Source organism: Beta vulgaris, chromosome 6, assembly GCF_026745355.1.
Source record: "Beta vulgaris subsp. vulgaris cultivar EL10 chromosome 6, EL10.2, whole genome shotgun sequence".
In the NCBI taxonomy this organism is placed as follows: Eukaryota; Viridiplantae; Streptophyta; class Magnoliopsida; order Caryophyllales; family Amaranthaceae; genus Beta; species Beta vulgaris.
The window spans coordinates 13492171-13599201 of record NC_079207.1 but is presented as its reverse complement, the minus strand read 5'-3'; the positions used below and the strand labels follow the sequence as shown (position 1 = coordinate 13599201).

Here is a 107031-nt window from a genome sequence, read left to right as displayed (position 1 = left end):
TCTTTTACCCAACCTCACAGCCATTTCAATAGCTTTAGCTTCCGCAATTTCAGGAGCCCAATACGCTCTAACTCGACGTGTGGCAGCAAAAACTACATCACCATTTGACCTTCGAGCTATGGCACTAATTCCCACCCATCCTTCGACAGCGAGGCATGCGTCAACATTAATTTTCGTGACACCTGCAGGGGGAGCAATCCATTGGCGTGGGCTGCTACCTGAAGCATTCTTAATCACTTTGTAAATGTGCCCAGCATACTTTTCATTTTCTTCCACCAACCGTGCGACACGACCCAGCAATACAACATGTGGCGTGATTTTGTTGTTGAAAATCAATCCATTTCTCGCTCCCCATAAACACCATGCCAAGTAAGCTCCTCTAATTTTTATTTTATTATCCAAGCTGCGCCACCTTGCTAATGTATCACACATAGAAGCAGCGGGTCATAATCAAGCAACACATGACAACCACTATCAATCCACATATCTGCAAGCTTAGGACACTCGAAAATTGCATGATTCTGCGTTTCTATCATACCACATCCCCAGGGACATGAATCATCATCCGTCATGTGACGGTATTTAAGCAAGCTACGGACAGGAAGAGAATTGGTACAAAGTCGCCAGAGAAAGTGACGAACCTTGGGACTAACCTCCATACTCCAAATATCCACCCAAGATTGGTGAAAATTATCAAGATTTCCACCTTTCCCGATCATATAGGCCGTCTTCACAGAGTAATTAGCATCCTTTGTAAATGCCCATGTAAGTTCATCCTTCACCGGAACCGAACTAAGAGGTGTGCCGAGAATACACCTAATGTCCCTCTCATTAAACAAGAATCAAGAACATCTGTTCTCCACTCCATACTCTCTACATCAATCAAATCACTTACCATAGTTAAGTTAGGATTCTTCTCACTCGAAATAAAGCGACCATTTTCATCAACTATCCAAGGATCATCCCACACTCTGATTTGTGTCCCATTCCCAACTCTCCACACCACTCCCTCTTTAACAAGAGCTTTCGAACTCCAAATACTACTCCATGAATAACTACTTGAATAACCAAGAGGGGCATCCAAGAAATCACAATTAGGGAAAATATTTAGCTTTCATACTCTACCAAAAAGAGAGTTAGGCTCACGAATTAGTCTCCATGCCTGCCTTCCTAACAACGCATCATTAAAAACTTTGAGATCTTTAAAACCCATGCCTCCCAAGCATTTCAAGGTGCACATAGAATCCCAACTCTTCCAATGAACCTTTCTTTGCGAATCTGAGCTTCCCCACCAAAATCGAGCCATAGCTGACTGAATCTTCTGGATAACCATACACGGAATTTTGTAAACACCCATAAGATAAGTAGGGATGGCCTGGATAACAGACTTCAGCAAAACTTCTTTCCCAGCTCTGGATAACAACTTCTCTTTCCAACCTTGGAGTTTCTTCCAAATTCTATCTACTAGTGAGTCAAATATTACTTTCTTTGACCTACCAGAGATAGAGGGGATACCAAGATACTTCTCGTGCTTGTCAACCTGCCGCATGTTCAGAATGTTTGTCAAATCTGATCTCTGAGCGATGCTAACTCCTCTGCTAAATGAGACTTCCGACTTTTCATAATTAATTTTCTGCCCGGATGCTAATTCATAATGGTTGAGGATATCAACTATAACAGTGCATTCCTGTCGGGTGGCTCTAGTGAAGAGTAAACTGTCATCAGCAAAGAAAAGATGAGAAATTTCTGGACCACTACGGCTGGCTTTACCTCCATGAATCTGCTTTTCCTGAACTTTCTTCTGAATCATTTTAGAAAAAGCATCAGCAATCATAATAAAAAGATAAGGAGAAAGAGGGTCTCCCTGGCGAAGACCACGAGCAGGAATAACAGAACCACAGACACCTCCATTAATAATGAAGGAATAGGTGACAGTAGAAACACATTTCATAATCAAATTCACCCATCTTCCATCAAACCCCATAGTGAGCAGAAGCTTCCTAAGAAAGCCCCACTCCACCCTGTCATAGGCTTTGCTCATATCTAGCTTCATAGCAATAGTACCTCTCTGACTACGACTCCTGTTCTTCATAGAATGAAATACTTCCATAGCAATAAGAGCATTATCAGTAATGAGTCTCCCAGGAACAAAAGCACTTTGTTGTTCAGAAATCATCTGAGGAAGAAATTCTTTCATTCGCATCACAATTGCTTTGGAGACCAGCTTATAAAGAACGTTGCATAGAGCAATAGGCCTAAATTCTGCAGCCTTGGTAGGATTTTTCACTTTAGGAATCAAGGCAATATTAGTATTATTAACACAGCTAGGAGAAGAGGAGCCATGTAAAATATTACTAACAAATAAGGTTACGTCATCACCAACAATATGCCAGAATCGCTGGTAGAAGATAGCATGCATACCATCAGGGCCAGGAGCTTTGCAGGGATGCATTTGCTGAAGGGCTATGAAAACCTCATCTTTTGTATAAGGTCTCATAAGCTGTTGATTACATGCATCAGATACTACAGGATCAATAAACTTCAACACATCACAAAAATTTGAATCAGAAGGGTTAGTTGAAGTGAATATCGAATCAAAATAAGATGTAAAAATATTTTCAATTCTATCTGCATCATCACACCAAGTCCCTTGTGCATCAAATAAACCTTTAACATAGTTCCGTTTCCGACGTTGAGAAGCTTTATGGTGAAAATATTTAGTATTTTTGTCCCCATCCTTCACCTCCGCTACTCTAGATCTCAAATACCAATAAGCTTCATGTTTCGCGTGCAAATCATCAAGTTTTTTCTCAAGCTCCACACAAACATTACAACTCACATCAGAAACGGGTTGTTGTTGGGCCGACAAGAGTTCTTTTTCTACTACCTCAATCTGCTTCCCTAGCTTCTTAAAAGTTTCAGTACTCCAAGTCAACAATGTATGGGCCATGGACTCCATACGCCCAGTAATGGGGCCCCACTAGATTTGTCCCAAGCTTCACGGACCACTGCTTCACATTTGTCATCCAACAGCCAACATGTTTCGAAATAATGCCGCCTCTTTCTACCAGTGGGCCTGCTGAATTTTTGAGGCCTAATGACAATTGCCGAATGATCTGATTTGTAGCGAAGGGCATGCTCGGCAGTTGTATGAGGGTATAAGGTCAACCACGAGTCAGAGCTAATAAAGCGATCCAGTCTTTCTCGAATACAAGTTGAAGGAGAATTTCCCCGTTCCCATGTGTACCAAGTCCCAACGTAGCCAAGGTCTCGAAGAGCAAGGTTATCCATGGTATCTCGGAAGTTTGACAATTCCCGACGAACTCTGTCTGCTCCACCCTCTTTTTCAGCGTAACATAAAATCTCATTAAAATCACCTCCAAATAAAATAGGAAGAGTGGAGTCCTCACATAAATGACGAATAAGGGTCCAAGTACGGTGTTTCTCTTCCTCCTTTGCCCAACCATAGATACCGACAAATCTCCAATTTTTATCTCCATCCTCCACATCACCACAAATATGATGTTGAGAAAAAGAAACGAGAGAAAAACGAACCTCCTCCTTCCAGTACAGACACAAACCTCCAGCTCTCCTCTACTAGCAACCCCAAAAGCATTCTGAAAACCAAGCCTGTCTTTCAAAGCTTCAACTGCAGATTTATTTATCATCGTTTCTGACAAAAATACAATGTCAGGGGCAAAATGAATGCTCCATCTACGGAGCTGACGAACTGACCAAGGGTTACCCATCCCTCGACAGTTCCAGCACATAACATTCATAATGCTAGGCGGGGTTGGTCAGAACCAACCTCCGCCAAAAAAAGGTGAGCAGCTTCACAAGATGGACTTAGCTTTGCACGCTTCATAGTCCCATCTTCATCATCAGACACCAAATCACAGTGGGCCTTCGAACGTTTATGGACCATATCAGGAGGGTCCATATCCATTTGTTGAGGTAAACCTTTATCTATCACAGCATCGCGAGACAATCTTTTCCAAGAGTGGGCCTTGTTACCTTTACCTCCCTTCACACTTTTAAAAATAAAAGTATCTGTACTTGGTGAGCTCAAAGTACCAGATGTCTTCTCAGGGACAAAGGGTTAGCATGTGGTGAAGTGGCAAACTCCACTTGGGAACTCGTGACAGGGGGGGTATTAATGTTGTTCCCCTTGTCACCTACAACACCAATTATTAAATGATTCTCCTGCACCAAACTTTTCTCCTTAGCGCCATTATTTAAAGAGGTCACAACCTCTATCTTCTCATTTTTCTCTAGTAACCCAGCACATCCAGCATCAAAAAGAATTTTCTTGCAATGTCTAAATTTACTCTCTTCTTCAATTTCTTTTGTTCTACCTTTCCTTGGTGTAGCTTTCAGCCCCAAGTGCCAGCCAAGCTTTTCACATTTGTCTTCTTCAAGAACTGATTGACAATCCTTTTCAGAGTGCCCCATTACACCACAAGCCAAACAAAAATATGGGAGGCGCTCATAAGAAAAATCAACTTGTATCTCCTTGCCCTTCTTATCTCTCATTTTTCTATAACGCCTTAAAGGTTTTGATACATCAAGCATTACTTTAACACGTCGAAATCTGCCAAAGCCTAACACATCTTCCTCCATATCAAGAATCTCACCCATATTACCAACTAAAGCCTTAACGACATCATTGGAACGATTATTAAAAGGGAGATTTTTCAGACGAATCCAGAAAGGGGAATGATTTAAGGTTACCTGGTCTGGTTGTTCGTCGCCGTCGGCTTCTTTAAGTAAAATAAGCATGTTGTCAAAGCACCACGGTCGGCCTTCAAGGACCTTCATCATGTCACGCCAATGAAAGAACTGGAAAGCATATAGATTAGGGCTAAGAGCCCTAATAACAATTCCATGTTTCGGGGCCCAAACAGTAGTGATTGTTTTTTTGAAAGCTTCGACATTATAGTTGCGTTCCGTCAGTAATCGTCCCAACAACAACAAGGAAACAGTGCTTTCACCATTAGGGTTCACAGTTTCAAGATCAAGAACTTGGTCCTCTTCATCATCTATACGTAGGTTGGAAACAATTTCAGAGATCTCCTCAGCCATAGACTAAGGAGGGCAGCCGCCACAGCGGAGGGCAACCGGAGGGTAGGGTTTCTCTATCGGGGTAGAGAGAGGGGAGTCCTTTCTTTCAAGGCAGGGTTTTATTCGCTAAATGAGAAGTATTAGTTGGCGGATCAAATTAACCATGCATACTTTATGTGAATTTTATTGTTGAAAACGAATAAGTTCTAATAAAAATTTAATATTAATAAATATGTAAGTTGGTTGAACAGGTTATATGGGTAACCCGTTTAATCAATAGGTCGGGTCAAGGTTGAGTTTTCAACCCGCTTAATAAATGGGTTAGATTTAAGTTGGGAGATGTTAAACCCGTTTTTATTAACCTGAATACGACCCGACATGATTTGTTAGTTAGCCCTATTGAAAACAGAAAGAAGAAAGATAGACCAACCAAAAGAAGTACTCATTATACATTGCGAAAAACCCTACAAGTCTACATGTCTTTATATATATGAATATGCATTATTATTTTTGATTCAAAGATGAATATGCATTATGAATGTAAGCGTGGTCAAAACCAAAAAAAATCTCTCATGATTCAGTGCAACTGATTTCAACTTTTGCCCTGAAACATTCATAAATGTAAAGTTACAACGAGCCAAATGAAGTTATATTGCGTGGTTATTTCTTTAAAGCTTCAACAAATCAAAAGAGTGCGATTGAACGAAGTTTAAGCTGGTCCTAGGACTTTCCGCAAAAGTAACCTCCAAATTTCAGTGTTGAATTCTGTGAATACATACAGCTTAGTAATAATTTCTCCGTCCGATGTTAATAAATGGTACTCCATGCATATATATATGAAGTAGGTTAATCAAATTTTATTGTTTCTTGTTTGCTTTATTGGGCAGAAAACAATTTGTTTTTTTATAGTCTCCAAAACACAATCAGGACCATAATTATTTTTAATTATGTCTTTCAAAAACTATGAAAACTTATTATTACGAAAAATATATACATTGAAACAAATATAGTAAGATTCACAAGATATCAATTGTTGAATAATGAGTTCATTATGCAACATGTGTAATAATGCTTATCTACCAACTAATATCTTGGTTGTTTGTTATGTTGAAATAATTAGATTAATAATAACGACAAACCTCATATTGTTATATAAACAAAATGAACTGACTAATTTTTAACCATATATACTTATGTATTCCTTGTGTTTTTAATTTTTTATAACTTACCCACTTAAAATTTTGACACTATTTACAATTAGAGAGAATATCCTACATTTTTTTTCATTATATAAGAAATAAATATAGTCATGTGTGATTTTGTTTGATTCATCTCAATGAATATTTAATTCATAGGACTTTTCTAACCTATGTCACAAGGCATAGGTTAAGAATTTGAATATTTCATTAAAATAAAATGTAATCCATTAAGATTTTATTCGGGGATAATATATAGATTAGATATTGAAGATAGATAGAATCATGTAAACTTTTTGTATAGTGATATTATAGAAGTGTGATTTATAATTATTGTTATACAAATTACTGTAATCTATAAAGTTTTTAGAAATTGAGATAAACATTTAGATGTGAAGTTTTTTGTAGTCAAATTAAATTTTGTAATTTTTTTTAATTGAGTAACCATTTTTATCATTATGTCAAGTTACTTTGTTAATGCTTATTTAGTTTATTATTGAAATTTTTGTCCCATCTTTAAATTAGGAAATGATATAATTGTATAAAATCTGAATATCCAGTCAGCTATATATATATTTAGTTAAGGATAAAAAAGACATTTCATTGGAAGACACCATAGCTTCCCTTATCATTACTATTTGAAAACTAATAAATATCCGTTTTTTCACCAAATGTCACCGAATTTTCACGAAATTTACAGAGTACCCTCGCACTTTTGAAAATACATGGGGTAACACTCAGTTTTACGATAATACACGCACCCAAAGCCCTTAATGACTAACGATGTTAACCGCCATTAGTCATTAACCTTATTTTTTTTCTAAACCCTAATTAACACCTAATCCTGACTCCTACCTCTAACCCTAACCCTAACCCTAACCACCAGCCCACTAATCCTCCCCACCCTCCCACCACCCCAACAACCCCCCTTCCCCCACCCCCAGCAACCCTCTTCCCCCACCCCAGCACCCCCTCCCCCCATACCACTGTCGATTTCCCCAACCCCACCATGGCAGCCCCCACCTACCCCTCCCCACCCCCTCGCAGCCCCGAAGCCCCCCACCCTCGCAGCCGCCAGCCGCGCAGCCCTTCTTCCCTCGTCGGCACTGTAGTTTCTCCCTATTCTCATCTTCGTTGTTCTTCGTCACTGCAGGACTATTGGGGGTGGGTGTTTTTCGTGAAAGTTAACAACCCAAAAGCAAAAATTAGCGAGGAGAGGGGAATCGATATGGGTGGAGTGGGGAGGGTGGGGGGATTCGACGGGGGTGGGGGAGCTACGGGAGGGTCGACAGGGGTGGAGGGAGCTGCAGGAGGGTGGGGGAGCTGCTGGGTGGGAGTGGTGAGAGGGCGGGGAGGTTAGGGTTTAGGGTTAGGGTTAATTAGGACTTAAATCAAATAATCAGGGTTAATGACTAACGACGGTTAATACCGTTAGTCATTAAGGGCATTTGAGTGTATTATGTTGAAACTAAGAGGTACCCCGTGTATTTTCAAAAGTGCGAGGGTACCCGGTGAATTTCAGTGTGCAAATAATGAATTGATAAAAAAGGAGAGTTTGCTCCAAATAAAAAGTAAACCGAGGATCCAGAATCTGTTTCCTCTCACTTAATAAAACGAGAATATCAAGGAAATTAATTGTCTTTCTTAACTGGGTAAACAATCTTCAAGATCAAATTGTCTATAAATATACTAAGTGTACCTAAAAACATTTCAACGTATGTAAGCAACTTCACACACGAGAAAAAGAGAAACAGGGAGAGTATGGATGGTAATAGAGCTAGCGCAGCATTTATAATGACAACCATAGCTCTTTTGCTGGGAATTATTGATGCTCAGATTATCGAAGATGGCTGGGAGGTTGCCCATGCAACATTCTACGGCGGCATGAATGGCAGTGAAACTATGCGTAAGTCAATTTCTTTTTGATAGAGAATATAATTCTCTTCCTCATATAATTCATCATAGGATATTAGGATATATTATATATATAATATTCTAACACTTAATCTATATCATAATTCCTGTTCGACATTTTACCCTTAATATTGATAAGTAAAAGTTTGCTGAAAAGAAAAAACTTAAAAGCACTTGAAAGCCTAATTCTTCCTTAGCAATTAGAGGATCAAGTCCATTAAGGACATATATATAGTCCATTTAGGGACCTAGAGTTATGGCGTTTAAAAGATTCGTCTCTAAAGTTATGGCGTTTAAAAGATCCGATCCGTCTCTAAAGCCTAAAGGTACATTAATCCTAGGGACATTTCCCCTTCTTTTGAGTTACCATTTCAATTTTTTTAAAGCTAATTACCTTTTCAATTGATATAACAGTTGAAAGTGCTCCAAAATAATATAGATATAATTTTCTATTTTCTATCAAATGGGCATATTAGTTTCTTATTAGTATAGCTAGTTTTGTGATTTAGTGACCTAGTGGCTTGGATTGACAAGGGATTGTTTGTTAAAATGCTATTAGTATATAGTGGGTCCATATTCACCACTATCTTTGTTAATTGCATAATTTAAGGACCATTTTAATTCCTGTTACGTCTAATTTTTTTTTACGGGAATGTTATGTCTTTTTTTTTTTTTTTAGGGGACGGGAATGTTATGTCTAATTAAAAGGCTTCTTGTTATTCAGTATATGTGGAAGCAAGGTTTTTTTTTTTTTTTTTTTTTTTTGAGGGATATGTGGAAGCAAGTTACGCGTACGTCAAAGAAACAAATAACTTTGGGAAACTTATCAATCTTATATAAATACATTTTTTTTATCCTTTCAAAAAAAATACATTTTCTTATAAATAAAACTACCTTATAAAAATGTTGTAAGAAAGTATTCCCCTCATTTCTTTTTAATCTATTCACTTTGTATTTTGACATTATTCACATGCTCCTCTTTCATGATTTAACATAAGAAAATATATAGATTATATGGAATACGTTTAGCTTCGTCTTGACATACTACATTTTTCAAATATTCTTTTTTTGCAATTTTTACTTTTACATAATTAAAGAAATTAATGGTCAAAGTTATGTGTTTGAAAGCGTAAAAGTCAAATGAGACCGGTTTAAAGAAATAATGGTAGTACCTTTAATTTTAAAGGAAAATTGTTGTAAGCATTTGGCTGGGTTATGGCTATAAACCTCCCTTTTTGGTCTTGACTTTTTTCTCCTCATATTCACTCAAATTTGTCAAACAACTACAATTTTAATATCAATATAATTTTCAAATTTCACTCTGCATTCGGAAAAGAAACTTTTGATTGGCCGACAATCAAATTATGCTCCGTGATTAAATACTATTGCTGTCGGTATTCCAAATCTTGTCATTATTCTTTGCCATATAAACTTTTTGACCTAGTTTGACTTCATCTTTGATGACGGCTCAGCCTCGATCCACTTCGTGAAATAGTCGATACCAACAATCAAGAATTTGCGTCCGCCAGTAGCTGTTGTAAACGGTCCTAAAATATCCAAACCCCATTGTGCAAACGATATCGGACAGAGTATTGGCTGGAGGTTAATTGCAGGCCTATTGATGATAGGAGCAAATTTCTAACATTTGTCACATCTTTTCACATAACTCTGTGCATTCGCCAACATACTTGGCCAAAAGAACCCGACTATGAGGGATTTCAATGCCAATGCCTTTCCGTTAATATGGTTCCCACAAATATCCTCGTGAATTTCTTCTAGTATTTTATAGACTCCCATGTCGTTGCGCATTTTAACAATGGCAAACTGAAGGACTTCTTGTACAATTCATTTTGATAAATGATATACCAGTTGGCTTGTCGCTTCAACCTCTTTGCTTTCATGGCGTTCTGAGGAAGTGAACCCGATAACTTATACGCTACCATCTCACTGATCCATTCACCTTGCTGGTTGATATTGATCGCGGTCACAGTTTTTCAGTAATGCTTATTTCTTTTAAAACTTCTACCATGACAGACCTCTCTATGTTCAGAGAATCAGAACTTGCCAGTTTAGATAACCCGTCTATTGGGATTGCCTGAACTTCGAAGTGATTTAATTGAGTTATCATCTCTTTGGCTTTTTCTACATATTTTGGCATGTTTGGCTCCCTAACTTCAAAGTTTAAACTCTCCTTTCGGTATCCCATTGACAAGTCGTGACTCTGTTTTCAGTGATACAATCTTTGCACCTGTAGCTATACACATTCTCAATCCAACAATCGTGGCCTTATACGGCGAGGGTCCGGCAACAGTGTCCGGCGAAACGCCACGCGAGTGTCCGGCGAGAAGCAGCGGCGAGTGTCCGGCGACACGAGTTAGAGATTCGCCGGCTAAAATGAGAGGGTGAGGTTAGGTTTTTCGTAGATTGGGAAAGTTGTGGTCGAAAAATTCTGGGGAGGGGTCGAAGTGGTTTTGGTATATCCGTGCAAATAGCGTCCGCCAAAGGACTTTAGCGTCCGCTTGACGGACGCTACTTTGTGTCTGCTAAAAATCCGGACGTTATTGTCCCAAGGCGGACGCTATTTGTCGTCCGATTCGTAGACGGACGCTAAAGTCGACTCTATTTACCGTATGATGGAGAAACGGACGCTATTTTCACGGATACCGTCTGTTTTTAAGACGGACCCTAATGTCAGACGCTAAAGACGCGGATTCTTGTTGTGCTGCTTTGTTGTTTGATGCCGAGAAAGTGAATTTTATGGCATACTCAAATAATACATTTTTTCCAGGCTAGTCATTACAATGTCGGCCCCAAATCCCCTCACGACTGAGGAGCCATCTACCACTAACATCCAAGTTTCCTTTTTAACATGCTATTCCTCTTCATAAGATGCTTTCTACGACAAAGTTCGCCAGTGCTTGTGCCTTTATCGCAATTCAAGGCTTGTACTGGATGTCATACTCGGATATCTCGACTTCCCATTTCAGAAGGCGGCCTGAACTACCCATTTTCTGCAGTGCTTTTTCTAGAGGCTGGTTTTTTTTAGAACATGGATGGGATTACAGTCAAAATATGGTCTGAGCTTTCTCCAAGCGATTATCACTGCTAACGCCATCTTCTCGACCAATTGATAACGACTTTCCGTCCCATTCAAAATATGACTGACAAAGTATATTGGTTGATGTCTCTTCTCCTTTTCCACCAAAAAAACGGCTGCGACAGTCTTTAGTGAGGCCGAGATATACAATTGCAAAGTATCTCATGTCTCTGGTCGAGAGATGTTAGGGAGAGTTTTTAAGTGTTCCTTGACCGCAATAAAAGCTTTTCTCTGCTCCTTTCCCCATTCAAACTTTTTGTTTCCTCTTAACAACGAGAATAAAGGTAAGGCCTTGTCAATCGACTTTGAAATGAATCGAGTCAAGACAGTCATCCATCTTGTCAGCCTGTGTATGTCCTTGACACCTTTTGGTTCTGGAAAATCAACGATTGCATGAACCTTATCTGGATTGGTGTCAAATCCCTCTCTTACTAACCATGATTCCCAAAAATTTCCCTGCTTTTACTACAAAGACACATATCTTTGGGTTGAGCTTCATCTTGTATATTCTCAAAGTGCTGAAGTAGGTGTTCGCGGTTTGGGATGTAACCCAACCCAAACCGCAAATATACGGTTTGACATTTTTCGAACTCAAACCGCACAACACTTTTCCCCAAACCAACCCAATCCGAACCGTTTGCGGTTTAACCATTTTTTCCTCCCCGACATTAATTTTGTAATCTAAGAGTAAATAAAATTATTAATAAGAATCCAAATATATATGAAGTTGACTTCATAACTAAACTTAAATAATGATTTATCAAAAGTGTTAAAGTTCTTTACCTCAAACTTCTTTTTTCAGTTTCATACTTGTATGCCACCTTGTCAAGTGTATTAATTTTTTTTTCAAAAAAGAAACATATAAAATTGCGGTTTGCGCTGCGGTTTTGGTATACAAAAATGAAAACCCAACCCAAACCGTAAACCGCGATTTGCTTGAAATCATAACCCAAACCGCAATTTTAAAACCGCAAACCAACCCAAACCGCGAAAAAACGATTTGGTACGGTCTGGACCGCACTCTAAATAGCCCTATGCTGAAGGTTTCTGCCAGGTCATCAATGTGTTCACGTTCAGTGTTATTTTTGAAGATAAAATCGTCCACATATAGTTCAATGTTTCTCCCCTTGTGGTACACGAATACCTTGTCGGCTGGTTTCTGATATGTGGCTTCAGTACTTCTCAAGCCAAAGGGTATTGGTTTATAATTATAAACTTCGTAGTCCGTGATAAATGTAGCTTTATTTCTATCGGCCTCTAGGACACTGATCTAGTGATACCCCGAGAATTCATCCATGAAACTCAGTAATGCATAACCTCTAGTGGAGTCCATGAGGTGGTATATCCTCGGTAATAGATAATAACAATATTTTGGACATGCTCTGTTGATATCCATGAAATCTACACACATCCGCCATTAGCCACTTGCTTTTATCACCATCACTACATTTGGCAACCATTTTAGGTAGTCACAAGCCTCAATGAAATCAACCGCCAACAACTTATCAACTTCTTCTTTGATTGCCTTATTCTTTTTTGCTGAAAAATTTATGTTCTTTGTTTAACTGGACGGATTGCACTATCGACATTCAAACGATGAACCATCAAACGGGTCTATTCCAGGCATCTCATCCACCAAGAACGCGAGTACATCATCGGTTTCTCGTAGGAGAGTCACCATGTTGATTCTGACCTCTGGATACATATCCGTTCCGATAGCGATCGTCCTCTTCAGATCGTCTGCCAACATTTCCTTCTTAGACTCACCATCAGGTTTGGGCCTTGGTATATCGTTTGGCCTAACTTCTAGTTCCTCCATTGTTATTTCCACGACGTTTTCATTCTTCTTCTCTAATTGTTCCTCCTCTGCCATTGCTTTCTTTTTGCTCTTTTTTCTTTCCTTGTTGGCGTACTTAAATCCTCAACAGATTTCCTTCGTGCCGGCTATTTCAAAGCTGTTTAGTAGCACGATTTGGCTGTCTCCTGATTTCCCCTTATCTTCATTGTCGTACCCTGATAGGATACATACAACATGGTCAAATGATAAGTGGATACCACTCCTTGGACATCATGAATAAAGGTTCTCTTGACCTTTGCGTTATATGCTCTCGGAACATCTACTACCAGAAATTCGGCCATTAAATTTCTGGCATCGTCATTCTCACCTACTATGACTGGCAAATTTATGATCCCTTCAGGTATTGATGACGTGCACGTGAATCCTATCACTAGGTATCGTAATGGTTGCAGATGCTCTCGGCCAATCATCAAATTTTCGAATGTCGACAAGAATAAGATGTTAGCAAAGCTTCCTCCATCTATCAAGATTCTATGAATCAAACAATTTGCAACTTTCAAAGTGACCACCAGGGGTCGTCATGGGGGTATATTACATGTTTTGAATCTTCAACCGAGAAAGATATGGCCGTCGTAGCTAGCGGTTTCTACTAATGGCAACTTTCGTTGAAGTTAACTTGATGCTTGAACTCCTAAAGAATGGCCTTTGCCCCATTGACACTTCCCCCATGAATGGGACCGCCATTGAGCACATTTATCTCCCCTATCCGAGACTGAACATTCTAATCCTTGAAATTCACCAAATCACCATCATTTGTCTGAACTTTACATGAGTGAAATAGGCTCTAGGAATAAGATTTTCCAAATTATCCTAAAGTGCCTACAATCCTCAGTTAGGTGGTTGTATCCCCAAGACAATCACATCATTTAGTCTTGTCACTATTCTTATGGAACATCTTTTTGGACCGCTGCCACTTATCACTTTCCTTATTCATGGTGTAGATTTGTGCCATGGAGGTCGTGAGCTAAGTGTACGCATCAAACTTCGCTTTGCGTTCACTTCTTTCTCGGTCACCACGCTCTCGGTCATTGCCTTTCTTTACCATATTTGACTCCTTCCTCTCATCGCGACCACATTCATTATCTCGACCCTTATCCCTTCCGTGACTTCTCATCTTTCTTCTTTTACGACTCATGATGTTGAAATCATTTGCTTTTCCAAGCACCGGACCCGGTGATGTGAAATTCTTACGACCTAGATTGCTCCTGAATGCGGACCGCTCTCTTAGTCCCTTCATCAAGGTCAGTATTGCCACATCCTGCTATAAACGGAGAATTGAGATGACCTTAATATTGATACGACCGAGTGTATTCGCAAAGGGCCTCTATTTCTCCTTACCTGATGCACAATAATTCCCTAGTGGTGCGCTCTCGACGCCTATTGCTCACAAAATGAGTGCTGAATATGGACGACAATTGAGAGAAACTAAAAATGATACTAGGCATACCTTTAACCATGTCTAAGCAATTTTGGTAAATATGGATGGAAACACCTTACACCATATGACATCCACCTGGGTGTACAAGTACATATGTCCCTCATAGGCCGCGATGTGATCGTCAGGGTTGGAACTACCATCATATTTGCATGACGACATCTTAATCCTTGGCATAGGATGATTCAGAATCTTCGGCACAAAGGGAGAGAGTTTAGGCTTGATTAACAAATGTCCGCCAACCGACTAGTTACTAGCACCATTGGTATTGTACTCTCGGTGGGAACAACTTTGATTCTCGTCCTATGAATTATTAAGCTCTTCTGTATCCAGAAGTGTTTGTTCATACTTAGGATGCTCCGATTGCATCTCCAACTAACGTCCCTCACGAGTGAAGGAACGCATTTTTCATACCGGTGTACCGTTAGTGATTATACCGGCTACTACCAGTGATCGCTTACGGGGAATGACCGGCTCTTGCATTAGGAGTTGGGGTGTTAACATTATGCTGAGGAGTGCCCGTTAGCATTTGTATGAATGAAGCAACCGTCTTCAACTACTCTGGAGAAAACTGACTTAGTTGAGCTAGATTGAGTGGTATATTATCGGGGTTCACCTGAATAATGTTGTTGTCTGGAGTCTGCTTAGCATTGTTCTCGGGCACCCTGAACTGGAACTTAGGTGCCCCTACAAGTATGGTAATAAGAGGTTGAGGAGACCCTTGACTGGCTTCGAATTCTAGTGGACTGCGACTTGTGGTGTCCGTCTTGTCCATGATCGGTTCCAAAGATAGGAGGCCCCTCCTTATAGCGCCAAATTGTTTTGGTGTTGAAACAGTGGCGAACCTATGAGGTGTCCATCAGTCATTGTGGGGGGGTTCCGTGATTGGGGGGCTGCAAGAGAGCAAATGTAAACTACCCTTGGGGAGATGCAAGGAAACCTTCTCCAATGTTCAAGTCAGTATGTATCCGTTAAGGATTTAGAGAGAAAGAGAGAGAGATAGAAAGAGAAAGTGGTATCCAGAATGTACCCAGAGAATAGTATCATTTGGCTATCTATAGGAGTATTGTTCATTTGACAAGATGCGTAATCCATTGACACGTGTGCGACTGAGATTAGTCTGACTGGAGGAAAAATTCCCCTATTTGTCATTTTCGAGTGCCATCTTGGACAATCATTTAAGAATGGTTTGGCTCAACAGGATGAGGTCGCGTCATAGAAAATTAATGTCGAACACATCATGTATGTCTGACAGCGGACTTGGGTACTACCCATACAAAAGATATGTAGTTTCATACAACAATTTCACTTTAAAAGGTAATTACTCAAAAGGTAGTCAATCAATAGTAGTTTTCATTAACACATATTTTTATAATGTAGGTTTTGACAAATTTTTCAATAGATCATACAAGCAAGTTAATTAATGTATCCTTTGCTCGATCACTTCCCATGCGCAAGTCCGAGTGGCTCGGCTTTGTCTTCTTTATTAGATTTCTCCAGCAACAACTACGACCCTAGATTTTATTTTCCACAAATTTATTTTACCATGACAAAAAAAACTTCGAATTCATTATTCATTAAATCATATTCTATGAAGTGCTTGTGACTTGTAAGTAAAGGAAGAAACATATGTCATACTATTAATTATTTGTGCTGTACCTCCAAAAACGATTCACCCTGCTGTACCATGTAATAATGGTGTATTAAGTTTTACTCCCTTCTTTGCATAACTTTGACAACATTATGCACAACATATCCCCCCTTCATAAACACTCCTAGTTTAAGTACCTAATCAACAATCATTTATATGAACTTGCAGAAGGAGCTTGCGGGTACGGAGATCTGTTCGAGGAGGGCTACGGCCTCGAAACAACAGCACTAAGCACAGCCCTATTCAATGACGGTCTAACATGCGGAGCTTGCTACCAAATCATGTGCTACAACTCAAATTGGTGCCTTAAAGGCACCCAAACCATTCATGTTACAGCCACCAATTTTTGCCCTCCTAACTACACCAAACCTACGGGAAACTGGTGCAATCCACCTTGGAAACACTTTGATCTAACTCAACCCATGTTCAGGAAAATAGCCATCTATGAGGGTGGCATTGTCCCTGTGGCTTATCGCCGTGTGCCGTGTGTAAAAAAAGGAGGCATTAAGTTCGAGATTAAGGGCAACCCTTATTGGATTCTTGTGTTGGTTTATAATGTGGGTGGTGCTGGTGATGTTGATGATGTTAAGATTAAGGGGTCTAACACTGGTTGGTTACAAATGACAAGGAGTTGGGGACAAAATTGGGTGACTACTACTCCTCTTGTTGGTCAGAGTTTATCGTTTCAAGTGACTACTAGTGATGGGAGAATGGTGGAGTCTGATAATGTGGCTCCTGCAAATTGGAAGTTCAGTGAAACTTATGAGGGCAAACAGTTTAATAATTGATTAATTCATAATTGATGATCATAATAATTTAAGACATTGATCTTTTGTGGGTGTATTTTGCATAAAAGGAACTGATGTATAATTTGAGACTAATATGGACCCGTAATAGCAAAATGGCTCTTTAACTAAATGCTCATCTAGTCATCTTAATAAACAAAAATGATCTTAACTAAAAATCCTATTATATACTTCAGGTAACTCGAGTAATGCTTTGCTTCTAACAGTTGAGAATACAAAATTCGAGAAATCTACATGAGTGCATGTACTTATTTGCATATTATTCTGTTGTCACTCTCTAAAATAACTTCTTTATAAAACCTGCTACTAAAAGTAAACCTACTAAAAACCTTATGCAACATATGTTACAACAATTATGTTGCTTTGGCTGATTGGTGAAGGTGTGTCCGCCAGGCCAAGGAAGGCAATATTAGGCTACTTTTTTAAGATGAGGCCCAAAAGTATAAGTTAGTGCAAGACAATGAGACATAGAAGTTATTGCTCTTCGAAATGTTCTAGATGTTCCGAAAAGCACTTGTGTGTTTTAGTACTGGAGTGGCCTGTGTAGATATTTTAAGCTAGAAAAAGTCTAGAACATCTTTGTACATATGTGTACGGAAGTTAGAAAACAACCTTTGTGTAAAGAGTTCCTTTAAGGACTAAGGGAACATTCTTAGTGACATTCTAGACTTAGGAATATGAAGGCCTATAAGATTATAAATAGTGTCAAAGGACTAACTCAACCAAAAGGTTAAGCCGATGGTTAGAGTCTTCTTAGGAATAGTTTTATACTCTATCACGCCCCCTTACGCGGGAGCTCATTGAGCTTGAAGTGTTGATGCAACACATGCCTCCCTCATATCTAGCGTTGAATATTCCACTTAAAAATGACGGGTGAATGAGATTTGAACCTGTGACCGTTATGTCATGCTGGCTAACTATCTGGTACCATGTCACAGGACTAACTCAACCAAAAGTTTAGTTGATGGTTAGAGTCCTAGAAACAGTTTTATACTCTATCAAATAGGCATTCCACTCATTCGTACATTCAACCATCGCACTTAGCTTGTAATCTCTCTTCAAGCAATTGAAGGGCAATCTTTCAAACAATCACTTGCAAACTTTGTGCGTAGCCATCTTCTTTACTTACCCAAATGCATAGAGTGCTTAACTCAGCTAAGTTTTGAGGACAAGCCTTGACTAATTAAGTTGTCCGACGAGACTGCTGATGTTGGTGGACAACGAGTAGTGATAAATTCTCAGGGTAGTTCCGTACAAATTTAGGAGCCCTGTGCTAAATTAAATTCTGAGGATTGAAAATTTTTTGTTAATAGGAAAAGATGGAAGAATCATTAATGGTTTGTTTTGGAGAATAGGAAGAATGGAGCAAAACACCGAATATAAATTAATCTCTTTGAATTTGCATCCAATATTAGACCCAATAAATTGAAAATAAACACCTATAATTAGATTAATTTCTTTTTTATTTGGACGGAGAATTCGTGGAGGCCCTGTGCATTTGCTCACCCTGCACAAGGCATTAACTACCCCTGTAAATTCTACATGTGATAATGTATCTGATAAGGCTATTTACTTTTAATAGTTACTATAGTTGATCTGTTTGGTAATATATATTGGTATTCTTAATTTCCCCTATAACATTTTGATAGGAATCGACTTTTGTTAGAGATTTTATCAATTTTAGAAAGCCATTTTTCTAATATAATGCAAGCTAATTTATATGATAAAGTTTTTCATGGTATTCATCTTCATCACAAACTTTAGTAGCTCTCTGTCGAGACGCGTGAGGAATTGATTTGATCACTTCATATCTCTTTTTTTTTTTTGTTTTGACGGGACATTTAATTTCTCATTCTAAAAATGCATTAGTGAAGAAATTACAGAAAAAGTATTGCTTAGCATGATTACAAGTACAGTTGAAAAACCATATAACCAATTCCAAATTTAGAGGTGTGCATGGGCCGGGACAGCACGGGGGCCGGCCCGGCCCGACCATGCTACATGGGTCGTGGGCTGTCACGGTCAAGAAGTTTTATTTCAGGCCCGCAAAGGCACGAGTCCGCATGGGCCGGCCTGTGGGGCGAAGGTTCATTTCCTTTCTTTTTTAGCCTAAAACTGTCAAAAATACAAAAAAATAACATAAAACACGGGTCAGGCCCGCAGGAGGCACGAGCCCGTCCCGCGGGCCCCTAGGCCTGGGCCGGGCCGTGGACAAAATCTGAAAATTTTAAGCCCGACCCGCCATTTCCTCGAGCCCGTGAACAAGCCTGGTCCATGCCCAGGTCTAATTCCAATCTTCTCTCAAAAAGGAAAAAAAAAAAACAACTTTAGGAAATAATACTAAAAGAATAAATTATGAGATTCAATTCATTTGAAAGTTGAAATGGTACAACATGAACCTAATTGGAAGAATAGTTTTTTCTTAACACTACTTTTTTCTTTTGTTTTCTTTTTGCACTCTATTTTTTTTCTTTTGTTTTCTTTTTGCACTCTATTTTTTTTGTTGAAATTACATGAGATATCTCTTTTCCTTGATGAAAAGAATTCTTTTTACAACGATCACGGATCATTCAACAAGTAGGATTAAAGAAATTCTTAAACCATTGAACAGAATTCTTGGGATATCTCTTCTGATTATTCTTGTAATCCACATAATAAAGACCAAATCTAGAAGTATAACCAGCTGCCCATTCCCAATTATCCAATAATGACCATGCAAAGTATCCTTTCACATTACATCCATCTTCCCTGCATTTTTAACAAGCATAGCACATTTTCCTTGTCAGTTGTTATGATATTTAAACTAGACTCTTCAATAACATCATCTAGTCCCTTGGATAACTATCACTTACTTGATAGCTGCAGCTAGATTTTCAAGATAGCCATTGAAGTATCGAATTCTTTTCTCATCTTTAAGCGCGTCTTCTAAGGATTTGAAGATACTATTCCCATCATCCATTCCTACAATATAATTTTTTTTGTGAAATACTTCTTTCACAAGTTCTATAATATCCTCTGAAAGTATAAAAAGGGAGACAAAAGGAGTACCATTTTCAGTAATGAAAACAATGGGATTTCCATATTTATGCTTGATGTAATTCATCAATTCTCTCATCCCCCGAGGTACAATGTACAACCATATTGCATTAGCCTACATAAATAAACGCACCCAAATGATCAATTAACCAAATCTCAATAGTCTAGGATCCAAGGAAAAACTCAACACCAATGGCTTGTTTCGGATAGTTAAAGATAGATTAGTGGGCATGTAGATGCGTACCCTTTCTCCAATAGGTTTCCCGTCATGACCAAATGCTGAAATGGGAAAAAATAAGCTTGATATTAGGAACTTTTGAGATCAAAAAAGTAGCAGAAATTTTGGGATACGCAGAGTAAGATATGTTAAGCTTACGAAGAGTTATGGTGCCAGAATCAGCAAGAGCATCGTTGAGTAGAAACCCAATAATATTAGTCTTGTTATTTCTTGCATAATATGTAGTGTAATGATTTATGCCAACAAAATCTAGAGACCCTTTCAAAAGAGATGATTCTGCTGCAGAAAATTTTGGCAAACGATCCCCAACTCGCTCCCTCATTGAACTTGGATAGTCCCCAAACATCAATGGATCGAGAAACCTAACAATTCATTGCGCTTATTAGTTAATTCATGTCTTTAGATTTGGCATAATTTAAACCAGTATATATAATAGATGTACATAAAGTTAAGTTATACCAGCCAAGCTGAAAATCTTGGGCTCTTTGAGCTGCTTCAATGTCTTCTGTTGTGTTTGTCGCGGGCTCATACCACATTACGTCAAATGCTGCTCCAATTGTTCCACGTTGTTTTCTCTGCCAATATCACAACAATGAACTATAAGACCAGCTTATTAGCCCTAAACTTGATTAAATTTTAACTCGTTAGATACCTTATTTAAGGCTTCTTAGCTGTTATCTGCATTCTGTAGGCGTTTATTTGAACTAAATTTTTCTCAAATAAGTTAAAATGAGGTACTTAAGTACTGAACATAGCTTAAATATGTTACTAAGATCTTCAAACTATACTCTCAAAATTATCTTAGGCAGGTCCAAGTACTAAGAATATCATAGTTTTCAAATACAAAACAAGAGAATATTTGATTCCTAAAATATAGAAGTATCTTTTGTTACATGTCTTTGACTATTAATATCTTCACTTGCGATCCTACATGATAATGCTTAATATTACACACTTCATTCAAAAAACTATTGGCAGCAAGAGGAAACTAATTAAAGAGAGAGGGGGTGTTAGAGACTTAAGAGTTATTCTTTTAATCAAAGATCAAACTATAGTTCACAGTGTAGAGGAAAGTAGAAAACTGAAGTACATTTACCTGGTATTTTGTCCTGTAAATATTGACAGCAGTAGCATGAGCAAGAAGCAAGTGGTGGGCAACAATGTATGGCTCAGTAGCAGAATTCCCTGCCCTGCAAAACAGGTGAAGGAGGATGGAGCATCGCCCTGGAGCGAAGATGCCAATATCATAGCCTTGAGCTGCCACCGTGTGGGGCTCGTTTAACGTTATCCAATGCTTAACCCTGTCCCCAAACTTCTGATACAGAGTTTCTGCATACGCCCCAAAATCGTTTCTATAGCATACAAACGAAAACACCCTTCGAATATGAGAAGTAACTCAAACAACATGAACTTCTGGGAGAAATATAAGTACAATCACAGTTCTCTTACACGATTTGATGGCTAAGCCAACTTTTGTATGCATCCTCTAATGCTTGAGGTGTGTCCCAATGAAACATTGTCACATATGGTTGAATTCCTGTAATATTTTTTAGCTATTATTTAGATACAATAATTTCCCAAAAACCAATTAACTAAGCGTTTGGTTCATATGATTCTGGTATGAGGTATGGGTTTAGAATGAATGAAATCCATACCTAGTGTTTGTTTAATAATTTGATAGATTTAAAACCCATACCTCAAACCCATAAGGTACGGGGTTTAGAAACCCAAGGGGAGGTGGGTTTGACTCATACCAATACCTCTAGGTATACACATGGTATTAGGTATCAAGTTCCAAACCTATACCACCTTGGTTTCATTCCTGATTCCAAACCCATACCACTATATGAACCAAACACCCCCTAAAACTGATTGATTAATATGTACCATTAGCTAGTAAGGCATTGATTAAATTGTTGTAATGATCAACTCCGGCCTGATTAATTTTGCCGGTTCCATCTGTCAATCAAAATATTATACATGATTAAGCACAAAGACTGAAGGATTTTTAGCATAGCTAATCAAAAGATATGAACTGAGAGGGGAGAGAAATGAATCATTACTTGGGAAGATCCTGGTCCAAGATATAGAGAACCTGTATGCACTGACTCCTAGGTCTTTCATAAGTTTTACATCTTCCTGTAGTTCACCAAAATTCAACACATTTACGAAAGAAAAAAAGGCCTTGACAATTTTTCTACAAGGGTTTATGAAGTATGAAAATCATAGTAAATCTTACAAGGTATCGATGATAATGATCGTTTGCGACATCAGCGTTACTGAAATCAATGACCTTTCCTGCATCAAAATTATTGTTATGGTTTTAATATATTTAGCAACTCATAGTAGAACTTATCAATTGTTAATTAGGCTTCAATTCAGAGGGAATTCTTATATCATGATTTGGCTCCCTTTTGTATGTAATAAAAAACCATCATTTTGATACAATTTCTAAAGTTGTAGATTGTTTTAATAACTTAGATGTGGATTACAAAGCTTGAGCTTGAGTAGTCGGCTCAGATAAGAGCTTGTCTAGGCCTCTCATCTTGAGAGGCCGTAGGGGCACGCTTAATATTTCGCGTAAAAGGACAAAAAATAGACGCTGAACTTTGGTACTTATACCGAAGGTTAGTACAATTGGTATCAATACCGAAATAACTCTTATTTTGGTATCTAGTGTAAGTGAACTTTGGTATCAACTTTGAGTTTTGATACCAATTATACTTACGTTGGCACCAATTATACTTACATTGGTATCAACTTTGAACTTTGGTATCACTAATACCTCCTTTGGATACAGTAATTTGGTATCGACTTTAAATTTTGGTAATACCTCATTTGGTATAGTAACTCTTACTTTGGTACCTATTGTGCCTATGAGAATCTATTTTAGCCTCCAATGATAAGATGTCAAGTGTTTCTCCTCAAATAAGGCCAATATTGAAAGAACTTCTAGTAAATTTATACAATGCCAACCTATGAACTCGTTACAAGCCATCCCAATGGAGACCCCGTAAGATGTATATCCAAGTTTATCTTATACTTATTTGCTCATTGGGAGTAGTACTTATTGTTTGTCTGCTCAACTTGCTCTCTAAATAAGCAAGAACATATATTTTTAATATACACTAGGCATATAATGAATACTAGAATTTTTGCACGCGATGCGTGCTTGAATTTTTTTCAAAACAGAAACTCGATTTTCTTCAGCATAAGAGTAAAAATTTGAACATTTTAGGAGAAAAAAATTATATATCATTGAAAATTTCAGAAAATGTCATTGCGAACATAATAATATTTTGGAAATGCGCGAATATTGTTAATCTAATCATGACCTCTTAAGTTATTAGCGTTTTAATTTTATTTTAGTTTTTTCGTTCCCTCTTTTGTTTGAAGCTTCTCTTCTGAGTTATAAAAAATTTATTAGATCGTAGTATTGTGTAGTTATAAGCCCATAATCGAATTCGCGCAACCTGTATGATATATGGCACGAAATATTTTTTTCCTTGACTGTGGCTGTGGGAACTGGATATGGTAACATCTTTTTGAGGGAAAAAATAGGAGGAATATAGTTTGCCAAATATAGGCAGCTCTTAAATGTGGCAAAGTCAATAATACAAACACTATTTTGTAATTTAGAAAGAGAAGGGGGGCAAAATTGGCATTTCAAAAGAGGACACCATTGCTCCCCCTTCCCTTATATAATAGAGATTAATAACTTTTTGTCAATCTAAATCACATTAACCCAAAATAATCGTTATCTTTAGGTAACTTCAGCAAACCTCGTGTACCCAAGAACCACCGACTTCACTTCTAGAATACGGGATTATAAGAGCAACTCCAATGGTGAGCTACAATACCTTGTAACTTGATTTGCCACGTCAACTTTTGAAGCAATATTGTTTTCTAGCTACAGAGTCTTCCAATGGTGAGCTACAATACATTGTTGCTTAAATGGTCCCACATCTCAATCAATATTTTCAACTTTAATTTTTTATTCAATTATAATTAAATAGGAAACAAAAAAAAAATTATACCTTTATTGTGGATGGAGATGCACTCACCAATCATATGGAGTGTGAGCATCACCTTTCCTTTTTTCCAATTTCAAGCCATATTGCCTTTTTAAAGTCAAGCAATTAGCTTGGTGGAACAGGTGTTGCTCTCAAGCAGGTATCAATTATCTTCCTCCAATGGTTAAGCAACTTGCTCACTACATTCAAATATTGCAAGCAAGTCCAAAATTACAACCATTGGAGTTGCTCTAAGTATCTCCCATAGGCCATAACCTTACCACTGGAATACTTGTTTGATTTGTGGTGTCCCAAAGAACTAAGATGAAAGGTTCTGTAAGAACTGAAATCTCTAAATGGCCAACCCGATTAAGTTAGCAGACTAGAGTGAGAAAAGACGAAAGGAAACTCTTTTCCAAAGTGTCCATAATAGAAGTCGAACCTAAAATATAATTATTCTTTTCTTTAGATGAAGTTAGCTTTGTAATCCCAACTCTAAAAGAAAATTCGCTCTCATACTGTGATTTGTGACTTTCTTCTAAATAAACAAATGAAAGAATAATTACCCAATCTGTGTGCAAATGTATCCCAGACGCAGGGTCCTCTGCCGTCCTCTTTTACAGCTCCTTCATACTGCAATTTATATGAAAACACCAACTTTCAAACTTACATTACACTATATACATCACACTTTACAACACACAAAAGCAACATAAAGAAGCACCGTGAAAAGGAGATATTGAAGTATTATTCTATACTGTATATGATTGGACAAAACCAATACTCCATATCGGTATAGGGTGAGCTGTTGAGCTTATCCTATATTATAGGGGAAATTTGAGACAAATTATGGGCATCTTGAAAATTAACCAAATATTGGTTGCTTTGAGAATATAACTTGTATCTTCCTCAAAATTACAAGTCATTGTAATATGCACTATGCACATGAGTCGTGATAAACTGCTAAGAGATATTAGGGTGAGAATATTGGGAGTTTTAAGGGGAGTTTTGAGGAGAGCTTTATGGTAAGGCTCGGTTATATTTGAGTAAAGTCTTGGATAGAGTCTTGAGTTGCGTTTTGATATTCAAAACTCGTCTTAAGACTTTTGCCATGCCAATGATATATTTTTTGACTAGTTAAAAATTGCCATGTTTTTTTTTTTGGTGGAGTGAGTCTGTATAGAGTATGAGGAATAAAGTATAAAATTAGAATGAGTCTAAAGTGAGTCTGTAGAATTAAAAATTAGTGAAAAGTTGATGTGGCGAAGTCTGGAGTTGAGTATGAGGGATAAACTCATCCTTAGATTTCTTATCCAATATCTAAGGTAAAAATGTCATTTAACCAAATAAAAAAGTGAAAAGGTGGCTGCAAATTGAGCTACAGTACTTTTTCCCTCTGAAAATACATGTACCCCACATTCAGTATTTCGAAACCAAATTTCGGATTTGATAAAAATTTAAAAAGGCACTCTTCTTTTTTAAAATTTTTTGACAAATAGTTAAATTTAATTCACACCAACAAGGGTTTATTTTATAAGTAATAATTGTTTCAAACACATAATATGAGTTGGTTTATCAATGATAAGTGTTTTAAACGCACAAAAATGAGTTTTCATAAATATCAAATTGTACTTTTTAGGGGGGAAAGCTCACTAGAACGAGCAAATCGAGACAACTTTTACTTTTTGTCTGAAATTACAATCTTACTTTTTGACAAAAAGTTACATAATTCACATCAAAAAAAGGTTGTTTTGTAAGTAACAAGTATCTCAATTCTCTCAAACACATAAACTTGGGTTGGTTTACCAATAATAAGTGTTTTTGATACACATACGTGGGTTTATATGAATATCAAGTTGTACTATTTAGGAGGAAAAGCTGGCCAAAACATGCAAATCAAGAAAACTTTTTTTTTCTATCAGAAATAACAATCTTACTTTTTGACAAAATGTTACATTTAATTCACACCACCAAGGATTGTTTTGTAAGTAACAAGTGCCTCTAACATCTAAGCATGGGTTGGTTTATCAATAACAAGTGTTTTTGATACACAAACATATAGGTTTATAAGATTTCAGCTTTTCACTTTTTTCCTCGAGAAATTACCAAAATGCCTGAAAATGGATGGTGAACCCACTATCCGTTAGTGGTTTATCATTTCTCCTAGGCACATATCATAATCAAGTACTAGCAAATTGTGCACCCAATGCATGCTTGATTTTTTTTGTTTTATCAAACATAAATTCTAGTCTTTTTGCGCATAAATAGGGTTTAAAATGTAAATATTAAAAAAAAAATTAGCTAAAATTTGTAGGTTAAGCCTCTATCACTGAAGCCTTCTTTTATTAATATTTATTTTACTTATTCCTTACTTTAGATTTTTGAAATTAAAGTTGATGAATAATAAAAGAATTTTAAGTGAATTTATTTTGGATTTCTTATGTTGTATTAACATAGTATTTTGTGTTAAATGAATCATTTCACTTTGTTAATTGATTAAATTTTTCGTTTTAATGTAATTTTTGATTGTGTTGGTTAATTGATTAATAAGATATCTGATTGATCTAATATTTCTTTTTAATTTTTTGAGCATAAATGTACTAAATCTTGCAGTTAATGTTTCTTTTTTTGGTGGCTCAATTATAATTTGATTGCATTTGGTATGTAAGTTGATTTTTAATGCTATATTTGCGTTTGACTTATTTTCTCCCTTTTTTTGGTAGTAGTTGGTTTACTAAGGGCAATTAAGTAAATTTATACGAGGAGATCATAACTCTCCCCCTTCTCTTATACAATAGAGAGTAGTAGTTTAATTGTTGAAAACATTGATTGTAGACCAAATAACTATTTCTACTTTAAATGGGACTTCACATTTTGATATCTCATAATAAGTAAATACTCGCTCTGTTTTCTTTTGTTGTTTATGTATTCCCCATCAGGAAATTTCAATATGTTTTGTTTCTATTTTGAATCTTTACATAAATAATATAATTTATAAATCAAATTTCTCATTAGTTTTATGTTGCAATAAATGTGTTTACACTTTTCAGTAGTCATTTTTTTACCTTTTAACCCCTCAAACTTTTGCCTAAATGGATTGTCTAACATAAAGTAACTCAAATAGCAATAAATATGTTCACTATCTAATTTGTAGTTACTTTACTCTGTTACCCCCTCAAACTTGTTGTATTATTGGTTGTCTAACATATAATAACTCAAAAAGGCAAGAATTTTTATTTTTAATTAATTTAATTTAATTTAAAATAGTGTAATCTTTTTCATATTTTGAATTGCATCAATTTCTTCTCCGATTTCAAATAAAAACAACAAAAGAAAACGGGAACAATATTCTATAATCTTATCGAAAATTTGCTCTTTCATCTCCATATGTACATTATTTCTCTCTATCAGCTAATAACAAGACAAATCTATCATGACTTATGAGAGAGTTTTCACACCAAGATGTATCTCTATTATTTTTAGTGTATAAGTACTTTAGAGGAGAAATGCAAGATCAATCAAATCCACAAGTTTTAGGGTGTGTGTAATACTTACTTTATCTTTCCTAAAAACTTATTAAGAACTAAACTTATTAGAATTTACCTAAATTTAATGAATTTTTTAATATTTTGAACTTACAACTTACCTTTGAAGGTGTATAATCTAAATTTATTAGAGTTGAAACGTATTTTGCTTGAAGAAAGATCACACTCTTGTAGCATCCAAAATATGTCTTTCTATGAATTTTGAGTGACGAAAAGGACATCTAACTCAACATTATGTATGCATGTTTCTACGAAATTTCTGTTTTGTTTGAGATCACTATACACTTTTCTTGCTCATGCATCTCTTTCCAATTGAAAAAATCTTTGTATGCCACAAGGCTAGACGTGTTAATTAAGCAAGTCGATCACGAGCATGACCTTGCAACTCTGTTGGAACCGACTATAAAACTCATTAAGTTTGTCAAGCTCTTGCCCAACTCGTGTTCTTTTTTTTTCAACTCGACTCGAGCTTGATTAGCTCGACTCCTCAAAAAAAAAAACTATTTTAGTTTTTTTAAAAAAATTCCTGTTACTAGTTTATGAAGTATAACCATGCATCATGAGGTAAATTTTAATTGGACTTGGTAACTTGGACCTTATTTCTCAAAAAATTTAAAAACTTTTATATTAAATGAAAAATGTGTTAGAAAAAAAAATATTTAAGACAAAATTATTGAGCTGCTAGCGAGGTTAATGACCCTGACCGACTCGTGCTCTTAAGGTTTCAAGCCGATTCAAGATCGAGTCGAGCCAAATCAAGTCAAGTTTTGTCTGAGCGTTGATCGAATCAAACTCGAATTAATCGCGAACTGCTCGACTAACACCTCTACAGTCTACACAAGGTTATATATACTAGGGCCTCTTTTTTATGGCAAATTTCAAAAGAGAAAAAAAGACGAGAACCATTAAAAGAGGCAAAAGCGTAAACAGGTTAAAGATATTGGCAACAACTGGGCCAATGGCAATGAGTAGGGGTTACTTCGTCGATAAGGATGCAAGTTGGGCTAGCTAGCTGCATATAACCGGCCACATTCGAAACTCTTCTAAACTCCCATGACGATTGACGACACTTCCACATTGCTTTTCCGCAACCTTTGCAACACCCTTTTCTTCCTATCCACTATCCAGTTTCAAACTCCTATTAGTCGAACCAACTCCACTATTTCTCGGTGTTTCCGGTTATCTGGCTTGATTTTAGATAAATTAGGGGTTAGGCAATACTCCCTCCGTCCCATAATATAGTGCTTGTTTTTCTTTTAAACGGTCTTCAAGACGTAACTTTGACCTTTAGTATCTTCAATTCCGTATTAATAAAAAATATAAAAAGTTGATATTATTAAACTACACATTGAGACGAATCTAACAAGATCCCACATGAATATGTTTTTTATATATACAAATGAGAATATTTGGTCAAAGATTTTAAAGTTTGACCCATCAAAAATGATATAGGCACTATATTATGGGACGGAGGGAGTAATAAAGACTATCCATATATGAGGTGTGTTCATCTCGGCATGATTTTGGTATGCAAATCAATATTATTAGAGTAGTTCTCTTCGCTTGAATTCTCCTGAATGCTTAGATCAACTGGTAAGGGAGTTGTTCTAGCTTAACCAGAGGTCTCGAGTTCGAGCCCTGGGAACGCAGCAGAGTGTGTTGGGAGAGCTTTCCCCCCAATTGAGGCCTGACCTGGCTCGAATCCGGATTAGTCGGGATCCAAAATGGATTTCGAAAACCGGGTATGGTTCACCAAAAAAAAAACTAAACTAAGCTTACCTAAATTTAACTAGACTTATATAAGTTCATTTCATTAAGCGTTAAGCTTATCTGAACTTAATTGATAATATTAAAAACTTATTTTTTAAAGATAAAGAGAAAACACTCTAATTAAAAAAAAAATTACAAAATAATTGTGTGTTCAACAAAGTTGTAGTAAACACTAGCTTTCGAGTTTTAAAGCATAACCAGGAGCACTAGTTTTCAAGGTTGTGTTCTGCATATGTTACCAAAACTATTTTTTTTTTTCTTTTTTTACTTTACTAGTTTATGAGTTAGTTATGTCTGAAGAACTCCGTTGAACAATTATTTTCATAGCAAACTATAGCGATTAGTTGCATCGGTAGGTAATTGTTACTTTAACAATTAAAAATTAGAGGAACAACTAATTTTCTTAATATGCTCACACATTAAAGGAGTCATCCATTTATATTCCTATTTCTTTCTTAAGTTTCTACAAGTGAAATTCTGGCTCGACAAAAATGGGTAATATTTAGAACGACACTAGCCATCCGAAAAATGAATACAGAGGAATAGAGGATTGTCCTTTGTTTTTTTATTGCACAGGTTGGTTTTTATTCATCAGTCAACTTTGTTAAGTTATCCCGCATTATTATATTAGAAAAAACATAGTCAAGGGATTATGTTATATTCATCTAAATCAATGCAAGGATTCCAAATATCAAATTTTTGTAACTTTTATTTATACGCAATTAAAGATATTGACGTCGAAAGGATGTGTCTCGACAAACGTAAAAAAACGAAATATTGCAATAGAAAGACAAATTAAGTATTAAATTAAAAGGTTGTACATATGATACCATCTTTTAATATTGAACAGAAATTCAAATAATACACATTGAAAAGCAAATATTATACTCTAGTTCATCTTACTTTTGCTTCAAAGTATGGATTCCACATCTAACCAATATGCGTTTTCATTTCCTTGTATGCAATGCAAGCATGAATAAGGTTATAAGGTTACATTATTGCCTGTTATAGTGCATAGATTTATGAAAATGCTCTACTAGGCTCGTACTTATTTAAGGCATACACTACCCTGAATCCTGCTTTACGTCTTAATCTCCACCTACTCGGCTATTTTGCCTTGAAAGGACCATAATTCATTAATTGTAAAGATGAATATCCATAAAAATAAAGATATTATCTGCCAAATAAGACTTATTATTCCCATACAAAAAATAAAAGACTTATTATTAAGGGTAAACTTATTTTTCCGCAAGCCAGGAACCATAACCACTAAATGGTAATCTAAAGACAAAAAAGGAAAGTCTATTTTTGCACTTTGAAACAATGTAAGTATAATGTAACAAACAAAAATAAAGTGTTTATAGTGGAATAACATTAGTCAATTTCCTATAAATTACATAAGAGAAATAACTTTTTAGAAAATGTAACTTCCCATGAAAATTAAATTCTCGTATATACCAACAACCCCTCTTAGTGAACAATTAATAATAATATTATATATTCTCACAAAAAAAAATTATCTATCTACTCTATTTGATTTACTCTCATATTCCTCATTTAGGCTCCGTTTGGTAGGATGTAAAACTTTTTCCTGGAAAACTATTTCATCTATTTCCAATTTTACATTGTTTAGTTTTTTTTATGAATTTTTTTTTGAAATTTTTACATTGTTTAGTTTGCAAAGGAGTATAAAACCATTTTTCGTAGGAGTAAAATTGCTCTCCAATGATAAAAATCATTTTCCCTTCAAAATGGAGGGAAAACCGTTTTCCTTCATTTTCCTTAGCCGTCTTGCACACTCGTCTCACTACCTCATTACTTTTCGTTTTATCATTTTTCTTACATGGAACCAAACAACGGAAAACTAATTTTAGAATTATGGTTGCCATTGTAAATTGATTTCCATAAAAATCACTTTACACTGAAAATATTTTACACCCAACCAAACGGAGTCTTAAAGGGAAAAAAAAGAAAGACGAAGACTATATATATTCCTAAGCCTAAACTTCTCTTTTCCGTAATAACTAATATATATATTCTATTCGTTTTTTTAAATGGTTATACGATGAGTTTTGACACTATTTACAAATTGATGTTAGACTATAATTTGTGATTAATGGATAAGGAAAAATTGAGTCATGTAAAAAATTTAAATATATTTATGTTTAAACATTTACATTGAAAAGCGTAAAGTAGTATAATCATTAAAAAGAAATGGAGAGGGTACATATTTCTTTAAGAGAATTTCCCCTTTTTCAGCTTTTGATTTATGGTTTCAATTTTTTGTTATTTTCTTTGACATGGTCCCTTTTGATATCAAATGGAAGAAGCTAGAAGCAAGGAATAAATCCCGCAAATTTTCCTCGTTAGTTTTGTCTCTTCAAGAGATATACTTCATACTTCGTTAATATCCACTGTTTGTTTCTCATTCCCTCCACTAATTATTATTCTTGGTTCACATGTTCACTAGTTATTGGCATTTTTTATTCTATTTTGTGCATATTTTTAATCAAGAAACACACAAACACATACAAACAAAAAAAAAACTCGTACAACCATAATCACATGATTAAACTATCTCCTGCAATTATACATCTTCACTTTTACAACCATTATAGTCCACTTATTACTAGATGATGCAGAAGCAAAAAAGGACGCACCTGATATGCAGAAGATGCAGTGCCAAATACAAAGCTCTTTGGGAAACTCTTTCGAGTTACGTTTGTTGAAGAACAATCACAATATGCATGTTTAATAATTGTGGTTAACGCAACAATAAACAGACATATACTTAGCCTGTTTCTCCGAATCATCAACATGCTTAATTCGTTTCTTAATGTTGGATTAATATGTTTATGAAATACAATAATCTGGTTGTGGTAGTGGAAAGATGAAAAATGGGAATGAAAAATGGGAATGAAATGATGAAATTGGTGATGATGTGAGTTAGTGTTTATAGAGTTGTAGGAGAGAGAAAGAGAGACGAGAAAACTTGGAACGGAAAGGGGAGAGTGGGCGTGTATATTTATAAGTGCAGAATTTGGGCTATGATATGCGTGTGAATACCATAAACACGTTTACACGTTATGTAGTTCTTTTTCATATACATACAAGTATGTGAATTTTTTTTATATAAGTGTTAAAAGGTTATATTACAATTTACAAGCATTTTCATCCCTTCAAGAAGAAACTTTAAAATGTCTTTCTATAAGTGGTAAGTAGTACAAAATTCTCTCATCTAACTTGATAGAATTGTCCTATGAATGACAGCATTAATATTAATGATTGTGAATTGTGATGCAGCTTAGGCGAGTAGCCACTAAGGCACTAACCATCGCTCTGAAGAATTTTATTTCTATTAGGATTCTATGTAACGTACAGTTTTATTAAAGTTGAGTTTTCGTAAAGAACTAAAGTGATAAATTAAAGGAACTATTAAGAGAAGTGTTTCAATTATATTGAAATAGATGAAGTATAAATTTGATTTGATCGCTTTTGGAGGTATGTTACTGTGTGGATTTGACAGTGCAACAAATTAACATTTCAATCTCTTATTTATAAAAAGGTTAATAGCAATATATAAAAAGGTTAATATCCAAGACAAGATTATCAAATTTTAACCTAACTCGATCTCACTTCAGAACTAATTCATACTAGTATATTAAAGAACGTTCTTAAGCAAGAAAGGATGCCTACATCGCGCTTTCTGTAAGAGTATTTTATGCCAATAATCCAAATATACTAAATAAAATAGAAAATGCATTACATAAGATTTGATCTCGTGATCACAAGCATATATACTAATGTATGTCTTAATAACCACTAAACCAAGTGATAGTTGATATTATTCAAATGAAAATATTAAGAAACATATAATTATCCGGGCAATAGCCCAGACCTAAAAACTAGTTTGACTTGAAACAAAATGAAACTACTCCAGACTAATTTGCCACCTATGAGCCGATAAGAATCACATCCTTAAGCTTTATCACTTGTTGATGCACCAATTTTGAATTATCAAACATATAGGATCAACCGTAAAAAAATATGAGCTACAGAACAATTAATTGACTGATGAACAGGTGGAAGCAGGGCTGAAAGTTATTTGGATAAAATTCGAAATCCAATCAATTTCGAATTAGTAATTCGGATCGGATTCGAACTATCACTAGGGGAAAAAACAGAAAGGGCTGCGCTTTTCTTAAAAGCGCAGCCCTACTAGTGAAGCCCTACATAGCAGAAGGGCTGTGCTTTTTTAAAAAGCGCAGCCCTTTACTTAGTAGGGCTGCGCTTTTAGGAAAAGCGCAGCCCTTCTTAGAAGGGCTGCGCTTTTTCCTAACTAGCGCAGCCCTTCCTACCAAAAAAAAAAATTAAAAAAAATTTTTGACATTTTTTTACTCATAATCTCACATTTTCTGAAATTAAACAGAAGAGAAGAGAAACGAAACGAAAATGAAAATACTAAACCCAAAACAAAAAAAAGAATGAAACGAAAATGAAAAAAACGAACAAAAACTAATACAAGAAATTATAGATCTGAAAATACAAGAACATTAATCAAAACAAAGATGAAAATACAAGAACTTTTATCAAAACAAAGAGAAGTATACAAGAACATTAATCAAAACAAAGAGAAGTATACAAGAACATTAATCAAAACAAAGAGAAGTATACAAGAACATTAATCAAAACAAAGAGAAATATACAAGAACATTAATCAAAATAAACAAAGAGAAGTATACAAGAACATTATAGATCTGAAAATACAAGAACTACCTCCAAACATTAACCTAATAATGTTTAAATACATAAAACAACACCCTAATACATAATTTAAGGGAAAAAAAATTTCGGAAAAACTTAAAATGCCTATTTGGAGGCTTAAACGAGCTCGGATGGCTTAAAAAGCCTAAACATCACAGCATAGCAGTGAGTTTGACTCGTTGGCTCGTTCCGCTTCCGAAAAGGTATCACAATATGCAATCGGACTCCGTCGGCATGATTCGTGCAAATCATTTCAGCGTTTTTGTCGCAACATTTCTGGGAGTTTTTGAGAGGATTAGAGAGAGGAGGAAGGGAGGGGATGTGAGAGAAGGAGGAAAAGAATAATGAGGGACGTGAGAGAGGAGAGAGAAGAATGAGGGATATATTTGACGAATCCCGCTTAATATTTGAAGCCCGCGAAGATGAATTTTTCAAAATTTTTTAAGAAGGGCTGCGCTTTTTCTTCAAAAGTGCAGCCCTACTTAGTCAGAAGGGCTGCACCTTTTATAAAGCGCAGCCCTTCACTAGTAGGGCTGCGCTTTTAGAAAAAGCGCACCCTTCTGAAGTAAGAAGGGCTGCGCTTTTTCTAAAAGCGCAGCCCTACTAAGTGAAGGGCTGCGCTTTTATAAAAAAGCGCAGCCCTTCACTAGTAGGGCTGCGCTTTTAGAAAAAGTGCAGCCCTTCCTCCGCAGCCCTTCCTTTTTTTCTCCTAGTGATTAGATGCTCATATGCAGATACTAACCAAAATGCAAAAGCAATCTGAATGAACTCGTACCTCCCCTTTATTCAGGGACGCATTTCCACTTGCGAAGTAAGTCGTCTTCTTCATCGAGGAAATTCCGTCACCATCTTCGTCTTCTTCGAAGCGAATTCGTTGATTTTAATGTTGATTTTTCTCCCCTCTTATTTAATCGTCTTCAATCGCCATCTTCGTCTTCTTCGAACACGACAGTGAGAGAGAAATGACGGAGAAAGTTACAGTGGTGGTTGGTTATGAGGAGTGACGAGACAGAGGATGAGAGAGAAACGACGGAGAAACGACGGTGAAAGAGATACGGCGGAGAAACGACGGTGAGAGAGAAACGAGGGTGAGAGAGAAGAAGATTTTAGGGTTAATGAAAGAGGAGAGAAAAGAAGGAGAAGGGAGGAGGGTGAGAGAGGAGAGAGAACCCTAACTAGCTGCTTAACATTTGAAGCCCGCCCCTTCATTTCAATTTTTTTCTTAAAAAAAAGCCCATAAAGGGCCGCGTTTTTTAAAAACGCAAAGGGCTGCGTTTTTTTAAAAAGCGCAGCCCTTCACTCTTAAGGGCTGCGTTTTTTTTTTTAAACACAGCCCTTCATTACTTAAAGGGCTGCGTTATTTTAAAAAGCGCAACCCTTCACTATTAAGGGCTGCGTTTTTAGAAAAACGCAACGCTTGCACCGCAGTCCTTTCGTTTTTTTCCCCTAGTGTTCATAAATAAAAGTTCAAATAAAATATAACCAGATCTTTGAGAAATTTAGTTGACAGTTACATTTTTCGGACGAAATCAGGAATATAAAACGTAAAACATTACCTTCAAATTTGAGGCCCCCATTTAATTCGTCAACCAAGTAAACTCCAATTTTAACCCCGTTCCCACAAACGTTTTGAACATTACCACCCGATCAAAATGAAAACCTAAAAAGACCAACAAAAACAGAGGCCAAAATTACCCTAAAAATTAATGGAGTTTTGAGAAGTTCATTTTGACATCAGAATTGACTTACTAATGTGGTGTTTTGTTGTGAATATAAATATGAAATCTCAATCTTTTTGAGTGAGATATGAAAGATAGTGAGGATAAGGAGATGAGTCGTTCTAATTTTTTTGAGGGAAGAGAAAATATAAGGAAGTAGGTGGTAAGATGAAAATGTGGAAGATTGGATGAAAAAAAAAAAGGTGAGATATACATCAGTCATATGGGTATATGGGATTGATAGTCGTATGGGTAGGTGGATAAAATTATGTGAGTTTGTTACTTGTACACAGGTGGCTTTGTTGCTATTGGCTACATTTGTTTTTTACTATTTACAAACAACTAACGTTAATCATACTTAGTTAGCTATAAGTGAAACAACAATATTACATATAATCATGAAAATAAATTATATTTATCTTGTCTCCTCTGTACATGATTTGACATGAACCTCAATCCATATCAATCTTGATTAGCAATATTTATCTCCTCTTTACATGGTTTTATTTCGATACTCAGTAATAGTTATACACAAAAATATCATCGCACGCATCGCGTGCATGAAAAACTAGTATCCCTTAATGAGTAGTCTAAACATAATTTGGTGTCAAATGAGTAAATGAATAAAATGCCCATATGAGCAAATTTGGTGTCAAATGAGCACATGAAGTTGTAATCTATTACAAAAATACCCCTAGGGCATGGTACACCCGGCTGTACCATGAGTGAACTCGCAAGCAACTTCTTGCACGGGCGTGCAGGGTCGTGCACGGTCGAGCGGAATCTCGCTCGATCGTGCGTGCAGGGCAGAAGCTTTCATGCCTTTTTATTGCAGGTAGCATGGACGTGCATGAACTATTCCTCAAGGAACTGTCTACAAGTCTATTGTACTGTTCCTCTAAGGAACTATTCACAGTTGTATAAAAAGGCACAAGATTCTTGCAACTCCACCGAAGTGGTGCACATGGTTTTGCTAGGTCACACCCAAGTGATTATTTGACTTACTAAATTAGTTGAGGGTCAAGAAAAAGCTTGGTAAGACCAAATGAATGAAAAAAAGTTGTTGAAGCTCATGAGTGAAAAGTTCCACTCACTCTTCATTTATTTATTTTTATCTATTTTTTTCTTCCTAAACAAAATATTAATAAGTATTATGATATAAATTTAGTTTTTGTACCAAAAAAATAGAATGAATTTTTGTTATATATTTCAAAATCAAATACTACTACTATCTTTAATTTAGAAGAACTAGTTTAATATTAATCACATTATATTTTGCCAATACTGAAATTGACTAGAAGGAACTAGTCGTCCTTTTCCAACACCTACATTTTATGTTTGTTTTCTTTTTCTGTATGCACTTTTTGAAAAAATATTTCCATAAATGCAATTGGATTATTCAAATATTGTAATTGAAAAGAGCATACAACCTGCATTCATGAAAAAAATTATAAAAAAATGCATACCAAAAAGAAAAAGAATGGAAAATGGGTACTGGAAAGGGGAAACTGATCAGCAAAGTTGTTTTTTTCTTCAAATTCAATTTTTTTTTCTTACTTCATACGTAGGTCATCGACTAAATTTTAGCATTTATTTACTTAATATTAATAGTCAAAAGAGCTTAAACAACATAATTCATCCAATTTGTGCACACCTCTTTTCTTTTGGAACCTGGCCAACCCTCTCAAGTCTCAACTTATTAGCCTTTATCTCTTAAGATTATTCCCGACGAGCACAATCAGTGGGACAAAGAGTGGTATGAATATAGTTAATAAAAGAAAGATTAGAGAAAGTCATATAAGCTCATTATGAAGATCTTTACTCAAAAGAAAAGAGCTAATGCAGGAAAGCTGTCAGTGATGGAAGTACATCGGATGATCTGAGAGGTCATCTCCGTTCGATTAGGGTCGAATCCAATTTTAGCAAAGTTATAATAAGTAAGCTACGTTACACTTAGTCCAATGAGGTAAGTACAAATTTTAAATAGCTTCTTGGGGGACTTATGCTTCGCAATATGTTTGTGATCATTCTTCTAGCACAGTTGTTTCGGTTATGAAACGTTAGCGGCTTCAAAGAAGTCTGCCAAAGATCTGGAGAGTGAAGTCCTTAGTGAATAGCTGCACAACAAGCAAACGTGAGGTACCCTCGGGGTGGTTGTGAGGAAACCCCCTCCGACGCTCAAGTCAGTATTTGTCCAACTAGGATTTAGAGAGAGAAACTAGAGAGAGAAAGATAAGCTATTTTCAGTATATAAGAGAATGTACCTGTAGAATAGTATTATTGGGGTATTTATAGAAGTACTATTCCTCTGACAGGGCGTGTAATCCTTCGACACGTGTATGGTTGTGACGCACTTGACAGGTGGGAAGATTCCCTTACTTTTGTCTTATTAGACGACCGCCAACGTTGTCGGAGCACGTTGGTGAACTGACTTGCTAGAGCTGTGGATGACATTGCCACGCTCGCGTCCGTGATAATGCTCGCGGACCCTCCATAGGGATCCGCTAATGTACTTGGGTTATACCCATACAACTAGGCCCCCCTTAGCATCATTTGGGGTCTTGACTGCTAAGGATGTTGTTGGTGGACGCGAGTCATATTTGTCGCGTTTGATATTTCGATGAGATTAATTTGTTTGGATGCCACGTGTCGCTGTAAGCCGTTCATCTGTACATATATATCAGAGCAGTTGTCCTTTTGTGAGTTTTCTATTTTACGCTCAAAACTCTGATCTCTTGCTTCTTCTTCTTTTTCCTCTAACAAAACCCCATAACCAAAGCTTGCATTGTTCAAGAACCGCCTTTCCTGTGCTCAAATTACTCCGAAAAGTTGCTCAATCTTCCAATTTTCACTTCTCGGTTTTAGTGCACTGAAAGTTTCATCTTTTCCTGACAAACATTTTCTGGGTTTTTTCTATGTTTGGGATTTCGTCGTTTTTCGGTGGTTCTTTGGCTACAAGCTCAAGTTTTTTGGTGCAATTTCGCTGTTTGGAGACTTTGTTCACCTTCTTCGGCGATTTTGCTCCTTACTTTTTCTCTTTTCTCTGCGGCCCTTCGTTTCCAGGTAATTCTCCAATTTCTTTCCTCATTTCCTTAAGTTTCTTTCGTGTTTTCATCATGTCGGACCAATCTGATAGCCAGAATTCTCTTAGTGAAGTATTTATGACTGAGAGTGACCATTTTTCCCTTTGGCCGTTAACGATTCTGCTTCCCCTTTGGCCGACCCTGGACTTTCTTCTGGTTCAAGCCTTGCGGGGAGGACTAGGTTGTTAGCGGACATACCCCTTACGGCCGAGAGAGAAAAAGAATTAAGGTCAAAGTCTCTTAACGACCCCTCCACCCCTGAGAAGCATAATTTGACTATGAGATATCTGACCGCTAGCCAGAGTGGTGACAAATAAGCTAAGCGCTTAGAGAACTTAGACACCAAATTTTTGCTAGACAATCCCTTAGGCGTCCATCGTTCGACGTTGTTCCCGGCCTTGATGTCGCCCCTCTTAGAGAGCATGCTTGGTTAGATAGTTTGGCGGATGCCGGAGTTAGGGTGTCGACCGACTTTTACGACCGCTTGTAGGAGTTTGCGGCTCCTAACCCCCTATTGTTGATTTAGGTGACGATAGTGACTCAATTGTTACCGTCATGGTTCGCGAAGATGCTACTGAGGCCGTTTACCAGTGTCGAACTGGTGTTACCACGCCTTTGACGGCGCCTATAATGGGGGAAAGTTCCCGTCCAACTCAGCCGAAAAAGGTTGTTATCGGTCAAGGACCGGATGCTTTGTGGTTACTTGAAGATGCTACTACCGGTCCTCTCAGCGTAGAAATAGATGGGCCTTGGCGGCAGGATGCCCTTCACTTCGCGTATCCGAGGGTCGCCCGAGATTTATATCATATGCCCTCGGGAGTCGGGATATCGGTTGGTAGTACGCCAGAGGGAGCCATTGTGACTGAATGTCCTCCAGATCATGTGATCGTTTACAGTCATCATTTTGAGTTTGGCCTTCATTTACCCTTGGATTCCTTTTTGGTCGAAATCTTGAATGCGTTCAACGTGTGCTTGGCGCAATTAACACCTTTAGTAGTCAGGAACATCATTGCGTACATTTGGGTTGTGCGCTTTATAGATTTCCCTCAAACGGTTAACTTATTCCGTCATATCCATTGGCTGAAGAAAAATGGATCCGCTAGGCAGTCGGCTGGTGGTCATTAATGACGGCTGACAAGAAGATGATCGTCCAGCCTAAGATGTCAAGTTTGAAGGGTTGGCAAGATGCCTTCTTTTGGTTGCGAGTGCCAAAGGATTACCCTGTGCGCCGTCATTTTACCAAACCCCGTCCTCATATGGAGCATCTTCCGCTAGTGCCGCTAACTGAAAAGGAGTTAGTGGCTTTTGATTATTTTGATACGAATGATTATGAGGTCTTTTATGATGACGGAACGGTGGCCAAGGTTAAAGAGCCCAAGACATCAAATGTCACAATAGTGACAAACAAGTATCTACATCCGGAAGTCTGTACCAAAAAGCAACAAGCTATAAGAAGCTCAAACAAGAAATTCTTAAACTCTGACAACAATTACAACATTAGATTCATCTCTTTCAACAATTTCCAACTATAATAGCTCCAAAATTTCACAAAAATTCAACAAAAACTATCAAAAAGAAATTGTGACAAGCTCAAACAAGAAATTCCTCAAAAAAGACATTAATTACATTTTTTTTTTGAGTAAAAACACAGTGAATTCCACAAAATTTCTTGAGCTAAGCAGAAAATAAAAGATCAATTAAAAGCTAAAAATAATAAGATGGTAGAGATAGAGAGAGAAACAACTTGAAGAATTAGGAAGAGAGAATAACATCAAGAGGTAGACAAGTAGTGCGGCGGAAATTTGGTGTGAATTTTCTCTGTTCATAAAGTCAATATCACCTAGTAGAGAGAGAAAGTGAAAGGAGGAGGATGAATATAGAGGGTTTAGAGGAAAACTGGGAGAACAGAGAAAGAAAGCAACAATGGAAACGTGGAGGGGTAAAATAGTCAAGGCACTTATTGAAGGGCATATATGTCAATCCACTGTTCTTAAGCTATAGTAGATGAAGTTCTCACTTTTTAGTAGGTATGAATATTGGTAAATTGTTATTAAATAATACTAGTATTTCATTAAAGAATAGGAAATTTCGCGAAAAATAACTTTTTATAAACACTTCTTTGCGAGAAACAACTTTTAATTTTTTCTTGGCATTTTACAACTTTAACCAAAATTTGTTTTGGGAGATCGGACTCAAGGCTATTTTCCGACATCAATTTTCACTCACAAGCATTGGTCAAAATATTAAACACCTTTACGTGCAAGAATTGCATATACAAGACACCTTTATCAACGCCTGGAAACAAGTATCAATATCGTTAAATTTTTTAAATAAAATAAATTTTACTTCAAGTATTTAGAAAAAAAGCAGTGATTAAAACGTTTTATTTTTCAAATTCCAACCTGATAGGAAATTCTCAGGTACACATGTTGCCTCACATTAAGATTAACTTACATAATCTAATTAAAAAACGAAAAAAACACACTAAAAGATAATATATCAAGAAAGATAAAAGATAACGTTTACCCTAATAAGAAAAAAAAAAAGGTTTAATTTACAGGCTACAGCTTACACCCAAAAATATATATCCTAAACAATTTCGGTAATCACCTAATACATATATAAACTTACACCCCAATATGTTAGAGATCATAATAATTCTTACAGAATTTAACCACTATACTTTATTTTCTTGACCGTGCACTTTTGCTAGTAATCCGTCCATGGAGAGAAATACAGACAGGAGCATGGAAGAAAACCATGGTAATGCTATTGTTGGGTCCTCTAATCAAAATTTAAGTGCGAGTGAAATTTTGAGGCGTTATTCACTCGGCTACAGATTTAATCCTCTTGATCAAGAACTCATCCTTGGTTATCTTCTACGCAAAATCAAGGGCTTATCTTTACCCACCAATCTCATGCATGAAGTTGACATTTATCTTCATACTCCTGAACACCTTACTGGTACGTACTATTTACTTCTTTTTCCTATTACTTTTCTTAAGTTTTGATGAAATATAAGAAACTATGCTTTTGTTGTATTATTCTTGAATTTTTTTTGCCATGATTATAATTGTTATATATGTTTTTTTTACTGGTACGTACAACTTACTTTTTTTTTCCTACTAATTTTCCTAAGTTTTAATGGAATAAATTTGCTTATGTTAGTATTATTCTTGAATTTTTCTGCCATGATTATAATTGTTATATCTTGTTTTGTTTCAAGAAACTTTGCTTTTGTTGTTATTATTCTTGAATTTAAACATACGTACTACTATTTTTTCTACTACATACTCTTCCTAAGTTTCAACTTTTAATGAAACTTTGCTTTGTTGATATTATTCTTGAATTTTTCGCTATGATTGTAATTGTTGTAGGTTTTTTTTTTTACTGTTGATGATTAGAACGCTTGATGGGATTGTTCCTTTTTGTTGGTATTATTGTTTCTTTTTTAGTATTTAGCATCAATGCAATGATAAGAATTTGTTTTAATTTCTTCTTCAATTTCAAGAAAATAAACTTTGTTTTTGTTATTATTTATTCATGAATTTAACTACCTTACTGATACGTGCTAATACTTTTTTTCTACTACTTTTCCTAAGTTTTAACTTTTAATGAAACTTTACTTTTGTTGATATTATTCTTGAATTTTTTTTGTTATGATTATAATTGTTATATGTTTTTTTTTCTGTTGAATATGGGATTGTTTTTTTTTTGTTGGTATTATTTGTTAGGAAATAGGGTGTTTTAGGTTGATTAATGCAGAACAAATTAATTAAAATAATAAAGGTGAAAAAAGAATAAAGATGAACAAACAAAGAGCACAAGGATTTATGTGGTTCAATCAAATTAGACCTACGTACCTACGTACACAGTTGGGGATTAGAGCTTCTTCACTATAATGGAGAAAAGAGAATAATTACAAGGAATCCTAAAATTACTAGAGGCTAAAAGTATTTCAAAAGTTTTATGTTAAATAATCAACACCAGGATGCCCTTTTATTACATAAAGAACCTCGTACAAAATTCTAAAAAATATCTCAAAACGAAAAACCGAAACCGCGTAATTAAAAGCTAAGCCGCCTGATGGGATCAGGTGCCATTCGCCCGATCAGGCGATCGAATTCCTCAAGCCACTAACGCCGGGCCCGATCGGGCGACGGATGCTCGATCGTAATTCGTGATAAGCTTTTTCAAAGCTATTCCCACTGCTTCGGAATCTTAGTCTTCATAGGTGGTGGTACTAAAAGCTGGGGAAATCCTCTTGCAAAGGTCCAAAACTAAGGGTGGTCCTGCGAAAATCGATTTTGACGAGTTCAAGACACCAAACTTAACAAATCTCCACCTTGACTTGAAACCGATCAAACAAGGTAACTCCACCTTGAACTAAGAAGTGATGCTCACCCAAAAAAAACCATAGAACCTCCACCTTAAATAAAATTCCATAAACCTACCCATTGCAGGCAATCCAGAGAACGAACATCTTCTATAATTGGGTACTGATGCGTCTTCGCACACAAAACTCCGTATACAAAACCATCACATGGCCTAGATTGAGTGTATAAGGTCACCAACGTCAAGCATGCTTCCTCAAATTGACCAAACTCTCTTCAAACACTTCTTCATCTCAACAACGAACTCAGAGGCAATTCTAGAAAATTAAATGATAACAATAATTTCTAAATTGCAAGTACTTAATCAAAACACAAAAGCACCAAATTTGAGATAAGAAATAGCATAACTAGATTAAAAAATCTAATGCATAACCAAGATTGCTAATTTATTACAAACTCAAAAGCAATCTATCATAGACTCCAAAAAAGAAAAACCACACGGTTTCTCGTTTTACCAAGAGATCTCAAAAGGGAACCAAACATAAAGAGATCGTAGAAACCGCAGCCCCAAATCTTGTAACCCTAAAGTGCAAGATCATCATCAAGAACGACGTTGGCAATATTTGCAGGTTGATCCTCATTAGACCTTTCTCCATTTTTCTTCTTTATTTTCAACACTCAGATTTGATATGACCCTTCACATGACAATAGTTACATATTTTACCAGAATTCTTTCCACCATGAACAACCAAAGCATTTGTGTGAGCAAAATTATTAGATTTATTAATCGATTTATTGTCAATTAAATCTCTATTAGTTAAGGCATCCTTAACATCCTGCAAATTCAAATCATATCTACCATATAATAAGGTATCTCGAAAATGCTTATACAAAGGTGGTAAAGAGCACAACAACCTAGTAGCCATATCCTCATCATCGATGTTTTGCAAATCCATATTATAGAGAAGAATTCTTCTAAATGAGACTCAAACGGGTTACCTTCTTTTAGACAGAGATCATGAATTCTAGATTTTAGTAGTAGACGGTTGGTCACAGACTTTGTCATATAAAGTGACTCCAACTCCAACCACAAACCCGCAGTAGTCGTCTCTTTGGCAACCTCTCACAAAACTTCATTAGACAAACTTGAATGAATCGTCGAGAGTGCCTTCAAATCCATATCCTCCCACTGATCATCCGTCATACCCTAATGCTTTTTGGATGCACCTACAAGAGCCTTGTAACAACCACTTTGAACTAGGATGGCTTCATCTTTAATTGCCATGTGCCAAAGTTTACTTGCCTATCAAATTTCTCAATATCGAATTTCATTGACATAATCAAAAATCAAACTCGTCCTATAAACACCTTAGATCTTAAACAACCAAACTCTTGATATATACCAGTTTGTTAAGAAACAGGGTGTTGTAGTTTGATTAATGCGGAACAAAATCAATGAAATAATAAAGGTGAGAAAACAATAAAGATGAACAAACAAAGAACACAAAGATATTACGTGGTTCAGTCAAATTAGACCTACGTCTACATGTGCGAGATTAGAGCTTCTTCACTATAATGGAGAAAAACCAAAGAGAATAATTACAAGGAGTCCTAAAATTACTAGAGGCTAAAAGGGTTCCAAAAGTTGTGTGTTAAATAATGAACACGAGGAAGCCCTTTTATAACATAAGGAATCCCGCACAAAACCCTAAAAGATATCTCAAAACGAAAAATCAAAACTGCGTAAGCCATCCACCCAATCGGGCGATCAAATTCCTCAAGCCACTGACGTCGCAGGCTCGATAGGGCAACGCCCCCTGTCGTAATTTACGACGGACGCTGGACGCATGATCGGGCGGGCCTGCGGAAACCGATTCTGACGAGTTCAGGCACCAAACTTAACATTATTGATTCTTATTTTAGATTTTAACATCAATGCAACGATAATCATGTATGTTTTAATTTCTTGTTTAGTTTCAAGAATTTTTGCTTTTGTTATTATTATTCTTGAATTTATCTACCTTACTGGGTAGGTACTATTTTTTTCTACTATTTTTTTTAGGGGATTCTACTACTTTTCGTAAGTTTTAATGAAACTTTGCTTTTGTTGTTATTAATGTTTGACTTTTTTGCCATGAATAATTGTTAGTTGATTATTATCGCGCTCAACCGGATTGTTTCTTTTTTAGTATTTAACATCAATATTGTAAGTTCTATTGACTATCAATCTAGAAATAATATCAAACAATAATAGAATATCAAATAATAAAGCAAGGAAAGAACACACCAGAAATTTTACGTGGAAACCCAAGAACTGGGAGAAAAACCACGAATCTGCACTAGGAATCGATGAATATTCAAGAAAGATTACAAAAAGCACTCCAAGAACTCTCTCTATTGCTTTTTCTCTCTCTAATATGTGTTTAAAGATGAAGAATAATGATAACATAATTAGGGTTTATATTTATACCCTCATTATACCAAAAACCGGAAAAAAATAGGCTTTGCGGTTCGACACCCCCGCGCGCTCGACAACCCCGGCCGGACAGAACCCCGTCAGTTTTGTCAGTTCTTCGTAAAATCGTCATAACTTTCTCGTTTCTCACCGGAATTGGACATATGACCTATCATTGGAAAGCTCTCGGAACAAGCTATCACCTCCACTTTGAATCACCTCAAAATCATTTATAGATTGAAAGATATACCCATTCAAAGTTAGCCTTATGTCCCAAATGACGTTTTCCTTCTACGCAACCTCATCTCCACACCCATACACCTCCATGAGCTTCATATCATGCATATACCCAACAATCTCCCACTTGGAGATGTGTAAGTGAAGAAAACTTCATACCTTCATCATCCTCTCATTCATCACAACTCCTACAACACAACTCCCACTGCAAAAGCAATCTCTAGTCGTGTCCAAACCATGACATACATCAAGCATCCATGACAACATCTCCTCACACAAGGAAACTAACTTGAAGTTTGCACCAACTCCAATTCAAAAGACATCAAAGTCTACACCGATTTTGATTCTTAATCACTAACCTCCAAATCATTGCACCATCACTCCATGAACCTACACACCCTCCTACCCCGGAGGTCGGATCACCTTAGAGACAAGCACAACCAAATGAAGATCCCTTCCTCAACAACTAAAGAAGACAAATACTTCCTCTCCAACCAAAGAAGCACATTGAAGTCTCATCAAACTTCAATAAAACCAATTAGCACCTAAGCCAAAGAAGCTTCTCATTGTTCTGAAAACAAACTCACATTGCTCCCACTCGAACAATACACCCTTTGTTCCACTTAGGATTTCCGGCACATCATGCTTGTGTGCCGTCTTCACCTTGTTCGCTTACCGGTCAATTTGCCACCGGGATACCGCTTCACCACGGTTCTCATCCCTTAGCCCACTATCGATAGTTTTCGACCAAACGACACTTACATGAAGTTCTCATCCCAATCCGGGCCCTTCACTGTGCTCCCATGGTGTAAAGTGTTCCAGTCCTTGTCCCACGAGCTATGATATTGCTCCTTGACAATTTTCCAAGAACTACCATCAAACACAACTTGTAACCGATGTAGCAAGTTGGGCTACGATATCAAGTTTTCTTCAACCTTGGGAGAACTTGACATTCTTCAACTCCAACGAGCCACCATGAGTGAGTTTCACACTCACATCACCTTTCCCTGACTTCCACTGCCTTGCCATCGCAAGGTAGACCTTTTCAAGTTTTTCGGATTTGAAATTCCGAACAACTCCCTGCATGGTGAGGAATGATGAGAAGAACCCGAATCCAACCCATGATCCCGAGCACCCAACCAACTCTTCTGATCATCCATGCTTACAATCAAAGCATCGAATCGTACTCCGAAATCAAGTTAGTTGATGCTCTTCTTCATCATCACTTTCTTGAACCTTCTTCTTCCCTTTCCCATTCTCTTTCCTAGGACAATCTCTCTTATATGTCCTTCATTACCACACCCCAGCAAGTAACACTAGCCCTGCCTTTTGACTTACTCCGATCCCCCTTTGACTCCAATTTTCCCTGAAAGTTCCTCCCTTTTCCCCCTCTCCCTTCATGCACTGTATGCTCCAGATGATTCTCCACTCTCTTCCTTCGAATGCTCTCACTCAAAATCAGATCACGGACAACATCATAAACCAATTTCTCTTTACCAGAGGAATTACTAACAGCAGTTACAACAGTTTCCCAAGCAGTAGGTAAAGAGGACAACAAAATTAGGGCTTTCACTTCATCCTCAAAGGCAATATTAACCGAAGATAACTGACTTATTAATGAATTAAATTCATTAATATGTTCAGCAGCAGAACTACCATTATTCATCTCTAAACCAAACAAACGGCGCATCAGATATACCTTATTCATTGCAGAGGGCTTTTCATACATATCTGACAGTGCTTTGATCAATCCAGCCGTTGTTTTGATATCCTTGACATTGAACGCCACAGTCCGAGCCAATGTCAAACGCACCACCGCTAGTGCCTGTCTGTCCAGTACTTTCCACTTAGCCTCCTCCATTCAGCAGGCTTTTCAGACAAAGGTTGATACAGATTTTTCTGATATAAGATGTCTTCTTATTTGCATCTTCCAATATCCAAAATCTGTCCCATCAAACTTCTCAATTCTAATCTTTGAATCCTCCATTGTTAATTATTCTAGATCTAGACAATAATCAAACCTAGCTCTTGATACCACTTGTAAGTTCTATTGACTATCAATCTAGAAATAATATCAAACAATAATAGAATATCAAATAATAAAGCAAGGAAAGAACACACCAGAATTTTACGTGGAAACCCAAGAACTGGGAGAAAACACGAATCTGCACTAGGAATCGATGAATTTCAAGAAAGATTACAAAGAACTCAAGACTCTCTCTAATGCTTTTTCTCTCTCAATATGTGTTTAAAGATGAAGAATATGAATAAACATAATTAGGGTTTATATTTATACCCTCATTAATACCAAAAACCGGAAAAATAGGCTTTGCGGTTCGACACCCCGCGGCCGCGCTCGACAACCCGGCGGACAGAACCCGTCAGTTTTGTCAGTTCTTCGTAAAATCGTCATAACTTTCTCGTTTCTCACGCGGAATTGGACATATGACCTATCATTGGAAAGCTCTCGGAACAAGCTATCACCTCCACTTTGAATCACCTCAAAATCATTTTATAGATTGAAAGATATACCCATTCAAAGTTAGCCTTATGTCCCAAATGACGTTTCCTTCTACGCAACCTCATCTCCACACCCATACACCTCCATGAGCTTCATATCATGCCATATACCCAACAAATATATGCAACGATAGTCATATGTTTTAGTTTTAAGAAAACTCTGATTATTATTGTTTTCCTGCTTTGTTTATTCTGAGTCATTAATTATACTTGCACATTGGGATTTTTTTTATTATATATATATTTATATTTTTTAGTATCCTACTTGTAAAGTTGTAGTATTAAAGTTTCTTGCTCGGATTATTTTGAGGCTGTGAATTGTGATTAATGACATTCATCCACGAGGCGATTGTCACTTTTTTTTCCCCTTAACATGAATCACTATTAATATTTTATTTGGCGAATGGAATAATTATGGGTTAATTTAATATTTTTAGTTTCAAGAAAGCTCGTTAAAGAAAATAAATACAGTACCTTTTCATAATTCTAATAATATACATTGTACTCTGTTTTGGGTTTTATTTGTTTTCTTTTTTAAAAAACTATATTCTGTCATATTCTAGATAACCCTTACTTCATGTTGACCGATTACTGTAAAATAATTCGTGTTTTTGTATTGATTAACCTAATTTATTTTCGTAGAGCTAATTCTTTTCGATGAATTATTGAGATATTGGATTTGTGACCATTTAAAACAAGCTAAGTTTACCCAGTTGATGAATCTGTATGTAACATTAGTTGACCAATTATTTTCTGCATTACTAGTAATTCGTAAGTATTCAGTTGAATATGTAACATTAATTAGTGGACGACCAATCAATTTTGTGTATTATGTTAATCTAATCATACTATATATTTTACTGACATATTATAATTTATTTTGCATGTATTAGTAAATTATGAAGCACAAGGTGATAAAGAGTGGTATTTCTTTACACCAAGAGACAAAAAATACAAAAATGGGAGGCGTCCAAATAGAAGGGCTGAAGATGGATATTGGAAAGCAACAGGAGCTGATAAGACTATTAAGAAAGATGATGGTCGAGAAATTGGATTCAGGCAAAAATTGGTTTACTACAGAGGAAATGCTCCTAAGGGTGTTAAGACTAGCTGGATGATGTATGAATTTAGGGTCAATGGTCCTTCCCTGCTAGATTCTTCTCTCAAATGGAAAAGAGATATGGTACGCTATGATTCCTTTTTTTCTTCTTCTTTTTACTTTTTTTTATCTTTCTAACTCGTTTATACTTTTTACTATTCGATACATGCGTATCTCGTTGAAAATTAGAGGAATGTTATAAGAAGATTTTTTTTATAAAGTTACTATCATATAATTTTGAGATTTTCAAGTACGTCATATATCTGATATAATCTTTTAAAAGTTCGAAGGAGTTTGACTATTACTTTTGTGAATTTTTTCACTTATGTGTTTATGATTTTATTCTAATGTTTTTTCTTTATGCGAATGGCAGCTGTTGGACTATGTCCTATGTAAAATCTACCAAAAAGTCCAAAAGGATGAATCAAGGAAAAGGTCACGAAAAAAACAAAAAACTGAGCCAGTAGAAATTGATGAAGGAAACAACTCGTCTGCTGAAGAGGAAGCAAACAACAGCAACGACACCACCAACGCCAACGCCAACGCCAACAACAACGGCGACATCAACCAGCCATCAAATGATAACATGACCGGCCATGTTGAGCACACTATGAATCAGCCATCAAATAAGGCTATGATCGTCTATGATTTCAATGAGCTAATGAATAATACCAGAACCAACTACGTTCAGCGCAAAATCAACCAGACATCAAACCATACTATGACCAGCTATGGTGAGCACAACGACATCGGCTGTAATGGGTTTGTACAAGACTATAATGTTAGGATCAGCATGCAGAATTGTGCCCCCCACTCAAGCTCGTTGAGTAAACTTCTCAATGAAAACGACGACGATCTGGTGAACTGGTCGTCACTTATTATGCAGGCTTTGTCGAGCTACCAGCCCGGTTACGACACTCGTAACTTTACTGCTATTACTGATCAGCAGCAGCAGCCGCCGCCGCAGCAGCCGCCTTGTTTCCCGAGTAACAAGTATAATTATCCTGCAGCTCCTAGCTAAGATAGTGATTAGGTTAGTTATACTCTATTATATAATTAATATAAACAGTACTTTTAGTTGACAGTTTAAAAGTTATATTGATATACTTTGGCGTAAGCCCTTCAAATACCTATAATATACCCTAATTTAGAACTAGTGATTATGATAATCAAATTGCATATGCTTGCTTGATGCTTTCTTCTTCCTCTTGTATAGGTAATTGATTGAATTTCTTGGCTAATAATGTGAGTTCTAGTGATATATATGAAAGAGAATATAATCATATATGGTTGAGTGAAAATTGAATATAGGGTCTGGATTATTGGATTAATGGGGTTTAGGGGGGATTTGATGGTCATATAATATTATTGTTGTATAGTTTGTCAAAAGATAAAATTTGTGCAAACATGTACCTGGATTTGTGGGAATCTGCCCTTTATCTGTGAAACCCAAAAACTCTATCAACCTGTTGACACTTTTGTTGACTATTGGATTTGCCATGTGATACACAAAATTCAATCACTCAACATAATTATGAGGCAATAATTTCAAATTATGTTCAAGTTTAATTTAACCTACTCACTAGAAGATCTCCTTCCTCAATCTAATCATTTTATAGCCTACCTCAACCAAAATTGAAACATCGTCAATTTGATTGATAATAACCTTAGTTCCTATCATTTTCTTTAATTTGAAATTACATCAAGAAAAATTGTGGGTAACTACTCAAAGTAAACTTACAAATTTACCAAAAATGTCTTAGCCTAATAGTTAAGATTGAGGTGCGTGCTGTGAACGATAAGTCACAGGCTCGAATTCTCCCTCCTTTTCTTTGTACTTTGTACTGCCTTTGTGGCTCATATGGATAAAAAAAAAAAGTAAATAACTTAATTTTAGCCAAACTGTCAAAACTCTAAACATTTTGTTAAATATTACTCTCTCAAACTTTTCCAAAGTGAATCCTCCCTCCATAATTAATCACAACATTATATTTTCCATATTTGGACACGGAACTTTTGAGTACTTTGATATCCACGTGAATTAACTAAAAAACTCGTTATGTTTTTATTCTTCCAAGATAATTAATGAAGGCAAAAAAAAAAAAAAAACTCTAATGTAAATGCTAGATTTTATTCCCTAAAAAGAAAATTCCGTATTTTCTTCACTGAAGGTAGTTTCCAGATTTTTAGAAACAAAATAAACATATACAATATCATCGGTGATGTCGCACACACATCACATGCAAAATATACTACTATATATTAATTGCAACACTTCAAGATATGGACTTATAATAATTTTTATTATTTCTCAGTCCACCATTATATGCCACACCTTTATCGAAAATAATGAAACAATAGCTAAGGAGACACTCTTATAAAGTGTAACCTGTTTTGGTCGTGTAAAGAAACTTGATTATCTAAATTAAATGAAAACGAATGGAGTACAATACTTACAATACAAGGAAAAAGAACAAGGAAAAAACAAAGAGTTGATTGTTTAATAGTTGAGACTTAAGAGAAGGGATGTGTATAAGAGTGAGACAGAGGTAAAAGAGGTAATGGTAGGATCCTTACTTATTAATGGTTGCTATGAAATTTTCATTTAGGTAAACATGAAAATTATGTTTAGACTACTCATAAAGGAATACTAGTTTTTTATGCACACGATGCGTGCGATGGTATTTTTGGGCATAACTGTTACTGAATATCGAAATAAAATCATGTAAAGAGGAGATAAATACTGCTAATCAAGATTGATATGGATCGAGGTTCATGCCAAATCACGTACAGAGGAGCCAAGATAAATATAATTTGTTTTTATGATTTTATGTAATATTGTTGTTTCACTTATAGCTAACTGAGTATGATTAACGTTAGTTGTTTGTAAATAGCCAAAAAAAAAAATATAGCCAATAGCAACAAAGCCACCTGTATACAAGTAACAAACTCACATAATTTTATCCACCTAGCCATATGACTATCAATTCCACCTACCATATACTATTCGTCTCATATACCCATATGACTGATGTATCTCCCTTTTATCCAATCTTCCACATTTTCATCTTACCACCTACAACTTTATATTTTCCTTCCCTCAAAAAATTAGAACGACTCAGCTCCTTATCTTCACTATATTAATAAGCCAATTCTGATGTCAAAATTAACTCCTCAACACTCCATTTATTTTTAGGGTAATTTTGGCATCTGTTGTTGTTGGTCTTTTTAGTTTTTCATTTCGATCGGGTGGTAATGTTCAAAACGTTCGTGGGAACGTGGTTGAAATCGGAGTTTATTTGGTAGACGAATTAAATGGGGGCCTCAAATTTGAAGGTAATGTTTTACGTTTTATATTTCTAGTTTCATCCCGAAAATATAATTGTCAATAAAATTTCTCAAAGATCTGGTTACATTTTATTTGAACTTTTATTTATGAAGATGTTTTTTTAAGAAATTTATGGTTTGAGTTCTTGAATCATCCACTATTCCTTTTTCTTTTCCTTTGTTTTTTTAAGATTTCTTCTACTCCTTTTTCTTGATTTTTAATTATTCATACTTCTTCTAGCCCTTTTTCTGGGTTTTAAATTATTCATAAGAAATTCAGTAAAATCAATCGTTTTCATCAATTTCAATTTCACCATTTGTTTCGGCAAATTAGTGTAATTTCATTTTTAGTTTGATTTTTGTGTCATTGTTACTGTACTCGAAATTGATTTATGTTTTATGATGCCTTTTTTGTTACAAACATGTACTAGTTTTTCAAATAATTATTTCGAAATTTATACCATATAGTACAGACTTAAATTATTCATGTAATTTGAATACAAAAATTATTCTTTTTTTCAACTAATTTGAAATAACTTGCAAGACTGAAAATAATTATGTACCTTTCTTAGAAGTTCGCAGATCGCCAATGGACAAATGTGAATCTCCTCGTCAAAATCGTATGTTTTTCTTAGTTTGTAAGTTGTATATATTGACGTTGTAGTGTACTGATAATTTTTTTGAGTATGCAATTGTAAATGGTTCTTGTGCATGGAGTATGTAATTGCTAATGCATTTATAGTTTGTAATTGAATTTTCTTGTTTTTGTAAGCTTTCTCATTTGAGTGATTTGTATAACATGAATTATGCAATTTTATTGATTTCAGTTGACTTTTAATTGATTGTTACATATGTATTTCTGACAGTTTTTTTGAAGTCTGATTTTGGTTGAAATTAGTTTATAATTTAGAAAGAGAAGGGGGTAAAACAGTCTCTTCAAATGGGGACATCATGGCTTCCCCCTTCCCTTATATAATAGAGATAAGAAATTGAAGTGACTGATTATTACCTCAGGCCCTACCTAATTGTTTGCTCTATTCTTCTTTAGAGACAAAGTTTTATGCCTGATCGTTGACCGCAAAATATCATTAATCTACAAATAACAAAAGGGTTTTTACTTATTAACTTATAAAGCAAATTATTATAGTAGTTTTTTTTTTAAAAAGCCCCAATATTTACATCTATTTGGGAAATGACTTATATTGTAAAATATTACTATTGAAGTGGATAATTTTGGGGGATGACTATTAGGATAAGAAATCATATCTGAGCACTCTTCGACCTTCGTACCTTATGGCTACCTTTCACGAATTTCATGTAAGTACTTATTAGTTTTTTCTTGTTTAACGTTATTCTAAACTAGTGCACAGAGTTCAACAAGGAAAGCGCTAGTGGTTTATCATTGGATCAATAACCTAGGGTTAGCAAATGATAACCCAATCCAATAAGATCCATCCCAAAATATACCAAAAAAAGTGGGTTTGTGTTGAGATTCTGGACATGTTTAAGTAAATGGGTCGATGTGAAACCGATTTGAAAACAAAATGGGTTAGGTTCAAGTTTAAATTTTCAAAATGAAAGCAAACCGCCTAACCCATTTAATCCTAGAATGTATATTTAGACTTTAGTCATTAGGCTTTTCCTTTGTTTTAAAAATTTTGTGCCAAGCCCAATGCAATGTTTACAAAAGACAAACCCTAAAACAAACTTTCATTTTTTTTCTCACGCATGGCTACTTCACTAATTCACCTCTCCTTTCTCTCTCATCTCTTATTTATATTTCATCTATCTTCGTTCTTCGAAGAAGCTATGGATTGCTGGTTTATATTTTAAATTCTCACTTAATGTACTTCTTCAACATCTTGTTAAAATCATAAATTTTTGTTGAATCAAAGAATATGAGAAAGGAATTCGTTCAATTAGAAATTAACGTTCAAAAAATGAAATTGGAATGAATTTGCACAAGTCAAGCAGAAATTCGGAAAAAAAGAAGATATTACAAATATTATGAACAATATATGAAATTTGCGCAATCCAAGCAAAAGTCAAGCTGATATGAAGTGATTAAGTGAAGGAATTGCAAAAATTAAGTCAAAGCAAAACATAGAAATGCTTAACCCGTTTTTCACATAAACAAATTTTAAATAATAATGGAGACGTTCTCTCTCTAGACTCTCTCAAACCCTAACCTAAAAAAACACAAAACACAACCCCGCCGCACAGGCTCGCCGGAGGCCGGTCTGAGCGCCGCGCCGCTCCTCGGTCGCCGGCGAGCCCCCTGCTGTTAGTTTAGGTAGTTAGTTTCTCTCCTAGCCCTCTGTTTGCGCCCGTTCTCTCCACCACTGTTCGCTCCTTTCCCTCACCTGCGCCTCCCTCTTCGTTTCTCCCCCCTGTTTTGCGTCGGTCCCTCCGGGAATTGTGTTCCCCCCTCCGTGGATCGGGTTGCCGGTGCGTTCGATTTGTTTGTTCGTTTTTGGTTTTTTCTGTTTTCATCGCTTTTTTTCTCTTCGTCGCCTTTTGTTGCTCGTCGGTGCGTCCCCCTCCCCAGTTTCGCACCACCCACATCTTTAGTGCGTCGGTCTTCCCCTGTCCTTAGTTGTTCCCCGAGTCTGTGCGAGTCCACCCTCTCCCCTGTTTGATGTGTTCCCCTCCCCTGTTTACCCCTGTTTGTGGTCTGTTCTTTATCCCACCCCCGTTTGGGATCCGCTGTGTGGCGCTTAACACCCAACTTCCTTGGTCAGGAGTCTCCCCTCCCCGATCCCCCCCTCTTAAGGTGGTTAGTCTAAGTTTCCCCTTGTCCCCCTGGTTAGGTTTAAGTGTAGTCGCGTGTCCCTCCCCGTCCGTCCCCTGCTAGTGTTAGTTGGCGTCAGTGTATTTAGTGTGCCAAGGAAGCGTGTGCTGCAGGTTCTTGCCGGTGTTGTTTGCCGGCGTGGCTCTATGTGTCGGGTGGTCGTTAATGTTTTCATTATCTTCATGGTTGTTTGTTTAAGATTTGTTGTTTGTCGATCTTCTGGATTTGGGTTTGTCACTTTGGATCTTAGGATCCGTCAGTGGGGCGTAGTTCATCAATCTAACTCGCCCCAAATACTCGTGATGACTTCATGTGTCATCACACCTCAAAAACGCATCTTGTGGGAGGCCCCCCAACTTGATTTGTGGTAGGTGAAGACCTCCACCTCGTTTTTCGGGTTTCAGTCTAATGTGACTGATTTTCGAAGACCCTCGCAGCAGGGTCCGAAGTCACTCTCGAAAGTGACTTCTTTGTTCAGCAAATCAGGAGAATCCCAGGAGGCTCATCAAGGACCTTGGGATTTCGTGCCTAGTGGACAGGATCTACTAGCAGTTGTACGGCAATCTCTCTGTGAAGATCGTCAGAGTTGTGTCTTTCAACAGATTTTCTCTCACATCCACCTTCACTCCCCATCGCACAAGACAAACGTTCTTCGGACTGGATTTTTATTAGTTAGTGTTTATGTTAACTTGTTTTTCCGCGTTTTTGTAGTTTCCATAATGTCTGTTGTTTCTTGTTTCTGTTTAGTTTGGTTGTATTACCATTAGGTTGTATTCCCAATTTTCATTAATGCAAATTTCCTTGATGTCAAAAAAAAAAAAAAATTGAAATAAAAAATTTCAGGTTAAACAGGTCGGGTTCAAGTCAACTCAATTATAAATAAGTTAGCTATAGGTTGGAATTTTTAACTTGGTTTAGCAAAGTGGGTCGGTTTGGGAGTGTTGAACCGTTTATGTATACGGGTCAACTTGACCGAATTATTAGCCCTACAATAACCCTACCGGCCTCCAAGTTCCTTTTTTTTTTTTTTTTGCTACTCCAAGTGCAAGAAAAAGATACATAAGGATATATAAATATAAAAAAATTCTAAAGGAAAAAAGAAATTGAGTACATGGAATCTAGATAGAATTTCTTTTTGATGATAACGTTGTCTCTACTCTTTAGAACTGTCTAATAAACTATATATGTTTTACAAGTTTAGGGTTACAAGTAAAAATAGGTTCAAACTTGAGCCTTAAACATACTTTTCAAATCTCACTAAGGAAAAATATTTGTAAATTCATTTTTTTTGTATTTAAGAACAAGTCATGGTTTATGACACAACAAGAATCCGCGTATTTTGCGTCTGTGTTTAGCGTCCGTCTGAAAAACAGACGGTAAACGTCGAATTACCGTACGATTAAGTATCCGAAGCTATGTACCGTCCGATGTAGCGTCCGTTTCGAAAACAGACGGAACTTAGCGTCTGCATTTGGACTTTAGCGTCCGCTTTTAGGCCAGACGCAACTTAGCGTCCGTCAGACGGACGCTAATCCTCACCTGGCGGACGCTAATTTGGCGGATATACCAACCACCCTTCGACCATTCCCAGCACTTCGACCACACACACCTTCACGAAATCGAAACTATGAAACCTAACTCCCTCTCTCCTTGTCGCCGGCGAATCACTCCCTCCCTCCTTGTCGCCGGACACTCCCACCGGACTCGCGCTGCTGCCGGAGACGCGACGCCGCCGTACTCGCCGCTGCATTCTCTCTCTTCACACCAACAAAAGGCCGCGGTTTCTCTCTCTTCTACGGTTGAAGCGCCGCACCGCCGCCCCGCCTCCCCGCCGCCGCCGCCTTTTCTTCCTTATCTACAGTAGTTTGAGGTATGAATTTATACTTTAGTTGATTTATGGCTTGAATTTCTTGTTGTTAATTGGAGCTTTTGGTATTTTTTAATGTATAGTTGTTGTTCATAGTTGTTGTTGATAGTTGTTGTTGTGTGTGATGATTGTTGTTGTTTTTAATTGTATTGTTGTTGTTGTTTAGTGAATTTGTTGTTTTTAATTGTATTGTTGTTGTTGTTTAGTGAATTTGTTGTTATTGTTTTTAATTGTATTGTTGTTATATACACTACTACAAAAAAGGGCAAACATAACTGTTAAATAAGGCTTTACATAACAGTTTTGAGGTGTTATCCAAGTCAATGTAATGTAAAGTAAACATAACACCTGACGAAAGTGTTATGTTTGCCAGAGAAAACATAACAGTCATTTATAATACACGTTATGCCACTAGATAGCACATTTTGTAAATAAGTGTTATCTTTGCAATTTATATGACAAATTAAAAGAAGGAAAATTTAACACTTATCTTAGATAACTGTTATGTTTTCCTATAATATATATAACATATATTACCTATAACTGTTATCTATGATATTTTTCAAAAAAAAAAAAAAAATCAAATTATCATTTCACGCATATATTGGCAATAGGCGTTGCAGCACGTAGCACAATAATATCGTACAATACAATTCCTTTTTTTTACACGACAGTACAATACCTGTATCTGTTGTATGATTAATACTCAACCCATAAAATCTTACAACCAATAAATTGAATATATATTCCAAACTTCCAAGATTCTTTATATCACAAAATAATTCAACTAATATTCATAATTCTATACTTCTAAAAAAAACTACTATATATACATATCAATATTGATCTAAATCGTACACAAGATTAAATCTAGCCTATAGCCACATCCACATGATATCAATATCCAAATCCAAAAATATAACTTATGTCCAAAAATGGATTAAGGTAAAAAAAAATATTAGGTGGAAAGTTGGAACTCATTCATCATTTGTGCTTCGTGTTGATCTCCGACGTATGTACTCCACAACTCCTTGAGTTAATCAATTTTCTCCTGAGAATAGGTTGGAGCTATGCCTTGATACTACAATAAAGGTAACTACAAAATAAGTATTCATATATAAAAACTTGAAAAGTAATTAAACTTTATAATTAATCATGCACAAATTAAAAGGAAACAAATGCAAGTATGTAGTATATAGCATTTGTTGGTACATTATAATGATGATACATTTGGACTTAGGCCTTTGAAGCGAAAAAAGAATTTTGGGTATCTGCATTTCTGACATGACCAGAATGACAAACTTTTGCTTTCACAGTGATAAACAAACTTATCTATTGGGCCAGTCAAGTGCTACATTTCCTTTGCCTTGACCATTGAGGACCTTGCCTGAACAGAATGACTATCCCAATTTTTTGAACTGGCCCGGCGTTGTTGATCATAGCAATAGAACAGGATATCTAAGCAGCTATGAAAATTCTCTAGTATTAAACAAGGTATAAACATATTTCTTACTTTTTATTGTACCTCTATTTACATTGCTATATATGTATTCTTTCACCTCCTAGGTAAGATAAAGCTACCAGCTTGTTAGATTTGTGCTTTGATATGCCAGTCCTCCAAAAATCTCATACCATCGTTACTCATACATATAAGTGCTGGCAGGAACATATCTCTTGCTTTTAAAAAATCTTTACAGTCGGAATGTGTCTTCTGGATGCAAGAGTGGATAATAGTAATATGTAATTACATTCTCTAGAGTGACACAAACTATATTTTTCGCTTACATTTGATGCCATCACATTGTTGCGCTCAGAACTTCACGAATCTTACTCTAAAGTTCTAACTCAGTTACTAGGAAGTAGACGAATTATTATAATGGATGACTGGTATATCTCATATTAATCTGGAAGAAGTGAATGACCACCTGTTGGTGTTGAACTACATTTGAAGAGGGAAAATTTATGGTGTGTCTGGAGGTCTATCGACTAGTCAAAGAAAGATAATCTGGTATCCATATTTCCAATGGTTTGAAGCCCAATATCGGTAGCTTTAAATTAGCGACTCCACACTTACCCAAGAAAGAATACAGACCACTTTACATGGATGATATTGGGAGAGGTAGTTTTCAAACCAATGAAATGAGAAGCTTTTCTCCTCTAGCATCATCATTTCGAGGAATTTTTGATTTTTTAAAGATATAGATATAGGTACACTTACCATATAAAGGCACAAAATGGGTTAGGAAGCCACCAGCAGCAATCACCCATCGAGCATGAAGGCGAAGAACAAGCAGCCTCGCATTATCAGGTGTGTCAAAATTAGCCCCATTTGCGTTTTTTACAGGAGCAAATTCTTCTTCTAGTAAAACCTGCGAATATAAATAAATGAATATCACATTCGCATTCATAGCCACAGGCCTATTTTAAATAAGGAAGCTGATGAAAACAGATCACCTCAAAGAGTGCAGTAGAAGGAGAATATGCGAAGGCATCAATTATAAACTGTTCTAGTTTCTACCAAACTCCATGCATGTTGGGGCATTGAAACAAGGCACTAAAATTACATTATAATTTCGGGTTCATTGCACAAGGGACAGAAATCCTCGTCAGTTATATGCCTAGGACCTAGCTTCTATAATACTTCAAATTGCTGCAACACCTCACCAGACGATCCGAATTTGAAAGGAAACAAATATGATAGTGGTTTGAATAGGTAGGAAAAGCAATCAGAACAATTAACCAACAATACCCAGATTTAAAAAACACGCAACAAATCAGACATCAATCCGACTAGTCTCTTTATTGGAAAGTTGTTGTGCATGTTCCTTTTTTTTCTTTTTCTTGTTATGGGAATGCCTGTTCTTTTTTATGTTGATGTAAACTGTAAGATGACTAAAAACTAACACCTGCGATTGATAGAAAGGAATGGGAAATGCTTTGGACACATTTTGTGGTCTATCCTACGGAGCAAAGCAGTACCACATGCTAGGCATACACAAGCAACGAGTAATGGTAGTTCTCATCTGCATCAGCATTCCCCTTGCCTTTATATGGGAAAATACAGGTCAAATTCTTGCATTTTTAGGACAAGATCCTGAAATCTCAGCTGAAGCAGGAATCTATGCTCATTACATGATTCCTAGCATATTTGCATATGGTCTCCTTCAATCTCACATTGGATTTCTTCAAGCTCAAAACAATGTTGTTCCCGTGATGCTTACTACTTGATTTACAACTCTGCTGCATATACTTGTTTGTTGGTTAATGGTGTTTAAGTCTGGTTTCTTAGACTTGATGTACCTTCTGCACTTATGTTGTGGTAAGTGGTAACTCTTCTTTGTTAGCTCAATGACAGATGCTACAAAAATCAAATAAAACTACAACAATCAACAAAAAAAAGTTCAAAAGGTTCACCTACTGAATTGTGTTTTGTACACCCGCTTCCTGGAGAGCTGGTTCGAGGTGCCCAAAGACTGCCGTCAATAATGAGACGGGTTGAAAGCATGTTACTTGCGATTGAACTTAAGAATATAATCAACCATCATGTCCCTGCTTCTAAGGTCATCCCTTTCTCAGGCTTCTTTCACTCATTTCCTTTTTACTGGTACGATTCACTCAAAATTGATTATTATGTGTATCCATTTAACCAGTTTGCGAATTCACAGATTCTGGAAGCTTTGACTGCAACCATTTTGCTATGAAAAAGCCGAGCTCCTGGGAGATGCTTATTTGAAATGGGTTGTGAGTAGATTTCTTTTTCTCAAATATCCCCAAAAACACGAGGGTCAGCTCACACGAATGAGACAAAAAATGGTAAGCAATATGGTCTTATACCACCATGCACTGGAAAAGGGGCTTCAGTCATATATCCAGGCGGACCGGTTTGCACCTTCCAGATGGGCTGCCCCTGGTGTTCTTCTAGTTTTTGATGAGGACGTCAAAGAAGAGGAATCATCTTTATTTGATCTTGGACCACAAATGAATCAATTCTCACAAATAAACACACAACAATCAAATGTGGTACCGAAATCCAAATAATCACCTAATTACAACAACACTTATTACGGATCATTAACAATTTTTGCTCAGCTTTTCTAACAACATTGAACACAAGAGGTTTTCCTTCCTATCATCTATAATAATCAGAACTTCAAATAAATTTCCGAAAAATCATACAAAAATACAATTAAAATAAATTAATGAAACTGTAAAAGAAACGCACTTGTGTTCGATAAGCACCAACTCCTAAATTCAACTGTACATGACTAGGATCCTTGTTATAAGCAATAGTGACCTAATGTTTCAGAACAATTCATCATAATTAATCATCTCATATTAAAATAAATTTGATCAATCATATTAACAAACAAATCAAACGAAAAAAAAAACAAATTCAGATGATCAGCAAGCGAAATCGATAATAGAATAATAAATAGAGTATAGAAATTAAATTACTCCTATAATGGGGTCTTCGGGAGCTTGAACGACATTAGCGAAAATGGAATCCATGGGCTTATGTAGCAACCTTGACAAGAACCAAAGGTAGCAACCGTGAGGGGGAACCGGAAGTTGCACCCGTGAGAGGAACCTGGGTGGAAACTAAAAGGGGAAGTAAAACTGCAATACTCGTTGATATTGATATTGGAAGAAAAAGGGTTTACACATTGATTGAGAACTTGAAAACGGCAGGTATTGCGAATAATTTAAATATACGTAGTAAGTGCTCCTAATTTCTAGCCATGACAGTTTTTTTTTCAATTTAATTATTTTGATAAATTTATTATTATTAATAATAAAACAAAGATAACATTTTTTATTATTCTTAAAAAAAAAATTAAAGCATCACATAATAATTTCATAGCAAAGATAACACACATCAAGGTAAGTGTTAAGTGATATATTATCAATACAACCTAAGATAACAGTTACACGGTTAAAACGTTAAATTTAGACTTTACATAACATTTGCTTAAATAAGAGTTAATTTAGGAGTGTTATGTTTGCCCTTTTTTGTAGTAGTTACGTTGTTGTTGTTTAGTGAATTTGTTGTTGTTAAGTGAATTTGTTGTTGATAATTGAACATGTTAAGTGTTGTTGTTGTTGATAATTAAATACATATCTTACGTACTCTTATTAACAAGTAGTGAATATAGTGAATTGATATTTTCTAGTTGTATGTAGAGTTTTAAATTATGAAAAGGAAGGAACGTAGCTGGATGTATAACAGAATTGATGGGCGTGCCCTTAGAACTGTGTATGTGAAAGGAGTTGATAAGTTCATTGAGTTTTGTTTACAACATCCTCATTTAAATGACGGTGATAAGATAAAATGTCCATGCATGAGGTGTAATAACTTGCGTTATTTGGATGTGGACACGGTCAAAGTACATTTGTACAGTAAGGGTTTTAAACCGAATTACTTTGACTGGTTATGTCATGGTGAACGTGCTATGGGGTCCTCCTCATCTTGTGCTCAGTCAAATCCGTATATGGATATGGTTGTGGATGCTTTACGGAATACTGAAGATCATGCTATGCTTGCCGGTTCAAACTCAGTTGAAGAAGAACCGAATGGTGAAGCAAAGAAGTTTTTCGACCTTCTCAAGGCGGCCGAGAATCCCTTGTATGAAGGGAGCAAGATGTCCGTGCTGGAGATGGCTTCTAGAATCATAAGTTTGAAGTGTGAGTATAACCTACCACACAGGTGTGTTGATGGGTTTCTTAGTTTACTGAATGAGGTGATACCCCAAAACAAAACATGGGAAAAACTTTCTATGAGACAAAGAAAGTTCTGAAGGGTTTGGAGCTTGCTCATGAGAGGATACATGCATGTCCTAAAGGTTGTATGTTGTTTTGGAAGGGCGATGCTCACTTAGATAAATGTAGTGTATGCGGTAGTGATCGGTACAAGAAAACTTCTAAGGGCAAGCTTATTCCGACAAAAGTGTTAATCTACTTTCCAATCACACCGAGGTTGCAGAGGTTGTTTGCAACTAAGAACATCTCTCAGGAAATGACATGGCATGCCGACAATCCTCGAATGCAAGGTACCTTAGCACATCCAAGTGACAGTGAAGCATGGAAACACTTTGATAGAACCTTTCCCGATTTCGCTGCTGAGGCTCGAAATGTTAGACTCGGGCTGTGCACCGACGGATTTTCTCCATATGGTAAGTTCGGAGGGCAATATTCATGCTGGCCAGTTATCCTCACACCATACAATTTGCCTCCATCCATGTGCATGAAGAAACCATTCATGTTTCTTTCTTTGCTCGTTCGGGCCTAAAAATCCCAAAGCAAACTTGGATGTGTTTATGCAACCTCTAGTTGAAGAATTGAAGCAGTTGTGGCATATTGGGGCATGACCTATGATGTTTCAAGGAAGCAAAATTTCAACCTTCGAGCAGCGCTGCTTTGGACAATTAGTGACTTTCCTGCGTATGGTATGTTGTCCGGATGGTCTACTGCTGGAAAGAAGGCATGCCCTTATTGCATGGATAAATAAGGCATTCTGGCTTGAACATGGGGGTAAAGTGACATGGTTCGATTGTCATCGACAATTTCTTCATTCTGACCACCCATTTCGAAAGAATAAACTGCTTTTTGTAAGAATAGGTTGAGAATGGCGTAGCTCCTCACATAATGCTGGAGAGGAACTGTGGCAGTGCGTGAAGACTTACCTAAAGCAACTGATGGTCCCGGCGCTGAACCGATTGAAGAAGGATAAAAAAGGTTGGTTGAAACAAATATTCTGTGGGAGCTTCCATATTGGAAAGATTTATTATCCGTCACAACTTAGATGTCATGCATGTTGAGAAGAATTTTTTCGACCAACTCATTAACACTGTGATGGATGTGAAGGGTCAAACTTCAGACACCCTTAGTGCAAGAAAGGACATGGCACGTGTTTGCAAACGTCGGGAACTGGAGCTTGTTGATGATGGTGTGGGGAATTTGAACCTAAAGCACCTTACACACTCGACAAGCTCAGAAAAAGGTATTTGTGAGTGGGTACGTGACTTGAAGTTTCCAGATGGCTTTGCATCGAACTTGAGTAGATGCGTGGATCTTAGTTCTAGTAAATTGCAAGGATTGAAGAGTCATGACTGTCATGTATTCATGGAGAGGTTGTTGTCGGTTGGTCTAAAAGAATTGCTTCCTTTGCATGTTTGGAAGGCGATAACCGAAATAAGTCAATTCTTTCGAGACTTGTGTGCGTCCACAATAAAAGTCAGTGAGATGAAGCGCTTGAGAACAACATCGCTGAGATCTTATGCAAGTTGGAAAAAATCTTTCCTCCATCATTTTTTAATTCAATGGAGCACTTGCCGGTTCACTTGCCTTAAGAAGCAAAAGTTGGTGGCCTCGTCCAGTATAGGTGGATGTACCCTTTCGAAAGGTAACTGGATTTGTTTTAAGTGTCATATAATACTGAGTTCATACATAAAGTGCTAATCCTCACCATACTGACAGGTTGCTTAACCACTTAAAACGTAAAGTGGGAAACAAAGCACGTGTTGAAGGTTCAATATGCAATGCCTACCTAACTGAGGAGACAACGAACTTCTGCTCCAACTACTTTCAGCCCGGGGTTGACACAAAATCAAGGGACTTAGGAAGAAATGTCAATCCTGATGTTGCTAGCACACATGGTCTTGGTGTCCCCGAGTTGTTCAGGGAAGATTGCGGTCGACCGGGAACAGATGGACGTTTGCGATGGTTGCAAGACAAGGAGTACGATCGAGCACATCTTTACGTACTTGCAAACAGTGGCATCTTAAGTGATTATGAAACCCAAAAAAGGCTCGAAATGGCTTAGTTTTTCTCATTTCCATTGGCTAAGTGTGTTAAACTTGCTTAGAATCATACAACCATGTAGTAGAAAGTTTAAATGAGTATTTTAGGACTTGCATGAGCCATTAGAACTTGAGTAGGCATAGAGTAGGATTATAGGAACATGAAACCCAAAAAAGGGCTCGAAATGGCTTAGTTTCTATCATTTTCATTGGCTAAGTGTATTTGCTTAGAATCATACAACCAAGTAGTAGAAAGTTTAAATGAGTATTTAGGACTTGCATGAGCCATTAGAACTTGAAATAGGCATAGAGGTAGGATTATAGGAACATGAAACCCAAAAAAGGGCTCGAAATGGCTTAGTTTCTTCATTTTCATTGGCTAAGTGTATTAAACTTGCTTAGAATCATACAACCAAGTAGTAGAAAGTTTAAATGAGTATTTAGGACTTGCATGAGCCATTAGAACTTGAAATAGGCATAGAGGTAGGATTATAGGAACATGAAACCCAAAAAAGGCTCGAAATGGCTTAGTTTTTCTCATTTTCATTGGCTAAGTGTCTTAAACTTGCTTAGAATCATACAAGTAGTAGAAAGTTTAAATGAGTATTTTAGGACTTGCATGAGCCATTAGAACTTGAAATAGGCATAGAGGTAGGATTATAGGAACATGAAACCCAAAAAAGGGCTCGAAATGGCTTAGTTTTCTCATTTTATTGGCTAAGTGTCTTAAACTTGCTTAGAATCATACAACCAAGTAGTAGAAAGTTTAAATGAGTATTTTAGGACTTGCATAAGCCATTAGAACTTGAAATAGGCATAGAGGTAGGATTATAGGAACATGAAACCCAAAAAAGGGCTCGAAATGGCTTAGTTTCTATCATTTTCATTGGCTAAGTGTATTAAACTTGCTTAGAATCATACAACCAAGTAGTAGAAAGTTTAAATGAGTATTCTAGGACTTGCATGAGCCATTAGAACTTGAAATACGGTAGAGGTTATAGGAACATGAAACCCAAAAAAGGGCTCGAAATGGCTTAGTTTTCTCATTTTATTGGCTAAGTGTCTTAAACTTGCTTAATCCATTCTTGCAGGAAAGTTATGACAAAACTCTTGCTCAATGTGAAGAAAGAGGTGAAACCAAGGCCCCGAACCAGATTTTTCTTTGAGACTGTTGGTGGCAGAAAGAAAGGGTGGGTTCCTGGTTTGGGGACGAGTGCAGACCTCTATTTTGAGAGGTCTTCGAGGGGAGGAGGTAGTTCGTCCTCCAGTTGCATCTTCCATGTTTTCTCAGTTGTCTGCGAAGTTCGAGGAAGAGAGAGCCGAGATGCAAAGAGAACGTGAGCGGATGCAGAAGGTGATAGAAGAGGAACGCATCGCCAGGCAAAAGGAGAGAGAGGAGGATCGCAGGGTGTATGATGAGTACCTGGAGCAGATGAGGGCGACTATGGAGACATACAGCCAGATGATGAGCCAGTGTGGTGGTTCATTCCCTCTCCCGGGCCTCGAGACCCCCCCACCGGCGGTGGTGATGCGTGTGCGACTTAGGATCCTACATATAATTTAGTTAAAATCGTTAACTTATGTTTATGTATGTATGAATTTATATTAGTGTATTTATGAATTTATATTTAATGCAAACAGGTCATTAGTGCAGAATTCGGATTAGCGGACAGCTTGAGTATATATTTTGTTGGAAAACGATACAAGTTAAAAACTATTCAAATACAATTAGCTTTGTGTTAAAAAAAAAAAGGAAATTTACGTCCGCCTATGAAGTTAACGTCCGCTAAAAGACATTCGAACCATGCAAGAGGTCGAGCAATTAGCGACTGGTTTCTAAAGGTAGCGTCCGCTGAAACAGACGCCAAGTAGCGTCCGATTTTGTGGCGGACACTAATTAACGTCCGGCTAACCTGGCGCTAATTAGCGTCCGCCCCTAAATCGGACGCTACTTGGCGTCTGTTGCAGGAGCAGACGTTACTTTCAAAAAATCGGACGCTAAACTTTTGCGTCCGTCTTGCGGACGCTAAACTTTTGCGTCCGTCTTGCGGACGCTAAACACCGAATTAGCGACCAGGGTTTTTGCATTAGCCGTTTTGCGTCCGTTAATTTTGTTAGGGACCGTCTCCGTGTTTTTACCGTCCGATTTTGCCGGACGATAAAGCCTTACATTGTTGTTGTGTGATAACATCTACACAAATATATTAGAAGACGTTTCTATCAAAAGAACGGTGCCACGTGGCTCTTTTCTCAAACTTCTAACTCACATCTATATAATCTCATTTAAAAATATTAACAATGTGTAGTTATAATTACTAGGATTCACATGCATGACCTTTGAAATAAAATGTGAGAGTTTAACTGTACTACTAATCCACAATAATTTCAATGTTTAATGTTTCAAAGTAAAACTTAATAGACTCTTATAATTATATGTAATTATAAAGACATAGACAAGTTTTTTGATCTCTAACACTTTTATTAGTAAGTAATAACATTCTCTTACCCTAATTTCATTGAAATTGCTATTTTACCCCCAATCCTTAGAAGTTTTTGTAACAACTTATAATGTCATAATGTTCATTTTCCAATTTCGTACTAGACATAATATTACGAAAGTTAATAAAATCAATTACAAAATTTATAAAATAATAATATATTGAGAAATTCTCAGTGGTGGCCTTCAACTTTAGATTTTAATCATTAAAACTTTGATTATTAGAAATAGCCTTGAGGTTTGGCTATACATGAAAAGTCACATTAACAAGGATTTTTCGTTGAAAACAATTGTTGAAAGAGTTGTTTTTAATTAAGTATGGTTCCATAAGGTAGGATGATCCGAGTTTCCTTTGTAGAATCTATTTTGCATTCGTGTCTTAATAAAAAAAAGTTATTTCACTCGATTTTAGAAAAAACTAGTTATTAGGCCCGTGCTATGCCCCGGGTAATAAAAAAATTTATTTATTAATATAATACTTTATAATAATAACACTAAATACAACTTAGCCTAGTGGTTAGAACTTTAGTATATGTACTTGAGGTCTTGGGATCAAATCCTATACTAAGCAATTTCTTAATTTTTTTTATTGTACATAGATTATACGAACTAAAACTCCCTAGGGAGCGCGCCACATGGCATAATACCTTGTTTTCGCACGCCTTTTAATATATTTGTATAGATATGAATAAAAGAAAGTTTGTCCTGGACAATTTATGTTATTTTAGATACTAGAGACCTTAATTACGAGGAAAACAATCTTCTTAATAATTATGGCAGAAAATAATTGTTAATGCGATATTTTCAAGTATAGCCAAAACTTCAAGGTTAATTATGATAATAATCAAACTTTTTTTGGCTACCAATAATTAAAAGCCAAAATGAAAGCTACCGCTAAACATTTCCCTAATATATTTCTAACTGTAACTGACTCAAAATATTGCCGGACTAAATTACTACTAGTGGCATTACAAAGTCATGACCTCTTAAGTATATATTTTTTTTTGAGCATCGTGACCTCTTAAATAAATTCTAAACAACAGGCTAAATATTAGCCTAGTCATACTCATAGTCATAGTGTACTGTCACTACAGTGGTAGTCATTTATAAATTATAAGGTTTTCCCGTGCTCAGTTTCGAAAAAAGCTCTTGTGTGACACTGCGACAATTGACTATTTTATGTCCTCACTCAGTCACTCATCAGCCCTCATCTAAGTCATCTCACTCCTAGTCTCCTAGTACTTATGAAGTTCTCAATTGGGGTTAGTATGAAGGGAAAAACTTTCTCTATCCACTAGGTAATCTATCCGCTAGAGATAGACATTAATAATAAGTGGAGTCCAATATTGGATAATATTATATGTAAAGGGATACTATTATATGTAAAGGGTAGAATGGTAATTTACTAAGTCATAGGTCTGTATTGTAAACACTATATATATATTGAATGCCAGGGTTAACCTACATCAGGTTAACACAATTATTTCTCACACTTGTACATGGTATCACAACTTAGATTTTCCTAAAGAAAAGAAAAGAAAAAAAAAAACAAACCCCTAAATTTTTTTTCCATCGCACGTTTTTTTTCTCTTCACGTCATGGATCTTGGGCCTTCTTCTTCCGCTGCCCCTTCAGCCTCCATGGCTACCTTCCCGGTGTAGACTTTCTTGGTAGTAGGATCAAAACATCGATACCCTTTATATTCCAATGCATATCCAATAAAAAGAAACAGGGTGTTGCAGAATGCAAACATCGTCATATCATTGAAATGGCTCGTATTATGATTATTCATTCTGACTTTCCTGCGGAATTTTGGGTTGATGCCTCATATACTGCCACTTACACTATCAATCGATTACCCAGCTCGGTTTTAGAGGGTGTTTCTCCTTTTGAAAAATTATTTCATCGTCCTCCTACCTATCAATTTTTGAAAACATTTGGATGTGAATGCTTTCCTTTGTTTCTGAACTCTAAAAATCACAAACTGCAACCTAAATCTAAAACTTGTGTTTTTATTGGATATGCATTGGAATATAAAGTGTATCGGTGTTTTGATCCTACTACCAAGAAAGTCTACACTAGTCGTCATGTTCTTTTTCATGAACATAAATTTCCATATCGTGCTTTGGTTGGTCCTGCGTCTCCTGAGCCTTACACGTCTCCTAGTGTCTTGTCTGCTGACTAGCCTGTTACTAACGTTGCCCGTCCCTTGGGTTCTGTGTCTCGACCAGTGTCATCCGTCCCTCTCCAGCCTTTTCTCTCGTCTGCGTCGCGCTTGGTTGTTCTCCTGTCTCGGCTGCTGTGCGCGCAACGTCTCGTGGGACTCGTGCTGTGTCTTCGGACGATGGCCTGCCCAGTCCCTCGCCCCGGTCTGCCCAGCGCACTGCCACGCCATCACAATCTGCTTCAGCAGCCTCGCCAGCGCACACTGCTTCGACAATCTCGCCAGCGCACGATGGTTCGTCCGCCACGCCCACCCACCCGTGTGAGTCTTCTCCCCAGCCCGTGTCGCCTAGTCTTGCGTCCCCCTTGTCACCCCTCCTCCCTCGTTATCCGTAGCTAACCATCATCCGATGGTTACGCGTCTCAAAGTTGGTGTGTCAAAGCCTAAAATATTCATGAACTTAAAAACTGATATATAACTGAGTCTGAACCTACTAATTTTAAACAAGCTTCTAAAGACTCACGTTGGCGTCAAGCTATGTTAGATGAATATAATGCTTTGATTAACAATGACACATGGGAGTTGGTAACTCGCAATTATGATAAGAATTTGCTTGGTTGTAAGTGGGTCTACTAGATTAAATATCATTCTGATGGTTCTGTGGAGCGGTTCAAAGCCAGACTTGTTGTTTTTGGCAATCACCAGCAGGCAGGTATGATTACTTTGAAACCTTTAGTCCTGTTGTTAAACCTACTACTGTTCGCTTGGTTCTTACTATTGATGTTTCTCTTAAATGGTCTATTCGTCAGTTAGATGTCAAAAATGCTTTTCTTCATGGTTTTCTTAATGAAGAGGTTTATATGCGTCAACCTCCGGGTTTTATTCATCCATCTAAACCTACTCATATTTGTCGTCTCGAAAGTCCATTTATGGTTTGAAACAAGCTCCTAGGCTTGGTTCTCCAGGTTTACAACTTTCTTTTATCTATTGGTTTCAAGTGCAGCAGTTGTGACACTTCTATGTTCACTCTCAATATCGTGGTCATCTCATTATTCTTCTATTATATGTTGATGACATTGTCCTTACTGGTAGTAGTCCTCCTCTTGTTGCCAAATTCATATTATGTTCTTTCTTCTCAATTTGCTATGAAGGATTTAGGGGATCTTCATTATTTTTAGGTGTGCAGGTTGTGCTACTCCCTCTGGTTTATTTTTGTCCAACATAAGTATGTTTCTGATTTCTTCGTAAATTCCATCTTCATACTGTTAAACCAGTTACCATCCTGTTGTCTCTAGAGTAACATTGTCTCTGCTTGATGGAGAACTTCTTGCTGATCCCACAGATTATCGTAGTATGGTTGGTGCATTGCAGTACTTAACTATGACTGTCCTGATATTGCTTATGCTGTTAATATGGTGTCCAGTTTATGCATGCTCCTCGTACTACTCACCTTCATGCTGTGAAAAGAATTTTCAGATATCTGCAGGGCACTCTGGATTATGGACTTTATTTATATAGCAGCAGTTCTCCTACTGTTAATATTGCCTATTATGATGCCGATTGGGCAGGATGTCCTGACACACGACGTTCTACCACTGGTTATGCTGTTTTTCTTGGGAAGAATCTTATTTCCTGACGTTCTAAAAAGAAACCTTGCTATTGTCTCCAAATCCTCCACTGAAGCTGAATACAGGGCAGTTGCCTACACAGCTGCAGAAACTATTTGGCTCAAGTAACTTCTTGCTAACATTGGCCATTTTCTCTGTCGTCCTGTGGTTGTCTATTGCGACAATGTCTCTGCTACTTATCTCACTGCTAATCCAGTTCATCATGATCGTAGCAAACATATCGATGTTGACTATTTCTTTGTTCGAGAAATGGTTGCCAAGGGAGGTCTTATTGTTCGACATGTTCCTACACAGTCTCAGGTTGCAGACATCTTTACTAAAAGCCTATCTACTGAGTTGTTTACTAAACATCGTACCAATCTATCCGTTGTTGCACCGTGTACAGATTGAGGGGGTGTATTGGATAATATTATATGTAAAGGTATACTATTATATGTAAAGGGTAGAATGGTAATTTACTAAGTTATAGGTTGTATTGTAAACGCTATATATATTGAATGCCAGGGTTAACCTACATCAGGTTAACTCAATTATTTCTCACACGTACTTGTACATCCAACTCAGCAGAATTATTTATTTTTTAATTGTTTGTTTCTAATGGGTAATCTACTCAGTGCGTAGATGTAGCAATATGTTAGTATGAATGGTTAAGAGACTCTCACTCCTTAATTAAGGTCTCGAGGTTCGAGTCTTGAGTATGGAAAAAATTTTAACGTGAAGGGATGTTGCATTTTAAAGTACCCTGCAAATTTCCATATAAGATTAGTCCACTCAACAAAGACACTGAGGATAAACATTTCTATTTGGACTTGCTAACTTTGAATTTGAGGCAAGTAATAGCCAATATACGACTGTAAAGAGTGTATTTTCTGTAGGATAAACATTGTCATCATCAAGGTGTCTTAGTCTCTAGAACATGAGTAATCAAACAATAATTTTGGAGGAATCGTTTCCATGAAGTTAAGAGGTGTTTTGAAACTGGTGGGATGTAATTATGTAGTGGTGTAAATTTTAAGCTTACATCTAAGATTGCTCTTCTACATGATATATCTGAAATTAGAAGTGAACTAAAAACTTTGAATTAATTCATTTTAGACAGGATTGATAATTTTCTGATGTAATCTTGCATCGTATATGCTGCGTAGTAATCATGCTAGTTACATTAATCATCAGTTAGTAAGGAACCAACCTCTTCATTTTTCCTCCTCGTTTAACTTTGCTCGTGAGAAACCAAACAAAGACAAACTAATTTTACATTCATGTTTTCGGTTGGAAGATGATTTCATGCCTCATGGAATTGTGGAAAAGCAATTTCTATTCCAAGTTTCCAACCAAACGAAGTCTTACTGTTATTTTATATTATCAACGAAATATGAGCTTGAAACTTATCTCCCTAAGATATTATCTCTGCTTAAACATGCTTTGACAGGTAAAGCAACAGACACTAATTATATGGGGCGAGGATGACCAGATCATCAGCTACAAGCTCGCATTTGTAAGCATTTCTTGAATCTTGATATCTGAAGTATTAGTTGCAGTAGAAGTCAGCTTCGTCATAAGTGAGACTGTTCTTTTTTTGTTACAATATCAAGGATCAATCAAAGATTCTGTATTTATACTAGCAGAAAGTAGAGAGGGAGAGATACATTTAACAGAAAGTAGAGAGAGAGCTAACAAAATTCTAACAGAATTCTAACTAACTTGCTGAGCTTGTAACTAACTTGCTGAGCTGGACAAGTTTGTTATACCAAGAGTTGGAGCTGCATCAGGTGGCTTGGATTCTTGATGATCTGAGATGCTATACTTGGAAATTGTCTCGAGATGATTTATATTTAGATTCTATTACATAAATTTCAAACAATATCCTCATCAGTTGATTCTTGTTCAACTACTTGAACTTCTACTATGCCTTTGGCCTTCGGGTTTTATCGTCGCAGCATAATATGAATTAAATTATTGATTGTTTTATCTTAAGCCATGTAACCAAATTTGATTATAATACTGAAACTTTTCGTGAAAACTTTGCAGAAGTTGCACAGCGAGCTGCAGGATGCAACTTTGCGTCAAATACCAGATTGTGGCCATATTCCACATGTAGAAAAACCCACTTCTGTTGCTGACTTGATCATTAGATTTGTCCAATGAAACTGTGCTCAAGCTTTTGTGTGTAGCTTTATTGCAAATCTCTTGATTTTCACAAATTCTAAAGTAAATGTTCATATTTTTGAGTTGCACCTTCGATTAATTTTTTGGTAATTTCTGACCTCTCCCCCCCCCCCCTAGTTAAAAACTACTTAATCAATTATTCCTGATAATTCCAACATATACATAAAGTTAAAGTGTCATCTTATGCTATGGTAACTTTAATAATATGTTAATGTGTAATCAAGCCCGGCCCTGAGCCTTGTTTGGAGGGGCAATGACCCAGGTCCCAGACCTACAAGGGGCCCAGCCTGTAAAAAAAAACACTGGCAAATAATATGGGAAAAGGGCTTGATGCGTTAACTAACTAGGGAAGAAAGAGGAAGTAATGTGCTGTCAGACCCAAGTCCCAATTTCCCAAACGCTTCATCAGTTCATCTTCTTCAGTCCTCAGTTATTTTCTCTCTCCATTCAAGACTCAAATTTAATCCTCTTTTAATCTCCATAATTTTCTATAATCACCATTAAAATCATGGAAAATTTCCATAATTCCCAAAATATAGAAGGAACGTGTATGTTATCATTGTGCTTAGTCGCTCATTCACGCCAAAAAAAGTATGTTAACAGTCAAAAAGTAACCTTTATATACCAAGGTAAATATGGGATTGGGATTACTTCATATACTATTGGGAGGTGTCTAAGCTATGTTATTCCAAGGCCAGCGACTTAATTGGTAACTTTGAATAACTTTAAGGATCAATTCTGCTGAAATTTGTGCAATTGTACGTGCCTTTTCCATCACTTATGATCACATTCTTCGTCATCCCCATCATTATTTGAACCCAATTATGCTAACACCATTAAATGGTGTTAGAGATGGCCAACAGTGCGGGCCAATTCAGCCCAACCTGCCTTTTTGGCCATGTGGGCTGAGCCCACGAAAAGCCCGGTCCAGCCTAGCTCGAACCGTGAAATTGGCTGGTGGGCCGTGGGTAAGTTTTTTTGAGCATAACCCACGAAAGCCCGCTACTATAACTGTCCAACTTGGTCCTCAAAATCATCTCAACTCAGCCCATGAACCGGACAGGACCAGCCCAACTCAAGTAATTATCACTAATGTAAAAAAGCCCATTGCTGATTCGGTTTTTGTTCGCATCAGGTGGGCTCGCAGCAAATCCCATTTATTTACTGATCCGGTACAAAACTGGATCAGCAAATTATTTACTGATGCGGTTTTAATATGTAAAACCGGATCAGTTAATCACATTTACTGATCCGATTTTACCTTAAAACCACATCAGATTGTAAGAATTTATGTCCAAAAAAAAGGTGCAGGTCTGCAACCACTTTCATGTCTCACACAATCACGCTTACTTTAAAATAACAATATATATATATATAAAAAAAAAGTCTGTATACAAAAAAATCTTTTATACATATATATACCATAACAATACATATATACCTGAAAAAATGCATACACAATTCTAGTTCAACAATGAAAACAAACGAAAATTAAAAAAAAAAAAGGAAAAAAATGACAAAGGTTTGGAATTTCAGAACTGAAAATGAAAATGAACGAAAATTACAAAAAAAAAAAAACAAACTAGATCTAACTAAAAAACATAAATTACAGAAAAACTTGAACTAAATTTAACTAAAACATAAATTACAGAAAATGAACGAAAATTAAAAAAAAAAATAGATCTAACTAAAAAACGTAAATTACAGTAAATGAAAGAAAAAAATGAACTACGAACAAAAATTATAAAACAAAATCTAACTAGATATGGAATTACAAGAAGATTTGCAAACTTATAAAAACGAAAAGGAGAAGACGAAATTATAAAAACGAACTAGATTGATGAAGATGGCGAAGGATGAAGGCTCCGTCGAAATTCGCTGCACTCAGCGGCAGGGGCCGATGAAGACGAGAGATGGAAGACAGCAAAAATGACGGCGAGTTCAGATCTGGAACGTTGGTGGGGTTCTCTTTGATTGTCGTTGCGGTTCGTGGTTGGTGCAGTTAGTCTTCGATTGTCGTTGTGGTTCGTGGTTCGTGGTTCGTGCGTTGCAAGTGTTTGTCGCTGAGTTGGGAGAAGGGAGGAGGGAGGCAGAAGGAGAGAGGAGGACAGAGGGTTAGGGAAGTGAGAGAAACGGCGTTGATTGGTGTTGATTCTGTTAACTCAAACGTCGTTGTACCGACACGTTTTTAAAAATTCATCAGGTACCCTTTAATTTTGCATAGAATGTACTAGGCACCCTCAAGAATTGATTGATGCTAATTCTATTAACTTAAATGATCTGAAATCACTTGAACTCCAACCTAATTCGCCTATATATTAACCTACATTATATGCCCAAAATGTCCTTTATAATGATATAAATCTATTTTTTTCATGCGGTCAAAGTATTAATAATGACCTAAATACATTTGTCTGCTTTTAAAAGACTTTATTGGACATAATATGAAATATTAGGGGAATTAGGATAGGGGTCAACTGATTTTTGATCATTTAAGTTAACATAAGCAACACCACTACACCAGTAAGTTATTGAGGGTGTTTGGTACATTATATGCAAACGTAAAGGGTACCCGATGAATTTTTGAAACCGTAGGGGTATCTCATGAATTTCGTAAAACTTCAAGAGTTCTCGATGAAAAATCCATTTTTTATAATTTTTTCAAGAATGCAGTTTGTGTGTTCTTTGCAAAAACAATATTATTGCATTTATATTTTTCAAAAAGTGCGTATTGAAAAAGAAAACAAGCATAAAAATTTGGGTGTTGGAAAAGGACGACTAGTTCCGTGTATTCAATTTCAGTATTGACAAATATAATATGTGTTTGTGTTATATGTATTCCAAAGAGTATAAATATTAAACTAGCTGTCTAGCTCCAACCATTGGGCTCCCACCTCCAACCTCATGGTCGGGAGTTCGATTCTCATCAACCCCATATTTGGAGTGTTTGTGTGGATTTATGCTTCTGGGTATAAATCCCCAATTTCCAATTTACGCTTCTGGGTATAAATCCTCACTTTCCCGTCTACCGAAAAAATAAATAGAGAGAGTGAGTGATTGACAGTGACACTATCCACTCATCGACTCGTGTGGTACAACAATTCATTCATTTGGTCTAACCACGCTTTTTCTTCACCCTCAAGTGATTTAGTAAGTCAAATTATCACTTGTGTCGCAAAACCCTGTGCACCACTTCGGTGGAGTTGCAAGACTCTTGTGCCTTTGTATACATCTATCTCTAATTTCTTAAACTTCCTCCGTTTTTGTTATAAATGAAACGTTTAATTTGCTTTTTCAGGTAACTTAACGCGTTTTCTTAATCATTAATATCTTTAGTTGTGCACATATTGATAGTATGCATTGACATAAATCTAATAAGACCCCACTTGAATATGTTTTTCTTTATATAATGGCGATAAATCAGAGTCAAAATTAATCAATGAATAGTGTAATTTTCTTTTTGCGAATCCTCAGACCTCAAAGCCTTTTGTGGCGTTGATTCTTGTTTCTAGGCAGCGTTGCCTCAAAGTAACATTAACTTACCCCAATACGTATATAAATAAACGTATACCCCAATAAGTTGGAGATCATAATAATTCTAATAGAATTTAACCACCACTTTATTTTCTTGACATTTGCTAGTATCCGTCCATGGAAGGAAATACAGGCAAGAGCATGGACGGAAACCATGGTATTGTTGGGTCCTCTAATCCTATTCCTAATTTAGGCGTAGTAAGTGCTGAAACTTTAAGTGCGAGTGAAACTTTGAGGCGTTATTCACTCGGCTACAGATTTAATCCTCTTAATCAAGAACTCATCCTTGGCTATCTTCTGCGCAAAATCAAGGGCTTATCTTTACCCACCAATCTCATGCATGAAGTTGACATTTATCTTCATACTCCTGAACACCTTACTGGTACGTACTATTTACTTCTTCTTTTTCCTACTACTTTTCTTAAGTTTTGATGAAATAAACTTTGCTTTTGTTGTTATTATTCTTGAATTTTTCTGCCATGATAATAATGTTATATCTTGTTTAGTTTCAAGAAACTTTGCTTTTGTTGTTATTATTCTTGAATTTAAACATACGTACTACTATTTTTTCTACTACATACTTTTCCTAAGTTTTAACTTTTAATGAAACTTTGCTTTATTGTTGATATTATTCTTGAAATTCAGTTTCTTCTTTAATTTCAAGAAAACTCTGATAATTACTGTTTTCTTGCTTTGCTTATTCCGAGTCTTTGATTATACTTACACATTATGGGATTCTTTTTTAATTATTAGATGTAGTTCTTTCTGAGTATCCTACTTGTAATATTAATGGAACAAGAAAGTTAATTTTTATGCCATTTATTATTAGTTAATATACATTGTACTCTGTTTTGGGTTTTCTTTTTCTAAAAACTATATTCTATGATATTCTGGATATATACCCATTAGACATACTTCATGTTGACAGATTAATGTAAAATAATTCGTATTTTTAGATTTCTTTGCCTAGTTTGAGCACTGGTTAACCTATTTTCATAGGGTTCTTTTCAATGAATTATTGGGGTATTGGTTTCTGATTGTTTACTACAAGTGTACCCAGTTTATGAATCATGAATGTTGTATGTAACATTAGTGGAATTAAAGTTTTCTGCATTACTTGTTTACTACTTATATTTCATAAGTAATCAGTTGAACGTATATAACATTAATTTTGTTTTCGGTGCATTGAATATGTAATATTAATTAATAAGTGGACGACCAATCAATTTTGTGTATTATGTAAATCTAATACTCATAGTATATATCTTACTGATAGACTATAATTTATTTTGCATGTATTAGTAAATTACGAACCACAAGGCGATAAAATATGGTATTTCTTTACACCAAGAGTCAAAAGATACAAAAAGGGGAGCCGTCCAAATAGAAGCGCTGAAGATGGATATTGGAAAGCAACAAGAGTTGAAAAGACTATTAAGACTAATGATGATCAAGAAATTGGATTCAAGAAAACATTGGTTTACTACAGAGGAAATAATGCTTCTGATGGTGTTAAAACTAACTGGATTATGCATGAATTTAGGATCAATGGTCCTTCCCTGTTAGGTCCTTCTCTCAAGTGGAAAAGAGATATGGTACGCTATCATTCTTTTTTTCTTCTTATTCTTTACTATTTTTATCGTTCTAACTCTTTTATACTTTCTACTATTCGATATATAAATAGTGTATATATTATTAAAGAGTGATGTGGGTATCTAGCTTGTTGAATATTAGGGGAATGTTTTTATGAAGTTCTTTTTATAAAATTAATATCATGTTTTTGAGATTTTCAAGTAGGTCATATATCTAATATAATTTTTTAAAAATTGACTTATTATATGTTTTACTATTTTATACGTATAAAAACAATAGTTAGGGTGTACTCTAACATACTAATAAATTTGAAATTATGCATTAAGAAAGTTAAAAGGTCAAAATTATATAATCTTGTAAAAGTGAAAGAGTATATGTGAGTATGTGACTATTAGTCTATTACTTTGTGAATCTCTCACTTTTCTGTTTATGATCGATTTCATTCTAATGTTTTCTTTATGCGGGGTGGTAGCTGTTGGACTATGTCCTATGTAGAATCCAACAAAAAAAACAAAAAACTGAGCCAGTAGAACTTGATGAGGAAGGTAATAACTCGTCTGCTGAAGAGGAAGGAAACAACAGCAACGAAGACACCAACGCCAACGCCAACGCCAACGCCGGCGCCGACGCCGACGCCAAAATCGACATCGACCTCAAAAGATGATACCAACGCCAAGATGAGATACTAGCTAAGATAGTGAATAGTGATTAGGTTAGTTATACGATAGAAGTAAGTCTATGCCTTTTTAAGTGGTTTCTATTATATAGTTGATATAAACACTACTTTTAGTTGACAGTTTAGAAGTAAGCCAACGCCAAATACCTATAATTTTCCATGACTTGGAATTGGTGATTGTGATAATCAAATTGCACATACTTGCTTGATGCTTTCTTCTTCGTCTTGTACATGTAATTGATTGAATTTATTGGCTAATAATGTGAGTTCTAGTGATATGAAAGAGAATATGATCATGTATGGATTAGAGAGAATTGAATATAGGGTCTGGATTATTGGACTAATGTGTGGGGTGGGGTGGGGGGGTTAGGGGGGGATTTGATGTTCATAGAATATTATTGTCAAAAGATAAAATGTGTACAAGCAGATATGTACGGGATTGTGGGAATCTTCCCTTTATCTGTGAAACTCAAAAACTCTATCAACCTTTGTTGACACTTTTGTTGAGTATTGGATTTGCCATATCATACACAAAATTCAATCACTAAACATAATTATGAGGCAATAATTTAAAATTATATTCAAGTTTAGTTTAACCTACTCACTCGAAGATCTCTCTTCAATCTTCTCATTTTATAGCCTACCTCAACATAAATTGAGACATCGTCAATTAATAACTTAATTGTAGCCAAATTGTACAGTCGATCGATTTGCAAAAACTTTTTGTTAGATATTACTCTCTCAAACTTTTCCCAAGTGAGTACTCCATCCATATTAATTATCACAACATTATATTTTCCGTATTAGGACAAGGAACCTTGAATACTTTGGTCTCTGCCTGAATTCACTAAAATTCCCTTTATATTTTATGTTTTTATTCTGCCATAACTAATGAAGGCAAAAAAGGCATAGAGTTTTTTTTTAAAAAAAACAACTTTGATGTAAATGCTAGATTTTTTTCCCTAAAAAGAAAATTACCGCATTTTCTTCGCTGAAGGTAGTTTCCAGATTTTTCGAAACAAAAGAAACATATACAATATCACAGTGATGTCGCAAACGCATCACGTGCAAAATATACTAATATAAGAAATTGAAGGAAAAAAACAAAGAGTTGATTGTTTAATAGTTGAGACTTATTAAAGGAAGGGATATGTATAAGAGTGAGAGAGTGGTAAAAGAGGTAATGATAGGATCCTTATTAATGGTTGATATGAAATTTTTATTCAAGTAATCATGAAAATTATGTTTAGACTACTCATAAAGGAATATAAGAAATTGAAGTGACTGAGTATTACATCCAGCCCTACTCTAATTGTTTGCTTTATTCTTCTTTAGAGACAAAGTTTCATCTTTGATCTTTGACCGCAAGATATTATTCATCTACAAATAACAAAAGGGTTTTTACGTTTTTTTTGTAATTTTATTTGTTGTTTTATTAGTGGCCAAGAGGCAATAAAAAAAAACAAAGCTTGACATTGAGGAGCTAGACCATTTGAGACAAGAGGGATTTCTCAAAACTTCATTTGGGCCATATGGGAATTTATCATTCCAAACTGAAATTCACCAGCTAAGTTTAAAGATAACCATATCTTGGATTTCGAAGGCAGAGCTAATATTGTTGTTGAAAATCCGCTCATTTCTTTGCTTCCACAAAGTCCAAGAAATGACAAAAAAGCTTGCTAACTATACCTTTTTGAAGAAATACCCATAGAAGCTAACATTCCATTGGAGATAAGCTTCTTTTAGAGATTTGGGAGGGGCCACACCCCACAGATTTAACCACCAGCTCTAGAAACGCCAGAAACAGGACAACTGAGGAGAATGTGGTCAGTTGATTCCAGCTAGAGATTGCAGTATGAGAGTGATGATTCCAAGGCGATGAAGGCAGTGGTGAGTGTTGATTTTTCCATGAATTACAGGCCCGGTAAAAATTTCAATTCTTGCCGGCACAAAACCTCGCCAAAGGCCTTTGATGGGTTCAAGGTTGTGGGGGATGGAAGATTTTGTTATTTCCAGGGTGGCAGATTTCACTGTGAAAACTTCGCACTTTAAAATAGTCCAGATCATGGAGTTGGGGTTATTTTGGACCAAGGATACATTTTTGAGGAGATGAAGAATGGAGGCTTTATCTAATGCGTCTCGCACCCGCAAAGGCCTAGACCAGGCAAGGGCCCACATCGAATTAAGACTATGCCAAAAGCTCATTGTGGCAATAGTGGCATCTGGTCTAAGGAAATCGGAGAGAGCCTTGGAAACGAAAGTTTTAGAAGGCCAAGCCTAATCAATGTGTCGTGCTAAAAAAAAACGAGCTCATCCCATTTCCAATTTTTTTTCTAGAATTTGAAGGATAACATGTTTCTTGTGGATGGGTGATTTTGGATTTGTTTGCATATATTGTACATGGGCCTCCAGTAGATGGGTTGGTTATATCAGTTATGTTGGCAGTTTGGGAGAAACCATACTTTCTCAGGATGATTTTGCACCATAAAGCATTGGGCTCCTGAAGAAACCTCCATCGCTATTTCTTCAAGAGGGCTGAATTTCGATGTTGCAAATTTCAGATTCCCAAACCTCCAAGAGATTTGGGGGCTTCAATAATGTTCCAAGCAACAAGAGGGATTGATCGCTTTTCAGCAATACTAGACCACATAAACTGACGCAACAATTTGTTTATTTTTTCGACAACCCCTTTAAGAAAGAGGAAGATGGACATGAAGTATAGTGGTAAACTCGCAAGGGAAGCTTTAATGAGAGTGATGCGACCCCCAATAAACGGGAGTTTGCTTTTCCAAGAAGCGAGCCTTTTTTATATTCAAAGAAGAATATGGTTCCAGAGGCTAATTCTTGAAGAGTTGCCCCCTATAGGAAGTCCAAGATAGGTGAAAGGAAGTGAACCTATTTTACATAGGAGAAATTGAGCTGTTGTTTTTAGCCAGTTTTCTTCAATGTTGATCCCTATGATCTAGCTCTTGTGAAAGTTAACATGTAACCCTGATGCAAGATGAGAGAATATATAAGCACTTTTTTTATGTTCAAAAAGGCTTCAAGGCTAGGTTAGCAAAATATGATCGTATCATCTGCGTATTGAAGATGTGAGACTTTAAATCCCCCTTTTTTTTGTTTCAATGCCTTCCCATAATCTCATATCAGTTGCTTAGAAGATAACCAGGCTTAAAGCTTCCACCACTAGCCACGAGAAAGTTTGAATGGTGAAGTTTGGGAGCCATTTAAGAGGATAGAGGCATTGGCCGAGGAGATGCATGATTCGATCCAAGAGATCCAAATATGGGGGAAAGCCATTTGCTTCATAATCCATAACACTATCAAAAGCTATAAAAGGATTTTTACTTATTAACTTATAAAGAAAATTATTATAGTAGTTTTATTTTAACAATACCAATATTTACATCTCTTTGTGAAATGGCTTATATTGTAAAATATTACTATTAAAGTGGACAATTTTGGGGGATGAGTACTAGGATAAGAAATCATATCTAAGCACTCTTCGACCTTCTTACCTCATGGTTACCTTTCAGGAATTTCATGTAAGTACTTGTTAGTTTTTTCTTGTTTAACGTTATTCTAAACTAGTGCACATAGCTCAATGAGGAAGGCCCTAGTGTTTATCATTGGATCAATAACCCAGGGTTACAATCTAATAATCCGACCCAAAATCTACCCGAAAAAGTGAGTTGAGGTTGAGATTCTTGACATGTTTAAGTATAGATGGGTCGATATGAAGCTGGCCTGAAAACTAAATGGGATAGGTTCAGGTTTAAATTTTCAACCTGAAAACAACCCGCCTAACCCATTTAACTTTACAATATATATTTAGACTTTAGTCTTTAGGCTTTTCCTTTGTTTCAAAAATTTTGTGCCACACACAATGCAATGGTTTACAAAGGACAAACCCTAAAACAAGCTTTCATTTTTGCTCACGCATGGCTACTTCACCGATTCACCTCTCCTTTCTCTCTCATCTCTTATTTCTATATATTACCCTGTATCTTTGTTCTTCAAAGAAGTTATGGATTGCTAGTTTATTTTTTTAATTCCCACTCAACGTAGTTCTTCTGAAGATAAAATGGCAACCCTCCTGTGTAAAACATCCTAGCAATTTCTTGATCCAATTGATCCCTAGTTTCAATCCCAAAACATCTAGTAATAGGTGATTTTTCAGACTTTCTTTTCTTGAATGTAGAATCGGAGTCCAAATGAGAAAGAGATTCACTAGGCAAAGGAACTTCCCTAGGGCCCGAATCCTGTTCTTAGTCTCATATTCATCATCAAGTTTTTGCATTTCAAGTTTATCAACACGGGACACTTTCTTACAACATGCAATTCCTTGACCCTTAATTTGAAGCAAATGGGCTCTAACTCTAGAATAACTAGATGTTCGATTTGCATTACAAAAATTACATCTATATTTCCATGTTCCACCAACCTCCCCTTGTTTTTCAAGTCTTGTTACAAACCTCCACAATGGAGGCAAACCCTCATTTTGCGTTGATTCCGCACCAGACCCACTACTCGTGCTGCTACCAATATTAGTACTTTGTTGTTGAGATTGGGATGCCATATTTTTCCTAATAAACACATTCAACAATCAACCCAACAATTCAACCCAACATTCAACAATCAAAACAGAATCAAACAACAACAATTCAATTATCAACACTCAATTAAACTAAATAAACTAACACTAAACTAAGTCACTAACTTACTGCATTTATTCCTTAAAAAAAAAAAGCAAACAAACCTCCACAAAAAAAAGAAAATAAAAGACCAAACTGTCTACCAATTCGCCAAACATACATCCACGGAAATTCGAAAGTAGAGAAACAAAGAGTGAGAGAAGCTTACCGGCGGGCGGCGACTTCGACGGAGAAGAAAAACCGGCGCTTGGCTGCGACTTTGCGAGTACGAGTCGACCTTCAGTCCTTCAAAGGAGAAGAAACCGGTGAGTGAAAGGAGAAGAAACGAGAGAGAAGAAAGTCAGAAACCGGCGACTCGACGGAAGACCGGTGAACGGCGGGCAGCGTCCGGCGAGATAGCGAAGCACTTCGCACTCCCAGTTCAGGTGAGTTGAGAGAGTATTTGGGTTTTTCGAAAATCTGAAACCCTAGAAAATGAAATTTGGGCTCTCAAATTTCATTAAACTAGATGGGTACGTGGGCTCACTCTAAGAAACGTCCCCAGCCCCGTCCCCAGCCCCGTCCCCGATCTGACCTCAGCCGTACCCATACATAACCCCCGTACCCAGTATTTGGATTCGTCCTGGGTACGAATCCCAGGCGAATCCGTACCGTACCCAGGACGTCCCCGTACTCGGTACGGGATTCAGACCCTGGGTGTCGTACCCATGCTTCATAACTTCTTCAACATCTTGTTAAAATCTTACATTTTTGTTGAATCAAAGAATATGAGAAAGGAACTCGTTCAATTGCAGTAGAAATTGACGTTAAAAAAATGAAATGAGAATGAATTTGCACAATTCAAGCAGAAATTAGAAAAAAAAAAGATATTACAGATTTTAAGAACAATATATGAATTTTGCAAAATCCACGCGAAAAGTCAAGCTGATATGAAGTGATTAAGTGAAGGAATTGCAAGAATTAAGCCAAAGCAAAACTTAGAAATGGTTAACCCGTTTTTCACATAAACAAATTTTGAAATAAAAAATCTAGGTTAAACAGGTCGGGTTCAAGTCAACCCATTTATAAATAAGTTAGTTATAGGTTGGAATTTCTGACTTGTTTAGCAAAGCGGGTCGGGTTGGTGGCATTGAACAGTTTATGTAAATAGTTCAACTTGACCCAACTCGACCTGATTGACAACCCTACAATAACCCTTCCAACCTCGAAGTTTATGCTACTCCAAGTGCAAGAAAAAGATACATAATGGTATATAAATAAAAAAATTATAAAGGAAAAAATAAATTGAGTACAGGGAATCTAGATAGAATTTTTTTTTATGATAACATTGTCTCTATTCTCTGAAACGGCTTAATATATTATGTTTTACAAGTTTAGGGTTACAAGTAAAGATAGGTTCAAACTTGAGGGTTAAACATACTTTTCAAATCTTGCTAAGGACAAATATAATATTTGTAAATGCATTTTATTTCGTATTTAAGTACAAGTCATAGTTTATGATATAACATCTATACAAATATAGTAAAAGGCGTTTCTATTAAAGGAATGGTGCCACGTGGCACTCTTCTCAAACTTCTAATTCATATGTATATATCATTTAAAAATATTGACAATGTGTAGTTACTAGGATTCATATGACCTTTGAAATAAAATGTGAGATTTTAACCACTAATCCACAATAATTTCAATGCTTAATGTTTCAAAGTAAAACTTAATAGACTCTTATAATTTTGATAACATAGACCATAGACAAGCTTTTTGATCTCTAACACTTTTATTAATAAGTAATAACATTCTCTTACCCTAATTACATTGAAATTACTATTTTTTATCCCCAATCCTTAGAAGTTTTTTTAAAACAACGTATCATGTCATAATGTTCATTTTCCAAATTCCTACTAGATAAAATATTACGAAAAGCTAATAAAATCAATTATGAAATTTATAAAATAATAATATATTGAGAATCTTTTGGTGATAGAGTGTTCCTCTCCTTGAAGCTGCATGAGTTGGGATCATCACAGAGCACAAAACATACCCATTAAACATATGATTGATTCGTACTTCATAAATTAAACTTCTTTTCAAGCATTTCTAAGATCTTTTCTGAGTTAAAATTTTACCTCACAATTGAAACCCAAAGAAATCAGCAAAAGAAAAACCAGCCAAACAGTTTCTAAGATATTTTCTGAGTTAAAATCTTACCTCACAATTGAAACCCAAAGAAATCTGGAAAAGAAAAACCAGCCAAACAGATAAAATTTTACCTCAGAATTGAAACCCAAAGAAATCATGAAAAGAAAAACCAGCCAAACAGATTCAGAAAACAATCGAGGAGAGGGAGAGAAAACAAAAATAAAACAAAAACACAAAACAGAAAATAAAAATAATCAGAAAATAAAATAAAATAAAATCCTAGATCTAAGGGAGAGAGACTCACTTAGTTCAGGTGAGAGAAGAAGGAGGAGAGACAACGATCGGCAACCGGTGAGACGATGGGGGGAGAGACGGAATCCAAGGCGAAGGACTTCAAAGGAGTTCGAACTCTTCTCAGTTCAGGTGAGTGAGAATTCGAAATTGCAAACTGTATCCTTCATTTTCGCCATTGATGGATAATATCAAACCCTAGATAGTTGACTGAAAACCTAGAGAAACAAAGAGAAATCGCCATTGGTGGAAGCGAGTCTAGGGTTTCATGAAGAAGAGGATGGATTGGAGGAGAGAGACTGAGAAATGGATGGTAGGAGAGAGAGACTGAGAGACGTGAAGAAGAGGAGAGAAAGAAAGGAACGTGTGGTTCAGATGAGTTGAGAAATGGAAGGCTGAGATTGGCTTAGGGAAATGAATAGTGAATTTCATGCTTTTAAGACTCATAACACTATTGAAATGAATAGTGTTGTCTTAGAGACTTTTAAAAGGTGTAAGATAACATTGTCTCTATTCTCTAAAACAGCCAAATATATTATGTTTTACAAGTTTAGGGTTACAAGTAAAAATAGGTTCAAACTTGAGGGTTAAACATACTTTTCAAATCTTGCTAAGGACGAATATAATATTTGTAAATGCATTTTAATTCGTATTTAAGTACAAGTCATAGTTTATGATATAACATTTATACAAATATAGTAAAAGGCGTTTCTATTAAAGGAATGGTGCCACGTGGCACTCTTCTCAAACTTCTAATTCATATGTATATAATCTCATTCAAAAATATTAACAATGTGTAGTTACTAGGATTCATATATATGACCTTTGAAATAAAATGTGAGAGTTTAACCACCACAATAATTTCAATGCTTAATGTTTCAAAGTAAAACTTAATAGACTCTTATAATTATATATAACTATAAAGAAATAGACAAGCTTTTTGATCTCTAACACTTTTATTAATAAGTAATAACATTCTCTTACCTAATTACATTGAAATTACTATTTTTTTTATCCCCAATCCTTAGAAGTTTTTTTAAAACAACTTATCATGTCATAATAATGTTCATTTTCCAATTTTCTACTAGACAGAATATTACGAAAAGCTAATAAAAATTTATTTCACTCGATTTTACAAAAAATATGAACAAAAGAAGTTTGTCAATGACAATTTACGTTATTTTAGACACTAGAGACCTTAATTACGAGAAAAATAATCTTCTTAACAATTGTTTATGGTAGAAAATTGTTATATGACATTTTCAAGTATAGCCAAAACCTCAAGATTAATTCTGATAGTAAATTTTTTTTTTAGCTACCAATAATTAAAAGCTAAAATTGAAGGCTACCACTAAGAATTTCCAAAATATACGACATGGTTTGGGCCCGGCCCGGTACGAGCATTATAAAAAAACAATATTGTTGATTGAACGTTCAGTTTAATTTAAAAACCAATAAACATTCAATTTAATTTATTCAAATAGACATTGTAGTATAATGAACACACACTATTGTTGATTGAACATTTGCAATTTCGGAATGAACATATATGAACAATTTAGTGTAATAAACTCATTCTTTCTATTGAATGAACAATTATAATTTTGGATTGAACATTTTCGACTAATGTCAAAATTAAGTATGTTTACAAATTTTCAAAATTCAAATTTGTCACTAATTTTCAAAGTATTTTTCAAATTTACTATTCTTCATTTTTCACTTAATTAACATACTATTATTCGAATTGTTGATGAATTGACGTTCAATAGCAAACAGACCAAATGCTTCACAATCATTGAACTAAGGTCATTAGCAATGTTGTGGAGAACAAGAAGCAACAGTGTCCAAGGCATATACAGATACATAAAAAAGCAGAATGTCTACAGTAAGGAAACAGATATGCTATGATGTCCTAGCTGCATGTGTCTATCAGATTTGGTGTGTCAGGAATGAAGTTTTTTGGTTGCAAATGGTTTCTAAGGTAGATAAAAGTGTGTATAGAATCCAAAGAAATGTAATTGATAGAATGTATAGTGTGTTGCCTAGGAAATGTTCAAGGAAGGATAGAGATTGGTTGAGGCAGTTATGTTTGGTGGTTTTGTAACTAGAGCCTTTGTTGGTTGTTGAGCGTGTGGTTTTTGAATGAAATGAAATTACTTATTGAGAGAAAAAAAAGGTCATTAGCAATTCAACCCGAATACATTTGACTCTACCGAAGTGTACATGAAACCCAAATACGGCCTACGGAAACCCGGTTAAAAATTGTCCACAAGTGATCATACTCGGGAATAGATCGACTTGTAAATAGAACGTTCGGACCTGTCCGACACCCGTCAATCTCATGATTCAAATGTGATCGACCCAGTTGAACAAAACCTGACCAATCACGACCCGGGGCATTGACTGTCATGATTCGTCGTGGGTATACCCATAACCTGTTTGAGAACAAGTTTTGACACCACTACCCTCAAGTGATTTAGTAAGTCAAATTATCACTTGGGTCGCAAAACCATGTGCACCACTTCGGTGGAGTTGCAAGACTCTTGTGCCTTTTTATACATCTATCTCTAAATTCTTATACTTCCTGGGTGTTGTTTTAAATGAAACGTTTGCCTTTTCAGGTAACTCAACGCGTTCTCTTAATCATTAATATCTTTAGTTGTCCACATATAAAAGAAATAAAAAAAGTTAAAATTTGATAGTCTGGATCAACACGAATCTAACAAGACCCCACTTGAATATGTTGTTCTTTATATAATGGCGATAAATTAGAGTCAAAATTGATCAACGAATAGTGTAACTTCACCCAATTATGTTTCATTTAAAACAAAATGGAGGAAGTATAATATTTGTTATTTTTTATTCAACATATATACAACATTGGTAAATTATCATACAATACTACTATTTAATAAAGAGTAGAAAACTTTACGAAAAATAACTTTTTGTAAACACTTTTTTGTGAGAAATAACTTTTTAATTTTTTTGCATTTTACAACCTAAACCAACATTTGTTTTGCGAGATAAGAGCTCAAGGGTATTTCATTTTGACGTTGATTTTTTATCACAAGTGTTGGTGAAGGCATTGAACACCTTTAGGTGTGAGGATTGCACATAGAAGACTCCTTTATCAACGCCGCTTGGAAACGAAAATCAACGCTACAAAAGGCTTTAAGATCTGACCACGCAAAAGTAAAATTACAATTAAAGTTGTTAAATGCCAAACGCTCACCGATTTTCTTACAAAATATCACGTTAAATTTAATTTTTTTTCAAAAAAAATTTAATTTACTTCATTTATTTAGTAAAAAGCCAATAATTAGAACGTTCTATTATCTAAATTATAACCTGATGATAAGAAATTCTCCTGTACACGTGTTGCCTCAAAATAACATTAACTTACATAATCTGACTAAAAAACGAAAAAAAAAACTAAAAGATAATATTATATCAAGAAAGATAATAAAAAAAATTAAAACATTAATACTAATCAGAAAAAGAAAAAGGTTTGGTAATAACCCAATACATATATAAACGTATACCCCATTAAGTTGGAGATCATAATCATTTTAATAGAATTTAACCACTTTATTTTCTTGACGTTTGCTACTAGTCCGACCATGGAGGGAAATACCGGCAAGAGCATGGAAGAAAACCATGGTATTGTTGGGTCCTCTAATCCAAATTTAGGCGTAGTAAGTGCTGAAACTTTAAGTGCGAGTGAAACTTTGAGGCGTTATTCACTCGGCTACAGATTTACTCCTCTTGATCAAGAACTCATCGTTGGCTTACCTTTACCCACTAATCTCATGCACGAAGTTGACATTTACCTTCATAATCCTGAATACCTTACTGGTACGTACTATTCACCTTTTTTCTTTCCTAAGTATTGATGAAATAAACTTTGCTTTTGTTGTTATTATTCTTGAAATTTTCTGCCATGATAATAATGTTATATCTTGTTTAGTTTCAAGAAACTTTGCTTTGTTGATATTATTCTTGAAATTTTCTGCTATGATTATAATTGTTATATGTTTTTTTTACTGTTGATGATTATTACGTTTAATGGGATTGTTCTTTTTGGTTGCATTGGTATTTTTGTTTCTTTTGTAGTATTTAGCATCAATGCAAGATAAGAATGTCTGAATGTGTTTTAATTTCTTCTTCAGTTTCAAGAAACTTTGATTTTGTTATTATTTATTCTTGAATTTTTTGCCACCATTATAATTATTATAAGTTCTACTGTACTGTTAATTGTTATCACGCATAATGGGATCATTCTTTTTTTTTTTTTTTTTTTGGGTATTATTGTTTTCTCGAATTTTTAGTATATACATTAATACAATGATAATCATGTGTTTCAGTTTCTTCTTTAGTTTCAAGAAAACTATGATAATTACTGTTTTCTTGCTTTGCTTATTCTGAGTCTTTGATTATACTTACACATGATGGGATTCTTTTTTAATTATTAGATGTAGTTGTTCTTATTTCTGAGTATCCTACTTGTAATATTAATGGAACAAGAAAGTTAAAGTTTGAGCACTGGTTAACCTATTTTCATAGGGTTCTTTTCAATGAATTATTGGGGTATTGGTTTCTGATTGTTTACTACAAGTGTACCCAGTTGATGAATCATGAATGCTGTATGTAACATTAGTGAAATTAAAGTTTTCTGCATTACTTGTTTACTACTGATATTTCATGACCGGCCATGTTGAGCACAACATGTGTTGGTTGTAGTAGTGCTTCAAAGTATGCGAATATGGGTTCCTAAATTATCTATTGTAGTTGCTATTCAAAGTATGCTCAACGGTAAGTATTAGTTAGTGGGTCATGTTTATTACTTGATAAAGGTTGTTAGTATCTCACTGTTAGTGGGATTTAGTCAACCATGAGTTTAGGATTAAGTGGTTTTACTTGAGCATTGTTTGTTTTATTTCTAGCCTATATATATGTCTGCAGTATTTCGTGAAGTGGTATGCAAAAATATTCCACTTCACGAAATACTGCAACCATATATATAGACTATAAACAAAACAAATAATGCTGGAGTATAGCCACTAAATCCTAAACTTATGGCTGACTAAATCCCACTAACACCGTGAGATACTAACAACTTTTACCAAGTAACAAACATGACCCACTAACTAATACTTACCATTGAGCATACTTTGAATAGCAACTACAATAGATAATTTAGGAACCCATATTCACATTACTTTGAAGCACTACTACAACCAACAAATCAGCCATCAAATAAGGCCGTGACTGTCTATGATTTCCACCAGCTAATGAATCATACCAGATCATTCGACTACGTTGAGCACAATATCAACCAGACATCAAAGAATACGTACTATGACTAGCTATGGTGAGCACAACGACATCGATTATAATGGATTTGCACAATTATGACCCGAACTCAAGCTCGTACAGTAATCAGGAGCTTATGCAGGCTTTGCCGACCTACCAGCCCGGTTACAACTTTACTGCTACTACTGATCATCAGAAGCAGCAGCAGCCGCCGCAACAGCCGCCGCAGCAGCCTTGTTTCCCGAGTAACAAGTATAATTATCCTGCAGCTCCTACTGAGAACATCAAGCGGAATCATAAAATGTACCCACGATCAGAAACAGTCTCATATCAGATGATACCAACGCCAAGATGAGATACTAGCTAAGATAGTGAATAGTGATTAGGTTAGCTATACGATAGGAGTAAATCTATGCCATTTTAAGTGGTTTGTATTATATAGTTAATATAAACAGTACTTTTAGTTGACAGTTTAAAATTTATATTGATATATTTTGGCGTAAACCCTTCAAATACCTATAATTTTCCCTAAATTGGAATTGGTGATTGTGATAATCAAATTGCACATACTTGCTTGATGCTTTCTTCTTCGTCTTGTACAGGTAATTGATTGAATTTATTGGCTAATAATGTGAGTTCTAGTGTTATGAAAGAGAATATGATCATGTATGGATTAGAGAGAATTGAATATAAGGTCTGGATTATTGGATTAATGTGGGAGGGTTAGGGGGGATTTGATGTTCATAGAATATTATTGTCGTATAGTTTGTCAAAAGATAAAATTTGTGCAAACATGTACCTGGATTATGGATATGTGGGATTGTGGGAATCTTCCCTTAATCTGTGAAACCAAAAAACTCTATCAACCTTTGTTGACGCTTTTGTTGACTATTGGATTTGCCATGTAATACACAAAATTCAATATCACTCAACATAATTATGAGGCAATAATTTCAAATTGTATTCAAGTTTAATTTAACCTACTCACTAGAAGATCTCTTCTTCAATCTTCTCATTTTATAGCCTACCTCAACATAAATTAAGACATCGTCAATTGAATAACTTAATTTTAGCCAAACTGTACAGTTGATCGATCTGCAAAAACATTTTGTTGGATATTACTCTCTCAAACTTTTCCCAAGTGAGTACTCCATCCATATTAATCACAACATTATATTTTTCCATATTAGGACAAAGAACTTTTGAATACTTTGGTGTCTACCTGAATTCACTAAAATTCCCTTTATAATTTATGTTTTTATTCTTCCAAGATAACTAATGAAGGCAAAAAAGGCATAGAGTTTTTTTTTTTAAAAAAAACAACTCTGATGTAAATGCTAGTTTTGTTTCCCTAAAAAGAAAATTACCGCATTTCCTTCACTGAAGGTAGTTTTCCAGATTTTTAGAAACAAAAGAAACATATACAATATCACAGAGATGTCGCAAACGCATCACGTGCAAAATATACTAGTATTAGAAATTGAAGGAAAAAAACAAAGAGTTGAGACTTAAAGGGAAGGGATGTGTATAAGAGTTGAGACTTAAGGGAAGGGATGTGTATAAGAGTGAAAGAGAGGTAAAAGAGGTAATGATAAGATTCTTATTAATGGTTGCTATAAAATTTTTATTGAAGTTAACATGATGATTATGTTTAGACTACTCATAAAGGTATATAGGAAATTGAAGTGACTGAGTATTATCTCCGGCCCTTTGATGGCAAAGACTACCGCGAAGTTTATTTCTATTGGAGAAATTTGGGGAGAGAAGACACATTTGAAGATATCATCAGAGCCTTTTAGAACTCCTCCTATAGCAGCACAATTTCCAATGGCATCTATGGAAGCGTCCACATTCGATTTAAGGTGGGAGCTTAGGGGAGGGGCCTAATCACGAGCTTTTAAAATTTTGTGACAAGGCTAAGTAGCTTGACATTGAGGATTTCTCAAAACTTCATTTGGGCCAAATGAGAATTTATCATTCCAAGCTGAAATCCACCATCAGGTGCTTTTGAAAAAACCATCTTCTACTAGTGGAAAAATAAGAAAGTGATGCGGTTAAAAAGGCCCTTAGGGCTGCATATTTTAAAAGTGAAGGGCTGCGTTTTTAAACTGCAGCCCTTCACAATGAAGGGCTACGGTTGAGGCCTAAAAACGCAACCCTTCCATATTGGAAGGGCTGCGGTTTTGTGCCTAAAACGCAGCCCTTCTTTGTACAAAGGGTTGCGGTTTTGGCACAACACCGCAGCCCTTCGACCCATAAAATATTAAAAAAATATTTTTTTTTGACATTTTTTTACTCTTAAAAATATCAAGAAATTTACAACAGGAAAAATCAACAAGAACAGTCGAAATTTATATATCTTAAACTCAAAAACAAAATGAGAATTAAAGGAACAAAAACGAAAAAAAAAACTCATTAGTTGGTGGTTGTAATTTAAACATTCCATTTTCACCAGGTAGATTGTAATTTTCAGTTAACAAAAATGAAAAAAAAGAACAAAAACGAATATGAAAATTAAACAAAACTCAAACTCAAACCTAGATCTGAAAAAAAAACTCAAAAATTACAATCAGATGCTGCCGGCGATCACCTTATGGGATATCCAACAAGTCATGAAGATCCATACCTGTATCCCGTCAACGAAAAAAGATAAATTCACTAGTGGAAAAATGAAGAAGGGCTGCGCTGAAAAAGGCCTGTAGGGCTGCGCTTTTTGACAGCAGCCCTTTCAGTAGCAGCCCTTCACTTTTTAAGTAGGGTTGTGCTAGAAAAGCGCAGCCCTTAATAAGCTAGAAGGGCTGCGCTAGTTAGGAAAAAGCGCAGCCCTTCTAAGCTAGAAGGGTTGCGCTTTTTCCTAACTAGCGCAGCCCTTCCTACCAAAAAAAAAATAAAAAAAAAATTTTGACATTTTTTTACTCATAATCTCACATTTTCTGAAATTAAACAGAAGAGAAGAGAAACGAAACGAAAATGAAAATACTAAACCCAAAACAAAAAAAAGAATGAAACGAAAATGAAAAAAACGAACAAAAACTAATACAAGAAATTATAGATCTGAAAATACAAGAACATTAATCAAAACAAAGATGAAAATACAAGAACTTTAATCAAAACAAAGAGAAGTATACAAGAACATCAATCAAAACAAAGAGAAGTATACAAGAACATTAATCAAACAAAGAGAAGTATACAAGAACATTAATCAAAACAAAGAAGAAATATACAAGAACATTAATCAAATAAACAAAGAGAAGTATACAAGAACATTATAGATCTGAAAATACAAGAACTACCTCCAAACATTAACCTAATAATGTTTAAATACATAAAACAACACCCTAATACATAATTTAAGGGAAAAAAAAAATTCGGAAAAACTTAAAATGCCTATTTGGAGGCTTAAACGAGCTCGGATGGCTTAAAAAGCCTAAACATCACGGCATAGCGGTGAGTTTGACTCGTTGGCTCGTTCCGCTTCCAAAAAGGTATCACAATAGGCAATCGGACTCCGTCGGCATGATTCGTGCAAATCATTTCAGCGTTTTTGTCGCAACATTTCTGGGAGTTTTTGAGAGGATTAGAGAGAAGGAGGAGAGGGAGGAGGGATGTGAGAGGAGGAAAAAAGAATAATGAGGGACGTGAGAGATGAGAGAGAAGAATGAGGGATATATTTGACGAATCCCGCTTAATATTTGAAGCCCGCGAATATGGATTTTTCAAAATTTTTTAAGAAGGGCTGCGCTTTTCTTCAAAAGTGCAGCCCTACTTAGTCAGATAAAGGCGCAGCCCTTCACTTAGTAGGGCTGCACTTTTAGAAAAAGCGCAGCCCTTCTGAAGTAAGAAGGGCTGCGCTTTTTCTAAAAGCGCAGCCCTACTAAGTGAAGGGCTGCGCTTTTTAAAAAGCGAGCTTCACTATAGGTGCGCTTTTAGAAAAAGTGCAGCCCTTCCTCCGCAGCCCTTCCTTTTTTTCTACTAGTGATTAGATGCTCATATGCAGATACTAACCAAAATGCAAAAGCAATCTGAATGAACTCGTACCTCCCCTTTCAGGGACGCATTTCCACTTGCGAAGTAAGTCGTCTTCTTCATCGAGGAAATTCCGTCGCCATCTTCGTCTTCTTCAAAGCGAATTCGTTGATTTTAATGTTGATTTTTCTCCCCTCTTATTTAATCGTCTTCAATCGCCATCTTCGTCTTCTTCGAACACGACAGTGAGAGAGAAATGACGGAGAAAGTTACAGTGGTGGTTGGTTATGAGGAGTGACGAGACAGAGGATGAGAGAGAAACGACGGTGAAAGAGATACGGCGGAGAAACGACGGTGAGAGAGAAACGAGGGTGAGAGAGAAGAAGATTTTAGGGTTAATGAAAGAGGAGAGAAAAGAAGGAGAAGGGAGGAGGGTGAGAGAGGAGAGAGAACCCTAACTAGCTGCTTAACATTTGAAGCCCTCCCCTTCATTTCAATTTTTTTCTTAAAAAAAAGCCCATAAAGGGCCGCGTTTTTTAAAAACGCAAAGGGCTGCGTTTTTTTAAAAAGCGCAGCCCTTCACTCTTAAGGGCTGCGTTTTTTTTTTTTAAACGCAGCCCTTCATTACTTAAAGGGCTTCGTTATTTTAAAAAGCGCAACCCTTCACTATTAAGGGCTGCGTTTTTAGAAAAACGCAACGCTTGCACAGCAGCCCCTCCGTTTTTTTCCCCTAGTGTTCATAAATAAAAGTTCAAATAAAATGTAACGATCTTTGAGAAATTTAGTTGACAGTTACATTTTTCGGACGAAATCAGGAATATAAAACGTAAAACATTACCTTCAAATTTGAGGCCCCCATTTAATTCGTCAACCAAGTAAACTCCAATTTTAACCCCGTTCCCACAAACGTTTGAACATTACCACCCGATCAAAATGAAAACCTAAAAAGACCAACAAAAACAGAGGCCAAAATTACCCTAAAAAATTAATGGAGTTTTGAGAACTTCATTTTGACATCAGAATTGACTTACTAATGTGGTGTTTTGTTGTGAATATAAATATGAAATCTCAATCTTTTTGAGTGAGATATGAAAGATAGTGAGGATAAGGAGATGAGTCGTTTAATTTTTTGAGGGAAGAGAAAATATAAGAAGTAGGTGTAAGATGAAAATGTGGAAGATTGGATGAAAAAAAAAAAGGTGAGATACATCAGTCATATGGGTATATGGGATTGATAGTCGTATGGGTAGGTGGATAAAATTATGTGAGTTTGTTACTTGTACACAGGTGGCTTTGTTGCTATTGGCTAAATTTGTTTCTTACTATTTACAAACAACTAACGTTAATCATACTCAGTTAGCTATAAGTGAAACAACAATATTACATATAATCATGAAAATAAATTATATTTATCTTGTCTCCTCTGTACATGATTTGACATGAACCTCAATCCATATCAATCTTGATTAGCAATATTAATCTCCTCTTTACATGGTTTTATTTCGATACTCAGTAATAGTTATACACAAAAATATCATCGCACGCATCGCGTGCATGAAAAACTAGTATCCCTTAATGAGTAGTCTAAACATAATTTGGTGTCAAATGAGTAAATGAATAAAATGCCCATATTAGCAAATTTGGTGTCAAATGAGCACATGAAGTTGTAATCTATTACAAAAATACCCCTAGGGCATGGTACACCGGCTGTACCATGAGTGAACTCGCAAGCAACTTCTTGCACGGGCGTGCAGGGTCGTGCACGGTCGAGCGGAATCTCGCTCGATCGTGCGTGCAGGGCAGAAGCTTTCATGCCTTTTGTAACGCCCCGACCTCTAATCATCGTGGTTAAGTTAATTAATCGATTATTAGCAGCGGAATCTAGATAGTCGGTGCGTTACTGCCGTACTTTCCATAAGAAAAATAAAAGGCAACATAAAATCATAACTTAAACATTTTATAACATGAAGCATAATATAGATCCAACATTAGTCTTGATTAATAGAAACTTAGTTACTAATCAGAGTTTTGACATAAACTTAAATTAAAACCATGAGAGTCTACATAATCTAGATATTAATTAAATCCTCACTGCTACGCCATCCCGTTATCACCATCGGTACCTAAAACATAAAACAAAACGTCGTGAGCCGAGGCTCAGTAACATACTAATCTAACATCGTAAATTCATTTCACATCATTTTAGTTAAAAACAGGGAGAATAGAATAAGTAAAACATTTCACAAACATATCATATCATGTTACATTATCTTCTTTATCATGTTCATCATCATATATTTTACTTTGGTAACTTGGCTAGTACAACGGAAGGGACGTCTCCCCAGAACATAGTAACATCATGAACGGAAGGCAATCACCCGAGGACAAAAGCCCTCACTAAACGAAAGGTGGCGTTATTTGCCCAAAATGCGCGGTGCCACCCGAGGACAAAAGCCCTCACTAAAGAAGGTGGTTAACCGGCCGGAAGGTACGTGCACGATCCGGGATAACAGAATACTTGCCAAGAACCGTCTTTCACTTGAATTTATCATGTTTCATTGGTTTTAAGCATATCATCATCACCGTGAATAATTATATTCATTCATTTCATCATAACATCATCATCATCATTACATAACATCATATCATAATAACCATCATAAAACATTTCATTTCCCGCAATCATATATAAAAAATAATATAATCATGATCATAAAACATACTTTGAAGGGGAATGCGGGTGTTAGCAGTAGACGTTACCTGAATTCCTGCTTAATAACCTTGATAGCCGGGGGAGGCTTGTAATATCCTTTATCTTCCTTAATCTAATCAAGAATAGTTTTATTAATGAACGTTTCGTTATTTAGCTTTTAAAATATTAGTCAGCGCTTATTAAGGTCATAACGGTCATTATAACGTCGTAAAGGTCTCCTTAAAGGTCATTATTTCTTAACCGTTAATAATTTTTAATTAAGGTGACTTTTAACAACTAATTAATGAATAACTCAATTAGCTATATTTTTAGAAGTTATCGAACCATTGAAGTTATATTTCTACATAGTATATAACCTTTCGAAAACGTAACATTATTCTAGTTCATAGTTAATAATTAATTAGTCGTCCATTACTTAGTTAAGTTTAAAGTTATAATAGATCCCATAACATTATTTTAATATTATTTAGTCATTTAAAACTAACAAGTCAAGTAACTAATTATTATAAGTGAACTTAAGGATTAGTGAAGTATTCATAACTTAAACTTAATTATAACAATAAGCTTAATGAATTAGTTTTAAACAACTCAACTAGTTTAAAAATCATGAATTATAACCCAATAATAGATTTTAGTAAATAAGTTAGGTGGTTTAGTAAAGCTAACTAAATCAGCCCACTAAAGCTCAATATATTAAAGCAACAAGATTAACTTAAATGATTTAACTAAGTGAATCAGATTATAAGCCCATTATTATGATTAACTTAATAAATTAAACTAACATGGCTTGATAAGGCACTAAATCAGTTTCATTTAACTCCATTAGCCTAACCATTAGTAAGTAGTTTGACTAACACCATCAAAAAATCAAATTGAGCCCAATTAATAAACATGCAACAATTTAATTGAGTTGGTTCAACTATATAAATCAGTCCACTAATATAACTTAGTAAGTCCATGGAACAAGTTCAAGCTACATCTAAGCCAGCAACAAGGATTTAGTTTTAAGTTACTTAGTTTAGGTTCTAATTAAACTATTCTTGTCCCAAAACTATTATAATTAACAAAAGGAATTTAGACTTGGGCTTGGTTTTAATAAATCAGAAATAAAAAGGAGATGAGCATCACCTCTGCTACTAGGAGCAGGGAGGACGAATCGCGACTGAGGTGGACGCCGGTTTCGGTGGTCGACGGCGAGCAGCGGAAATCTCCGGCGCTGGTATCCGGTGGTTCGGCGAGCGCGGCCCGTCGGCGGTGCTGCGCGTGCAGCAGCGTCATGCGAAGAGAAGAGGAGCGAGAGAGTGCGAAGGGGAGAGAGAGAGAATGTGAGGGTGCTGGCGCGGGTCTCCGGCGAGCTGCGCGGTGGTCGGCGAACGACACGAGGTGGCTGGTTCGTGGCGCGAGACGGGCGTCGCACGGCCGGCGGCGACCGGTGGTCGGTTGTGGGGGGGGCGAAACAGAGGAGTGAGAGAATGAATTTGGGGGTTTTTCTCTCTTTTTTTTTTTTTTTTGATTTCTTTTAGTTACAATTTTCCGGCGATTATTGACTGATTTCTGATTAGAGAGAGAAGAGGGATGAAGATTGTTGTGTGTTCTTGATGTTGATTTCCATGGCTATTTATAGTGGAAATTTGGGAGTTAAAATCAGTGGTTGGGAGGAAGATGGTGAAGTAAATAATCTGATTTTGTTAACTTGAAGAAGCAATGGTGATGGTTGGGACATATCTTGACTGAAGAAGAAGAGAGTTGTGATTGCATGAATGACAAATGGACATGGTGGAGTGAGGAGGAAGACACCATTAATGGGGATTGACCATAGCTTTCTTTTTTTTCTTTTTCCTTTTTATTTTCTCAACCAAAAATCAGAAATTCTCCACACTAACATATCAACGTGCTTAGTGAAATCTTGGGTGAAATGTTGCATTTTGTACTTTAAGTGAATTATCAACTTTATTAGCCTTCTTGTTTAACTCATAAAATCGTAAATTATAAATTATCGTCATAATTTAAGTTAGTAAATTTTTATGTTAAAATTCTATAATCATTTTATTATACGTTGCTTAATTAGTGGAATGAATAAAATAAAATATACTCTAACTACATTATTATGTTAATTATTCACTTAAATATGTTTAAGATTTTTAGGATATTACATCCTTACCCCCTTAGAAAAAGTTTCGTCCTCGAAACTTACATAGCATTGTCAAAAGGATAAAATCATGCATTCATACATAAGATTTCAGAAGCACATAATTAAACACATCAAAGTCATCTATTCAAACAAGTGAGGGTATTTTGTTCTCATCTGATCCTCTACTTCCCAAGTGGCTTCGGATGACGTGTGATTAGCCCATAAAATCTTAACCATAGGAATTACTTTGCTTCTAAGTCGCTTTTCCCTACGATCAAGAATTTCAATCGGTTTCTCTTCATAAGTCAAATCCTTCCTTAGCTGCAAAGGCTCGTGTCTGATCACATGGCTAGGGTCTGGTATATACTTTCGCAACATCGACACGTGGAAAACATTATGAACTTTATCCAAGTCTGTCGGCAATGCCAAGCGATAAGCTACTTCGTTGACTCGATCCAAAATCTCATATGGACCAATGTACCTCGGACTTAGCTTACCAGTTTGACCAAATCTCATAATACCCTTAGTAGGCGAAATTTTCAAGAAAACATGATCACCTACTTCGAACTCCAATGGTCTCCTTCGACGGTCCGCATAACTCTTTTGTCTGTTCTGTGCAGCTTTCATCCTGGCTTGAATTAATCGTACTTTTTCCGTTGTTTCTTGTATCAAGTCAGGTCCAATCATTCGAGCTTCATCAATGTCACTCCAACACAGGGGTGTTCTACATCTTCTTCCATACAGTGCTTCATATGGTGCCATTTGGATGCTAGCTTGATAGCTGTTGTTGTAAGAAAACTCAACCAATGGCAAGTATTTCTCCCAACTTCCTTGAAAATCCAGAATACATGCTCTCAGCATATCTTCAAGAGTCTGAATGGTCCTTTCTGTTTGACCATCTGTTGCTGGATGAAAAGCGGTACTAAAATCCAGTCTCGTACCAAGTGCCTTTTGTAATTCCTTCCAAAACTTTGCTTGGAATCTCGAATCACGATCTGACACAATAGAACTTGGTACTCCATGCAATCTGACAATTGTGCTCATATATAACTCAGCTAGCTTATCCAAACTCCAATTATTTCTAATGGCTAAGAAATGTGCGGATTTTGTCAGTCTATCCACAATGACCCATATAGAGTTCATTCCTCGAAATGATGGTGGCAACCCCATGATAAAATCCATTGAAATTGAATCCCATTTCCATGCAGGAACATCTAATGGTTGCAACAATCCTGCAGGTCTCTGATGTTCGATCTTTATCCTTTGACAAGTCAGACATCTTGACACAAATTCTGCAACTTCTTGCTTCATATTGCTCCACCAGAAGGTCTGCTTTAAATCCTTGTACAATTGTTTCCTCCAGGGTGAACAGAAAAAGGACTGTTTGAGCTTCTTCCAGAATTCTCTTTTTCAATGCCTCCATATCTGGAACACATGTTCTACCCTGAAATCTCAACGTGCCATCATCTTGGATCACAAATCCCGGTGATTTTCCCTTCTTCATCACATCACTCTTTATCTTTTGCAACTCCAAGTCTCCATCTTGCGCCTCTTTTATTTCTTCCAACAAAGTCGGCCTCAACTCCAATGCGTACAATGTGCTTCTATTTTCGGTTGCATGATCTCCACTTTCATCTTCATCAAATCATCATTGATTTCTTTCGGCAAGGTTAAGGTTGTGTTTAGGTAGGATTTGCGGCTTAGAGCATCAGCTACGACATTAGCTTTGCCTGGGTGATATAGGATCTCGACATCATAATCCTTTAGGAGTTCAAGCCATCTACGTTGCCTCAAGTTCAATTCCTTTTGGGTAAAAATGTATTTAAGGCTTTTGTGGTCGGTGAAGATCTTACACGGAACACCATAGAGATAGTGTCTCCATATTTTAAGAGCAAACACAACTGCGGCTAGTTCAAGGTCATGAGTTGGGTAGTTTTGTTCATGAGGCTTGAGTTGACGGGAAGCATATGCTATAACTTTATCATTCTGCATCAACACACACCTAATCCATGCTTAGAGGCATCGCTATACACAACAAATCCATCAGTTCCAGAAGGGAGAGTAAGAACAGGAGCAGTAGTGAGACGCTTCTTCAACTCTTGAAAAGCTGCTTCACATTCATCACTCCATACAAACTTAACCGTCTTCTTTCCAATCGAGTTATAGGCATGGCTATCTTGGAGAAATCTTGGACAAATCTTCTATAATATCCAGCTAAACCCATAAAACTCCGAACTTCAGGAACATTAGTGGGTCTAGGCCATTCCATGATAGCTCTTATCTTTTGTGGATCAACCGAGACTCCAGTATCTGAAATGATGTGCCCTAGAAAGGCAACTTCTTTCAACCAGAACTCACATTTCTTCAACTTCCATACAACTTCCTTTCTCTCAACACTTCTAACACCTTCCTCAAATGTTCTTCATGCTCAATCAAGTTTCTTGAAAACACCAAGATATCATCGATGAATACAACCACAAACTTATCGAGGTATGATTTAAATACTCGGTTCATCAGATCCATGAAGACAGCAGGGGCATTGGTTAACCCAAATGGCATTACTGTGAATTCTAATGACCATATCGCTGAAAGCGGTTTTTGAAATATCTTCTGGCTTTATGCGGAGTTGATGATATCCGGATCTTAAATCAATCTTGGAGAAGATAGTTGCACCTCGAAGTTGGTCGAAAAGATCATCAATACGAGGCAATGGATATTTATTCTTGATGGTGATCTTGTTCAACTCTCGATAATCAATGCATAACCTCATGCTTCCATCTTTCTTCTTGACAAATAGAACTGGTGCACCCCATGGCGACACACTAGGTCGAATATACCCCTTCTCGAGTAATTCATCTAGTTGCTTTTTCAGTTCTTGTAACTCAGCAGGTGCCATTCGATAAGGTGCCTTGGAGATAGGAGCAGATCCAGGAACGAGGTCAATGCTGAAATCTATCTCTCTTTCTGGTGGCATGCCAGGTATCTCTTCCGGAAATACATCAGGGTACTCACAAACTATGGGAATATCGGATAACAAGGGTTCAGGTTTGGTTAGGTCTACCACACTGCATAGGTAACCATGATGACCCTTTGAAAGTAACTTAAAGGCTTTCAAGGATGAGATGATTTCAGGTTTGGGTTGGACTTTTCTTCTTCGATAAGAAACCTTACACCCATCTGGCTTCCTGAGGGTTATTTCATGGTTAAGGCAATTTATGTCTGCTTTGTACTTCGACAACCAATTCATTCCCAATATCACATCAAAGTCGGTTAATTCAAATTGAATGAGGTCTACTTGAAATTCACATCCCCCTATAAGAATAGGACAAACATGACATCACATAAGATGGATTCACCATTAGGGATGGTGACAGACATGGCAGAGAATTCAGAGCATGGTTTTGCATTCAAGCTTCTAGAAAATGCACTAGATATAAACGAATGGGAAGCTCCAGAATCGAAAAGGACATAAGCAGGTACAGAGTTGACAGGAAAAGTACCAGTAATGACAGTATCATCTGCCTCTGCTTCATCACGCTGCATCATAAAGACTCTTCCAGCCTGCGGGGGTCCACGTGGAGGGTTCTTATTTGCATTGCCTGCATTTCCACCATAGCCAGAGTTCTGGCCGTTTCTTTGACCACGATTCGCAACATTTCCACTTCGCCAATCTGGAATTGGACAATTTTTAATCATATGACCTGGTTTACCACATCGATAACACTGATCACTTCCCCTACGACATTCATTCGTCATGTGGCCTTGTCTTCCGCATTTGTTGCATCGAGGAATTTGCTTCTGATCGTTTCCGAATATCCCGTGTTCGGCTTTTTGTTGAAGTTGTTGTTGGAGTGGCTTTCATGAGTTTTAGCCTTTCTTTTTCCACCCTCATACACTTCCTTTCGCAGCTTCATTTTCCTTTCAACATTGATAGCCCGGTCATATAGCTCTTGATAAGACTTACTCATATTTGCAGCAAGCCTTTCTTGAAGATCCAGGTTCAAACCTCCTTCAAATCGATTCATCCTTTGACGATCCGTAGACACCAGATCAGGAGCAAATCGAGCTAACTCATTGAATTTCACAGCATATTCCAGAACTGACATACCCCTTTGCCTCAGATGGATAAACTCAGATTCCATCTGGAGTTGCAGAGACTGAGGGTAAAACTGGTTTCTCATAGCCTCCTTTAAACCTTCCCATCCAAATCCAGGTTGATTCTGCATCTCTCTAGCAGTCTTCCACCACAATCAGCTTGCCCTTTTAAGTAGAATACAGCAAAGTTAACTTTCCACTTGTCTGGAACTGGGTGGCATCAAAGAGTTTCTCCATGCCATTCAACCATTCCTCGAACTCGGTGGGGTCAGGTTTTCCATCATAAGTAGGCGGCTTGTGAGCAGAAAACCTTTTGAACATATTGGAGCATTCTTCCTGCTCCGTCTTGGCCCTTGGTCGGTTTCCTTGCAAGAATTCCATCATCAGCTTCATTATATCCACCTGATTTTCGTTAGCATTTTCAGTCGTTTCTTCGAAAACAGGGTCACTTCGCAAGGTATCTAGCCTTTGCCTCATTTCTTCAAGTGTGACTTCAGGCCCATGAGTTCCACTTCCTCCATTAGTAGGTCCACTTCCACTTGTTGCCATGTTCTAAAACATCACATATCCCATGTGCATAGCATGTTAAACGAGGCATGGATGTCATCGTGAAAATAATATAAAAATATTCCCTTCCCCGATCCTAACACTCACACTCATTTTCATTTTTATACACTTATTAACTACACCATTTCGTATTCATATTATTATATTATATGAACCCTATACTCATGGTGATGACTCTCGTTTTACTAGATTACTTTATCATTTATTTACTAATTTAAGTAAAACCTTTAAGATTTTACTTGAGGCATCGAGAACCGTTGCTCTGATACCAACCTGTAACGCCCCGACCTCTAATCATCGTGGTTAAGTTAATTAATCGATTATTAGCAGCGGAACCTAGATAGTCGGTGCGTTACTGCCGTACTTTCCATGAGGAAAATACAAGGCAACATAAAATCATAACTTAAACATTTTATAACATGAAGCATAATATAGATCCAACATTAGTCTTGATTAATAGAAACTTAGTTACTAATCAGAGTTTTGACATAAACTTAAATTAAAACCATGAGAGTCTAGATAATCTAGATATTAATTAAATCCTCACTGCTACGCCATCCCGTTATCACCATCGGTACCTAAAACATAAAACAAAACGTCGTGAGCCGAGGCTCAGTAACATACTAATCTAACATCGTAAATTCATTTCACATCATTTTAGTTAAAAACAGGGAGATAGAATAAGTAAAACATTTCACAAACATATCATATCATGTTACATTATCTTCTTTATCATGTTCATCATCATATATTTTACTTTGGTAACTTGGTTAGTACAACGGAAGGGACGTCTCCCCAGAACATAGTAACATCATGAACGGAAGGCAACCACCCGAGGACAAAAGCCCTCACTAAACGGAAGGTGGCGTTATTTGCCCAAAATGCGCGGTGCCACCCGAGGACAAAAGCCCTCACTAAACGGAAGGTGGTTAACCGGCCGGAAGGTACGTGCACGACCCGGGATAACAGAATACTTGCCAAGAACCGTCTTTCACTTGAATTTATCATGTTTCATTGGTTTTAAGCATATCATCATCACCGTGAATAATTATATTCATTCATTTCATCATAACATCATCATCATCATTACATAACATCATATCATAATAACCATCATAAAACATTTCATTTCCCGCGATCCATATATAAAACATAATATTAATCAAGACTAACGTTGGATCTATATTATGCTTCATGTTATAAAATGTTTAAGTTTATGATTTTATGTTGCCTTATATTTTCCATATGGAAAGTACGGTGGTAACGCACCGACTATCTAGGTTCCGCTGCTAATA

At 36.2% G+C, this 107031-nt stretch overlaps 5 protein-coding genes across 7 annotated transcripts; 3 read left to right on the top strand and 2 right to left on the bottom strand.

Annotated features, from left to right (window-relative positions):
* Positions 1-8051: 8051 nt before the first annotated feature.
* Positions 8052-17000, top strand: LOC104895810 (expansin-A25). Its single transcript, XM_048647179.2, has 2 exons — positions 8052-8163; positions 16381-17000. Exons 1-2 carry the CDS (start codon positions 8052-8054, stop codon positions 16998-17000), a joined length of 732 nt encoding a protein of 243 aa, XP_048503136.2.
* A 1806-nt stretch (positions 17001-18806) lies between these two features.
* LOC104895809 (beta-glucosidase 6) lies at positions 18807-32649 on the bottom strand. Of its 3 annotated transcripts, none has more exons than XM_048645875.2 (13): positions 32281-32649; positions 24872-24938; positions 22532-22590; positions 22356-22431; positions 22180-22251; positions 21742-21829; positions 21389-21644; positions 20752-20867; positions 20431-20654; positions 20299-20333; positions 20067-20169; positions 19871-19979; positions 18807-19313 (listed from the first exon to the last, which is right to left on the bottom strand). In XM_048645875.2, exons 1-13 carry the CDS (start codon positions 32437-32439, stop codon positions 19208-19210), a joined length of 1470 nt encoding a protein of 489 aa, XP_048501832.1. In that variant the 5' UTR covers positions 32440-32649; the 3' UTR covers positions 18807-19207. The 3 variants fall into 3 exon arrangements, with proteins under 3 accessions (XP_048501832.1, XP_010680724.2, XP_019105749.2); XM_010682422.4 differs by lacking the exon at positions 18807-19313 and adding an exon at positions 19345-19766 and having other exon boundaries at positions 32281-32644; XM_019250204.3 differs by lacking the exons at positions 18807-19313; positions 24872-24938; positions 32281-32649 and adding exons at positions 19345-19766; positions 24330-24826.
* A 9259-nt stretch (positions 32650-41908) lies between these two features.
* LOC125498871 (putative NAC domain-containing protein 94) lies at positions 41909-50421 on the top strand. Its single transcript, XM_057395678.1, has 2 exons — positions 41909-42149; positions 49637-50421. Exons 1-2 carry the CDS (start codon positions 41909-41911, stop codon positions 49966-49968), a joined length of 573 nt encoding a protein of 190 aa, XP_057251661.1. The 3' UTR covers positions 49969-50421.
* Positions 50422-77717: 27296 nt separating this feature from the next.
* LOC130591769 (NAC transcription factor 47-like) lies at positions 77718-91097 on the top strand. Its single transcript, XM_057395677.1, has 3 exons — positions 77718-77982; positions 78903-79195; positions 91065-91097. Exons 1-3 carry the CDS (start codon positions 77718-77720, stop codon positions 91095-91097), a joined length of 591 nt encoding a protein of 196 aa, XP_057251660.1.
* A 13289-nt stretch (positions 91098-104386) lies between these two features.
* LOC130591768 (uncharacterized) lies at positions 104387-105054 on the bottom strand. The gene has a single exon (XM_057395676.1). The coding sequence runs from the start codon at positions 104828-104830 to the stop codon at positions 104387-104389; it is 444 nt and encodes a 147-aa protein (XP_057251659.1). The 5' UTR covers positions 104831-105054.
* Positions 105055-107031: the final 1977 nt, after the last annotated feature.

Coding starts and splice junctions, on each gene's coding strand:
- LOC104895809 (XM_010682422.4), bottom strand. CDS start 32,439: ATGTTGATGATTCGGAGAAACAGGCTAAGTATATGTCTGTTTATTGTT. Junction 24,939..32,280: donor CTGCATCTTCTGCATATCAG/GTGCGTCCTTTT, acceptor TATAAATTGCAG/TATGAAGGAGCTGTAAAAGA. Junction 19,767..19,870: donor AATCTAGCTGCAGCTATCAA/GTAAGTGATAGT, acceptor TTAAAAATGCAG/GGAAGATGGATGTAATGTGA.
- LOC104895810 (XM_048647179.2), top strand. CDS start 8,052: ATGACAACCATAGCTCTTTTGCTGGGAATTATTGATGCTCAGATTATC. Junction 8,164..16,380: donor GAATGGCAGTGAAACTATGC/GTAAGTCAATTT, acceptor ATGAACTTGCAG/AAGGAGCTTGCGGGTACGGA.
- LOC125498871 (XM_057395678.1), top strand. CDS start 41,909: ATGGAGAGAAATACAGACAGGAGCATGGAAGAAAACCATGGTAATGCT. Junction 42,150..49,636: donor TACTCCTGAACACCTTACTG/GTACGTACTATT, acceptor TAAATTATGAAG/CACAAGGTGATAAAGAGTGG.
- LOC130591768 (XM_057395676.1), bottom strand. CDS start 104,830: ATGACGAATGAATGTCGTAGGGGAAGTGATCAGTGTTATCGATGTGGT.
- LOC130591769 (XM_057395677.1), top strand. CDS start 77,718: ATGGAAGGAAATACAGGCAAGAGCATGGACGGAAACCATGGTATTGTT. Junction 77,983..78,902: donor TACTCCTGAACACCTTACTG/GTACGTACTATT, acceptor TGCATGTATTAG/TAAATTACGAACCACAAGGC. Junction 79,196..91,064: donor TCAAGTGGAAAAGAGATATG/GTACGCTATCAT, acceptor TTTCTTTTGTAG/TATTTAGCATCAATGCAAGA.